The sequence below is a fragment of the Microtus pennsylvanicus genome, chromosome 4 (genome assembly GCF_037038515.1).
Source record: "Microtus pennsylvanicus isolate mMicPen1 chromosome 4, mMicPen1.hap1, whole genome shotgun sequence".
Classification (NCBI taxonomy): domain Eukaryota; kingdom Metazoa; phylum Chordata; class Mammalia; order Rodentia; family Cricetidae; genus Microtus; species Microtus pennsylvanicus.
This window is the reverse complement of record NC_134582.1, coordinates 91,040,898-91,148,615: the sequence shown is the minus strand read 5'-3', so window position 1 is coordinate 91,148,615 and position 107,718 is coordinate 91,040,898. Positions and strand designations below refer to the sequence as shown.

The 107,718-nt window shown below is 45.4% G+C and overlaps 1 protein-coding gene across 4 annotated transcripts; it reads left to right on the top strand.

Moving 5' to 3' along the window:
- The first annotated feature begins 1,467 nt into the window (after positions 1-1,467).
- On the top strand, positions 1,468-96,660 carry Gcnt2 (glucosaminyl (N-acetyl) transferase 2 (I blood group)). Of its 4 annotated transcripts, none has more exons than XM_075969843.1 (4): positions 1,468-1,601; positions 2,601-4,060; positions 90,089-90,181; positions 93,769-96,660. In XM_075969843.1, exons 2-4 carry the CDS (start codon positions 3,139-3,141, stop codon positions 93,957-93,959), a joined length of 1,206 nt encoding a protein of 401 aa, XP_075825958.1. In that variant the 5' UTR covers positions 1,468-1,601; positions 2,601-3,138; the 3' UTR covers positions 93,960-96,660. The 4 variants fall into 4 exon arrangements, with proteins under 4 accessions (XP_075825958.1, XP_075825960.1, XP_075825961.1 ...); XM_075969845.1 differs by having other exon boundaries at positions 1,547-1,651; XM_075969846.1 differs by lacking the exons at positions 1,468-1,601; positions 2,601-4,060 and adding an exon at positions 31,999-33,542.
- The last annotated feature ends 11,058 nt before the right edge of the window (positions 96,661-107,718 follow it).

Here is a 107,718-nt window from a genome sequence, read left to right as displayed (position 1 = left end):
TCCTTTCCATTCCCACAGAACTGGGAAGGATTCTAATCACATTGCTTCCAGCTGCTGTAGGAAATGAAGCCATCAGTGACCCTGGCCTCATCTTCTAAAATAGTGGATTCTGAAGTCAGTGACAAGAGCCACTTTGAAGGGTGATGGCCTGGCATCCCTGGCACATTCGCTTGGTTCGTCATTTCCTTATCTTTTAGTTGTTTCTTTACTACATTTATTTGTTAATTGTGCATGTGTGTAAACGCACACAAGTCTACCCAGATGAGAGAATAACTTTCGTTTTTTGTTTTTTGTTTGTTTGTTTTTGAGATAGGGTTTCTCTATAGCTTTGGAGCCTGTCCTGGAACTAGCTCTGTAGACCAGGCTGGCCTCGAACTCACAGAGATCTGCCTGCCTCTATGAGTGCTAGGATTAAAGGCATGCGCCATCACCACCCGGCCGAGAATAACTTTCAAGAGTCAATTCTCTCCTGCTGCCACGTAGGTCCCAGGCATTTGAACGCCAGTCATCAGATTTGGCAGCAAGCGCCTTCACCTGCTGAGTCACCTCACCAGCCCTTGGTATTTTTTTCTTAAGTTGGGAATGAACCAATGCTAAGTGGCCTACCAATGAGCTATCCTGGGTATCCTCTCTGTGTTTTTAATCAAAATGTGTATGTCTGTGAGTGTGGGGGGGGAGTTTCAGATGAAAGTACAAAGTATGAAAACTTAAATTATAAATATTATCATGTTGTCTCTATAATTAAGACACATTGGAAAAGCAGGGATGTTTAGTGCGACCCATTTACAGGGACAAAATCTATCTCTCACAAACCATCATTGCCTGGGATCCCTCACTAAAGTGAGCAGGGAAGCTGGGACATGAAAGTGTAAGCATTCAGTCTGTGTCTATCTGATTGCTGTGTGCGAAAGATGTGGAGAGTGATATAGACAGGTGGGGACACAAGTGTGCATGTCCTTAGAGACGCCCTTTCGCACACCTGCCGCCGGCTAACCTACGATATCACACCTATCAGTGGATTCTAGCGTGTAACACACTTGGCTGGAGCTCAAGGAGGAGGGGTACGGGAGGAGGGAGATTTCAAACGAAAGTTAGAAATGATGTCGTTTTCTGGAAGTATGGGTGTTAGGGGATCTCCCCTGACCTCTGCTGTGTGTGTGTGTGTGTGTGTGTGTGTGTGTTTCCTGTTCACTGTGGTACGCTGCTCTTTCCCCTGTCTCAACTTCATTTGGTAAAGAATTCTTTTATACATTATCTGAAGTTTATTCTTATGTTTGACCTATGGTGATAAAAAAAAAATCGTTCTTCCTCCCTATGCCCAAAGACACACCCTTTAAACTGTTTACAAATCTGAACTGGGAGTAGTGTCTCCGGCTTGGAGTCCCAGCTCTTGGTGACAGAGGAGGAACTAAACCAAACTCCACCGAGATTAACACGTGAAAGAAGTCGGTTTGTGGAGGAAGACTGAAGACCTTTCAGCGTGTGAATAGCGCATGCGTAGAAACAAAACTCAAACTACAACCCAGAGAAGGTGGGGACTGAAAATGACCATTCGCTGTCAGGATTCTTTCCTCAGCTCCCTAACCCACATCCATCCTTGGGTGAGCAATCCCTTTTTCTGTTTCTTCCCACCCTGCGCCTAATTTAAAAGGTAATATCCCCCCGCCCCCCCCACTCCGTGCGCCTCCGCTGTTCCCTCCTCCCCTACACTGCCCGCGTTTTCACTTGAGCTGTATCATAACCTGCACTGTCCTCTTATTTTAAACGCTAGTGAAGTAGTCCTGGTGTTTCTTTCCGAGTCTTTTTGTTTTGTTTTGTTTTTGGAGTCCGGGCGCGGGGGGGGGGGGGCGTCTTTTGCAGCCCTGTCTGTCCTGGAACTCACTCTGTAGACCAGGCTGGCTTCAAACTCGCAGAGATCCACCTCCCGAGTGCTGAATTAAAAGCGTGTGCCACCACCGTCCGGCTCTGAGTCCATTTCTAAATTCTTGTATGAGTGAGACTAAGAACCTCAAAAGGGAGCCTCAGTTTCCCTAGTAAAACTGAAGAGTCCCAGGAGGAAAAAAAATCGACTGAGGTCGGTCATTAGAAGTCAGCCTGGACAATAAGTAAAATAACTAAAGCTTCAGGACCTGAAAGTCTTTACGCCTATACTATTTAAAATTGACTTGGCTCCTCTCCCTTCTCTGGGCATCAGAACATTCCGCCCGTATCCTGTGCAGGGAAAACACAGACAAGCTTGACATTTAGTAACATTAACTTCCATGGAATTTGACAGTGATGGGAAGCTGTTGGTTCTAAACGTTTTCCTGTTTGTTTGTTTGTTTTGTTTTGTTTTTTAAACATTTAGCCTTTATTCCGAATGTCCAGGAGCTTTCTGGGAGTTATATGGTGAGGTCTGCATAGTAGTTAATATGCCTTTTTAAGGACCTTCTCTAGCAGCACAGAAAATTAAGCCCCGGAAAGAATTTGGCTCAACAGTCAGTCCTTGCTTTAAAGCACACCAGCCAGGGAGGAAAGGGGCGGGGAGTACGGGTGGGAAAAGGCAGGGTTAAGCAATTTATTGTCAAGCATGACTTTTTTTTTTTTTCTTTAATTGACAGAGTCTCTCTCCAGGCAGTGTTCACATGCTCAGAACTTTAGCTGGGCAGAGCTGGTTAAGCAAACAAACCCAGTCATTTGAATGCAATGATTAACAGGAAGCCGGGGAAGCAGGCACAGTTACCACCAGCCGTCCACTGGGAGAAGAGGCTTGGCTCAGAGCTCCAGAGAGATGTATCACTGGAAGGTCACCGATAGTGATTTCCCTGTGGGGACGCGTAGGGTCACTGACCCCAGGATTCTCCCTGGGATAGGGCATTTTTGTCTAGTAATTAATTGGATTTTTGTGTAGTAGTTGGTTGTAAGTTGGTTGGAGGCTGGGCAACGGAGCTGCTAAGGAAGTCTGTCAACGCAAAATGAAAATATAAGCAAGCTAGGAAAGGGGAAGAGAAGAGGAGAAAGGACCAAGACATTACACGCTGCTCATTAGAGCCACATCCAGGAGGGACGATGTCTGGACTTGGAGAAAATGTAAGTTGAAAGACACGCCTCTCCAATCCCGTCTGTAAAGACATTTTGCTCGTTTCCTGGCTTTAGACGATGGGCTCCTGGAACTACCGGCGTCTTTTTAGTCTGTCTGTTTTTGTTGCCTTGGTGTTTGTATTTATTTACAACAGCAAATTGTGGGAGAACAATCACTTCCCAAGGGTGATTCCCAATGCTTCCGTCTTAGCAGAAGTCTGTTTTCAGATAGTGAGTGAGGAGAATTTTTACCCAGCGTACAGCCCGAGGACAATGACCCTGGAAAACTTCACCTGTTCCCAGTACAGAGTTCAAAACCACTACATAACAGAAACTCTCTCCGAAGAAGAAGCTGGCTTCCCTTTGGCTTTCATCATGACTGTCCACAAAGATTTTGACACCTTTGAAAGGCTCTTCAGGGCGATTTACATGCCCCAGAATGTCTACTGTGTGCATGTGGATAAGAAGGCGTCAGAGACTTTTAAAGATGCCGTCCAGCAGTTACTAAGCTGCTTCCCCAATGCCTTCCTGGCCTCTAAGACAGAGGCTGTGGTCTATGCTGGCTTCTCCCGGCTCCAGGCAGACCTGAACTGCATGGAAGATCTGGTGGCCTCTGAGGTCCCCTGGAAGTTTGTCCTCAACACCTGCGGGCAGGACTTCCCCCTGAAAACCAACAGGGAAATAGTTCAGTACCTGAAAGGGTTTATTGGGAAGAATCTCACCCCAGGGGTGCTGCCTCCTGCTCACGCCATTGGTAGGACCAAGTACATCCACCAGGAACAATTAAACGCTAAAAATCCCTATGTGCGCTTTACGCCAAAATTAAAAACTCCTGCTCCTCACAATATGACCATTTATTTTGGCACTGCCTATGTGGCTCTCACCCGGGAGTTTGCTAACTTTGTCCTCAAAGATCAGCGTTCACTGAACTTACTCTCCTGGTCCAAGGACACCTACAGTCCCGACGAGCATTTCTGGGTGACACTCAATAGGATTCCCGGTATGTATATTCTGTTCCTCTCACCTTCCTCTCAATGGTATTATTTATTTGCAGCTCAGTTTGCTGTGTTTAGCCCAGGCTGGCCTGGGACTCATGAACTGTCATGACTTCCTGAGTATCTGGGTGATTTTGGTTATAAGTCACTGTATCTGTCTTCATGTTCAATCATTGCTGAATAAGCTTCTCAAAAGATGGTAGAAACAAACAACAAAGCAAAACAAAAAGCATGGAGGAGGTAGAATTTCGAGACTGGGTTTCTCTGTGCAGCTCTGGCTGTCCTCAGAACTCGGCAGGCAGAATTGGCTGGCTGACCTTGAGCTCAGAAATCCACCTGCTAGGATCAAAGGCAGGTGTGCCACTGCGGCCAGAAGTAAATAATTTAAAATAACAAACCTGACAGTTTCAAATGTTTTTGAGCATGGACGATTTATTTGTAATTTTTTTAATTCCTAATTTTATTTGCAAATCGTAATGTTACACATTGATACGAACAAACACTGTGAGATGAACCACAAGCTGCTTGGGATATCTTGCTTGCCTGTCGTTCCTGCGGAGAGGACAGGACTCTTGAAGGCTGCTGTCTTAGTTGATGTCCAGTCATCTGTAGTTACTCTGCTACGCTGCCTTCTCTAACCTATTCCTCTGTCTGCCGGGGATTCTGTACCCTTTGACCAGCAACTGTCTATTATTCCCTTCCTACAGCCATCATTCTGCTCTCCTGTCAATTTCTTTTTTTTTTCCTTTAGGATCCACATATCTGTAAAATCATATAGTATTTTGTCTTTCAGTTTCTTTTTTTTTTTTAAATCAGGACAACATTCAACAGCCATGGTATCTTTCTTTTTTTTTTTTAATATTTATTTATTTGTTATGTTTACAATTCTGTGTGTATGTCTGCAGGCCAGAAGAGGGCACCAGACCTCATTACAGATGGTTGTGAGCCACCATGTGGTTGTCGGGAATTGAACTCAAGACCTTTGGAAGAGCAGGCAATGCTCTTAACCACTGAGCCATCTCTCCAGCCCCTGTCTTTCAGTTTCTGACGTTGTTCAGTTTGCATAGTATTTTCCTAGCATAAAGGTTTTTTCCCATGTAGTTACAAATGACTGGATTCCCCATCGAAAAACCAAAAAAAAAAAAAAAAAGATTTTCTGTCCCGTTTCATTCACACACACACACACACACACACACACACACACACACACACACACACCATTGCTGTTAATGTAAATAAAAAATTCTTTACAGAGCCGGGCGGTGGTGGCGCACACCTTTAATCCCAGCACTTGGGAGGCAGAGGCAGGTGAATCTCTGGGAGTTCGAGGCCATCCTGGTCTACAAGAGCTAGTTCCAGGACAGGCTCCAAAGCTACAGAGAAACCCTGTCTCGAAAAACCAAAAAAAAAAAAAAAAATTCTTTACAGGCGTTCTGCTCACAGGCTGGGAGATACGACTCAAACCTGTTTTATAAGTGAACAAATGGACTAGCAGAGCCAAGGTGCAAACTTGATTGCATGGTTTGGTTTTGCCGACCTCCCCAGCCCTGGGCCCGTAGACCCATTCTAGATGTGTATTTTCTCATGACACAGGCAGGAGATTGAGCAAACACTTAACTACTCAAAAGGAAAAAATTAAAACTACTTCCTATTTTAGTAACACCACCCTGAGGCAGCCAGAGGGTACGCAAGTCATTAATCTCAGCATTTAGGAAACAAAGGCCATCTGAGGTCTGTAAATTCGAGGACAGCCTGGTTTACATAATGAGTACCTGGCCAACCAGGACTACATTGAGATGGGGGGGGGGGAGAAAGAGAAAGAAAGGCATTATAGTGTTGGAGAGATGTCTCAACAATTAAGAGCTTGTACTACTCTTTTTTAATTTAAATGTTTAAATAACATTTTTTCATTTATTTTACATACTGGCAGAAGTTTCCCCTCCTCCTCTCCTCCCAGTGCCCCCCACTCCCACCCCCACCCCTCTCCTCCACCCCTCCACTCCCAAACCCCTCCCCTTCAACTCCTCCATCTCCGTTCAGTAAAGGGCAGGTCTTCCATGGGTTCAAATTGAGGCAGGACTGAGTTCTTGCCCTTGCCTCAAGACTGGGAAAGGCAATCCAACACGGGGAACAGGTTCCCAAAAGCCAGCCAAGCATCAGGGACAGGTCCTTATCTCACTGCTAGGAGTCCCACAAAGAGACATGGACTCTGAGCTTGTATTACTCTTGCAGAGGACCCAAGTTGAGACCCCAGCACCCACATCAGGCAGCTCACATCTACCTGTAACTGAAGCTCCGGTTGATCTGATGCCCTCTTCCGGTACCCAAGAACACCTTACTCTCATGTAGGTACCCCACATAGATAACACACCCACAATACAATAGAGTAAAAACAAAATAGCTTGTTTGAAAAGGGAATAAATTAAGATTAAATAATATAAAAACAATTTGAACAGTGACTTGAATATTTTTACCCTCATTACCTCATGATTAAATTCCCATCCTTTTAAATGGGAAGTAGCTTGATCACCATGGTCTACGATCCCAGCATTTGGGAGATGGAAGGCTCGGGAATTCAAGGTCATTCTGAGTGATGCGGGGAGTTTAAGGCCAGGCTAGGCTACTTGAGTGCCAGCCTTCAAAAACTGAAACTTATAAGACAAAGTGGGGGAGGGGATCAGGGGGCTGGAGAGATGGCTCAGCAGTTAAGAGCACTGACTGCTTTTTCCAAAGTCCAGAGTTCAATTCCCAGCAACCACATGGTGGTTCACAACCATCTATAATGACATCTGGTGATCTGGTACCCACTTCTGGCCTGCAGGCAGAACCGCATAGAAAATAAATTAACCTTTAAAAAGTGGGAGAAAGAGATAACCTTTCTTTATTTCTCTTCTTTTCCATCCATTCTCTCTCTCTCTCTCTCTCTCTCTCTCTCTCTCTCTCTCTCTCTCTCTCTCTCTCTCTCGTTCCTTGTTGGAATTGAATTAGAAACATAAATGACCCCAAGGAGTTCTAGATCACTGCCTTAGTAGAAACAAAGACATTTCAAAACTGTTAGATCACACACTCATCTCTCAGTAGTGAAGACACAGTGATAAGCCACAGTCTCCTAAACTTCATCTTTTAAAGCTGATGTTTGTTTTTTTGATTGTTTTTGAAGACAAGGTTTCTCCTTATAGCCCTGGCTATTCTAAAACTCACCCTGTAGACCAGACTGGCCTTAAACTCAGAGATCTGGCAGCCTCTGCCTCCCGAGTGCTGGGGTTAAAGGCATGTGTCACCACCACCCAACTAAATCTTTTCTATTGTCTATCAGTTGCTTCTGAAATAACTCTACCTTCCTTGACACAAGTCCCAAATTATCTGAGTGATCTCAAGTTCCTTGTGGTGATTTCAGTCAGTGCTATTTGAACTCAACCCTAAATAACAGTTCATGAAGAGCAGCTAGAGGTGGGCTTGGTGGTACACATCTTTAATCCCAGTGCTCAGGAGGCAGAGGCAGTTGGATTACTGTGAGGCCAACCTGATCTACATGGTAAGTTACAGGCTAGCCAGGGCTACATAGTGAGAACTTGTCTCTGGGAGTAAATGTAGCTGCCATCAAGGTTCTGGTCAGATTAGAGGTTTTTTTTAGTTTGGAAATTTAACACATATTAAGAATGTTACCATCACCTGGCGCTTAAGAAGACTGCCAAAGACTGCCCCTCTGAGGTTGGAATGAGTGGGCAGAACTCCCCTGTTGGGTTATGAATCATTGAGAAGGCTTATATTAGATCTTTGCCCACAAAGCTTCCTAGATATAGAAAGTGTTCAAAGTCTGAATTTCTCAGAACAGGAAGCAGGCAATGTACTGGGTTAAAAGACTCAGGCTTCAAAGACAGGTTGGAACTCCTAAATATATTATATTTCTCCTCCTTTCTCTCTCTTTTCTCTTCTCTCCCTCCCTCCCTCTCTCTGGTTTGTCAGGATGAGGTTTTGCATGTAGTCCAGGCTAGCCTCAACCTCTAAGCAGTCTTCCTGCCTCAGTGTCCTCAGCACTGGAAGGATGGAGATGTACCTTTGGGCCCAGCCCTCCCTACTTTCAGTGACCAGAATAGAAAAGGTGAAATCCCCACTTCTTCCTCCCATGGTATTTAGACTGTGACATGGGTTCAGGCGCGCCACCAAATTCTAAAGCATTGTTCCTGGGAGAGCAGCCAAGCGTTAAAAAAACCAAACACCCCATTTCTAGTTTTCTCAGAAAGGACTAAGATAAACAAAAAAAAGTACTCAGTCTGGAAAAAAACTGAAGTTTCTTTTTTTTTTAAATTTATTTATTTATTAAAGATTTCTGTCTCTTCCCCGCCACCGCCTCCCATTTCCCTCCCCCTACCCCAATTAAGTCCCCCCACTCCTCAGCCCGAAAAGCAATCAGGGTTCCCTGTCCTGTGGGAAGTCCAAGGAACCCCCACCTCCATCCAGGTCTAGCAAGTTGAGCATCCAAACTGCCTAGGCTCCCACAAAGCCAGTGCGTGCAGTAGAATCAGAAACCCATTGCCATTGTTCTTGAGTTCTCAGTAGTCCTCATTGTCCGCTATATTCAGAGAGTCCGGTTTTATCCCAGGCTTTTTCAGCCCCAGGCCAGCTGGCCTTGGTGAGTTCCCAATAGAACATCCCCATTGTCTCAGTGTGTGGGTAAACCTGAAGTTTCTTAATTAAAAACCTTGTCACTAAAGGAAGAACAATCGCTGTGGTGTGGGAAAAAGAATCTGGGGTCAGGTAGACAGAAGATGGTAGAAGCAGAGATGCTGGGAACACAGTGGGCAGCTGTGTGACCCAAACCTAAGTCAGAGGGGTACAGGCTGAGGAATGTTGTGGGGGAACCTCCTATGTTGGACACATATATGGCCCAGAGACTCTTCCATCCCGACTTGAGAATCCATAGTTGTTACTGGTTGGTTGAACAGAAACTATTGGCAACACCCTGCTTCTCTGCATGATCCATGCTTTGGACCTGGACTTCTATTTGAACCGTGGTGGGCAGTGGTATCAGCAAAGAAAGGGAAACCAAAGACACCAATTCAACTCTGCACAGCCTCTGGGTTAAGTGGGTGGAGCTTCCCTCTTTGCGGCAGAACAGAGCCTGGTCTTGCCAACTCTTATCCTACTTAAGGGAGGCCTGTGGATAGGTCTGGATCATGAGGGTAGAAGTGAACCGAAGATCTAGGTGTCTTGTTCAACTGTTAGGCTGCCAATGTGGGAAACAGCAGCATTTTTGTGGCAAGGGCTCTTCCAGTGATGGGTGCAGCTTTGAGCAAGAGGATAAATTATTATTGTTAGGAATATTTCCTAATGCGAGCTCTCCGCCGACGCAAAAATCCCAATCAAGCCAAATCACAACAAGCCAAATTAGGAAATACCCAGGTTTAATGGAATTCCTGTGCTCTCGGGTGGTCCCGAGGGGGAACCAGGAGGTCACTAATGCGACCACCATGGAGAGGAAGGAAAAGAGACCCTGTGTTCTTCTTTTGGGCGTTCATTTAAATACTTTGTGGGAGTGGTCCTGGAATTTGGAATCCAGACTAATACAACTCTCAAGCCTGGGACAGATGCGAGGGGCTGGGATCTACACTCCCAACTTAAACATTTATGTTGGTCACAGTGATCAGAGATTTATAATGAAGATTCTCAGTGATGGCAAAGACAGAGGAAAAGATGTCACAACTGGAAAGAACCAAGGCAAGTGAGTCCAAAGGGCATGCATGTCACGATGTCAAAAGATTGAACACTCTTGAACTTGAGTAGACAAAAAGAATATTCAATTTGATTAGGACTTGAAGAATCTTAATTTAAAGATTTGTTGTTTGAGGAGTCAGAGGCTAGAAGGTCAGGAGTTCAAGGCCAGTCTTTGCTATACAGCAAGTTCAAGGCCTATACGAGACTCCAGTTCAAAAATAAAAGTCTGGAGTAGGAATATGGCTCAGTTTATAAAGTATTTACCATGCAAGCATGAGGACCCGAGCTTGGTCCCTTCCAGCTACATAAAAAAGCTAGGCATGGCTATGCACACGCAGAATTTCACTGCTTGGGGTTTTCTGGCTGGTTTAGCCAGCCTAGCCAAACCAGGAACTCAAGGTTCAGGCAGAGACCCTGTCTCAAAAAAATAAGGTTCAACTAGCAATTGAAGAAGACAGCATTGATTTTTGCCCTCTACACGCATGTGCTTACGAGTGCACACAAACATGTGAGCATAGAAACACACAGTTTGACCAGGCGGTGGTGGCTCACGCCTTTACTCCCAGTACTTGGGAGGCAGTGACAGGTGGATCTCTGAATGTGAGGCCAGACTGATCTACAGAGCGAGTTCTAGGACAGGTTCTAAAGCTAACAGAGAAACCCTGTCTCAAACAACAGAAAAAACAACAAAAAGAAATACACAATTTTTTAAAATTTAGATTAGAATAAATTAAGATTCTCTAATAAATGAAAAATGGAACCAGCCCCAGTTTTGGAAGAAGAATCTAGGATAACAGAGTCTTGAAGCTCGCTGTTATGAAGAACGAGAACACTGCCCAGGAAAAGTGAATGCTGACCTCGTGTCTACTTTAAAAGCTCATAGGAGCCACACTAACCCAAACAAAAGGAAACTGAGAAGTTGATATAAATAACATCATAAGTGTATTAGTAACATAAGTAAGTGTTTGAATCAGAAATATCACTTCTCCATGTGGCCAGTGGGTGGGGACTGTCACAGATGGATCACACTGTCTATATACCAGTTCTCTTTTTTTTGGGGGGGGGGGGGGTTTGAGACAGGGTTCCCTATACCAGTTCTTGATGCCATGAAGGAAAGGTCAGTTTGTCTATCTCTGCTTGCCTGGCTTTGCCGATTTTCCTCGAATTCCAGAGTCCGCACCTATTGGGGCAACGCACGAACCTGTGAATCAGAATCTCTTCCCTTCCCTCTAGTGTATGTTTGAGTCCATGCTCAGTCATCTCTGAATGCCACCTGCTTTAGACCCTGTAGCAGGAGTATAGCGAAATGGACATTAACTTCCTTGCATGCAGGTGCCTAAACCTATGTTCCAAGTGGGGCATCTGCTATAAGCCATGTGGTGGTGTCCTGTGCTTTACAAGGAGGAAGCAAAAACATGGCTGCCCGCACATACAACCTTTGAGAAGCGCTTTCCTTGTGTCTACTCAGATAGATCGGATACCTGATTAGCAGACAGGGAATTCACACCAGGTTTTAGGGCATTACCAAATAAGCTTTGGTCACCATTGGGAAATAGGAATCCCTGAAAACAAAACAGGAGCCACGTTGCTATACACTGTTATTAAAACTCCGTACAAGAATAAGTTTGTTTCCTAAGCCTAATGTATCCAGCAAACCGTGTTTTCCAACCTATACTAAACTTGTGACCCCGTGATGTATGTCCACCCCTTTGTCTTGCTGAACTCTTGAGCTCTGAGACATGACTGCCCTTTTGCCCTACTAAAGTATGTCTTCCCAGGCACCTTGATGACTCTGCTTTCGTGAGATGTATTCTTGCCCTTATCTACCGCACAGACAGTCTTGAGCCCTGAGTACCCGACTCTTCTGGCCAGTTATCTCGACAGCTGATTTCTATCAACCCTAACCCTTCCTCATAAAAGGGACCTAAAAAATAACAAAAACAAAACAAAAACCAGTAAGGGGCTCCTCTCTGACTCCCTGTTAGGAGAAGCAGCTGGCTGTGGAACTGTGTTTTTTCCCTCAGGTCTAATAGCCTCCCTCTCTTCTTCCTTGTCTTTCTCCCATCTATCCAGTCCTCTCTAATCCAGCCACAGGATGTTGTTTCACTTTGAGCCTACCACGCTATTGTATTGTGAGTGATTTCCACCTGCTGTTTCCCCCGTGACTGATCATCCACCTGCTGTTTTCCCCTTGGTTACTTATCATCTAAGCCGAATGACTTCACTCCTGATTAGGAAATCATGGTGGGTTAGTTTCATTGGTCATGTATCCCTTAGCATTAATGACTTCCAAACTGATCAATGGTTTCTACTTCCTTTGGTACAAATTAGTATTTTGAACCATAGCTTGTTTCAAATTTATGTTAAACTATGAATGAATGAATGAGAGACGAGCCTTTAGAAACAAATCTTTGTGAGAGGCAGGAAGGAAAGAAAAAGAACGCCAAGGTCTTAGTCAGCTTTCTGCTGCTATAACAAAAACAGATCTTTATTTTTATTGTTTTGTTGTTGTTTGCTTTGGGGACAGGGTCTCCCTATGCAACCCTGGCTGATCTAGAACTATGTAGACCAGGCTGGCCTGAACTCACAGCTATCTACCTGCCCCAGCCTCCGAGGTGCTGGGATCAAAAGCACGCATCACCACAGTCAAAACCGAATTTTTTTTAAAACAGTGATTGCACAGAATGATGTTTTTCTATGTACCCTTCACACATGGACTTCATGAGCTTTGCTCATTTACCCAGTTCCCCTTTCTTGTCCTCTCCTCCACCTCCCACTTGTCCTTGTTCGCCTTCTGTGGCTGTCAGACAAACACTGACCAAAATCAACTTGGGAAAGGGAATGGGCTTATTTGGCTTACAGACTGCAGTCCACCAGCAAGGGAACCAAGGCAGGAAACTGAAGGCAGGAACCAAAGCAGAGAGCAAAGAGGAACATGAAACATCAATCAAGAAGATGCCCCCAGAGTCTTGTCTTTGGGCCAATCTGATGGAGACATTTTCTTAATTGATGTTCCCTCTCTGGAGCTAGATGACTCAAGTTTGTGTCCAGTTGACAAGCAACTAACCCAGCACACCCTCCATCCCTCACTCCTTTTATACCTTCATGCCTTACATATTTGAAGTAAACATCCATGTGTGTATATGTATATATGTGCACACACATATATATATACACACCTATATATGTATATGTACATATATATATACACATTCCCCACATGAGAGAAAACACATAATATTTGTCTTCCAGAGTGTGACATCACTTGGCATAATGATCTCCAGTTCCGTCCATTTTTTTTACAAATGACACAATTTTATTCTTCTTTAAAGCTAAATAAAACTCCATTGTGTATAACTCCACATTATCATCCATTCATCTGTTGGTAGACACCTAGGCTGACTTTGTACGTCGGCCCTGGTGAACCACACAGTAATAAGCAAATGTGTGCACATCTCTGTTGTACGCTGACTTAGATTCCCTTCCTGTCTAGGCCAAAGGTCATATAGCTGGATCACATGATGATTTTAGTTTTTTGAGGAACTTCCATGCTCATTTGCATAGAGGCTGCACCTTCTCACACCCTCTCCAGTAGGGGCAAAGGCTCTTCTTCACCCACGTCTTTACCAGAATCTGCTTTCCCAATGAATGGCATTCTGACTGGGGGAGCTGAAATAGCCATGTAGACTTGATTTGCATTTCCCCAGGAGCATCTATGTAAAGTAGCCAAGATTTAATTTGGCTTGCAGTTTCGGAGGTTTTAGCCCACGGTTGCTTGGCTCTGTTGTTTTTAGGTCTAAGGTGAGGTAGAGAGAGTATGGCCAGAGGCACACAGTGGAGCAGAGCTGTTTGGCTCGAGGTTACTGGGAAGCAAAGTATAGGAGAGAATGGATCTGGGACAAATTATACCCTCCGGTGTGGGGTTCCACCTCCTGACATTTCTACAGTCTTCCAGACTCCCATTAAACTGTGAAACCATTGATGAGGTCAGAGCCCTCATGACCTGGATCTCTTCCCAAAGACCCGACCTATGATCACTACTGCAAAGATGTTTCACTTCCAAACTAGCACAGTGCCGAAAAGGGAAGGAATAGAGGAAAAAAGAAAGTGGCGATGGTGAGCCCGGGAAACAGACTCCTCTGTTTCTGCGTTCCGTTGCCCTTGGATCTGGGCTCTGAACCAGCACTGCTTCACCCCATAGCAAGTATCTTTCCTGGACTCTGGACATGGCAGACTTACTGCATTTCCCGGACCCTGGACATGGCAGACTTACTGCATTTCCCGGACCCTGGACATGGCAGACTTACTACATTTCCTGGACCCTGGACATGGCAGACTTACTGCATTTCCTGGACCCTGGACATGGCAGACTTACTGCATTTCCCGGACCCTGGACATAGCAGACTTACTGCATTTTCATTTTTAGTGCTGTCTGTCGTAACCGGTTGAGACTGGTGTGTTCCTTGAGCCCAGGTGCCAGGAGCTGAGATTTAAGTAGTGGAAATATCTAGCCTCCAGACAGCACCTGAGAAATGACAGTTAAGATTGTCGTCTTGCCTCCACAGGCATGCACATACACATACACACATATGTGCACACACGTACACACACGCATGCACACACACACACACACACCTGTGTACTCTCACCCACATGAACACACAAAGAAAAGAAAGAAAACATGTTGAATAATAAAGATTATGTTGCCCCAGGGCTGGAAAGATGGCTCAGTAATTAAGAACATATATTGTTCTTACAGGGTAGGGGTGGGTCCCAAGTTCAATTCCCAGCATCTACATCAGGCAGCTTACAACTGCTTGTGACTCCAACTCCAGGGGAAGACACTAACCTCAGGTGCATGCACATGTACAGACATATACAGACATACACACATGTGCATGCAAATAATAAAAATATTTTTAAAAAAGATTATGCTGCCCCTTTATTCTTATATCTTTTAGGATCTCAAAGGATCAAACAGAGACACAAGTCAGTTTTTATATTGTATTGTTCCTCTAGCAGCAGTTCCTTCCTCCCTTGCTTCTTCCCTCACTCTTTCCCTCCCCCCTCCCTCCCTCCTTCTTTTTTTTTTCTTTCTTCCTTTCGGCCAAGCATTTCTTCCTGTGGTGACCTATCTTAATTTTATCACGAGGAAGTTAAAAGTTGATTGGAAGACCCAACAATATGGCTCAGTGGATAAAGGCATTTGCCATCAAGTCTGATGATATGAGTTCAAGTCCCAGGACCCACACACATACGTATACCAAATGAATGAATTTAAAAGCTTTCTTTAAGTCAAAATTTGATTGAAGAAACTGAGAGTTGAGGACAACAGTGTTATGGTTTAGATAAAAGCTGCTCAGTTCCTCCAGGGCCAGTGGGCCAGGAGTGGCGGAGGGTCCCAGGCAGGAAGCTGCGGCAGCGTGTGAGATGGATAGGCACACCATGCAGAGAGAGGGTTTGGGTATAGTTTATTTAGTGGGCTATGGAAGGGGAGAAGGGGAAAGAAGAGAGAGAGAGGCACAAAGAGAGGGGGGAAGAGAAGAGAGAGGGAAAAAGAGAGGAGTGCATGCAGGCTGGAGGAGGCATGACATCTTGCTTCCCTCAGCAGAAGGGTAGAGGTTGGGAGAGGGCAGGGCTTGTCTCTTAAAGGGACAGGGTACCCAGGTGACAGACCAGGCCAGCAGATCATAACAAATGGAACCAGAGCCACTGATGTCAATTGAAATATGTGTTAGATTTGTGAAGACTATTGAGCGGGCTCCATAGACAACCTACACCACATCTACGTACTCTGCACAGTCAGATGGTACTCATTGATGGGATACCATCATCATCATCATCATCATCATCATCACTACTGTGGTGCTGAAGGTGGCATCTGATCCTTACAGGATAGGCATGGCCTGTGTCTGCCACTGGAACTACCCCATCAAGCTACAGCAATGGGAGTTAGCAGCCAAGAATCCTGGCTTAGAGCCTGGCTCTACCACCAACAGTCTTCACACAAGATACCTAATTTCTCAGAGCCTAAATCCTCTTTTAGATTCTGAGGATGAAATATCTCTTTGTACATCTGGAAAAGGATTAAAGAGTTCACAAACTGAACGTGACTCAAGAGACGCAAACATGGTTTCTTCTTTCTTTCTCTTTTTTTCCTTTTTGAGACAGGGCTTCTCTGTGTGGCTTTGCCTGTCCTGGAACCTGCTCCATAGACCAGGCTGGCTTTGAACTCAGATCCACCTTATAGGTCTGTGTCACCACTGCCTAGCAAACAAGGATTTCTTGCTGTTAACTCTTTTTTTTTTAATTTTTTTAAATTTATTTATTATGTATATAACATTCTGCCTCAATGTATGCCCACATGCCAGAGGAGGGCGCCAGATCTCAGTACAGACGGTTGTGAGCCACCATGTGGTTGCTGGGAATTGAACTCAAGACCCCTGGAAGAGCAGCCAGTGCTCTTAACCTCTGAGCCATCTCTCCAGCCCCTCTTGCTGTTAACTCTTGAGCAGTTCATATCACTCTTCTAAAACTCCTGTGTGAGGTTAAGAAAAAGAAAACAAAGCCCATTCATGTCTGGTTTGGAAGGCATCAGGTGAAGTTTGTGATTAGGAGGCAGAGGGATTGTGGCCACAGGAGGTCTCAGGAATTTGTTTTCTCCCTGTGTCACCTGTGTCTGCCTGGTCTTTACTTTCTCAAGGAAGTAACACTCTGGGACTGGTTAAAAGTCTCTCCTAAGAGCTTAGGTCACTTTAGGTTGTTGCTCCCAAGATAAATATTCTGCCCGCCCTCATACCTGCCCTCCCTTTGTTCTGGAATGTTCTTGACTTTATTCCTTCTTATCAGCTGCCCTTGGGAGCCAACCAGAGTGTCACCACTCCATTCCGTTCTCCTCCCCCAGAACCAGCCCCCACATACTTCCTTTTTGACACCTCCATGGCGTCCAGTGGATCTCAGGTCTGCCTATAACACATTCCTCTGTTCTCTGCCAATACCAGATGTGAGGAAGTGAAGGGAAAGACTGCAACCACATTCCATGTTCACCTAACCTCGTCATGCAGAAGGGCTGCCAGAAGCTTGTGGAATGAGGAACACAATTAGGGCAGAAAAGATCCATCAGTCCTCCAGACAGGCTCGCTTTCCATCCTAGGATTCAACTAATCTCGGGTGGAAAACAGGAAAGAAACAAAAACAGCATCCTGGTCTTTTTCTTCTCATTATTCCCTAGAGTCTAGGGCCTAGACAATATGGTCTAATCGTATAAGCACTCATAACACTGTTTTTACATTGTGTTGGGTATTTAAAGTTATCTGGAATCGGACAGTGGTGGCCCAAGCCTTTAATCCCAGCACTCAGGAGGCAGAGGCAGGTGGGTCTCTGAGTTCAAGGCCACTGTGGTCTACAAAGTGAGTTCTAGGACTGGCCAGAACTGTTACACAGAGAGACCCTGTTTTGGAAAACCCTAAATAAATAAATGTATGTCATTTAGAGCTGATTTAAAATCTACAAAGGATGTTAGGCTCTGTGCAGGCACTGTGCCATGGTATAGAAGGGACCAGAACCTCTTCAGACCCTGGTTCCATAGAGGGGCCAGACCTAAGCCTCACAGGTATCCAGAGACAGTTGTTCTATTGCATTCGTCTCAAAAAATATTGTCTACAAACACATTTTCCCTTCTCTTGCATAAAGTTTATCTAATGATTTTTCGGCCCCTGACTCAAGTTTTTAAGCAGTTCTTAGGGAAGAGTTCTATGCTACTGTGCCCACGCCCACGGGCTTCTTCAAAGGCCATACCCTTTCCCACCTCTGTGACACCATTCAGAAAACACTCTCAGTGGGCGTGTGGGTGATCTGCGGAGTGGGGGGTGAGGGGTTCTCAGTCGTTAGACTGCTCAGTATAAACAGCCCTCTTTATGAGTCTGAAGATTGAAGTTGTGTGGTTTTTGTTCCTGTCTAGAAAAATGAGGGAATAAAAAAAAAGCATGTATGGAATTTTGCTTGAGTGATTTGGGCCCTGCAAGGCTTTGGTTTAAAATATCCAGAAAATGTAGTCGAAGTGGGTTGTTTGGCTCTGACTTGGAATCTTGAGTAACTGCTGTTCCCAGATAGACCTTTATACCAGCTTTTCCCTGAGTCCTTTGCTTAGAAAAAAAAGCCAATTATTTTTGATGATTATTAAAATCATGAGTTATTTTGTGCTGGTGACTGAGGCCACATGAACTGCTCTGATGAGCCACCCTCTTTACCCTCTTTATCCCGCTGCCTCTGCTCTCTCCCCATTGAGGGGGCACCACCTTATTCCCTCTGTCCCTCCCCAAGTGCTTCTTATGGTCACAGATCCTCCCTGCAGGGCTGTGGTTTAGGACTCTGTTAGATACAGGGATTTTCTCTGTGTGAGTTTCCTTATGTTGCAAGAGAATGACCATGAATTCAAAGCTAGCCTGGTCTGCCTGGCAAGTTTCACGACAGTCAGGGTTACCAGTGTGACCCTGCCTGGAAGCAAATCAGTGCCGCCTCCAAGGGAAACCTAGTTCATGCCTGTAATCCCACTCACTGACAGCCACTTCCCACACTAATCCTAACTTAGGATCACGTTTTCTGGAAGTTGGGTATGAGTAGAAGCACGCAGTTGGGGCTCCTTTGTGTGGTAACCATTTTACTGAGGCATGGTTTTGAGTTCATTGTTGTTGGGGCTTAAATCTGTATCTGGCTTCTCATCTGCTTTGCAGCACTGTTTCATGCGGGAGTGCAGGGCTGCAAGGATGCATGGCTGCAGGGCTGCATGAGTGCAGAGGTGCAGTGCTACAGGGATACAGGGGTGCAGGGCTGCAAGGATGCAGGGCTACAGGGGTGTAAGGATGCAGGGTTGCAGGGCTGCACGAGTGCAGAGTTACAAGGGTGCAGGGATGCAGGGGTGCAGGGCTGCAAGGATGCAGGGCTGCATGAGCGCAGAGATCAAGGGTACAGGGATGCAGGGGTGCAGGAATGTAAGGGTGCAGGGGTGCAGGGCTTTGTGCATCCCTTAGGTTACTGACAGACACTTGTGCTGTTCCTGCTTTTATCTCTGAGGAATGCTGCTGTTATGGACATCGGTGAATGACCTTTGGGGACATATGCTGTCATGTCTCCTTAGCAAATGACAAGAGTGGAGATGCTGATCCATGTTGTACCATTATGCTCAGTGTTTTCAAAATTTTTGCAATGGAACCCAGGACCTCACACAAAGAAGATAGGGGATCTACTGCCAAGCTTGGGGTCCCCAGATCCTAAGTTAGTCATTCTTCTCTGTTGAATGGCTGCATTTCTGCTCAGTGAGATCCATGAAGAGATGGTCATGCTGGATGGTGGCACCATCTGCAATCCCAGCTATTTTACAGACAGTAGCAGAAAGACGGAACTCAATGCCAGCCTGGACGACTTGGAAAGGGAGGAGGGAGAAGGGGAAAAGGGATTAACTGTCCAACGTAATATAGTTAAGGGTGAATCCAAGTTTCTGCTTGACCAGGCAATTAAACAAAAATAAATTAAAGGAAAAAAAAAGCAAAGCAGGTCATTTGATGTGAACAGAGCATGTGGCTACAGTAATTAGAGCCCCTTTCTGTAGATCTATAGGAACCAGGTGGTCTGTTCCTTCTTTTAGGAGGGCCTGTCTCCAGTCCCTTCTCTCTGTCTGTCCCCTCTCCCAGCTCCCTAGCCTGGAGCTCTCAGGCATGTCCTAGTATTCTAGGGAGTATTTGCGACTTTTGCCATTTGGTTTCTTCCATCTCACAGTCTGTCCTCTGACTACATTCTGTTGTAGGGGGAAGGGCGCTGTCTGAATCTGTCTTTTTGTATCTGAAATCCTTTTCTGTCCCGGAGTACTTTTAAAAGTGCTAAGCTGCGGTCTGACTAGCACTAAGGCTGCTTTGCCTTTTGGCTCCGCCCAGTCCAATATGTTGGAGGTCTGTTCATTGCCTCTGAGAGCCAGTCTCTCGGCCCCAGATCCAGGGTGGGGTCACAGCAGGTCTGTGTTGCCATTAAGCAAGTTGTAGCACTCTGTTCACAAATCCCATTTAAATGCTCCGTAACCAGACTTCCCAAAAGAGTCAGAGTTTGTGCTAGCAGCACTGCCCCAGAAGCCGCTGTTCCAAAACTGTACTTTTGTTGTTGTTACTGCTGAATCAGGAGGACCTCTCTTAAAGGAGCTGTGGGGCTCCTGCTCACTGCCAGCAAACAGCAAGAAGCTGCAGTAAACTCTTGGTGTGTGTGTGTGTGTGTGTGTGTCTAGAATTTCCTTTCAGGCTTTTTTTTTTTTTTTTTTGGTTTCTCGAGACAGGGTTTCTCTGTGGCTTTGGAGCCTGTCCTGGAACCCCTTTCAGGCTTTTTAAAAGTGGATTTAGTCAACCCACATTGGTGCACCAATCTGTAGTACTTCCCATACCAACATTTTTCTTTTTTTCTGTGCATTTATAGTTGGTTTGATTTTTTTTTTTTTTTTTTGAGACAGGCTCCCAGGCTGGCCTCAAGCTCACTATGTGGTTAAGGTTGGCCTTAACCTTCTGATGTTCCTGGCACCTGTTATATGCGTGGATAACAGATGTGTGCCACAATACCCAGCTATGCTTTTTTACGGGTTCTTGCTGCTTTGCTGATTCTTCTGTTACTTAGCTCGTCAAATCTGGGAGAGTGTCTGACAGCATTCCACACACATTTGCATCACTTTGGATAGTCACCAATGTGTTTCTTCCCAGTTTCCTTATTAGGAATGAAACCAGCTTCCTACCATGGTTGCAATTCTAACCTCCTTCTAGGACCACTAGGGGTGGTGGTGGTATGTGCCTTTAATCCCAGTACTCAGGAGGTAGAGGAAAGTAGAGTCCGAGCCCAGCCTGGTTTACAGAGAAAATTCCAGAACAGTCAGGGCTACCTAGAGAGGAGAAAAAAATTCTAATCTCCTTTTGATGTAGGATGTCCTTTTATTGTGTTACTTTTATTGGTTAATGAATAAAGCTGCTTTGGCCAATGACTTAGCAGAGCAAAATCAAGAGGGAAATCTGAAAAGAGATAAAAAAAAAGAGTAGGTGGAGTCAAGAGACACCATGTAGCTGCCGAAAAAGAGAAACGCCAGAACCTTACCCAATAAGACACAGCCTCCTAGCGACGAACAGATTAATAGAAAGGGGTTAGTTTAAGATATTAGGGCTAGATAGGAATATGCGTAAGCCATTGACCAAACAGTCTTGTAATTAATGTGGTTTCTATGTGATTATTTGGGTCTGAATGTCCAGGAAATGAACGAGCAGTCTCCATTTACAAAATTATGCCCACCTTCTGGGGCATGGATCCACACAGGACCTTAAAAAAAATATTGAGAAGAAAAGTAGAGGGCTTCTAGACCCACAAAGAATGGAAGCCAAGCACAGTTTCTTGGTAGCCGCATGTTTTTCAGATAGGCTCTGTTTGCTGCCCGCTAGCAGAGGTGCTACTCCTTTAGGAGAAGGCTTCCTGACTCAGCATTAGCCCCCAAAACTGTGCAGCTTCTTTAATCCCAACATACAAGACCTAAGGTGAGTAGATCTCCTAGAGTTCCAGGCCAGCCTGGGCTACATAGTGACCAGCTGACTCAAATAGAAAAGAAATGTCTGAAAAAGAAAAAGAGGTGAGGAGAGGAGAGTAGGGATAGAGAGGGAGGGAGGAAAGAGAACGGAAGGAAGAGAGGGAGGGAGGGAGGAAGGAAGGAAGGGAGGAAGGGAGGAAGGGAGGGAGGGAGGGAGGAAGGAAGGAAGGAAGGAAGGAAGGAAGGAAGGAAGGAAGGAAGGAAGGAAGGAAGGAAGGAAGGAAGGAAAGGCAGTAAAGCTGGGCTTTACTGACAAGCAAATGGGTACGACAACAAGGGATCAAGTATTGGTGACCAAGTTGCTTTCCTGCACTAGGAACACTCAAGATTTCCTCCTTCTCTGATGAGCAATTCCTTTTGCCTCCTCCCTGGCACACCCTTCTAGAGCCAGAGCTCACTGGCATTGTTTATACAGATTGGCCCTCTGGTAGGGTGCCTAGAAGCAGGGTAGGGATTCAGAGGGCCCCGGGAAAGCTACTCTGTGAAATGATGTAACATTCTGGTGGGATTTTGTTACAGTATGTCAATATACCTTTTATAGGGGAGGGGGTCCCAGACATACTCTTCATAAGGTGAAAAACAAACACGTTTAGGGGAAGAGATCAGGGGAGCAGACGTGTGAGGATGATGTGTAACTGGAGACACGAGGGTCAGAGCTGAGCAGTCACTATGCCAAGCAGGACGACGTGGTCATAGTGAACGGCAATCTGCAGAAAGAGAAAAGAATGGCCGGTTAACTGCTTTTCTTGCTCTCCTGACAGACCGCCCAACAAAAGCGACTTGAGGGGGGCCGGGTTTATTGTGGCTCGCAGTTGGAGGAGGTGCGGTCAGTCCTTCAGTCAGGAAGGACTAGCGGCTGGAGTCTGAGAGGGCTGTCTATCCCGGCCAGCGGGACACGAACGGGGGTCCCTGATAAACCTAAAAGAGAGGAATGGAAGGGCAAGAGACACAAGAAATGACAGCAAGACAGGCTTTCTGATCAAGCTGCAAATTTTATTATTATTCCTCAGAAGCTGTTTATAGCAAATGGGCGGGGGGGGGGGGGGTGCCAGGAAAGTCTGTGTCTGCTGTGTCTGCTGGAATTCAAGTCTGGAAGGTCTCTGGCTGAGAGAAAGAGATATTAACTAACAAAGGAGGTGCTAATTGCTTCTAAAGCCTGGAGCCTGTAGTCTCATTAGGAGATAAGATACCAGATTAATTTCTTAGGCCCTGAATTTACCCCACAGAGGGGATAGAGATGAGTATTTTACCTAACTTGTGAGCTTTAGATGGCCGTAAACAAAATACCGATCTCAAAATACAGGTCTTTGCTTCCGGCAGCTGGCCATGTGTCCGATATCAAGACAAATGAATGTTGGCACTCAACCAACTTTCTCCTAATCCCTTCTTATTGGGCAACTCCAGGCCATGAGATTATGAAAATTGTCTTTTCATCTCCACACCCATGCCAGGGTGCATGCACCCACATAAAAATAAATTAATAAATGTTTTTAAAGCTAGTGTGGTTATAGGGTCACAGGGGGTAGAACATGAAGCTGATTTTTCAAGGGAGAGAGAGCAAGCTGGCACCCTGAGTTTGTTGGTCACAGAGGTCAGAGGACAAGTCTGTGGACAAGGAATTCTGTCAGGCATGGGAAACTTCCACCTATTGCCCTGTAAACCCTACCCCCCCACCCCTGGAGATTTTCACTTTTGAAAAGTAGGGCTGTGCTTTGGAGACTTAACTAAAAGTATCTCTTCCTTTGATTTCTGTTGCCTGGTTTTTGTGTATGTGTATTGTGGTGGATGTGTTTGTGTGTGTGTGTGGTATATGTGTTTGTGTGGTGGGTGTGTTTGTGTGTGTGTGCTGTGTGTGTGTACAGCAAAAATCAACCTCTGGTTTCATTCATCCAGTGGGCAGCGGCACTTACTGGTCAGAAGCTCACCGATTAGGTTAGGCTGGCTAGCCAGGGATCCCCAGCTCAGGGATCCACTCATCTCTGCCTCCCTAAGCTGGAATTACAACTATTTCCCATCATATTTGGCTTTCTTTTTTTTTTTCACATAGATTAGGGAGCTTAAACATAGGTCCTCTTGCTTGCATAACAAGCTCTTTACTGACTGAGCTATTTCCCCAACTGACTTGGTTTTGGAGGAGAGGGGTAGGTAACAAGTAATAGTGTTAAAGTTTCATTTATTGGTTCCTGTTGAGATGTAGGCATGCTATGCCAGAAATTAGGAAAGGAACCTATGCGTCTTTTCCCAATGTCAAAATTTATTATAACAAGCTACATCAGTTTCTTTGGCTATAATGTGCAAGGTAATTCAAATTTCAGTTGATGACTGGCCACTGGCAAACACAAGTTCTTAGTCTGTAATCTCAGCTATTGACTGATATTATCAGATCACAATTATATATCACTCAGTAGTCACATTTATATATGTGGATATACATGGATTACTCAATGAATAGGAGAAGGTTAAAGCGTCAAGTTTAAGGAGTTGTGAGAGCCTTTCTGAAAGCAGAGGCAGCTAATTCAGACTCAAAGGGAACTCAGTTCATATGGCGTAGATGGGATTTTCCTGTCCCAATTGCCTGCTCCCAAATAACTGGCAACTGCTTCCCAAATAATTGACACGGAGACTTAATATTAATTGTAAATACTCAGCCAATAGCTCAGGCTTGTTACTACCTAACTTTTACATTTAAATTAACCCATATTTCTTATCTATGCTTTGCCATGTGGCTCTTGGTTTGTTACCTCATTTTCTATACATCTTGCTTCCTCTGATTCTGCCCTTCTTCTTCCCATCATTCTCCTAGTTTGGTTGTTCTGCCTCTAATTCCTGCCTGGCTACTGGCCAAGCAGCTTTTTATTTTTATTTATTTTTTTTGGTTTTTCGAGACAGGGTTTCTCTGTTTCTTTGGAGCCTGTCCTGGAACTAGCTCTGTAGACCAGGCTGGTCTCGAACTCACAGAGATCCACCTGCCTCTGCCTCCCGAGTGCTGGGATTAAAGGCATGCGCCACCATCGCCCAGCATTCCAAGCAGCTTTTTATGAAAGCAATCTGAATGACAAAACTTCACAGTGTACAAAAGGATTATTCCATAGCAGTGAGAGCCTTCCTGGAAGCAGAGGCAGCTAATTCAGACTCAGAGGGAACTCAAGCACGTGGTTAGACGATATGTTGATGACCCCAGTGTGGAGAGCCGCTAGAGGTGAGCAGAGCTGAGCTGCTGACTCGCGAGCCCAGCCATGCCTCAAGGTTGAGTTGAGCTGCAGAGGTGAGGTTGAGGACCATGGAGGTCATATTAGCCAGCCCCAGGGACCAGGTCCAGGTAGACAGACAGATGGGTGAACAGATGATATCTCTAGGAGGCTGCACCAGTGCTGGGGACCAGACTGACCTGAAGGCACAAGGACAGTTGGGTGTTGTCTGGGGGCTCTTTAGCACATACCAGGTGGTCAGATTCCAAAGGACAGAAAGACAGGGACAACTGTGGGGACCTGAGAAGGAAAGCACGAGACAGAAGGTGTGCCTGACCTGCTCACGGAGTTGTGAATCTTCAGACCAAAATTGCCCACAAAGATGGCTGTGTCTTCCAAAAGACACCTTGTCAAGAGTAATAGCTAACCCAGACTTATGTAGTGCCAGGCTGGTACATCATCTCAATTTTCCAGTACTCCTGTCTCATTCTGCAACCTAAACCCTACCCTCATAAATCCACCTGACAGCTTTATTTGCACAAGAAAAATTCCTGAACTTTTACCATTGCTGTAAACTATATCTCTGAGCAATTTTAAAGTGTGTGTGTGTGTGTGTGTGTGTGTGTGTGTGTGTGTGTGTGAGTGTGTGTGTGTGTGGTGCTTTTTAGCAACTTTTAGCCAAGTAACTTGAGAACCACCCAAATCCTATCCTAAAGAAACCTAATTCAGACTCCCCGCTGTGAAGCCCACACCACAGGTAGAACTTTTATTCTCTCCTTGACCATCTCTCTCTTAACTTTTGTACTTAAGACATATCTTAAAATATCTTTTAATAAATAGAGGGCCCCAGGCATGCTAACTCTGCCCTCCTGGTCTGGGGGGTTTAGGCTGATAACGCTCCCTGCTCTGGTTCTGTAAGGTGGCCTGAAAAAGTCCTTATCACCATGGCTGTGGTCAGCTGAGGACATCATTCTGATTCTCAAGAGAAGGTTCTTTCCGCTCCAGGGTGCAGCCTTATCGTGGGGGACAGTTGCCCTCATCTTGCGTGGAGATGTCTGTTTCTGGTATTCCAGGAACCCGAGGTGACTCAGGAACAGTTCTGGACAATGATTTACATCTGTGCCTCAGCCGAAGGAAAAGGGACAGGCATGAAATGGAGGCAGAAGTGTCAGGCTGTCGTCCTGCTCTGAGCTACTTGTGGGCCTGTGAGGGGGGTCGACGCTCTTCAGTTCTGTCTGTTTCAGAATGGGGTCACTCACTCATTCATTCCTGTCTGATAAATGCACACGTGTTCAGTGTGATGCTCTCTCATAATACCGCACACACCTGTGAGCCGCACTCCAGTGGAAACATGTTTAATTGACATTCACCTATTTGTGTCTTTATAGAAATAGAAATATACAACATGGCAGACACTTTTGCCTCAACATTGTGTTCGGGAGATTTGATTTTTCTTATGGCAGGCAGTTGAATTTTATTCAAGATTTCTCATTAGCAAATACAGAGAAGGAACAGGGCCTGGAGACCTTTGTAGTGGTCACAGCTGGAGGCTGAGGCAGAGTATGCTACTGGAATCTAGAGGACGGAGGACAAGATTGCTCCTAGGCATCCTACGTTGCGCACAGAGGCCCTTAAGAGGCATTTCAGCCCAGGGTATCAACAGTGCTGGGGTTGGGCAATGCTCTGTGAAGTAGCTGTTAACAGACATTTGATTGTTTTATTTTAGGTCAAGTATGAGTCACAAGTTTGTATAAATGACTGAATTATAAGTCATTTGATAAATAAGTATCTTTCTCCTGAATGAGTTCCTGGCATGGGGGGGGTGGGCAAGATGACTGCAGGGTTACTGTCAGCTTTTCTAAAAGGTGCTAAGTACCCTTCCTTCCTCAGCAGGTTCTCAGTGTCTCAGATCTTTGTTAATGCTGACATTCCCGCCCCCAACTCTCTCTATGTGTATGTGGTGTTCAAGCTTGTGTATACGTGTTCACATGTGTGTGGGTACGTGGGTAGGCCAATGGCCAACACTAAAGGCTCTCCACTTTATTTGCTGAGCCAGGGTCTCTCTGAACGTGCAGCTCTAAGATGCCGCCAGCTTACCCTACTCTGGCATCAAAGACAGGCTGCCATGCCCACCAGGCTTTTGTATGCTGGTGCCAGGGAGCTGAACTCTTGTCCTCACACTTGTGTGGTAAGCACTGTCCACCGAGTCACAACCTTCGGCTCTCAGGCTAGCCTCCAGGACAGCTTTGAACTTCAGATCCTCCTGCCTCTATTGTCTGAGTGCTAGGATTAGAGGAATGGATTACCAGTACTTGGTTTATGTGGAGCTGGGGGTGGAACTCAGGACTTCCTGTGTACCTTCCAAGTGCGCTCTAAACTGAACTCTACACTAGCCGTTTTTGGGTTTCACCCTAATTCGCCTAGTCCTGCTCATTGAGTTCTCCTTCCCAGGGCTTGTGAAGGATGGATCACACACAAGGGTAGCCACTGTGCATCGTAATCGGAGACGCATCAGGGGGACAAGTGGCTGGTAACAAGGGTTGTCTCATTTCAGTGGCAGTGGCCACATGTCTACGTGCTCAGCTTCTCACATTCTTTGTGTAGTTTGGCCTGTCATTTCACGGCTCTGAATCCATGGATTCAACAAACCTCAGATAGGAAATATTCTCTCAAGAGAATGTTGCATCTGGTAGTTCGTGTGGTGGTGTGCACCTGTAATCCTAGTATTTGGGAGGTTGAGGCAGGAAGACTAGGGGTTCAAGGTCAACCTCAGCTACATAGTAAGTTCAAGGCCAGCCAGGAACTATAGGAGCTCTTGTATTAAAAACTATTGCACCTGTACTATGCACATACAGACTTTTTTCTTATCATTATTCCCTATATAATAAAGCATGACAACTTCTTATATGACAATTACATTGTGTTAGATATTTGAAGTCATCTAATGGTGGTCTTAAAATATACACAAAGATATACAAAGGGCATATGCAAACATTGTCTTTTTCCATAAGTGACTTGGGCATCCCAGATTTTGGTATTCTGGTAGGGAGCAAAGGGTGCCCTATAGAATATATAATCTTTTACATCACTGATGCTCTGGAACAACCACCCCGCCCATTCATTTTCCATGATAAATTGTGTTGCAAGGATGAGGCTATCTGTCATCTTAGTTCATAATGATTTTTTCTCACTAAAAATTTTTAATCACAAAAGATTTTTTTTCCTTAGAACACATTACTCCGTGAAGGAAGTCTGGTGGGACCATGGAGGAAGGGAGGGAATCAAGGAGTTTTGGACTGTGGTCCATGGGTTCTCAAACTTTGCTCCAGAGATCTGAACTACCATCGTTATCTAGGACTGAAATCCAGGTCATCTGACTCCCCTGGTACCAGAGAATCCTGATCCTTGCATTTTTGCACCCCCACCCCAATCCCAGGCAATGGAAACAAATTTTGGCAAGCCACTGATTTGTTCTATCCTTACCCCACAGCTACAGACAAACCCAGTTTGGCAGAACACTTGTTTTGGTAACATAGTTAAGAAGTCGCTACCTTCCCAGGGTTAAACAATTAATCTCTGCAAGCAAATGAAAGTGATGTCTTGAAATATGGTTCAGGAAATATTACCAAGCCTTGCACCGGGACTGAGTGAGCTCCAGGTCAGCCAGCCTGGACTACAGACCGAGACCCTGTCATTCTCTAAGGCCCCAAAGCCAAAATGGCATTATTTCTGATTGCTAACTACAACACTCACTGCATGCCTCTTAACATGAGTTTATCTAGACGAACTGTAAACTGTGTTTTGCAAGATGGTTTGCTTCAAATCATCTTGCAGTCAGAAAGTCTTTGCGGTTGACTTTTGCCTCAGCAACATTAGGTTCAGCTCTCTCTAGCTCATGCGTGATGCCATGGACTGGTGACCCTGGGGCCTTTGAAGTTCTGCATGTTAGCTCTGCCCCCACCCACACTTTGACAAGAATTTAAAATAAAATAATGCTTTGGGTTCCTCAGATGAGCGATAACAACTTGTTCTGTTGTTAATTAGATAAAAGGGATAGAAAGCAAAACTGATTGGCCCCAGGAGGATGGTTTTCCCTAGAGGACCTCGTTGGAAGATGTCTGAGTTGTGGGAGAATTGTTGTTTTGGTTAAAGATGGGCTTTGGAGAGGTCTTCTTCCTTCTCTTTAGAGTCATGATCATCACAATTGAAACATAAACCAAAAGCATCTTTTCTAAACCACCAGTCAGCCTGGAATGGAGTTACCTAATTGATTAGACAGAGCAATTGGGGATGTCAGAGTCCTCTACTTTCTCAGCTTCAAAGTGAAAACCCAATCCCTACATTTTAAGTTAAGAACGAATCCCTGAGTCATTGTTTTCCTTCCATAACAAAGTCAGCTGCAGAGCCAAGCGTGGTGGCACGTGCCTGTCATTCCAGCACTTGGGAGGCTAATGCAGGAACATCTAGGGTTCTAGGCTGGACTGGGCTCCTCCCTAATGGCCCTGCCACAAAATCAAACCTCAAAGCAAAGCACTGAAACACGTCCTTCCAAAGAGAAGCCCAGGACCTGATTCAAGTTCACCTCGTTTTGTGAGCCCTTTCTGCCTGGATAACTTGACCCCCTCAAAGCAAATGCATTCAATTTTCAGTCAGTTCTCCCCCAGCCACGCTTCCTGTGCCCCTTTTTGCTATTATTTAACTTTATAATCTGGTGTTTCTGTATGAACCTGCGCCTTCTCTAGCTCTTCCCTGAGTAAAGAATAATGATTAATTGGGGATGAAAAACAAGTCCCAGAACAATTATGAAAGCACAATGAAGCGTGCGTCAGAAGCAGCTCGGCAGAGGGAAGGTGCGGGAAAGCCTGAAATCTTCCACTGGTTGCCCCAGCTTGCCTGGAGGTGTTCCTGCACTTGATCCTTTGTGTATTTCTGGGCAACAGGATTAAGCCCAAACTGTTTGTTTTGCTTTTGCATAACACCCCGATCTTTCCTCCCTTACAGTTGATTGGGTGGGGCAAGCAGCAATTTTCTGAGCGGTAGGCCTTTATCTTGCTTTGCTCTGGGTTTTGCAGGGTCAGGTGAACTCAATCTTGACCCTCTTTAAGGGAAGGTCAGAGGTGCCGAGTGTCCGAAGGACAGGGATCCTCATTCCTTTCTGATTGCTTTTCATTTCTTTCCCATCTTTTTTGCAGTGCAGGGGTTTGAACCAAGGGCTTCGTGCAAACTAAACTGATCCCATTGAGCTGGGTCTCCAGCCCCAGTTTAAAATTTCAAAACTTCATTTCATTCTATGCTCATTTCTCTTTTTAAAACTTTCATTTCTATTTCGAGATAGGGTCTCATTAAATTGCCCAGCCTGGCCTTGAACTTGTTATCCTTCCTGCTTTAATCTTTAAAGTGCTGGGATAACAGGACTATAGTAGGTTCCAAGTCTTCTTTTGTTTCAGATAAACAATATTCTCTATATTTTGGAGACATGTTCTATATAGCTTAGTCTCTCTCTCTCTCTCTTGTGTTCTATATAGCTTAGTATCTCTCTCTCTCTCTCTCTCTCTCTCTCTCTCTCTCTCTCTCTCTGTGTGTGTGTGTGTGTGTGTGTGTGTGTGTGCGCGGGCGCGCACATGTGCACTCTCCTTGTTGTACTAGGAATTGAACCCAGGGCCTTATGAGTACCGATGCTGTACCACTGAGCTCCATAACCAGCCCTCAAAAAGACTTGTTGGATAGTGTTCCCCAAATAAAGGGTTCTGTTTGCCACAGAGAGAATGTCTTTAAGGTGGCCCCAGGGAAGGGCAGGCATGTCTAGCCTGATTAATTGACTAGTTCAGGAGTAATTGCTCTCAAAGAGAGGACCAAGGGCATGGTTGCTAAGCCTGCGGGTATCAACTTTGTTCTTGACTCTAGGAAAAGGTAGGTTGGAAGGCTGAGACTTCCCTGCTCAACAGCCAAAAGCTCACAGTGTCCATCTTGGATAAACATACTGACTGCAGCCTGTTCAGAAGGAAAAGAAACAGGCAACTAGCACCCTCTAATACAATAACCAGGTTTGTCAAACATTCTCCTACAAGGCCTTTTAGTTCAGGATCCAAGAATGGGGAATTGGTCCAAGAGAAGACAAAAGAGGAACAACAGCTGTATTTTTAAATATATGAACAGCCCCACTGGTGTGGTACTGGATTAGATTCAGAAGCATTATGAGACTTCTTATTTTGGTCAGTATCTGTACTTCTTAATATAGTAATGCCATTAATGTTTATCTCTTCAGTCTGTGTAAATCTGAACTTCCATGTTATTGGCCAGTTGGAGAGGGTAATGAGAACAGATTTACTTACCCTAGTTATGTATCTGTATACTTTGTCAGGCTGCAGGGGTTTCAGTATTCATTCTAAGCCACAAGCCTTCACCAAAACGAAATTACTGATGCCAAAATTATACTCTGCTGTTTAGACACAGCAGACGAAATAACCTAATATTTAACAGGGTTATTTTGGGAAAGGGGATGAAGCTGGAGATTGAACTGTCCTTTGCCACGGACCAGAGAAGACACTGGAAGAAATGGAGCTGCTTTCTGAAAAGGCTGCATTTTCTTTTGCTGCTGACCTAAAGACCCAGGGGAGGGCTCCTTAGAACATTTGTTTGAGGCAGGTGCAGAAAGAGGGTAGTAAGGGGGAAGAAAAATAATCTGCAAGCAGAAAAACAAAACATGTAAATAATAAAAGCTGGAAGAGTGAAACTCCATCTCAGGACAGGGCACGCCACTGGGCTGGAGTCTGGGTACTTTGAATCTCAAGTCCTTGTAGAAAGGGATCCGCTGGCTGGTCTGGTCTACCAGGAGCCTCTGCAGAGGGACACTGAGAACTGAAGGGCTCTCTTTCTTCACAGGCTGGCACAGAAGCTCTTTTTCCACTGGGAGTCAATGCACAGGGCAAAGACTCCGACTTGTGAAGTGCAGACACATAGAGAAGGAAAATGGAAAGGCAGTCGGCAGCCTAGAGGATGCTTAAAACTGCCTCTAAAGTGTGTCGTGCGAAGTCGGTATGGGTGAAAGCCAGCACTTGGGAGCTAGAGTCAGGAGGATCAGGAGTTCAAAGCTAGCCTCTGCTACCTAGTGAGTCCCAGGCCAGTCTGGCTTGCTTGAGACCTTGTTTTGTTTAATATAAAGTCTTGGAAAAGTCCAAGAATGGAGATCGTTAAGCCTTTAACGCTGTTTAGATGCAAATCCGTAACGTTGTTTTTAGCCAGGAGCTCCCGTTCTGCGAAGCCTTCAGGTTTCATCCAAATGAGAGGGTACAGCTTACCACCTGCTCACTAGACCCCAACATTCTGTAACAGAATGCCTGAGTAAAAGGAGAGGGGTTCATGTCAAAGTCCCCCCCCCCCCCACCTCTGCCGTGTCAAATCCCCTAGGACCGGAACTCCTCCCCCTGGGAGCTCTTGTTTTGGAAACTGGTGGGGTGGGGCTAGAAAACATTACAATGGAGCGGGGCTGGAGGAGGTGTGCTTTTATTTCAAGATTGTGTCATTTGAGCGGACTCTCCCGAAACTGCAGCTCGCGGAACGGTGGCTGTATTAGATCCCCTGGGTTGTTAAGCTGGCACACCCCGGAGAGTAGGCAACAGAGCAGGCGAGAGAGGCAGTAGAGGAGGGCAGGAAGCCGTACGCCTAGCCCGGCTCATCCTTTCAACTTTGGCTTTTGCTGTGATGATTGTAACAGGAGGAGGGAGGACTTGGAGAAACCCCCTGAGGAAATAGAATTGAAAAAGAGGTAGCGGTGCCAGTAAAATAGCCCGCAGAAGCAAACGGGGAGGCCCAAGGAAGAGGAGGAAAAGGCTGGGCTCTGGCAACCTGCTGCTGGATTCTTAGACAAAGGAGGTTTGAGAGAGGCGGGATCAGATTCTAATATCAGCTTGAGGCGAGAGCCAGCCGCTGAGCTCGGGAAGATGAAACGGCAGGAATTCACAGTGACTGGAGCATGTACCACAGCGAGAGCTCCCAGGAAAAAGTAAGTCTGGGAAGAAATTGGCGGAGCTTGATGGGAGCTCTGACATCTCGCCCCTCTCGAAGGCATGCCTCTGTCCCTGCGTTACCTCTTCGTAGTCTCTGTGACTACTGTCATCATTTTTATTGTGCTGTATGTGCTAAGTTTTGGGGGACATCAAAGCTACCAGAAGCTGAACGTCTCGGACTCTGTGATGCTGTCTCAGGTGTGCGCATCCTTCATCAACGGGAAAACCCCTTTCCCGTGGAGAAACAAACTAATGATCCATGAGAAGCCTTCTTGCACGGAGTATGTGACCCAAAGCCACTATATCACAGCCCCTTTATCTCAGGAAGAAGTCGAGTTTCCTTTGGCCTATGTCATGGTCATTCATCACAATTTTGACACCTTTGCAAGGCTCTTCAGGGCTATCTTCATGCCTCAAAATATCTACTGTATTCATGTGGACGAAAAGGCAACCCCTGAATTCAAAGGTGCGGTGGAACAGTTGGTGAGTTGTTTCCCCAACGCCTTTATGGCTTCTAAGATGGAGCCCGTGGTCTATGGTGGAATATCCCGGCTCCAGGCAGACCTGAACTGCATCAAAGATCTGTCCACCTCCGAAATCCCCTGGAAATATGCCATCAACACCTGTGGGCAGGACTTCCCCTTAAAAACCAACAAGGAAATAGTTCAGTACCTGAAAGGGCTTAAGGGGCAGAATCTCACCCCAGGGGTGCTGCCTCCAGCACACGCAATAGGAAGGACCAAGTATGTCCACCGGGAACACCTGAGCAAAGAGCTTTCCTATGTGATCAGAACCACTGCACTGAAGCCTCCACCTCCCCACAACCTCACCATTTACTTTGGCTCTGCCTACGTCGCTCTATCAAGAGAGTTTGCCAACTTTGTTCTCCATGACCCCCGGGCAGTTGATTTGCTCCATTGGTCCAAAGACACTTTCAGTCCCGATGAGCATTTCTGGGTGACGCTCAATAGGATTCCAGGTATGTGAGAGTCCGTGTTGCATGCATAGGAATGCCTGCAGGTCATCTTAGGCTGCATTTCAGGGGTCAAACTATTTTGGATGGAAAATCTTCATGGAAAAAAAAAGAATGTGTCTGTGTTGAGTTCATGTAAACTTCCTTCTTATGAGTCCTTAAACAATGCAATTTAACAATGATCATATGGCATTTCCACTGAGTTAGGGGTTACAAGTCATGCAGAGAGCATGCTAATCAATATACAGGAGGTTGTGTGTGCATAGGTCATATGAAAACGTGGCACCATTTGATGTAAAGGACTTATATCCACACCAATATTCATCACCCCAAGGAGCCCTGGAACCAATCCCCTAGGGACGCTGAGGGGTGACTGTGTTTAAAGGACTTTTGAAGTATCTGCCTCTTTAAAAAAAAAATGGGGGGGAGAAAGACAGAAAGACAAGAAAGAAAAAAAGAAAAAAGGAAAGAAGGAAGGAAGGGAGGAAGGAAGGAAGAAAGAGGAAGAAAGAGGAATTAGAGATGCAGACTGCAATGTAGAGCCCTCGCCCTAGTCCTTTAGGAGTGCCCGTAGTGCTCTCAGTGGGATCATTCCCAATCAACACCTTCCCATGTGACGCTGGCAGCTTACGTCTGCCAGTCATCTCTTAGTACTGTGTTTAGTTTGCACTAGAACTTCTTCTTCTCCACAGATTCATCAGACTTTCTCTTAGCCCAAGATCTATGCCTGAGCCGCCCTCCTGCCTCCCCCTGGAACCACACAGCTTCTTTCTCACCCACCAGACCACAACTCTCCGAGGAGGGCTTCTCTGGTCAACTATGTCCCCTTTCTCCACGCACAGCCATGTGCCAGCACACTGCCCGGTTTTCCCTTTAAGGGATCACTATGTATAATGATCATGGATAGTGATCTGCCTGAATTTGCTCCTGGTCTTTCCTATGGGAGCTCCATGAAGTTGAGGTCATTTTCTGTCTCTGTTTGATTGCTCTATCCCCAATGATTAGATCCCATAGTAAACGTTCAGTAAGTTTGTGTTAGATGAAACAGTGTAAGTTAGCAAGGGATGCGTAAACAAATGGGGAAACATGGGGCTTTACTATGTATGGGGCCCTAGCAGACTGGAAGATGCAGAAGGCTGCGAGATATTTGGATGTATACAAACAAGTACAGGGCTGGAGAGATGACTTAGCCCTTGAGAGCACATACTGCTTGTTTATCCAGAGAACCAGAGTTCAGTTCATTCCCAGCACCCACATAGGATGTCCCAACAACCATCTGTAACTCCGGCTCCAGAGATCTGACTCTGGCCTCCACAGCCACCTGCGCTCACATGCAGATCCTTGCACCACAGACACGCTTACATACAGGTAAATTAAGAAATAAATTTTATTTTAAAAAAGGAAAACCTTACATTTCACTTCATACAAATAATGAGATTCCTAAGACACAGTCCCTTCTTTCTCAGCAAAATGTTTTTGCCTTTGATAATGGACAAGATAAGTTATTTTGATTACAGTTTTATTTATTTTGTGTGTGTTGGTGGCAGAGAATGTCACGGCACAGATGCGGATGTCAGAGGGCCATATTCTATATCCCAAGAAACCAAGTTTAATGACTTGTCCTCAGCAAGCCAACTAGCACAGCCACATTAACAGGAAAAGGCAAAAAGAGATTTATCTACTGCGGCCACAGTGGGAAGAGGGGAATCAGGGCATCACTAGGTCTCTGACTTCTTAGGGTACGTACTGTGACCCCATAAGTTCAATAGTGAGGATGGCTTTGGGGAGTTGGCTTCCTCCTTCCTCCATGAGGGTTCTGGGGCTCAAACTTTAGTCAATCGTGGCAGCAGGTGCCTTAATCTGCTGAGCCATCTCACTAGCCCTGAATCATGATCCTGGAAACGTATATAAAACGTGGTAGCGTTTCTCTGGAAGACAGCAGCACGCCCTGGACTCAGTGGAAAAGGCAAACGGATTGCTAATGGACTAGACAGCACTAGCCGGGGAGAGAAAAGCGATCATTGTTCTGCCACTGGGGGAGTGCCAAGTTGGGAATGCTGGTAAGCTCTCTGGGCAGCAGGGCCGGGCTGGCTGGGTAATAAACATACCCGTGTTCTGGAAAATACCAGGGGGTGTGGTCTCTGAATCCCAGGGCGACTGCCAGAGCCACCTAGCTTGGGTTCAGCGCACCCTGTCATCTTTTCACCCTTGATCTGTCGTTTCCGTTATTGGCGTGTCATTTGGGGACATTAACCACTTAGAAGCTGATTTCCACATTTAAATATTTATCCCTTTTCTATTTCCAGTATTCTCCTAAAATTCATGAGAATTGGAGTCTGGCCATGTGCACTCTGGGTACGGTACTGAGTGAGATAAGGTCATTGTGTGACTCTGACAAAGTAGGGCTTGTCACTTTTTGTAAAATAGAAAGAGATGGCTAGGCATGACAGTACGTTCCTCTACTCTCAGCGCTCAGGAGAGGACCAGAAGGATGTGAGTTCAAAGACGGCCAGCTTTGACATCAGGGTCCTGCCTCAGAAACCAGGGATGGAGGGATGGAGAGACGAAGGGAGGGACAGAGGGAGGCAGCTATGAGACTGAGTTTTGATTCTTGTGAAATATCTCTATTTCAGCAAGGGGTGAACAGTTTGACCCATGCCAAATCAGTATCCTCCCCCCACCAAAAAAAAAATCGAGAACAGAAGAACTTGCTTTCTCCCTCAGCCTCCTTCCTCTTTCCTGCCAGTCAATAGACAAAAGGAGAGGTAAAGAATGACCAGTGTCCCCAGGAAGGTGACATCTACCTGCTATCCTAGTGTGTGGATGCCAGAGGAGGAAGAGACTCCCTTGAGCCTAGAAACTTGAGTCTAATCTGGGCATCGTAACAAGAGTCCATCTTAGTGGAGTGATCAAATATCAAATAGTGATATTTCATTTTTATTTTATTACATAAAGCTTGCCAGAAGATCAGAGAGTAAAACAGCCCCCCTGGTTAGCTTTATAGATCAGGCAATAGTGTCACACACCTTTAATCCCAGTAGCCATTCCAGTTTGCCATAGAAACTGGGCAGTAGTGGCGCACACCTTTAATCCCAGCACTAGAGAGGAATATAAGACGGGAGGAGACAGTTCTCACACACAGTCTCATTCTGAGATTCCTGGAGGCAGGATCGCCATTTCGGACTGAGGTAGAGATAAGAGCCAGTGACTGACTGTTTTGCTTTTCTCATCTTCAGGTTGAACCCCTATATCAGTCTCTGGGTTTTCATTAATCGTGCTACACCCATTTTCAAAATAGACTAATTTAGTCCAAGAGGGAAAACCTTTGTGGCTAGAAGTCTGTAGTGTGGCTTGCTAGCTTCTACCTTCTCACAGCAAAGTATAACCGTGAATAAAGTGTGCAAGTTCACCCATCTCCAGGTACCAAATAAGAGGTTCAGCCAGAAAGAGTCCACTCGTCCCTGCAGGAGACACAGTGCCCGGAATACAGCACCTGGAGTAATCTGGGTAGCAAAGCTTGGAGCCTAGGGGCTCACACTACCTGTTAGCTTCATGGACAGTGCTCCATTCTCTGCAGGAGCTGAGGGAGACAGCTCCTCAGCTGAGCAGCTCCCCATGGAGGAGGCCAGGGCAGCCCATGCCAGTGGCCTGTCCACCCCAATTTGCATGAGACATGCTTCAGGGTAATAGGTCACTTCCTAGGGTTCTGCCTTCTTTCTTTCTTGGACAGTTGGGAGCGGTGTGATTTACAGAGAAAGGGAATCCTGTTTGTTAGGTGTGGTATTCCCAAATTACTAGTGAATTTGATCACACACCGCTAATAGTATGCTCCAGTCTTCAAACCAATGTAAAAGTCGAATGGTGCTTGGCTAGCTCTGGCATTTGACTGTGGAGCCATCTTGGTGGTTTACAGTTTGGGGCGTGTGTGCGATTCTCTACTCCCAGGTAGCGTTTAATCACATTAACTCCGCGTTCAGCATTGTCACCTTCCGAAGAGAAAGGCTGTCCAGTGCCAGCCCTTGATGTGGATGTACAAACAGTGTTATTTCTTCCTTCAGAGCCATCACCGCTTCTCTCCTGAAGACTTCAGAGTGTAAGCAGTAGTGTTAGGAAGAGGCTGCCCAAATGGATTCACTTCCCCAAAACGTTCCCAAGAGAAATATGAGTGAGAGGCTGAGCTGTATCTGATATGGTGTCAGAAGACGAAGTATGAATTATTTAAAAGGCTGAGAGGAAAGGCTACTCTCAGAGGCAGCTCCATGTCACGTGACATCACACGGCTCTTCCTTTTTTCTTGAGTTGTCTTTCTATGGGGAGAATGGCTTGTTTCTCAGTTTTTGTTATGGCAGTAGAAGTGGTGTCTGGGTGGGGATGTGGCTTAGTGGTGTGGCACTTGTCTAGCCTAGCACAGAAAAACAAAAGAAAAAGTCAAAACAAAACCAAAAAAAAAAAAAGTGTGACTGGAAGTTTTCTATAGTCTGTGAAATCACCCTCTTAAAAATTTGAGGAACTTGGGGTTATATAAAAATGAAATATGTAGATTAATTCCTGTACAAAAGAAGTATGAGAAAAGGAAACCACAAGTACCAGAATAATCTCTCTGAAGACAATGAGAACATCCCAGGATGATGATGCGTTCTTTCCAACTCTCTAAAAGACGTGAAGAAAAATGGTTTAAGGCAGGGAAGAACAGCATGAGTCAGAATGAGAAAAGTGAAAGAACGGGGGATAAAATTGCAATGCTACTTTAAGGTAAGAGAGCTGGGACTGTAGCTTGGTGGTGGGATCCTTGCCTGGCAAGCAAGGCCTTGAGAAAAGAATGGGGGTGGGAGGAGGAAGAAGGAGGACAGGAGGGGAGGGATGGAGAGAGGGACAGAGAGGAGGAGGGGGAAAGGGAGAAGAAGGGAAGAGAAGAGGGAGGGTGATGGAAAGGAGGGGCAGAAGAGAATAGGGGGGTCTGAAAGGGGGAGGAGAAGAAAAAGCAAAGGAGAGGCTCCTGAGGCAGGTGGGGGCTGGGAAGAAGTGGGTGGAGGAGGAGGTGAAAGAGCTGAGGGAGGAGAAGATTATTGGGAGGAAGGGAGAGAAAGAGAGAAAAGGTCGGGTAACTGGGAAGATCACAAAAAGGTCCAAGGGAGTCCCAGTCTCAGGCCTCCAGAAAGCCAGGGAGCATGCCTGACCTTCTGAAGTGGCTCTCTGAGCAGCTTTCTCAGAGAAGGCCCAGTGGGACCCCAGGTTGCTCCGACACTAGCAGCCTCAGGTGCTGAGGCACCGACTGCCTTGACACCCAGCACTTGCCCCGTTCTCACTGCTGGAAGCCACCTTGAAAAAGGGCTCTTTTTTCCCTAGCTCTTCTTGTTCTGACATATTTTTGTTTGCCTGCCCAAGACAGAGCTCTAGAAGCCACGTAGCTCTGTGTGGTCATGTAGTGTTGTATGGCATTTTGTTGTATTTGGAGGGGGGGGGCCTGAAATGGATGGATCCCTATCTATGGAAGTGTTGGCTGGCCTAGCTTTTTCCACAGCCTGCTGGGATAGCTAAGTTATCTTTTCTCCCTTTAGGGCAGGCCAGATTCTAAAGAAAAGGTGAAGCTGCTTTGGCTTCTGCCCCCCTTCCCACCCCCCACAACAGCCTTGTTTGTTCTTGGGAGTCCTTGCTCATGAGCAAGCTGACCTTTCTCTGCCATGATTGTTTCCGTCCCTAACACTGTTTTCATTGGCTTCTTTTCCGTTTTCTGCCCGTTTGTATATGTATTTATTTTCAGTGCTTCTTTGTCAAACAAAATGGTCTCCACCTTAGAAGAGACCACATGATCCCATTTCCTCCTCGCATTTTAAATGCTAAAAATAACCTATTTCCTCCTTTGATTTACTTTGCCATTTTTAACTGTGACACATTCTTTGGGAAAGCACACTCACATTTGAGGTTGCCAGTGACAGGCACTCAGCTCGAAGTAGCTTAAACAAATCCCAGGGATCTGGCCTCCAAATTGAGGGTGAAACAAAGTGTTTGGTGTCTTCCTTCCAAAGCCCTCTATCCAGAGGAGACCAGCCATCCCTATTTGTCCAAATCCGAGTAGTGGGGGTGGGGTGGGGCAGGGCCTGTGACTTTAGTGCCTAGAACCAGACATGTCCTTGGGCAACATGGATGAGTTTGGTCTCCCTGTCTCTGTCTTGCTCTAACTTAGCTTCTCTTGGGCAGATTTTCTCCGTACAATGCCAAACAGGCCAGAAATAGCTCCAACTTTCCTTGGTTTGGGTGACTGGCTTTCCTGGGAGAAAGGGAAGAGGGTTTCCTGGCTGCTCTAGAACAGATCAAGGAGGGAGGCCCTCACATCGGTACTGCTTGGTCCACATTTCCATCAAAGCCAGGCCTGCAAAGTGCTGACGTATCTTTCCTGGGTTGCTCTCCTGCCCTGAAACTAAAGGCAAAGGACCAGCCCCTGTTCCAAGTGTCATTGTGGCAGGGTGAGGGCAGACAGAGGCACACACATGTCTTCCTGTCCTACACCCGAGAGCCTGTTCATCTTGTCCTCACTTGGTGTTAGAGGGGAACCCCCTCTGTGGCTTTAACCACCTGGGAAATTATAGCTTGGAAATTTATCTTCATGGGAAAGTAGTGAGTGACCTCTTCACCAGATCGTTTTCCTGCAGAAAATATTTATTTTTAATATATATGATTTAAATTATTTCTTTGAGAATTTCATACATGCATACAACAATGTATTTCGATCATAATTACCTCCACCCCTTCCCTGAAACTCCTCCCAGGACCACTCCTTACCTCCCTACCTGCTCCCAATTGCATGACTTTTTTTTTTTTTTTAAAATAACTTACAGTGTCCAATCTGTGCTTCCCAAATGCTTGCCATTGGGGTCAATCTACTAGAACATGGTCAACTTATCATGAGCCACATCTTTAAAGAAAATTGACTCTCTCGCTCCCAAAAAATCATCACGTATCAATAACTCCTCTGTGAAGGATGGGGTCAGATGAGCCCCTACCCTGATCCATGCTGGAAAGTGATGGGCTTGACCTTGTTCTGGTCTTGTTCAGTCAGGCATAGGTGCTATCAGTTCATGAGTGTAGCTGTCATGGCCCAGGGGCACTGTTCCTTTGAAGTCCATCTACCCCCACCCTCTGACTCTTATAATTTTTCCACTCTTCCTTCTACAATAGTTCCTGAGCTTAGGTAGGTGGGCGGATGATATAGATGTCTCATTGCGGCAGAGCACCCCACAGGCATTTATTCCCTTCGTCTACAACTTAACCAGCTGTAAGTTTTGTCATTAGCCGCAATCCACTGCACAAAGAAATGTCTCTCATGAGGCCTGAAAGCCATACTCATCTACAAGAGAGTGTATATTCAGAGACTGGTTTGATGCTATGTCAGTTTAGCAAAATAATAGCAGTAGGTTCACCCCTTGGGCCTGTGAGCTCCCCACGATGGGTTCTTAGCCAGATTTACAGTCCCAGGTGTGTTTCTTCCTGTGGAATGGCTCTTCAATCCAACCAGAAAATGGTTGGTTTCCTCCTTAACATTTCTGCCAATATTATATCCATGGGTGTATCTTACCATGCTAGTCATTATTGTAGCTCACAGGGATCACAGCTGGATGAGACTTGATGAATCCCTCCCACTTCCCAGCAGCCTCCACAGCAGCTTCTAATACTATGACAGAAGGAAGGAAGGAAGGAAGGAAGGAAGGAAGGAAGGAAGGAAGGAAGGAAGGAAGGAAGGTAGGTCCCATGGGCTCTCCACATCCTGTGACTAAAGTGTGCCTTTAGCAAGAGTCTTACCAATAAGCTCGGTAGGCAACTGAGAGCAAGGACAATTACCTGTGTTACTCTGAGGGTCTCCAGCATACCCCTGACAACAGCTGGAAGGATGTAGCCCATACACTGGGTTTCTTATTTGGCAACCTAAATGGGGAGGGAAGCTTAAGTAGAGAGAGGGGTGGGGAAGTTAGGGCAGAGATGGAGGAGGTAGGAGGAGGTGTAACTAACACTAAGAATGTTTGAAAAAGCCATATGGAAACCTACTTTATAAGCTTCCTAAATATAATATATTTATATATATATACATACATATACATGTTCTTAAATACAAAACATACATATCTGTACATTTTCACACACACACACACACACACAGTTTAACTGGAGTTAGCCTGCACAGGGGATAATGCTCCTCCCAGAAGCCATAGAAACCTTGGCATCACAGTGTGACTTCATTGTGTGTGGACACGCTTAGATTGCAGGAGGATTTCTTCTGCTTGATCTCCTTCAGTGCTGATGGTGATCCCATGGGAGGGGACCTGCTGTGCCCAGTGTACGGATGAGGAGCTTAACATGATGATGTATATCAGGGGGAGGAGTGAAAAGGCCCGACTCTATTGGCCTGGGGCAAGTGGTACAATGGTAGAGGTCTTGCTGACGATGCTCAAGGCCCTGGGTTTGACCCTGGAAATAGACACACACACACACACACACACACACACACAATGATACATATCTATGAAATATCACAGTGACACTCATTTCTTTCTATGCTGCCGGAAAAAAAAAATTTTAAAAAAAGAAGTAAATAACTTATCTGAATACAAATATTAAGTACTCCTGGTAAGAAGGAAGAACAAACAGAACCGTATAATAAACAGGGAAAAGCAAACTAACACATTATATACTCATTTTAAATTAATTCTAGTTTTATTAATCCTTCATTTAGTTATTATAGCAACTCCAAGAGTCCAGACAATAAAAGGGCAAATTCATATTTATTAAACTGTGGAGTGGTTATATAATTGGGCCTACAAGCATTTTCCCCTTTCCTCCTCTCCTAATAGTCCATTTTCTCGGATATCTTGGCTTTTTCACGTGAGAGAGCCCAGAAAGGGGAAGGAAATGCACACTGACTGAGCATCGTCTCTGTTGAATCTTCCCAGGAATCAGTGGGCACAATAGGAAGATGTCCTCTGGCCTATGAGTATCAGACATAGTGTGCTCCAAACACTGAACCCACAGGAGCGCACACACATCTGTAGTGTTGTCCACACTCATAGATAAACTGATGCCCCTCCCTCTGCAGGTGCCGGAATTCTACCCCTGTAGACTGGGATCTCTCCCACTGCCTCTCACCCTCACCTATGGAGATTTGGCTTTGTCTGGGACGCAAGCTTCCGAGACAGAGAGTACCAGGACAGAGTCCCGGCTCTTCCAGCTCCAGCCATGCCATCTGCCATCTGTAAAGTTCACTTAGCAGGTTTATTCCATGTGCTAAAAGCATACGCCCTGTAGCCTCAGGTTTGAATCTGGGCTCTTCTATGTACAAGATGTGTGACCTTGGATAGGCTGCCCAGCTTTTCTATCCTACTTTCTCTGCCTGTCAAACAAACACACGCTGAGGCTTTAATCATTTAGACCAGTGCTTTGAATAGGGCTCATGTGTCACAGTTTGTGGTAACTGTAGTTCACGATGTGTATCCCACACCTGAAATGTCTGGATGCATTTTCAGATTTTAGAAAATTTTAAATCCTTTAACAAACACAATGTAGAATCTTAAAGGTGGGACTCAAGTCCAAACATGAAATTCACCTACGGTTTATATACATAGCCGTAAGGTATGTATATAACATTTCACATGGTATTTTTAATAATCTGGCACACAAATTTCCACACTGAAATTCTCCACTTGTGCTGCCAATATTTAGAGTACTTCAGATTTTAAACTTTTGGACTAGCGGTGTGCAGTGGAGAACATGATTTCATCTGCAGAGTGGTGATTCTGTCAATAGATGTGTAGGGAACTGGGTGCCGACCTGGAGTTTAGTCATGCGTTTGACAAGTAAGGCCCCTACCTAATAAAATGAGTGTTTCAGAAGAGACAGGAAGAGGATAAAGTGTTTGAAGCTAAACAAGAGAATTAGAGAATGAGGTTAATGCTATGCTACATGAAAGGACCTTCTTCAGATCAGGTAGGTTACAAAATCCTCTTGGCAGAGATGACATACCGTCTGCATCTCCATGAGAGCCGGCCATGCACACTCTGGGAAGGAAGTCACAGGCGGAGAGAATAGGAGCCACAGAGATCCTGTCTGTGATAGGAGAGCAGGATGGGGCAGAGGGGTTAAGAGCAAGAGCTGCGGTGAAAGGCAAAGCGGGCACAGCATGAACGCTATTGGCTCTTGTGCAAATGCTGTAGGGTGATAAATACGAACAGGTCCCGCCCCAGGGAGTAGCGGCAAATGCATCCAGAGTTGAGGGAGATGCTAGGCTGAACACTAGGTACAGGTATCCAGTAACCTGCTTCTAGCCCCCAGCGCCCCAACCACCAGTACCCCAGGCACCAGCTGCCTCCCTGTTCCTGCTGTCAATCATCCTGTGAACCTCTCTTAAAATGATATGTCTTCTAAGGCTGACTTCATTCCAAACATGATTTGAATTTCACTTTTCTTTTGGGTGGGGTATGTATGCCACAAGTATGGAGGTCTGAGAACAACTTACGGTCAATTCTATCTTCCTCTTCCATTGTGGGTTCTGGACATCAAACTTACCTCATCCGTCTAGTGGGACAAGTGCCTTTATCTGCTAAGCCGTCTCACCTCTCCAAGTCACTTTGGCCTATCCTCCAGTGACAGATGACCTCGATAAAACTATTCCTGGTCACATGGTCACTTCTTTCCTTAGAAACATACGCATTCATCTGCTACAGCGTGACATCCCAGCCTCTTTGCTGGGCCCATGATGCTCACTGCCACCTGGATTGGGGAGTTTCTAGCGCTTCCTCGAACTGGGCTTCAATCTCTTGTACATGTCAGCTCTACCAGCTACCTTGTGGGCCCCAGCACTGCCTGGAAAGCCTCTTCTCATGCTTGCTCTGGGCTCCTACACTTCAGCTGTCAGTCTGCCACTACTGTCTCGGATGTTCCTAACTAGCAACTGTTCATGCCCTGCTTTCCCTTAGGTAGACCACAGCCACTGAGACACACACTAGCAATGTTTAGTACAGTGGCGGCTTACATTCATACCATTTACATACACTCGATTGGATGCTGTTTGCTTTTTGACTTTTCCTGACGATTGGCCCATTTGCTCCTGGGAGGAGAAAGGATTCCACTCTGTTGGGGACTGAGGACCACCAGACCCTGAATTTCTTGTAAACAACTTATTTTCCTCTGCAGCTGCTCTAAGCACGAGACCCTGATGGCAGGGACATGGGTTCTGATGAGTCTGCAGCTGAAAGGTCCCGAGAACTGGGACGTGGCCAGAGCCCTATATAAGCTGCCCCTGAGCACAATAAAGTGGGCATTCTTGGCATTCTTGTCTCAAGGATGTCCCGTGGCCCTGTCTGTCTATCCCTCTCTGTTTGTGTGTTTTTAAATTCTCAGCCTAGTTCCCATAGCGCGTAGCAAGTAGAGCACCGAATGTAACTGGTGTAGTTTCACACCAGTCAAGCAGAAGTGTGTATGGGTCAGGGGCTACATGCAGGAGATTGCTTATAGGAACATAGGAGCTGCGTCAATCAATCCTAAAAACATGTCCCTGGATGTCCTGTACAACTCCAGAGACCCCACGTCTGAAGACCCTCTCCTATATCAACCATTTACTGTTTCTGTAGCATCTTGGAGAGGCCTTTAGAGTTCTGTAAGTTTTACCCAGTGGTGGTGGCTCTTGTCTTTAATCTCAGCACTTGGAGGAGGCAGAGGCTGGTGTGTCTCTGAGTTCAAGGTGAGCCTGGTCTAAAAGATCAAATTCCAGGATAGCCAGGGATACAGAGAGGAAAACAACAAAGCTCCGTAAGTTTCTTATGGGTGTCATAAGACTCGAAATCTTCCTCCTCTCTCCTGAAGAGAAGTTTCAATCCTGAGGAAACCCTACAGCAGGTGTATACACTTACGTAGATTTATTTCCTTGTATTTGAGTCTTCACTTTGTAATAATCCAGGCCAGCCTCAAACTCAAGTTCTACTTTTCTCAGTCCTCCAAGTGCTAGCAATATAGGTGTGTGCCCACGCCCAGATTTTACATAAATTTAAGCGGTGGGAGTCATCCCAGCTTGGCCTCCATTGCCCCCCATGAGTCTGGGGGTCCAGAGAGAGGCAAGGACACTGCTTACCACTGCAGTGGCATGGTCCCGAGGCTGATTAATGTTAAAGCACAGTGTACATCTGTGGCATAAGAGCCCCAGCGCTAGCCAGCTTCCCCATCTGTTGCTCATTAGGAGAAACAAGATTAAAGGGGAAATTGTCTGTGTTGGAATGATGGAAGGCCTGCATGCCATCTTAGTATGACACATTCCCAAGGGATTTTCCCCAAAGGGATTGAGTGTTAACAATACCACTGTTTTCCAGTAAAACCGACTTTGCTCTTGACCCCTGTGAGGATATATAAACTGCCTCGATGATTCCACTCGCTGACTGTATAGAGTAGCTAGCAATTACCAAAGCCAGGGAAAATTCATTCTCTTTTTCCGTGCAATTCAGTGTTCTCTCCATTGTCCACAATGCAATATGCAGACTCGTTCTTCTAGAGTTGTGTGGTTGTTGCTGCTGTTTATCTTCTAGAAACTGTTTCTACTTGAGAAGATGGGATAAAAATGCTAGGGAGAGATGGATCAGCAGCTAAGAGCACTGGCTGCTCTCTGAGAACTGAGGTTCTGTTCCCAATACCTATACGGAGGCTTCTGTTTGTGACTCCAGGGGATCCCAGGTCCTCTTCTAGACTCCTTGGCACCAGGCAGGCAGATGATGCACAGACATACCTCAGGCAAAACACCCATATACATAAAATAAAATTTAAAAAGTTGAAATCAATCTACCAAAGAGAAAGACGGAAGCTAGCTGTCTTTGAATTAAAAATTTGTTGTAAATCTTCCAGCTCCAGCTTCAAGATCATGACAGGGCTGTCACGCTGCCAAATGGGTCAGAGTTCATGGCTTTGCTAATCCCTCCTTGGGAAACTTTTACTGAAATGGATAATTTTGTCCTTTGTGTATTCTTGGTCGCCAGTGTTTGAAATGACTCTGGGATACCAGCTGAGTTTAGCACAAGCGTTCTCAGGGAAACTGGAATGAAGGAAATTGAGGCTTTGGGTGAACACATTCCTTATTTCTGTTCTGGGTTCCCCCTTTTCACCTCACTGTTTCTTATTTCTATCTCGGTGATCTTGACATTGGCAGCACATCCCTAAAACCGTGCATAGTTCACCTGCCCCTCCCCTGTATTTCTCTTTGCATTTGGGATGCCTGTTTCCAATCTCCTACTCATTCTTACTTGGCAGATTCTCCCTTCCATCTGCCTCCCCCCCACACCACCACCATTATTCCCGGTAGCCAGCTTCCCTGGTCAGAACTCGCTGCCCCCTTCCTCCCATCTAATGGCACGTTCTGTGCAGCCCCATGAAGGATATCTAGTGAGTCCTGGGTTCTCATAATTACCACCCTTACCTCAGGCCCTTCAGTCCTCATAAGCTGACTGCCTTCTAACTTATCCAGATGATCTCTGGCCTGTGTGCCCCTTCAAAATCGTCTAACACTCTGGACACACATCCGTCAAGGCATAGCTCTGGCAAAGACGTTTGTCGCATCTAAGACTTTCTCTAAGTTGTCCCAGCTTATTGAGTCACGTGGGTAGTCTGTGACTCTGAGAGAGAAGCCCCAGCACCCCGGAAACTCGGTCTGTTTATTATATTCAGTTGAACAGGGATGTGGGGTTATTATATACAGCCAAACAAAAAGACAGGGTAATTAATCAAGCTAAACAAGGAGGTAGGGTTATTCCACACAGCTGGATTACAAGGCAGGTTTAGGTAATCTTGGCAGCAACAGTCTCTGTAAGGAAGCAGTCTTCAGGCCCATAAACATTCTGAAAAACTCTGTGCTACTACTGTGTACTACGGTACTGTGCCTGTAGCCTGCCCTGTGGGACCATTTGCGAGCTAGGCAAGGGACTGGAGATTGAAACACACAGAGACACGGGTCATCCTTGAATTCCCCAAGAATGCCCCCTTTATTGTGTTCCAGAGCAGTTTATATAGGGATCCTTAACTGATAGCCAAACCCACCAGAAACCACTCCCCTGCCATCAGGAACTCCTGAGGGTCTGGTGCTCAGAGCAGCTACAAACAGAGGAGAACAAGTTGTTTTGCTCAGAGCAGCTATAAGCATAGGAAGAACAAGTTGTTTGCTGGAAATTCAGGGTCTGGGGGTCCACAGTTCCCCCAACATATCCAAGGAGAGAAAGGTGAATATTTTCTGCACACACTATCAACATTTGCGATCCGACCTTTGGAAGTCTTTGGCATCTCTCTGAGCCTCATCCAGGGAAGGCTTTGACCCTCCTGTGGGGCCAAGGCATTAGTCCCTGACTTGGCTGTATCCGCGTCAAACGATAGGACTTACTTATTCCCTATACCAGTTGCGATGGAAAAGGATTCTTATCCCTCTGGAACTGTAAGCTCCAAATAAACCCTTCCTTCTACAAGTTGCCTTGATCATGGTGTTTTGTTCCAGCAACAGGAAAGTAGCAAACACAGCATGCTTACCTACTAAGCCACGTTGTGCATGGAAGAAGCAAAAATGAACAGTCAAGCTGGGTGTGGTGATGCACACCATTAGTCCTAGCACCACGGAGGCAGAGGGAGCTGGATCTCTGTGAGTTCAAGGCCAGCGTGGTCTACAGAGTGAATTCCAGGATAGCCAAGGACACACAGAGAAACCCTGTCTTGGAAAAAAAAAAAGCAGCCAATGGCAAATCAAATCAAAGAACACATTTGTGTGGCGGCGTTTCAATTGTATTTTAAATAAATAAATAAAGCTTGCCTGGGGATCAGGAAAGTAAAACAGCCACACTGGTCAGCCTTACAGCCAGACTGAAAAGATCAAAGTTTAACTGTGAAGATGGAGAGGAAACAACACAGTTCTTTTCTCAAGGAAGCCAGAGACTCAGGTTGGCTTAATAGATTTAGCTCCCTGCCAAGGTCAGCCTGCCCCCTCTCTGGATGCTTCCTGTTTGACCTCCTCAGTAACCATCTTTTTTTCTGCGCCCCAAACCTTGCATAGCTCCCCCTTCACTGAGCTGTACTGTAGTCAAGTCTGAGTTCTATCTCCATCATGGGGTTCTGTAGAAAGGAGACCCCCTGCCTCGAACTGCAGCTCTTCTTGGGGTTCCCACATAGAAACTGCCTTCCCCAGACCCTGCAGTGCCAGGAAAGGCTGACCGCTCCCTATTTTCCCTTTTTATTCTCCCACACAGTTGGTGCATGAGCTGGCGGCCCTCTCCCCCACTTCACAGCCTTTTTGGTTTATTTCTATTATCTTACAACTTTTGGACTTCGCCTGGCAACCCCTCAACCTAAACCAAGTCTCATTTGCAACTTCCCTACAAAAGCAGCCTCCTCTTTGTGACTAGTGATGGCATTTCAAGCCAAAGGGAGCCATAGAGTACATTTTATTCCAAACTTAATGCACAAATTTGGAAATTATGAGCCAGAGAGACGAAATGACTATTGATTGTCCTGCCCTTTGAAATGGTTTTTGAGCCTCTTATCACTTCCTGATCATCTTAGAATAAATATTCTCATTCATAAAATCATCCCCCCTTTCAATTCATGCCACACAGCATAGCAAAATCTCCAATTCACATGTAGTGGGGAAAAGGGGGGTAGATATGGTATCATTTATGGTAATTATCTTTTTAGGTTTCCCCATCATTTGTGACTAAAACCTCATGTCCGGCTGGGCGGTGGTGGCGCATGCCTTTAATCCCAGCACTCGGGAGGCAGAGGCAGGCGGATCTCTGTGAGTTCGAGGCCAGCCTGGTCTACAAGAGCTAGTTCCAGGACAGGCTCCAAAGCTACAGAGAAACCCTGTCTCAAAAAAACAAAGACAAAAAAAAAAAAAACAACAACAAAAAAAAAAACACCTCATGTCCGCGAGAGGACTGGGGAATTCATAGTAAGCTCGGTTTAGGTGCAGTCTTCTGGGTTTACTGAGAGCCCATCCTGGGAATGTTCTGCCCCCGTGCCTCTCTAGTTGGAAGAAATGCGAAGAAGGTCACATAGACTTTTGTGTGCTGTATACACAGCCTTGCCAAGTGGTTCTTCCCCCAGTCTTGCCAGTGGTTTGAGGTTCTCTTTCCCTTTCATTCTGATCAAGTAGTGACTGTTCTGCAATCAATTATACCTTTCCTGCAATGATTCTCAATCTAGGCATAGACAGAGACCGGACACAAGGGACGAGACAGGACGAGGACAGGACACCAGCTCTTTCTGGTTTGCCTAGGACTTACTAGGTTTTAGCACTGAGCACGGCATGTTCTGGGAACGCCCTCAGTTCTGGACAAACAGGGACACCTGGTCACCCTGAGACTCCTTGGCTCTACTCTCGCTCACTCTTCTTTCCCCAAGGCATGTCAGAATCAAGAATTAGAGACTGAGGGTGTAGCTCAGCTGCTAGAGTGCTTGTCTAACATTTGAGACACCCTGGGTTTGATCCCCGGTACTGTATAAACTGGTGTGGTGGCCGAGAGCTGCAATCCGAGGTCTCAGCAGGTCAAGACCGGAGGATCGGAAGTTCAAGGTCATCCTCAGTTATGTCGTTTCAGGCCAGACCAGAATCTGTACCTCTAATATCTCTGTTCTCTTCACGGATGGATGCCTCTTGCGATAACTGCTTAGCACCCGGATGGCTGTTGAGAACAACTCTCTCATGTAGCTCAGCAACTCCTGTCAGTATAGATAGGCAAGCTTCCAGACCCTTTAAGAACACATTCTGGCCGGGCGGTGGTGGCACACGCCTTTAATCCCAGCACTCGGGAGGCAGAGGCAGGCGGATCTCTGTGAGTTCGAGACCAGCCTGGTCTACAGAGCTAGTTCCAGGACAGGCTCCAAAGCCACAGAGAAACCCTGTCTCGAAAAACAAAAACAAAAACAAAAAAAAAAAAAAAAAGAACACATTCTGACAGAATAAGCAAATGGTGCTGGATACGCAGTTTCACTGTCTTAGGAAAAGCAAGATTATAGATTAGTTAAGTTCATTTCAAACAGTAGTGACTTCAAATATAGCAACGTTGAAGCTGGAGTAAGCGCTCATTTTTACGAGAGAGAGAGAGGAAAAAGAAAGAAAAAAAGAAAAGGAATTGTGACTAAAACAATTAAACGAATATGTCTCCTGGACCAGCACTTTGAAGCTAACGCCAGTTCATCCAGGGGGAGCAGCAGATGCAGAATTTAGTACTGGTGCAGGACATATCTTGCCGATGGGCTTGTGTCAGCTATAATTCCCAAGGGAGCAGAAGAAATACCTGAGTTTGGTGATTTGCCCAAGAACTCTGTCCTAATTAACAAAGTGTCCAAACTCAAGCAAATGTCGTCAGGCTCTATTGAAAGAGTGGATTGGGTAAGCTAGAAACGAATTAAAAATTTCATAGGGTTATTGAAATTAGCAGCTGGCGTAAATGGCTCCCTTGTTTTGTTTCCATTTATTTGAGAACGTCCAGACAATGGGATCATGATGACACAGACTCCTGGCTGCGGCTATGCTGTAAAATGTCTCGTCTCCCAGTCTGGTTGGAGCTTGGTGGAGACTTCATGCTTAGCTTGTGGGAGTTGGAGATTCTGTTCCCAGCACCAGTACTGTAAGACAAACAAACAACAAACCCAATTAACCAAACCCCCGTGTGTGCGTCTGGCAACCAGTTGGAAGTAGCTGGTGTGAGATGGGACCCCAAGAACATGAAAATTTGGACCCAGAGTGCCATGGCTTGTCTTGGGAATTTGCAACTCTCCCCTTCCCCACAAAGGAGACATCGGAAATCAGATAAAGGTTGTTTTAAGAGACAGATAGTTACTTAGGCTGTTCTTTGACTGGAACCAAATAGCCACTTATAAAACGTGGGGTTGAGGTTTCCTGTTCGCTGCTGGGTTTGGTTTTTGCTTAGGGAGCCTTACAGCTGGCAAAGGGAACAAACACTGCAACCCAGCAGGGTTTGCTAAGGAAGCAGAAAAGGGTGGCAGAGAGAATGAACGAGGTAGTTGGGAATGGCGGGGGAGGGGAGACACAGGTGGCTTGTTAGACAGATGCCATTGCTGTTCTCCTAGACTTTTTCTTTCTAATTGGAAGACAGCTGAGTATGAAGGCTCACACCACCTGTGATCCCAGCACGTGCTGGGGGGAGGGACCAGGCAAGAGGATCAGGAGTTCAAGAACAGCCTAGGCTACATAAGATCCTGTCTCAAAAAATATCACCGCCTCAATTATATTTAATAATAGAGAAACTCGGGCACATTGAGGGCAACAAATGCTCTCAGGGTGCACAATTGGGCCACCACACTGTGCTGTACTTGCCTAGTTCAATCTTGTAATAAGCCTGTAAGACACTGTGAGCTCTTATTTTTAATGTTCATATGTATGTGTGTTTGCTTGCATAGGTGCCTGGGTACCATATGCATGGCTGGTCCCTGCAGATGCCAGAAGAGGGTGCTAGATCCCTTGGGTCTGGAGTTACCAGTAGTTGTGGGTTGCCATGTGGGTGCTGGGAATAGAATCTGGGTTCTCTGGAAGAGCAGTTAGTGTTCTTAACTACAGAACCATCTCTCCATCTCCATCCAGCTGTGTTTTAATGTCTCCATTTTATAGAAGAAGAAAGAAAACTGAGGCATACAGGAACGTCCACCATAAATGACAGCATCAGTCTGCCTGGTCATGTCTAGAGCTAGCCAAGCCTACTTGCCCACTCTTGATTCTTCGGTCGCCCTCTTAGGAATGGGTGGCACCAGGATATGTGTGTGCCAGTGCTTTTGTGCACACTGGCCCATTTCATCTCCGCGACCTTGGAGCTTCTGCTATCTGCATCCTACAGATGAGGAAGTTGAGGTTAAGAGTGTCCGTTACTTGTCAAAACTCTTCCTAAGCCCAGCACTGCGCCCTGACAAACAGGGTAGGTAAAAGGGTGTCCCTGTTTGTTTGAGGATGATCAAGGTTCCCATACCCCTTCCTTCCTCCCGGGCAAAGATGCAGATGGCACAATGGATTTCAGCAACAGGTATGTGGCAATATTCAGTCTGAGGGGTAGAATAAAAAAAATTAGGGCAGAAATCAGCCTGAGAGCATCAATGGCCTTACCCTGGCCTGTTCTGGTATCGTCCACAATTTCCTCCTCCTCCTCCCTCACCCCCCCCTTTTTTTTTTTGGTTTGGTTTGCTTGTTTTCAGGACGAGGCTTCTCTGTGTACCCCTGTCCTAAGCTCACTATGTAGACCAGGCTGGCCTTATACTCATAGAGAACTGCCTGCCCCTGCTTTTGAGTGCTGGGCCTAAAGGCATGTGCCACCACGCCTAGCTTCAGTTTTTTTTTTCTCTTTAAGATTCTTTTTACATTTTTTATATTATGTGTATGAGTGTTTTGTTTACACGTATGCCTGTGCATCATGTGTGTTGTGTGTCTGATATTTGTGGGGACCAGACGAGGGTATTAGATTCTCTAGAACGGGGGTTATGGTTGTGAGCTGCCATGTGCGTGCTTGGGAATAGAGCCTGTAGTAATATGGGGCAGCGGCAGGGCTGCGTCCCCAAACACCCCAGCCGCCTGCCCTGCCCGGCTAGCTTATGCCCCAAATAATTACACGGACACTGTATTCTTTTAAACACTGCTCTGGCCCATTTCTAATAATCTATGTAGCGCCCCTAGGTGCGCTTACCGGGAAGATTCTAGCCTAAGTCCATCCTGGGTCGGAGCTGGGGCATGGTGTGCGTCTTCCCTGGAGCAGGTAGCATGGCGTCTCTCCTGCGTCTGCTCCGGAGAGCAGAGCTCTGGAGTCTGACCTCACTTCCTCTTCCTCCCAGCCTTCCCTTCTGTTTACTCCACCTACCTAAGGGTGGGCCTATCAAATGGGCCTAGCAGTTTCTTTATTGCTTAAACAATGAAATCAACAGATTGATATATGACACTCCCACATCACTTCCCCTTTTTCTGTTTAAACAAAAAAAGGAAGGCTTTAACCTTAACATAGCAAAATTACATATAACAAAACAGTTATCAAGTAAAAGTTACATCAGAAACATTTATACATATAACAAAATTGACAGTAAATCTCTATCAATAAAGCAAAATCTATACTAATGCAAATTATTCATACCTATATCATATCCCCCTTTAAATGTAAAAGAACATTTATAAACCATATTTGGGAATATGGGCGCAGTTATTTCTCTCCAAACTGCTTCCTGCTGAATGGGGGCGTCGTTAATGATTTTAGGGTGTAACCTGTGTGCCAGGTTTCATCTCAGTTGGCAGTTGAGCAAAGCAATTTTCTGAAGATGTTCACAGCAAACCTTCAGGAGGACGTGGTCCATCATACCAAATCGGAATAGAAGAAATCCATAGAGTCTCATCCTCTGTGAAAACAAAAGAAGACTCTCTCCAAAGCATCATATCCTTAGACCCAAATTCTGAAATCGTAATACCCTTATATCCATTCTGGTTTAGCTTGGCAGCCCATGTAATGAAATGTCTCTCTGTACTTAGCTCCTTCACAGTCAAAAATTTTAAAGAAAACACAATAATACAAAGAATCCAGACTCTCTGTGAATTTTTCATCTTTACGCGGCTTATTTTTATTTATATCTATAACTATCTGTACTCTGTCTCTTTAAAGACTTTACTTTTACTTTTTTCTTTTTAAACCATTAACTTTATTCTCTATATTCTTTTTCTTCTCTCTCCCAAGCCAACGTACATTCATCCAACAGTGTGACTCGTTTAGAGGTCTGAATCTGTCCTATTGTGAATCTGCAATTTTTTTACTATCCAGGAGCACTTTTGATTTGCGCCTTTAAATCACTAGGCACTTAAGAGTCTAAGCTGTGACATTCCTAAGTTAACTTTTTGCTTTTTGAGCTTACGTCTGTAGACCAGGCTGTCTTTGAACTCTCAGAGATCCGCCTGTCTCTGCCTCCCAGGCATTGGGATTAAAGGCGTGTGCTGCCACACCTTGAACTCACAGAGATCTGTTCGTCTCTGCCTTCTAGGCACTGGGATTAAAGGCGTGTGCTACCACACCTTGAAGTCAGAGAAGTTTACTTTAAGAATTTTAACTTTTAGTCTGTATATATTTTTAACACTGTAAATCATTTAAATTTTTTCTCTGTCTTTGAATCTCTTTACTGTATCTCTCTCTGTTTTTCTGACCACAAGAGCCTTTAAATTACTGAGCAATATCAGTAGGACTAAAGGCGTGGCTTTGCCGGCTGGATCCTTAGCTTTCCAGCCTCATGGCTGAGGTATTGGCTGTAGCCATGTTTATAGCATTTCAAGGTCCCTGCCAGCCAGCAAGCTACAACAGACAACACTCAAGTCCTCTCTCCGTAGCCGGCCCTCCTGCCTCAAACAGTCAGAGTTTGCCCTGGCAGGATGGCCCAGAAAGCCGGCATTTTTAAACAGCGCAGCTTTTTTCCTGCTACGGCTGAAAACCGAAAAGCATGCATTCAGCTTTTCGTCACCACCGTTTAAGTGTTTCGTGGCAGGACCTCTTAATGAGCTGTAGGGATTTGCAGCTGAAGCTGAGTCAGGAAAATTTCAAAATGGAGGACGTACCATTTTGTGCTAGCTCTGGGGCTACCAGGTAGGAGCGGCACTCAGCACTTTAATTCTGAGACTGAGCGTGCAGCACAGAAATTCTTTTCATCCAAGTAACATCCAAATCTGACACGCAGAGCACTACGCAGTCTGAAAACACATCTCTGTATGGCAGCAGGAATCCGCCATGCTCTTCTGCCTGCCTAAGCCTGATTTTGCCTTCTGCCCAGGAGCAGGCGGGGAGCTCTGAGTCATCATCACGGTCTCAGAGCACTCTCCTTCTGATCCCAAGCGGGAACACAAACATAAAGCCAGAGTTTGCACTGGCGGCACAGCCCCAGGAAGCCACGCTTTGAAATGACACAGCGTTTTTTCTGCTGCTGTTGCCGAATCAGGAAATCTCTCTACAGCACGCCACCAACAAACAGCAAAAATCTGTGTTAAACTCTCTCTCCCTTATTTTTAAGCCTTCTCAGGTTTTGTAAGTGGGTTTAGTTAGCCACACGTCTTGGCGCCATCTGTAGTAATATGGGGCAGCGGCAGGGCTGCGTCCCCAAACACCCCAGCCGCCTGCCCTGCCCGGCTAGCTTATGCCCCAAATAATTACACGGACACTGTATTCTTTTAAACACTGCTCTGGCCCATTTCTAATAATCTATGTAGCGCCCCTAGGTGCGCTTACCGGGAAGATTCTAGCCTAAGTCCATCCTGGGTCGGAGCTGGGGCATGGTGTGCGTCTTCCCTGGAGCAGGTAGCATGGCGTCTCTCCTGCGTCTGCTCCGGAGAGCAGAGCTCTGGAGTCTGACCTCACTTCCTCTTCCTCCCAGCCTTCCCTTCTGTTTACTCCACCTACCTAAGGGTGGGCCTATCAAATGGGCCTAGCAGTTTCTTTATTGCTTAAACAATGAAATCAACAGATTGATATATGACACTCCCACATCACTAGAGCCCAGATCTTCTTTCTGAGACAATACCCCTCAGCTGCTGAGCTATCTCTTTAGTCCAGCCTGGTTTGATTTTCAACCAGTTGAGAACGGCGTCAAAGAGCAGACTGCTTCCTGAAGAGTTATGCTGCTTTCCGATTCCAGTGATTGTGAAAACGTCACTGGATGATGTAGTACCACTTGTGCTACAGCAGCCGTGTGGAGCAACAGCAAGAGAATGAATGAATGAGCTAACCACAGGCTTAAAAGAGCCACTACCTGGCCCTTTCAGAGGAGGTATTATGATAAACATATTTGGCTGGAATTTTTGAAGAAAAAGTCGGATCACGATTGTGAGTTTTCTAGACAACACAAGCCTACTCTCTTAAGCACAAAATGATTAGATCCAACACATTGCTGCACTGATGAGCAGCTCAGCAGTAGAATGTTTCCCTAGTGTGCTGGAGTCAACCTCAGCACTACACACACAAAACACTCACACGAGTACATAGCTTTCAAAAGTGTGGGACTTTTGTTGTTTAAGAAACAGGCTTAACTCACTTGGTTTTTTTTCTTGTATAAAACACTATAGGGTCGCTGGGGATGTGGCTCAGGTGATAAGAGTGCTTGCCCAGGCATGTTGGCTCCTGCCTGGAATCCCAGCCTTTAGAAGATATAGGCAAAAGGGCCACATAGTGAGTTCAAGGCCAGCCTGGGATACAGGAGAACAAAAGCAACAGAAGCAACAAAATGTATGTGGGTCCTGTATCCTATGCAGGGAGACCCTGGCACAGGTTTTCATGAGTTCCTGATAGGGAGAGCTGATGAACATAGTGTGGAGTTTCCAGAGGTCAGAGGTCTAGGAGATAACATCAGAAGTGGCCTCAGTGAAGTCACCCAGGTGTCAGTGCAGCCACTGTTGAGGTGAAACAGTCATTATAACCAGCATCAGCTTCTTGGACACAGAAGGGGAGGAGGGGAAGCAGTGCAGAAGTCTGTCCCCTGTCACAGGATGGCGTGGACATGGCGATCTTGTCATCTTAGCCTTGTCTGCACAGGATCAGCGGAGATCTTAGTCAAAGTAGAGTAGTTAACACCAAGGCCATCGTGACCATTTTAGTTTCCAATGGTGACAAAATCTTTGGTTATTGTTGTTTCGAGACAAGTTCTGTCTGTGTAACAGTCCTAGCTGTCCAGGAACTAGCTCTTGTTGACCAGGCTGACCTCAAACTCACAGAGAACCACTTGCCTCTGCCTCCCTAGTCCTGGGATTAAAGGCGTGAGCCACCACCTCCCTGCAGGTGACAAAATCTCGAACCTAGTCTAATGGCTAGTATGAGTCTTCTTATACACCAGCCTGATCTTCAAAGCCTCACCCTTGAGGGTTGCCCGCAGGAAACAGCCATTATTTTTGGACTCTTTGACGGGCAGAGGGAAAAGACTGACCTTTCCCAGGGACTTGTTCTTTATACTCTTGACTCAGCATCCCAGCTTGGTGATGGAGGCCGTTGCCTGCCTTCACCCCTGCTTTCGTGACCCCTCTGGTCTGGCCCCAGGCTACCACACAGTCCTGGGAAGCCGTCATGGTCCCCTGGGGCCACCGCTGAAGCCTCTGTGATCTTTCAAGCCTGGGTCCCTGGAGCATCTGCCGTTTGCTGTTTTCCTAGCGAAGAGGAAAGCAGCTTTTTCAAACAAAATGAGCAGACTGTATGTCTGTTGGTTTGTATTTCTATTTAGCCTGTGTCCTGTGCTACTTTTCAGAGGAACAGCTGGCGTTGTTCTAGACTTGCTGACATCGAGCTTCTTGGTCTTTAAGTCCTTTCACAGCTAAGAATTTACCTCGCTTTGTAAAGACTTGAGATGTTAGTCTTACACAGTAACAAGGCAGTCATGGAAAGGAGGCATGGAGGTGGCAGACAATTGTAGTCTCGGGCCTCAGGAGGCTGAGACAGGAGGATTGCTGAGAGTCTGAGGACAGCCTGGGTTATCTAAGTGAATTCAAAGCCAGTGTTGGCTACAGAAACAGAGCTTAAATAAAAAGAAGGGTTCTGAGTTCTACCATGATGACTCTTTGGAATCTAAATGACCTCACGAGATTTTGAACTTGAACTTGGTTCCTTCTTGAACCATCACCTGTTGCTCACAATAGGGTGCCTCTGTTTGTTGTTCCCACATCCCTACTTGACTTTAAGAAAGTTTGTTACCATGGTATGCGAACAAAGAGTGAATAAGGCCAGCTTCCAAAGGGACCAATACTGCCCCTGAGTTTTGATGTTAAATGAGAAGTGGTAAAAGGGTCATTCTGAGTACCAAGTACAATTGTGTGTGTTTATGAGTGTGTGTTTATGAGTGTGTATGTACTTTGATTTTAAAATCTGTTAATTATTTGATAGCAATTTAAAAGCTGTGAACAGTTCTGATGGAAGTTAGCCTATTCTCATGTTTTGGAATATCAGAAGAGCTGGCAGCACCAGGTCCCTGATTCAGTATGGTGTTAGTTGCTAGCATGGCAAGGGACATGCTTGCTTTGGGAGGGAAGGGGTACAGGTTCTCATTCCCTCCCCACCACCCCTCCCTCTTCCTATGTCCACACACCTCGGCCAGGTGCTAACTGCATCTGTCAGCTCAGCCTTCCTGCTTCCCCCAGCCGCAGGCTCTCATTTCCCCCTGCACGGGGAAAGCACAAGGCCTACCCACAACTTCTGTTCATTGTGTTGATTGCTGGAGGATTTTCTGTTTGCTTTTTCACCTCTTTTTGGGCCGAAGAATTAGAAATTGCTGGATAGACACAACAGAAGCCTTCCATGCAGGACAGGATGGAGTGATCTTGCGGGAGTCCCGAAGACTCAATCAAACAGTTCCTTTTGGAGGGCCTACGAATGAGCGAGGGCATGCAGGATTCAACCTGTGCCTGGATACAGGCTGTGTGATGTGGCACAGGAGGGTAGCCACGATCAAAAATTAATTCTGCCTTTCAGAGTAACCAGCGCAGGAAGACAAAGGGCTCCTAACAGAGAAATAATAGTAATGGAGCAATGAAAGTGAAACTCTGATGTGACCCTCAGAATGATGGGAACTGCTGAATGATAATGCTGTGCCCTGCAGATGCAGATCTTATGTCAGTCAATAAATAAATCAGCATCACCTTGGTTCCACAGCCAACAATCACACCTAGAGTTCTAACCGTGTTCTGCTTCTGTTACCTGGAAGAAAAGCCTCTTCCAAGTTAATGAGAAGTCAGTCCTTGCAGGGCGGATGGTCCTATGTCAGTCTCCCTGATTGCTCAGTTCTTTACCGGTGTGTGGGTCTAACCCTGTGTGCTGTTAGTTGTCTTCTGTCTCTTTTGTGACCATAAATATTATCCCGAGTCACAGAGAGGCGGGATACAAAATGTTCACCGGAGGACAGTTTTTAGTAGTGATATCCAAGTGGCATGAACAGAGCAGAAATAAATGCTTGTGATGGAAGTTAATCGCTCAGCTCTCCATAGCCCAGCTCTTCATAGAAGAAAATGCCTGCTCAGTTACCACAGAGACCAGGCCAAACAAACCTACTGTTGAGGCTAGTCAAGAAAAAGGCATGGCAGTTTCCTCCCAGCCCATTCATCAGAGCCAGGCCCGATGTGCCAGCACAGACTACAGAAGTGCTTGGTGAGGTATGACTGGTAAAATACAGAAATGGTGAGGTATGGCTTTGGTGGTTGATGGAGGAAGGTCATTGGTTAAATAAAAAGAAACTGCTTGGCCCTCATTGATTAGAAGATAGGTGGGAGGAGTAAACAGAACAGAATGCTGGGAGGAAGAGGAAGTGAGCTCAAACTCCACAGCTCTCCTCTCGGGAGCAGACACCTCAGAGAGACGCCATGCTCCCAGCTCCCAGGCAGACGCACGTGATGAAGCTCCGACCCAGGATGGACATAGGCTAGCATCTTTCCGGTGCTACAGTTTATTAGAGATGGGTTGAGCGGGATATCAGAATTAGCCAGTAAGGGCTAAAGCTAATGGGCCAAGCAGTGTTTAAATGAATACAGTTTGTGTGTTGTTATTTCGGGGCATAAGCTAGCAGGCGGCTGGAGTGTTGGGGACGCAGCCCCTCCGCCGCTCCTATTACTAGAGGTGGTGGTGGTGATGGCCCTATACCATGCCTTTAAACCATAAATCGTGTGCCAACATCCTAGCCTCCTACTCTTCCTGCACCCCGCTCCCGTCTCCCAAGTACAATCTGCTTGATGATAAATTCTTGAATTCACTTTACTTTGGCATCCATCGGCACTACCTTTGTAAGATCTGTTTGGGACAAAGGGAAGGGACAAAATTAGAACCTCTAATTTTCCCTCTGCCGTGAGCCACTGACCAGCCAAGGTTATATTTTGTATAAATGAATGAAGCCATCAAAATGGTCTATTTGGGTGTTCCCTTTATATAGCATTCTCTCTCTCCCTGTCTCTGTCTTTCTCTGGTCTGTCCCCCCCCCCCGTGATTTTTTTTTCTTGAGCCAAATTGGGGGGGTGAATGATAAAGGAAGAAAAGGGGTTTTGTTTAGTTGTTTTTGTGTGTGTTTGCTTGAGACAGGCTTTCTCTATGTAACCCCAACTGTCCTGGAACTTTCTATATAAACCAGACTGGCCTCAAACTCCCAGAGATCCACCTCCTCTGTCTCCCAAGTGCTGGGATTAAAGGACTGCACCACCACACCCAGTCTGATTGCTTTGCCGAGACACGATCTCATTTGTAGCCCGAGCTAGCCTAGAGCTTGAAATTTGCAGTCTTCCTGTCTCAGCCTGCCAAATAGGTTACAGGGATTAAACTGCCACACCCTGTTCAAGGTGTGAGTTTGGGGGATTAATTAACCCATTTAAAAGCTTTAAGGTAAACCAGGTAGCAGTGGCACACGTCTTTAATCCCAGCACTCAGGAGGCAGAGACAGGCAGATTGCTGTGAGTTAGAGGCCAGTCTGATCTATAAAATGAGTTCCAGAACCGGCTCCAAAGCTATACAGAGAAACCCTGTCTTGAAATGCTCCACCCACCCCCCTGAAAAAGCTGTAAAGAAAAATTTTCTTTTATATTATTAGACACAGAAATCAAAATATCAGTTCATAAGTAGGATCAGAAGTATAGGCTACTTTTCAAAAGAGGAAAAAGTAACCAAAGGCAACACTCTCTGAATCCACATCCAGAAAGGAGTCTGCTTCCTCCTGGGGCATGAGCAGGAGTCTCACTTAATCAAAGTGATCTGCAGTGAAGCCCTTGTGCCATTACATAGAGGGAGGGCCTGGTGCTTGCAGAGGCAAGGAGCTTCTCCCTGGAGTAGCTGCCAATGTCTCCCAGTTTCATTTGCCTAGAAATCGCATAGGACCAGCCTGGGTCCCCCAAGCACTCCACATTCCCTGTGAGCTGGCAGGCTATACCAGGGTGCGCAGGTAAACTAAAGGAATTTGGAGCCCTGAAACCAGACCTGCTCTTCCTGGTTTCCCTGAGTCACAATGACTGATACTTCCAGGAATTTTACAACAGCCCAGAAGCATTTGTTCTTTCTTCAGAGTCCAGGAAGGGCGAGAGTAGGGTGGGCGGGACCAAGAATAGAGAATCCCGGGAGTTTTATGAAATGACCCCAAATGCGATGGCATCCTGCTGTTAAAGGAGACTTGGTGGCTAGGTGCTCGGACATTGTGAATAATACTGTGTTGACAGTTCAAGACATCTGAAGCTCATGGTGAAACAGAAACCAGTGGCTATCACATTTCGCCACAGCTCAGACCCTCTGATGTGAGAAGTCACCTTCAAATCGTGTCCCATCCCTTGGTTTGATTCTTAGTTCCCTCTTCTCGTCAGAGTAAACTTAACACAGGCGAGGATTTAGTCCAGCAGGGCTCACCACAAAGTTTTTCTTTCTTTCTTATTGCTGATTATCTATTTAGGCGTGTTGCAAAGCGTTTTTCCCTTATCTCTGCCTCTGCCTAGGGGCAGAGATAACCCTGAAATGAAAAAAAATAACCTAGAAAGAAGAGAAACAAACACCTAGGAGCCATCGCCCTAAGACTGGCCAGAAAACAGAGCCACCTCTTCTGGAAGGCCCGGGGTGTGCAAGAATAAAGAGCAGTTTAGAAGGTAGGAGGGGAGGTGGGTGGGGTTGATGCTTGAGAAAGTCGGTTCCTGGTCCCATCACTCGGTTCCAGAACGCGGCTTACTTGGAGGCGCCTCTTGCTTTTCCTTTGCAAACGAAAAGGCTTCTCGGAGGCTGGGCGGGGCTGGGCTCCTCCTGGCGTGGATTTGGCAGCTGGGGGCTTCAGGCTTTGGCTGCAAGCGCGCTGTGGGGAAAGCAGCACATCTCCAGCCCATCCGGGGGGATGGACCAGACTTAGCTCTAGAGACCTGCGCCTTGAGAACTAGGGAGCGCGAGCCACTCTGCGGGAGAAACCAACAAATCTGGGGGAACCTGGTCCTTCTCTGGCGCCTAGGCTTTCAGAACTGTGAGCGCTTCTCAGTCTCCGGAGATAATTCTTCCCGCCTGGAACTGAAAATAATGAACCTATGGATGAGTTGCGTTTTCGCTTTCACTGCGCTCAGCGTGGTGATTTTTGTGGTCTTTTATCACAGCCAGCTAAGCCCGTACAGCCTCTACCAGCCGCTCAACAGCTCCAGCGAAAAGACGTCTGTCATCGCCTGTGATTACGGTCTACGAAATCAGACGTTCTCCATGTGGGAGAATACATTGCCACATCCTTTGGGAAGAAGAATCTCTTGCCAACTGTACCAGACTCAGAGCCACTATATCACCAGACCCCTGTCGGAAGAAGAGGCTGCCTTCCCCCTGGCCTATGTCATGGTGATCCACAAAGACTTCAACACCTTTGAAAGGCTCTTCAGGGCCATTTACGCACCCCAGAATGTCTACTGCGTGCATGTGGATGAGAAAGCCCCAGGGAAGTTTAAAAAAGCGGTGTGGCAGTTACTCGAGTGCTTCCCGAACGCTTTTCTGGCTTCTAAGACTAAGAAGGTGGTCTATGGTGGCTTCTCCCGGCTCCAGGCAGACCTGAACTGCATGGAAGATCTGTTGGCCTCCAAGGTCCCCTGGAAATATGTCCTCAACACCTGCGGGCAGGACTTCCCCCTGAAAACCAACAAGGAAATAATTCACCATCTGAAAAGATTTAAGGGGAAAAACATCACCCCAGGGGTGCTGCCTCCAGAGCACGCAATTGTACGGACTAAGTATGTCTTCCAAGAACATACAGGCAAGGGCAGATTTTTTATGAGAAAAACAAACACTTTGAAAACTCCACCTCCTCACCAGCTGACCATATACTTTGGCACGGCCTACGTGGCTCTCACCAGAGACTTTGTCAGCTTTATCATGAATGACCAAAGGGCCCTTGATCTCTTAGAGTGGTCTAAAGATACCTATAGCCCTGATGAGCATTTCTGGGTGACACTCAATAGGATTCCAGGTCAGTGCCCAATTGTCATTGACAATGCTTCTTAAAATGTCATATTTATTCTTTATTTTCAGATTGCAAATGTGTGTGTGTGGGGGGTCAGGACAGTCAAGGGGGTCATTCTCTTCTTCCACCACACTGGTGCCAGGGATTGAACCCAGTCCTGAGGCTGGGTGGCAATTGCCTTTACCTGCCCATCCATCTCAATGGCCCCTTTACTACCTCTTACTTACTGAGTTATAAGAACTCATTCATTTAAGTTACTTGAAAGAAATTATTTTAAGTTCTTGAAAATGATGAGTTTGGTTGCGTTTACGGACAGTTTTGTGCTGGTTCTGTGGTCGTATAAATATCCAAGAAGCTGTGATCTAAGGGATAACTCTCAGCAACCGGCAACGCTGTGGTTCTGCCTTCTACTGTGTACGGGATGCGAGTTGGGGTTTCACCCCATCTTTAGAGTTTACACTGGTCATAGTCCCTCATAAGGACGGAAGTCTCAAGTGCTGGGAGATGGGTTTTTAAGTCAGCATTCTAGAACACGTGAGGTGGAACAGGCCGTGTTTCTATCTGAAGGAAGTCACTGAGCAAATTCCACGGAAGGTTGTGGGCGGGGCTGTTTCTACACAGGGGGGGGGCACCTGCTTGGATGTTCACAAAGCTTCGCTCTGATTCACTCTGGTGCCCAGGTCTCAATTAGTCTCGGCTGAACAAACCCAGCCTGACGTTTTGTTGCCTAGAGGAGTTGGGTAACGGATTGGAGGTGGACACGGACACACGGGGAGTGGGGCTGGAGTGGGTCCATGCAGAATTCTCAACTTCCAGTCCCCAGTGTTCTTTTTACTAGCCATTCCTGATTTGGAAATGGAGCCAAGGTATGCCAGGCAGCTGTCAGCCGATGACAGTAACAAAAACTCCTCCTTTGATTCAGACCCGGGCTGCTTTTCAAAACTGCTGCCCATAAGTCGTGTGAGCTGCCCGGGAGTGTCCCTGCATGCTGGTTTCCAGTATTGCAGCAGATGACTGGAGGGTGTCAGTTCTAGCTAAAGATGGCCATATTATACCTGCCATTTTCAAAATAGTTCCTGGCTTTCTGAGTTGCAGCCTTATCTTTGGCATATTTTTCGAGTGCTGTTGGAAGCTTCCATCATACTAGACTCAAGGCAGTTATACATATTTAGGTCTCCCATAATTCAACATTCCTAATGGCTGAGCTAGAAGGGTCGTCCCAGAATTTTCTGCGACTGTTCCTTAGAGGCAGAAAGTGAAGAAGAGAAGCCCAGTGGCCAGGGACAGACACATAAGCTGTCCTGTAAGAGTTTATTTCAGAGATGCCAGGTTTTCAGTTCGCAGAGATTCCCAGAAGGATGCACCATCCATTAGGGTGCATTAGTAACTCTATTCTATACCCATTTCTTTTTTTTTTAATGTTTTATTTTGACATTATTGTGTTCATGCTTACAATGAGTGTGGGCCCATGTGTGGCGGTCAAAAGGTTGTGGAGTTCTTTCCAGAGACTGTACTCAGATCGTGATGCCCCCTATACTTGCTGGGCTGTCTTGCTAGTTTGACTGATTTCTGTTTAAAACACATGTCAATATTCCACACGTGGCAACTGGTATTGTCTTTGTCGGTACAGTTTGTACCAGATGTTAGGTCCACTTTCGCTATCCCCGTGTGGGGATGAGTGGAGCCTTAGTTTGGAGGAGTGTGTGCTATGTGGGTCACACCGTTGGCCCCAGATCAAGCTGGGGTCTGGTAGCCCGAAGCTTTAGCTATTTCTGCTGCAGTGGGAAAAGAAGCAATAATCATTTCTTCTTCCCTGCATATCAGAAAGAAATGTCCTACCAGAAAGGACAAAGGATGAGGAAAAATGAGGAGATTCACAAGGGTGTGTGTGTGTGTTGGAAAGCAAACACATGAGACATTTTTGGTTCACTTTTTTACCCAGAGTCATAACGTATCCCTTTAGGAATGAAGTATCCTCTCTCTCTCTCTCTCTCTCTCTCTCTCTCTCTCTCTCTCTCTCTCTCTCACACACACACACACACACACACACACACACACACACACACACACGCTTCTGTGCCCGTTTCCTGGTGTCCCCTGAAGCACGCTTTGGTCTGACTCCTCTTCTCTAAGCCAGCCAATCAGTGGACATGGGGAGTAGCCATCAGCGAACGTTCTTAGTGGCTGGGAGTGGGAACAGCAGCTGGGCTAGGACACTGCCCGCAGTCACTGTGGCAATAAGAGAAACAGAGTTTACCCTCTCGCCACAGCCTCTCATGTTTTCCCCATCACTGCGGTGTGTGCACCTGACTGCGCGCTTCACCGTGGCCTCGTAAGAGACTTTCAGGATCAAGAAACAAGAGCAAGGTTGGCCAATTCCTCCTGCCTTCTCAGTGTGTGTGTGTGTGTGTGTGTGTGTGTGTCTCCCTGGTGATCCACCCCTTCTCTACCCAGCCCCCATAGTGACGTCAGGTGAAAATGTAATCAGACCAGTTATGTTTCCAAAAGGAGCTATTGGAAGCCAGGAAGTGGGTTTCTGAGGAATTTCACACGCGATAACTGACACGTGGGTTTAAGCTATTACAGGTCACTGTCATCTCACCACACCAAGCTGGCGGTGTCACTGCCCTTCAGACCACCAGCACTCCTTAGGGTGAAAGATTCTTTCCTTTGTCTCTATGCTCAGCATTTGTAGGTTGCTTTGGTAATAAGTCTGAGACATCTTTCTTTCTTTCTTTCTTTCTTTCTTTCTTTCTTTCTTTCTTTCTTTCTTTCTCTTTCTTTCCTTCTTTTCTTCCTTCCTTCCTTTCTTTCTATTTTTATTTATTTATTTTGAGACAGTTTTGTGCAGTACAGGCTGACTTTAAATTTGTGTGGTGGCCCGCTGTTGACCATGGACTTTTGATTCTCCTTCTTCCATCTCAGAGGCTGGGATTGCAGGCTTCTGATATTATGCCTACTTTCTGAGGTGCTGGGGATTGAACCCAGGACCTGGTGTTTGAGAGGCAAGCACTCTGATCAACTGGCCTGCATCCCTAGCCCCCGGGAGATCTTGGTAAAGAAGAAAGGAAATGAAGTGTCTTGAGGACTTCACACTCACACAGAGTGGAAAAGAAATTTTTGCCCTTTTCGCTTCATGGTAACGCATGCGCACACGCACGCCCACGCACACGCCGCCGGCATGTCAGATGACAGGAGTTAATGCTCTTCTTCTACCACGTGTGTCCTGGAGAGTGGAACACGAGCTGTCAGTCTTGGCAGCAAGCACCTTTCAGTGAACTAGACTGACTTGACATTTTCAGACATCAACAGCTTCCTTAGTTCTTCATTGTGACAAGCGCTGTTCTATGTGCCGAGGGAGCAGCCAGGAACAGACACAACTCCATACTATTCGTGTTTGTGGTTGTTTTGATTTGGAGCTAATTGTCCCCCGCTTTAATCCCTCAAATTTCTTTGTTTTTTGCTTTTTATTGGAGGAGAGGGAGCTGGGTTTTGTTGTTGGCTTGGGTTTTGTTTGTTGTTATTTTCTTTGAATATCTGTTTCTATTTTTAAAATATTGAGATGCAGCCAGGTGATGGTAGCACGTGCCTTTCATCCCAGCACTCGGGAGGCAGAGGCAGATGGATCTCTGTGAGTTCAAGACCAGCCTGGTCTACGAGAGCTAGTTCCAGGACAGGCTTGGACAGGCTCCAAAGCTACAGAGAAAAAACAAAATTTTTGAGCTACTGTCTCAAAAAACAAAAATATTGAGCTGCAGAGATGGTTCAGAGAGGTTAAGAGTACTGGCTTCTCTTTTAAGGGTTCAATTCCCAGCACCCAAATGGTGATTCACAACTATCTACAACTGTAGTCTCATGATCTGATGACCTCTTCTGGAAGGCAAATAGATGTACATGTAGGCAAAACATCCATGTACATAAAATAAATCACATATAATATGTGTGAGTGAGTGTGTGTGTGTGTGTGTGTGTGTATATATATATATATATATATATATATATATATATATATGGCTTTAAAATATAGGAAGGGTTAACGGTGTAGCTCATGGAACAGAGTACATGCTCAACATACACAAAGCCCTGGGTTCAATTCTCAATGCAAAAACAATTTTAAAAAAATATTCAGGATTGTGAAGGTCGTGTTCTCTCAGCCACTGAACTCACTGTTTCTTTGCTTTTCCTCCCAGAGGTATTTTATTATGTTTTGGAATAATAATACCACTAACAAAACACTGTAGGAAACTCTCCAAGTAAGTGTTTTATAAGCTCACTACAAATATATCCAGTTTAAAAAGACAAAAAAAGGTCTTTCTTTTAGGCCCCACGCTGTGTGCTAGGAACAAAATTCTGCATGGTGTATTTGTTATTTAAACAGGTGGTAGGCAGACATGTTGGGGGAGCTATTTCCAATTCAAAAGCCAATTCCTTATTTTAAAGCATTTTAAAATCCAGGTCTACAGAGTTCTGTGAGGTTTGGTGACTGGGGATCTTTCAGCCAGTGTGCAATGGTGGTAAGTGCCCAGTGTGGTCAGGCAGGCTTGTGAACACATCCATCCCTGCTTGAAGCTTTGCCATGGCTTCCCATTACCATCAGGGCCATGACCTTCATCCCCCGCATCTCACCCATCCCCCTACCCTCATCTCTTTTTATAAAATGACCCACACTTTATACACCAACGACTTTTGGACACTAGCATTTCTGCAGTCTATACCTTTCTATTTAGCATTGTTTGATGACACTCTATCATTAAGGATTCCCTTTCTACCAATCAGATCCAACTTCTCTTTGTGCTGTGTGACCGCAGCAGATGACATGTCTTCTTCGGCCTTTCTGATGCCCTCCTCCAGAACAGCTGGTGTCCCATATCTGGCTCTCCTATAGCCAAGATTGTTTCTTCCAGCACCAAGTCATGGTGACCCGGTAGTAAATGTCTCCTTACCCCACCTCCTTGGCATTTGAGCCTCTAAGAGCAAGCAATGTGACCTCTGCTGTCTTTGTGTTCCTTGTCTCTGCCACACACTGGACACTGTCACTTGTCATCCTGCTCACAGAAAAAAAACACAGAATGCTGGATGGTTGCAGAGCTTGGGGAAGGTCAGAGAGAAGCTGAACAGTCAAAGACGGGAATGGTGTAAGAACGTGCCCTGTGCCGTGCCCTCTGCGGTGCCCAAGTGGGGATGAATTTTGATAGTGAAGCGATAAAGAGAACAGTAGATCAAACTGTGTGATAATATGTTCCAGTTAGTCAGACAAATGGAATCTGTCAATGAGGGAAGGAAAAGAGAGAGAAAGAGGGCACACTTAGTAAGCTCCAAAGCTCCAGCTGGAATGCTAAAAGGACCAAATACTTTGTTAGACTATATGATTCTCAGGGGGCTGGAGAGATGGCTCAGTAGTTAAGAGCACTGGCTGTTCTCCCAGAGGACGTGGGTTCCATTCCTGGCACCCACATGACAGCCCCCAATTGCCTGTAATTCTACCTCCAGGGGATCTGACACCCTCACACAGACATACATGCAGGCAAAAGACTAATGTACATTAGGTAAAATAAAGTTAGAATAATTAAAGTCATTAGAAAAAAATGTGGTTCTAAGTAGCCACCCTAAGACAGTGATGCAGTCGGTAGGCATCCGATACCAAGACAGGGCACCAGCAGGCAGTGTGTGCAGACGCCTCCACCTTACACACACCTGAGCACACACCTGCTTTGAGAGTCTCCCACACCTGGCACTGTGTCTACCCCGCTGTTGGTACCATTCTGCGTTACTCCCTGGTTCCGGAACTGTCTGCTCTTGAGAATGCTGGCTTAGGAAATAAGCCAAGACTGTGAAAGGTTGAGAAAAGACCATGCCCAAGCATAAGTAAAACTTAACACAGACGTAGCTTTCACCAAGTTTAGACACTGACCATGTTCTCTCCAGGAAGGTTCCTGGGGCCTTAAACAAGATGGAGCTGGATCAGTACCAGACCTTTTCGGATCATGTATTGTGTTCTCTGTGCATCAGCCTGAATTTCAAATGCAGTTTCTGGAATAACACAGGCTGTGATCATTGGTGTCCACTGTCCTCATGACTGGGAATGATAACCCCCAAGGGTTAGTAGAGTCCAACTTTAATCAGCAGCTCCGAACACTCAAGTCTGTTTTTGTCTAGAAGACAGTTGTTTGGTCACTGTGGAAATAAAGTCAGTATAGTTAAAGGAAAAATTTCACAACGTGTGTCCATGTGTTTCTGTCTCCTGAATAGTTTCAAAATATCATTTTTTGCATAGCTAGATCATATCAAATTCATGTAATAAAATGAAAACATGGTTTCAAAATACTACATTGGTGATGGGTGACCTATTTGGCTTCTCCTTCTTCTTCTTTGGTAAGCGACTGGAGGTTCTTCTCTGGCCAGAAATCCAGATAGGTTCATGAGGCTCTTGGGGGAAGATTTATATCTGCACTGTTCCCAGATATTCTGTAATCTAGACTCATGGGTCAAACACCATTAAAACGTTGAGGGCTTGGTAGAGAAGCCGTGGATAGATCATAGCATCTTAGATAAGCAAACTGTGTTGACAATGTGGCTGTTTATGGAATCATTGTAATCTGTCCAGCCTTGCGCTCCAATGAAAGAATGTGCCACTCCTTTAGTGGGCAGTCTGTCCAAGCATCTTTGCTTTCTACCCACGCTGAAGGAAACTATTAGGAAGCACTTCTCTTAATTAGCATTAAATTCCGAATCGCTAGACTATTTTATAAGATAAGAAAATTCGGAAATTGAGCACAATCCTGTTCACCTGTAATCTCAGCACTGCAGAGGAGGAGGAGGAAGTGGCAGTGGGAAGGTCATGAGTTCAAGACCAGCCTGGGTCTCCTAGTGAGCTGTTGTCTACTAAGTGGATTAAAGCATATGCGAATATTCATTATGTACAAATGCAGCTATAATTGGCAAGTATCTGCCAAATTGAATTTAACATGAATTCAGTCCCAGTAGAAAAGTCTGCTACAGTTGCTGCTTTAGAACTGGCAACATTGTTTTCTTTCCAACTCCACCATCCATCCATCCATCCATCCATCCATCCATCCATCCATCCATCCATCATTCTCTAACAATTGTACAGCACAGACCTTTTCTGGAAGCTGAAGGCCTCTTTTTTTTTTCAACAACAATAAAAATGTAATTACATTTCAATGACTACTCAGAATAATTTGATTTTAATTGTATACGAAAGTCACAGAGAGTTGATATAGGTACATTTCAGTTTATACAGTGATCGATATATATTTGATATCTTAATTATCTCTGTAACAGAAATAGCTATACCTTATTCCTATGAACTGAACACTTCAGCATTTCTTTCCATTCCTTATGTTCACATGGTACCACAAAAAAGTTTGACCTGTTTTCTCTAATGCAGAGTCTATACTTAAATTTATATATGCACATGTATGTAGGACATGATAAGGGAAGAGGCCTAAGGGAGGGCAGAGGGCGTGGTTCAGCACATCTTTAATTTTAGTACTCAGGAGGATAGGGAAAGGGGCAAGAGGAACATGAGTTCAAAACCAGTATCAATATCTGTTCTCAAACATAAATTGGGGACAGTCCATTTTGGGGACCCCCTCCTTGCCATAGGGACAACTTCAGGGGTTAGTTTTCTTCATTGCTACTTCTTAATAAAACCTTGCTTCACCTTCAAATATTGTATTAAAACATACGTGACTTTGTTAAGTAGAAGCCCATTCTTATTGGACGGGAGATGGTAGTAGAGGGCTTGTGGCATGAAAATAGGAAGAGGAGCAATTGGGGGAAGGAAAGGGACCGGCAAGTGTGGAGTGAAGGGGTGGGGGGCAAAGTAAGAAAGCATAGAAAGACACGTACATATGAAAATATCACATTGTATATTTATTTACTTGGCATTCTATTATTTGTTTTTATTTTGTTATTTGGTATTTGGTATTCTAACTGAAACTAAATTGAAAAAGGATGTGCAAATTTGTAGAAAGAAGTTTAGAAAGCTGTATGGCAGATTTACATGAGATATATATGTTAATAGCTAAGGGTCCTGTGAGATGGCTTAATGGTCAGAGGTGCTTGCTGCCAAGACTGTTGGCCTGAGTTCGATTCCCAGAACCCCTATGATGGGAGCACCAACTCCTAGCGTTGGCCCATATGACCTCCATATGTGCACATGCTCACACACACAATAGATAAAGGTAATAAAAATAGTACATTGAATATTAGCATATGCTTCATACCTTAAGTATGGACTTCTTTGAATTGTGAGACTAAAAAATTTTTTCCAGCAAACAGGGGGGGAGGGGAGTGGAAACCAGAAAGACATTGTTTAAATCCTTCTTTCCAGTGTTTGCTAAATGGGTGATGCTAGCCTAAGATGCTGTTGAGCCTTAGGGTGGTGACTCTGTGGAGTTCCCAAGGCATGCACGTGGTCCTGGGATTGCCAGAGCTCTGCCCTCCTCAGAATCCCCCCTGAAGAGCCATTCCAGCGCAGGTTCCCGGGTCTCTGCTTCAGCAGCTTCAAGCATCTATATATCTCCAGCAGGTGCCGTGGAGTTCTTTTTCTGGGACACGTGAGAACTGATGGGCTACCCCAGCCTTCACAGACCCTGGCACATTAAAATTTGCTGCAGATTTTTGGGCTGGTATCTTAAAGGCTATTGGCTGAAGGAGTGGAAGGAGCTGCGCAGCACTGTCCAGCAGGGACGAGCTGCCTGAGGGAAAGGTAGCAGGCTTCCGTAAGAGAAAACTTGATAGTGTTGAGTGCCTGTGGCAGGCTTTCTGACAGCCATGGACAAGTGGCTAGTGTCTGGAAAATGCCCATATTAAGGAAATAACAGGGGCTTTGATTGTAGGTAAATATAGCGGTGAAGTTGGTTTTGTCTCTGTCAGCAGGGCAACCTTGCCTGACAATCTGAGTTCAACCCAGAACCCACACTGTGGAAGGAGAGAGCAAACCCCTGAAGGTTGTCGTCTGATGGCCTGTGCTCTCAGTAGCCATCCACACACAAAATAAATAAGTGAATGTCTAAAAAATATATATTTAAAGAACTAACAGTGAGCATAAAGTGTCTACTGACTAACATAAAGAAAGCCTGAAAATAGTCTATATTGCAGAGATGCTGAAGATATTTTTTTTAAAAGACATTAATTTTAGTCTTTGTTTTACACCAAAGGATGTGTGTGCCTTGGCTTACCCACCATGTAAAACTAGGTTTAAATATCCCCCCTCCCCCCAAAAAATAGCAGAGATTCAGGGAAACTTTTGTGATTGCTTTGACTTCCTTGAATGTTATTAGTGTTTTTGTTTTGTCTTGAGACAGGGTTTCTCTATGTAGCCTTGGCTGTCCTGGAACTCATTCTGTAGACCAGGCTGGCCTTGAACTCAGAGAGATCCACCTGCCTCTGCCTCCTAAGTGCTGGGATGAAGGCATGCACCACCACCACCTGGCTATTAGTGTGATTTTTTTTTAAGACTCCTAAAAGCCCAGCTGAGTCCGCACCACACAGCAGTGTTTTAGACACCAGAGCAGCCTGTCCACAGCCACATCTGCCTAAAAGCCCAGCTGAGTCCGCACCACACAGCAGTGTTTTAGACACCAGAGCAGCCTGTCCACAGCCACATCTGCCTAGAAGGAGCAGGAACTGGGGTTAACTGGCAGCTTTGTTTTCTTTCGTTTCAGAAAGGACTTGTTTGTGTAGAGTATAACAATTGCTTGGAAGAGGAAATTCACACAGCCAGGTCACAGGGGCTTCCCAGAGCCCTTGACACGGATCACATGGGCTCACAGTTGGGGTGTCGGGGGACAGTGGCTGAAAGCCACTGTAGTAGAAGGAGCCTACGGGGTCACACTGCACCCACAGTCAGAGAAGAGAACAAACGGGTGCTTCTATTCAACTCACTTTCTATTTATTTCTTTCAAGTTTTGAAATGATAGTATAATTACATTACTCCTTTCTTTTCACTAAACACTTCCACACTCTCCTTCAAATTCATGATCTCTTTTCGCTAGTTGTTATTGCGGGCACATTTGTGCATGCGTGTGTGTGTGTGTGTGTGTGTGTGCACATGCACATATATTCTTAAGTATAACCTGTTCAAAAAAAATATAACCTGTTCAGGGCTGTATAATGTTACTTGCATGTATGTTTTCAGGGCTGACCTTTGACACTGGGCAATCAATCGGTGTGTTCTTTCCTGAAAAGGACGGCATCTACTCCTAGCTTTAATCCAATTGCCTGTAATTCCTTGGTATAGTTAAGGCCTCATGGGCTTTTTCCTGTCCAGTTTGGTGTGTCCATTAATGTCGTCCTTGTTTGGGAAGTCATGCTGGTGCAACTTCGAGGGTAAAGTTACTAGGAGACACAATTTCACAGCAATCTCCCTGGTCCTCTGGCTCTTGCACTCTTTCTGGTCCCTCTTTCACAGTGTTCCCTGAGCCTTTGAAGTGTTTTGTAGATATGTAAGTTGGAACTGGGCTCCCAATTCTGCAGTTTGATTAGCTGCGGTTTTCTGTAGTGTTTTCCCCCCTGTAGTTGTTCTGTCTGTTGCAAAGAGAAGTTTCCTTGATGAGGCATGAAGACTACAATTCTCTGTGGGTATAAGGACAAACGTCGATGGATTGTTGATAGGGCTTATTCTGGTTCAATAGATAAGTAGTTATAGATTCTCCTCCAATAACTATGACTTCAGTAGCACTGAGGGCACATTTGTTTGTGTGTGTGTGTGTGTGTGTGTGTGTGTACGCACGCGCACACATATATATATTCTTCCGGTACTAAGTATGGTATCCTTCTTGTTGAATGGATCTTAAGTCCAATGAGAGAACTGTTGGCTCCCCCAAAGTTACATGCATCACTCTGCACTCTTGAGGTTATCATGCCATGCTGGTTATTGATATGGTTCATAGGCATCATAGAGGGAGGACTGTTGGTTGCCTCCCTCCTTTGAAAGTTTGCATGGTGCCTTCTGGTTTTCAGGGAGGAGGCATTCAGGTCAGTTCCAGCTCAGTCGCCTTTGGGTCCTGGGTTTGAAGTGCATGGTGTCTTCAGCAATAGGAACTTATCTTCCACCTCTGGGGGGGAACCAAGGCAAAGGCAATAGGTTGTATGTTTGGGGAGTCTCTTGGGCAGCCCTGACCAACAACTCAAAAGAGGCTTCTCATGTATGGTGTTGGAGGTTTTGTTAGGTGGCCTTGGGCTCTTGGAGGGAGCATTTTTGGTTTGTTTGTCTGTTGTAAATAGTTAGTAATATGATTCCTTGTGCCTTTTTTTCAGACATTCTTATTGTTATTCCCCCCCCCTCCTGTATTCATCTCCTTCTTGGTTCCCTAAAGAGCATCCCTTTTCCTATGTCCTATCAGCTCGCGTGTATTCTGTTATCGCTTTTTATTCTCCCATCTTCTGTATTTACATCCCTTCCCCTCCCTAAGGAGCCCCCTTTTCCTATTTCCTTGATCAGATTGCTAGTACCCTGCTTTCTCCCTGACTTTTTCTTTCCCAGCTCCCCTGTCCTGGCAATGGTCTTGGGTTTTGTTTTGTTTATTTTGTTTTTTCCTGGTTTCTGTAGTTACCATAGGTTATGTATTCACACCTGGAGATTTGAAGCTAAGAGCTTCCATTGAGGGGGAACATTCAGCATCATTTGTCTTTCTGGGTCTGGGTTACCTCATTCAATATGATCCTACTTTCTCTTTTTTGTATTTCAGGATCTCAGTCCAATGGGTCTGTCTCTTAGGTGATACTAAATCTGATTAAGTGGAAAACTGAGATGGGGTATGTGTGTGTAAAATGTATGTATATGTTTATATCTATATATGTATGCATAGGTATTATGTATGCGTGTGTTTATATGTGTATGTACAAATGCATATGCATATATCTGTATTAGGTATATGTTTATATGTATATATGATATGTATGCATATATATGTTTACATATATTGAAAAATAAAACCAAAGCCTTGACTCACTGTGTGACTCTTAGATTATCAGTTCTATTTTTATTAGAAGGAGAATATCCAATATAAAGAAAAAAGACACCCCTAAACAGCACACTGCCCTTAGTCCCCCCCTCTTCCCCAATATCACAATAAGAAGGCAGAGGCCAAGAAACTGGGCATCTCAAGCAGAATTCTGACTCTTCTAATTCATAAAGAGTTGTGCTGGCAGATTCAACTTTTAATAAAGAAGACAAAGAAATGCAGTCTGATGTATTCCCTAAATATTTAAGTTGGTAAAAGTATTTTCACTTTTCAACCAATTGTTGTGATTGGATTTACAAGAGGACCATGTAGAATACTCATCGGAAAAGAGAAAGCTGCTCATTTCTGACAACCATAGCAACTCACAGGTTTGTCATACCTGTTACGTTTTCTTTTAATTTGTAACATGTGGATAATTCCTGACCCTGGCAGATGAGCCTGGGTTTATCAGTATCCACTGTCGTGTGATATGCTTATATATTTACAGTAAGGTTTGACTATTGTCCCCGCAAGAAGCTACAGTTGACATTCATGTTAGTTTTGAGGAGTCTGAGTACCCACAATGGGCAGGATGTGGCTGGACCAGCAAAAACCTGTATAGAGTGCTTATAGGAAGGGCTCTGTCACGCTAACATTTGAGGCCCTGTATCAAGATTCAGTGCTTTCCCTGAGGTTCTCTGCCCTTGCGGAGGGGTATAGAGAAAAGAATATGGACTCTGGAGTAGGAAAGGCCTTTGGAGTCCTCTCCTCGTTGCTTCATGGCTTGTCTGACCCTGGACAAATCACACAACTGATGCAAAGACAGCATGAGAGGCTTGGAGCAAAGTATGGTGCTCTGTGTGCAGCCTCAGCCTTCTTCTTCCCAGCATCCTCTCTGCCTGGAAATCCTGCCCAGTCTTTGCCCAGTCAGCTTTTTATTAAACCAGAGTGACTCATCTTCACAGTGTACAAAAAGATTATTCCACAACGACACACCTCAGTTAAAAAGAACAGTTAGCCAGAAGCAGAACTGCAGAAGCCAGGAAGCCAGGCTAAACATTTAGAGACTCTCCCAGAGCTATGGATGGATGTTGATGGATCAGGTCTTTGTTTCATCTTGGCAGGTGATACTACCGTCTATATGCTGAGTTTTATGACCTGCATGGTACTTCCATCATGGAGTCAGTTGTGCTAAGGTCTGGGCTCTGGTACAGTATTATATATGCAAACTGTACACATCAGAATGGAGCAGAGCACTGAGTTTTCTGTTTCTGTTTGAGGCTGCTGAGATGCAGTTATCCCTGGACTAGGATTCTGTGTGTGTGCTGCCACACCCAGTTTAATGCACTGCTGGGGTTTGAACCCAGGGCCTTATGCATGCTAAGCACAGACTCTATCAACTGAGCTATATCCCCAGCCTCAGCTCACAGAGGTTTTGCTGCTTCTTACCTGTTTAGCCCACGTAAGAAAGCATAGTCTCAGTACTTCTGGCACCTTTGAGGGTTTCCTTCGAATCTCTTCTCACTGAAATGACTGTTCTGACCCCGTACATTAAATGTCTCATCTTGTGTTGCTATATAACTTTTTTAAAATTTTACTTATTTTTATTTTATGTGTGGTATGTCTGTACCCTTCTATCCCACATTTGTGTTGTGTCCTCAGAGGCTAGAAGGCATGGCATCCCCCAGAACTGGAGTTACAGGTGACTGTAAGCTTCCGTGTGGGTGCTAGGAACTGAACCCAGTGCTCTCAACTACGGAGCCATCTCTCCAGGCCCCCTGCTATATAACTTCCAATCGAAACGGTTGCTTTTCATCCAAATGTTCGGAGTAAATGGATGCTTGAGAAAAATGATAGAGGCCTAGGTTTCTTCATTGCTACATCTTCCTGAGGACTGGACATAAGCAAGGGCACCCATGTATCCCAGGCCCAGGTCAAGACCTTTCCCTCATGGTTCTTCTCTTCAGTTAGCTGACAGAACACTCCAAATAGACCCGGACTGCTGTTTTGCAGGAAAGGTGAGGCTCGTTATAGAGAGAGGCTTGGTTCCCAGAACTAACAACCTATATATACCCCAGTTTGTGCAACAACAAATGGAGCTCACCGCTGACCTTTGGCAACTTTCGACCAGGGCTGGCCTGTCAATCAGGGCTAAAATTAGACAACCACCCTGTGTGTGCGAGTTTTTATTGGATTGTTTGTGCATGGATAGGGAGGAGTGGTGGTTACAAGTTGTAGCTGAATTCTTGAGTTGCAGCCAACCCCGGGTAGCCCGTTGCCTTCTTTCGAAGGTGAAGAAGCCACTGTGTATAGAGTAAAAATGACAATCCGCTAACGAGTCAGGAAAGGCTTTACCCCGGGCAGTAAAACAAAGCGCACCAGCCAGACCAGGCCGTTCTGATGGCTTTAGGAAAGCAGGACTCAGCTGCGGGAGGTAAATCAACACTGCACTTGTAATTGAAAGTCACATAAAACCTAGTCAGTACCACATGAACTGAAAACACCCAACCCAAGCTGTATATAAACATTCGAGCTAAAGACAGAGGCTGCAGGAAAATCTTAGCTAGCAGAATCTCCCAGGTTTCCAGAACCCGGTCAAATTTATGTTCTTAGGAAAAAGGAATTTTTTTTTGTTATGGTTTGGTTTGGCTTTGATCACAAGCCCAGCAATCAGAGATGCCTGAACTCTGAGTTAAAGAAACCCAAGACAGCTGGGCAGTGGTGACGCACGCCTTTGAGGCCTTTAATGCCAGCACTTGGGAGGCAGAGGCAGTGGCAGAGGCAGGCCAACCTTGTCTACAGAGTGAGTTCTAGGACAGCCAGGCCTACACAGAGGAAAGCCTGTCTCTAAAAAATAGAAACAACCTCCTAAAAAACCCAACGTGCATTTCTAACCTTAAAGACAACTTGCCTGCTGGGTGTGGTGGCACAAGCAAGCCTTTAATCCCAGCACTTGGGAGGTGGAGGCCTCTCTGTGAGTTCAAGGTCATTTTGTCTCGCAGTAAGTTTCAGGCCAGACTTGGATTCAAAATAGACACCCTGCCTCAACCCTGTCCACTAAAGGTGGCTTTAGAAAGGTTATTTGCCACCTATGTTCAGTGTAGACTAGTTAGCTAGTTAATAGCCGTGTAGTTTGGGTTGGGAGTGTAGATCAGTAGTAAGCCATATGTTAAGCAAATATAAGGCCCTGGGTTCAATTATATATATATTTCTGATCTTAAAGTGACATAGGAGTATTTATTTGTGCAAAATACATACTTTATGAAATAGCATTCTCTCATGTGTATCTACTCTGTCATAGATGGATATATTTTAGGAAGTTTCTACTGTATTAGGTATCCATACTGCCTCTCAAATGCCCTTAAATTTAGGTCTCTCCCTAATATTCCCCCTTGTATCTCCCTCCCCTTTCCCTCTCCACATTTGATTTTCCTATTCCAGCCCCCCCATCCGTCCATATCTGTCTATTCTATCTCCCTTTCCTAACGAGACCTATATGGTCTTTTTAGTCCCTTACTCTATACCTACCCTCTATGGTTCTGCAGATTATAGTTATCATTGACTTAATACCTAATATCCGCAAATACATACCATATTTGTCTTTCTGGATCTGGGATACCTCACTCAGGATGATTTTATTTAGTTCATCATCCATTTGCCTGTACCTTTCATGATGCCATTTTTTAATGGCTGAGTAATACTCACTGTGTAAATGTACATTTTCTTTATCCATTTTTCTGTTGTGGGACATCTAAATTGTTTCCAATATCTGGCTATTATAAATAGAGATGCAATGAACAAATGTCTGAGCAAGTGTCTCTGTGGCAGGATGAAGCATCCTTTGGTTATACGCCCACGGGTGGTATAGCTGGATCTTGAAGTAGATCCGATTCCCAGCTTCCTGAGGAATCACCACTCTGATTTCCATATTGGCTATATGAATTTGCACTCCCACCAGCCATGTTTGAGAGTTCCTCTTATTCCACATGTCACTTGTTGATCTTACCTATTCTAGCAGGCATAAGGTAAAATCTCAAAGTAGTTTTGATTTGCACTTCACTGATGGTTAAAGATGTTGAACATTTCCTTAAGCGCCTCTCAGACATCTGAGTTTTCTCTTTTGAGAATTCTCTGTTTAGATCCGTAATTCATTTTAAAATTTAGAAGATTTGTTTTCTTGGTATTTAGTGTCTTGAGTTCTTTATATATTTTGGATGTTAGCCCTCTATCAGATGTGTAGTTAGTCAAAATCGTTTTCCATTCTGTAGGCTGATGGTTTGTCTGAATGATGGTGTCCTTTGCTGTGCAGAAGTTTCCAGAGTTTCACGAAAGTCCCATTTGTTAATTGTTGACCGTAGTGCCTGGGCTATCAGTGTTCTGTTCAGGAAATTGTGTCTTGTGCCAATGCACTCATGGCTATATTCCCCACTTTCTCTTGCACCAGGCTCAGTGGATCTGGTTTTATGTTGAGGTCTTTGGTCTACTTGGACCTGAGTTTTGTGCAGGGTGATAAGAATGGATCTATTTGGGTTCTTTTTCATGAAGTCATCCAGTTTGACCAGCACCATTCATTGAAGATGCTGACTTTTTTTCCTGTGTGTGTTTCTAGCCTCTTTACCAAAAATCAGGAGTCCATGAGTGTGAATTTATGTCTGGTTCTTCAATATGATTCCCCTGATGAATGCATATGTTTTTGTGCCAATACCATGCTGTTTTTATTACTATAGTTTCATATTACAACTTGAAATTGGCCCTGGAGTAGCAGTGACCAGAGGGTATTGGTCTCACAGGCCAGGCAGATTAGCATAACAAGGTGAACTCCAGGCCTATAGGAGACCCTATCTGAAAGGAAGTGCTGATGTTCCTGAGGGTGGCATGTAAGGATGTCCTCTAGCTGCCACAGGCACACATGCACACAAACAAATAATTAGAAATAGCAGTGGTTGGTCCTAGTTCAGATCCTCAAAAGGGAATTTAGGCTTTGTTTGTGACAGGGTCTCTGAGTGTGTTTAGTCCAGGCAGGCCTGGGAACTGACAATCCTCCTGCCTCACCCTCTCTGGTGCTGGGATCACATTCTTGCGCAACGCCAACACCCACCAGTGGGGAGGTGCTGGGGTTGTTCTGTTTTTCAGAGTTCCTCAGATGTTTCTAATGCTGCCAGGGGGATGAAACACCTGTGTGTAGAAGCTAGCTGCAGCTAAATAAAAGATTGCGGCCAGAGAGACAGCGTGGTGGCTAGGAGCACTTCAGATCCCTCTGGCCTCCCGCACCCACGCACACCCCACCCCGTGCACATAATTAAAAATAACAAAAATGTAGTAAAATTGTAAACACTGTAAAACGGGACCTCCCGGCCTCCCGGCACCTTCTTCGGTCTCATCACCTGCTGATGTGAAAGGTCAGGGAAGGCTTTGCTAGAAAACAAACAGAACCCTTCCCCTGGAAGAACGCTTTTGAGATTCTGTGCGCTGTTTTTCTGATCCGAGTACAGCCAGAGCTCTGGGTGGTCTTTCCCCAGCCTGAACTCATCCCTTCCCCACTTGGTTCTTTAGCGGACATCCTCCCCCAGCCTTACCCACCCCACTCTGATTCTTTTGGTAGGCTGAAGGGAAAGCCAAGATCAGCAACTTGTGGGATTTTGTTGTTGTTGTTGATGATGTATTTTTGACAAGGTTTCTCTGTGTAACAGCCCTCGCTGTCCTGTAACTAGCTCTTGTAGACCAGGCTAGCCTCTCTTTCGTCATTTTGTTTGTTTTTGAGACAGAGCCTTGAAACCCTGTCTCAAAAAACAAGGTGGATGATGCCTAAGGTTGTCTTCACACACACACCACATTTAGCACTAAGGCACTTGACTAGTTAAGCACTGAATTCACTTCCCACTGCTGGTAAAAGAGTGTGTGTGTGTGTGTGTGTGTGTGTGTGTGTGTGTGTCTGTCTGTCTGCCTGTCTTTCTGTCTGCGTCTGTGTACCATCAGCATCTACTCTAGGATATAGGTGTTTTGCTGGAAGCCCAGGCCCTGGCATCTGCACACCCAAAGGATCTGGAATGTTGTGGTGGAAGCTCCACCCCAAGCCCCCTCCCCCATCTCTCTCCAAACCCTGTTGCATCTCAGAAAGCCTGCCAAATGATGACCCCTCCAACCCCTCCACCTGAGATGCTCAAGGCCATTCCCAGGGGGTACTTAAACTGCCCCCCAGAAAACAGACACGTGGTTTTCCAGTCTTCCTTTCCTGTCTCCTCTCTGGTAGCTGGAAAATCATCCTGGGAGCATTTTATCCATTAAGCCTGGGCTTTTTTTAATTCAGTTTAGTTTGGTCTGATTTGGATTGTTGCATCGGCAGAGAGACTTATCGGGGTGCAGAAACTTTTCCATAGGAAGTATGTAAGAAAGAATTTAGATATGTTTTATTTTAAGATAAATTTTTAATCTTGAAGTAAAATCAACAAGTTGGGCTGAGCTGCAGTTCAGCGGTAGAACTGGCTGTTTAGCATGTATGGAAACACAGCAGACTCTCACCCCATCCCAAGCCATCCTCTCCACACTCCTCACTCACTTCCGTCTGTTTTCTGGGTTCCAGTTTATACAGATTGGCAACAAGATGGGATGTATCCATATGTTTATAAAGTCGCTTAGGTTCTGAAACTCTTGTGGAGGTTTTTCCTTTCTCTGTTTTGCCCTTCCCCGTTTACAGTCAGGGAAGAGTTCATTCCTTAGCAGTGATCAGATAAATGAAAAGCCGTTCCACTGTGGATGCTAGGTGACTGTTTAGGGACTGAACAGCTGTAGTAGAATACACACCCACAGTAAACAAAGTAGACCCTAATCAGATGCTAACTGATGGTGTTTATAATCAGGACAGGGTCTAGGTGCCTTGACACCACAGTCCCCTGCTCTTAGCATTCAACCTGTTTATCATTAAAGATAATCAGCAGTGATGTTTTTCTGTATTTTTCTTTTGTTGAATTATTAGCATAGTCACAGGCCCAATTACTAAATCAATGATTCAGATATATGTATATATATACACATATGTATATGTGTGTGTGTGTATATATATATATATCAATAAACTTTGTTATTAAGAAGTCTTAACATCACAAATATTTTTCAAAATAAACTATTTCCTTGACTCTTTTTTTTTTTGTTGTTGTTGTTTTGCTTTTGTTATTTGTTTTTAAGACAGGGTTTCTCTGTGTAGCCCTGGCTGTCCTGAAATCCACTCTGTAGACCAGGCTGGCCTACAGATCGGCTTGCCTCTGCCTCCTGAGTGCCGGGATTAAAGGCGTGGGCCGCCCCTGCCAACCTGACTCACATTCTTTTAAAGATTTGTTTATTTATTTTTATTTTATTTGTGTTTTGACTGCGTGTATGTCTGTGTGAGGGATGCCAGATCCCCTGGAACTGGAGTTAGAGACAATTGTGAATTGTGAGCTGTCTTGTGGGCACTGGGAATTGAACCAGAGTCCTCTGGAAGAGCAGCCAGGGTTCTTAACCGCTGAGCCATCTCTTTTATACAAGTTGCTAGTCTGGGTGTATGGGCTGTTTTCTTTGTTGTTTTTCCATCTTATATAATGAAGGGTGATCTTGAGCCTCAGGGGACATCTGGCAGTATGTGCAGAGATGTTTAATTGGCACACTGGGATTAGAGGATTGTTACTGGGTCGTGGCCAGGGCTGTTGCTAAATTTCCTGCAATATACCGGACATCCCACCATAGAGAATCATATGTAAGTTGTTGTGGTTTGAAAGTAAGATGTGATGAAACACTTGGTCCCAGCTGGTGTCACAGTTTGAAGACTGTGGAACCCTTAGGGGTTGGAGACTTGATAGAGGAAGTACATCTTTGGGGTGGGCTTGGAGGTTTTATTGCCTGTCCAACTTGCTGTTCCCTCTCTACTTCCTGAGTGTGATTGCAGCCAAAATGATCTTTTTCTCTGTGAAGTAGTTTTTGTCTTTGTATTTCATCACAGCAGTGGAAAAGAAACATGCGTGGCTCCCGAGATTCTAATGGAAGGATTATGTTTTCAAATTTCCATGAAGTATCAATTACTAAACACCATACATGCATTGTGTTTCTTATTGGTTGCCTCTCTACCCTCATTGCTTCCACATCTGCAGAGCCAACCAACTACAGACCAGAAGTACTAAGAACAAAACAATCAGATCTCTATGGAGCATGGACAGATAGATGCTCATTCCCTCGACAGCACAGGATGAGAACTGTGGACACAGCATTACATTCCACTAGTATTTTACATCTCCAAAGTTCCTGGAGTTCCCAGAGCCTGAGCTCTGATCCCTTAGGCCTGACTCAGCTGCCCACTCTCCATCAGCCAGTTAAATAGCTGTGAACAGCAGCGAAAGGAGATTTAGTCCATGTTGGCCACATTCCAAAGGACAAAGACTCACCCTAAGCCCATCTTCCCCTGTTGGTATGAGGGTTAGGTTGAAGTAGAGAGCCCGAGGCACACAAAGCTAGGCGGACCCTGGCTGGACAAGGTGTGGTTTGGTCCATCATTGTCTCTGCTCCAAGTCCTCCCACAAGGTGGTCTGCTGTTGCTGGAACCTGTTCCTGGGAGCCAGGTTCTCCCTCTGGCTGGCACCAGGTTCTGCCAGCAGTGTCTCTAGAATATCCTCCTTAGGCTAACCATGGTGGTACATGCCTCTAATCCCAGCATTTGGGAGGCAGAGGCAGGTGGATCCCTATGAGTTTCAGGACAGCCAGGACTACACAGAGAGATCCTGTCTGGAAAAATAAACAAAAATGAAACAATAACAACGACAAAAATAGACCATCCTCTTTCATGCCAGGCCGGTTATTATACGGCAGATCCTACACCATTTTCTATGAGGGACTTGAACATCTTCAGATTTTGGTATCCAAAGAAGCAGGGGGAGGGGATCCTTGATCCAGTGCCCCAAAGATAGCTAGAAATGGCTCTGCTGACCAAATTCGGCCAGGATTTGTTACACTTCGTCTTCAAGAGAATAATTGGTTGTTTAAAGTCAAACAACTAATTGTAGCAGACAGACTTAAGTCCTGACTTCAGAATTCCGTGTCAGTCAGTATGGGTAATAATGCCATAGTCAACAGCCTCAGATAGAGCTATATCTTACAAAAATTATTTTCTTATCTTATTTTGATATTTCGTTTGTACTGTAAACAAAGTTTGCCTGAAGATCACAGTGCAGAGCTAGCCACACTAGTTGGCCATAGAGGCCAGGTAGTGGTGGCACACACCTTTAATCTCAGCACCCAGGAGGCAGAGGCAGATGGATCTCTCTGAGTTCAAGGGCACCCTTGGCTACTCAAGATTGATCCGGTCTCAAAGAGAAATAGCCAGGCTGTGGTGGCTCAAGCTTTTAATACCAGTATTTGGGAGTCGCATGCCTTTAATGCCAACCTAGCGAGGTGGAGACAGGAAGGGACATGGCCAGGTAGAGAGAAGAATATAAAGCAAGACAGGAGCTCCAGGCATTCAGTCTGAGGACTTGTAGAGACAGGATACCCACTTCGGTCTGAGGATTTTTTTTAGAGGTAACAACTAGTGACTGGCTGCTCTGCTTCTCTGATCTTTCAGCTTTCATCCCCTAATATCTGCCTCTGGGTTTTTATTAGTAAGACCAATTCAAGTTCACGCTACAGAATTGGTTTGAATGGATAAAAGCAGGGTGCAGTTATGGTAGCTTGTCCACCTTGTTAGTCAAGCTCCTTCTACAGCTGTCTCATGTCTAGCACCATCTTTAAACTGTAAGACATCTCTTTCCATATTTGATATTTAAATTCCTTGTGTGTCTGACAGGTGTCAGGGGACATATCTGAGCTTGACTCGAGCAATTGCTGGAACTCGTTATCACGCACGTGTCTCCCCACATGAGGAAGCTCTGGGAAGATAATGAGGAGAGACGAGGTTCATATAAATCGAGCTCGTATTTCAAAGAATCTTATTCATTCATTTAACAAACACAGTTCTTTGACCGGTAAAGGCTGAGACTCAAGAAAAACATTCCAGGTCACTCTGCAAACCGTATCTCGAATGTTCTATTTGCAGACGCCTGTGAAGAGCAAATGAGAGAATTGGATTTTTTGGTGAAAATGTTTTCTCTGATAACATTGACAATCTTGTTTTTGCCTTACCCTGGAAATAATGAGAAAAATGAACCTTTGTTAGGTTTCATGTGAGTCAAAGATAAACTCTTACCTAGATACCCTGTGAGGATCCTCCCAGATCCCTGACCAATAAGCACGATAATGACAATTATAGGAGCAGCAACAATAGAATTGAAGCCTGTATATAGCATTTATTTCCCATCATAGTATTGAGAAGATACTTGTGTGTGTGTGTGTGTGTGTGTGTGTGTGTGTTTTACAGCATCTCATATATCCCAGGTCGGCCCCCAACTCACTATGTGATAGAGGATAATCTTGAACTTCTGATCCTCCTGCCACTGCCTCCTGAGAGGTGGGATTACCAGCATCCAGGCATTTGCCACCACACCCAGCTTATTCGGTGCTGAGGATCAAACCTGGGGCTGTGTGTGTGCTAGGTGAGCATTCTACCACCTGGACTAAGCCTCCAACCCCCACTTTTTGATGGGAATTTCCTAAAGGAAGCTAGATAGCAGTAACAGATGTCACGCGTGTAAGAGGCCCGAGTGCTGTTTTATGAAGCTTCTGTTTGTAGTATATGGCTGTGTGAGAGACAGGGGTAGATGATGTCATTTTCCTCCCTGGGGTTTGCATACAGTCTAAACTAAAAAGCCACTGGCTTCATTTACTCACTTCCCTGGCGCAGAAACTCTCAGACTTTAAAAAATGCCACATGATACTGAGCAGAGGACCTGGGTTTGGTTCCCAGGACCCACGTGGCAGCTCACAACTCCAGTAACTCCAGTCCCTGGGTCTCTTCTGGCTCCTAGGATACCAGACACATATATACATGGACATATACATGCAAGCAAAACACACATATGCATAAAATAAAAATAAATGAAAAACAAACACATATGTCCCAAAGACACAGTTAAGCTGAAGAAAGGATGTAAGAATTACAACTTTTGACTATTGGGGCAGATTTGAGTGGGATAGGATAGAAAAAACAGGATTGATCTTGAAACAAGATGAAGGATCTCAGAGAAGGAGGGGAAGGGAAGGTGCCATTGTGGCCTCTTCATGACGTCCCTGTCCCTCATCTTTTCTTACACTTAGCCTTGCAGAGGATTCTGCTATTCTAGGGAGGTGCTGGTCCTCTTCCAGGAAGTCTGGGTGGAGCCCAAGGTTTAGCATTTCTAGTGAGTTTCCAGGTAATGCCAATGTTTCAGTCCAAGAACCACATTGGAACAGCTCGCTTTATGCCAGGAACTACACCCATTTCTTCCAGACTCTCTATGCCCCAGGAGTGTATGGGAGATGGGGGGGGGTAGGAAGGGGGAACAAAGTGGAACTGCTCCCTCTTCTGTTAATAAATGTCATTTTATGCACAAATATGAACCACAGATAATATTTAAGCGGTCATGTTTGAGGCCTGTCATCAGACAGAAAGTATGGGAGTTTGCAATTTCATTTGCTAGAGATTAATGAGTGCATTAATGTATCTATTCAAAAGGTAGGGCGTTCTTGTAAATGTGCTGATCCTATCACAGGGATAATGGAATGCGCTTCTCAGTTTGTGCAATCAATATTGATGAGCGTGAAAGAGAAAAATGCCTTCTCAAAAGTGTACTTGTTTAAAGATTAAGGGCTGTATTGTCAGGAAGGTGTTTTATGTCGTTGTCTGGTGTGCTTATTTAATCTAAATAGGCTCATAAACATCACACACAGATTACCTTGACAGAGTAAAATACATTGAATTCCCTCCTGGCTTTCTACACTCCCCAGGCCAGTTTTAATATACATTCTTTTACTTTTAATCTAGGTTATTTAAGAGTATGTATCAAGAGCAAAATAAGGAAGCATCTTTTTGGATAAGCAGGTAGTATAAACCTTTAAGGTGTTTAAACACAAAGCAGAAGGAAGTGGTACCGCTGTGGTGTTTCTGTTGAATGCTTTCAAGCTTCAGAGACAAAACCAAAAAGAAAAAAGAAAACAGATTCTTACTGGCAGAGAACCCCAAGGATAAAAGATCCACACTATTTACAGGAAAGGTTGTGACAACATTTTATTTTAGTTGGGAGACTTGGTTCATAATAATCATGTGTCAACAGGTTGGCAGAACAGGGCTGTTTTCTTCTGAAATGTACATTTTTATTAATTTTTTAATAGATGGGTTAGTTTTAGATGCTTAATTCTATTCAATTTCTTTCAAAGTTTGGGTCTTAGACCTTCCTTCCATCCCCCCCCTATTGGAAAATGCATCTTCTTCGGTCAGTTTTCCTTTTGAGACTATAATAAGTCACATTCTAGCTGTCCTGGCAGGGAAAAGGTAATCTAGAGATACACAGGGCCCTCCTTTCAACCATCAGACTTCAAAGTAGCAGAATCCCAGAGCGATAAAATCTGCCCCCAGGAAATCCTCCACAGGAGACAGGAAAAGCTGAGGACCTGCTGCCACCGAGGGGGACCTCACCTCCCAGGAAGGGATTTCCCACAATTCTGACCACCTTATAGATCAGAGAGAAAGGCAGTGATAGGTGAAACCACACCATACCTAAGGCTGCTGAATTATACACAATCCTTGTGCTCAACGTCAGGGCACTAAAGACTGGCTTTGGGGTAAAGACTGGCTTCGGGGTTGGGTCGGGACCCCATGATCTGCTTTTCCCAGTGTGGCCACATTGAATAAACCTTTCTCTGCTTTTCACTATCGCTTTTGTGCAATCATGTTGAGGACAGGTAGACAGTCCTAGCTTGCGGGAGCACCAGAACCCAAGCCTTTCCCCTAAAAAGCCCAGGAAGATTACCACAAAATCGAGAGTTTAAACAACACAGAGATTGTCTCACTGTTCTGAGCTTGGAAGTAACATTAAAGTCAGAGCACTGACTGGACCGTGGCCCTATCTGCTTCTGAGCACCCTCCATTTCCTTGCCTTTGCACCTTAAGTCCTCACTGGGTGGGTGGGTGGGGACGGAGTCCTTCCCCTACCTTCAAACCACCATGGCTGACCACATCTTCAGCCTTCCCCGTCCACTGTTACTAGAAACCGGATCCCAAGAAGCCCTGAATTCTCATCCTGGAGTAACTAAGAGTGGGTGAAAGGGTGTTTTCTGTTTGTTTGTTTTTGGTCGGCATTGCTTTTACTTCTGCCTCATGAGTTTTGCTTACTTCTGCACCTAAGGAGTGTCTGTCTAAAATCTGAGGCTACTGAAACTATATCCCTGAGGGTCGAAAGGCATAAAGATGAGAGGAGTGGGCACCTCCCTGTCAGCTTTTTCAGCACCCTGCTTTGGGCCCCACCCCAACGCTCCACCCAAAGTGGCTGGGAGTCTCTAGTGATTGTCCTGAACCTGCACTTGTGCTGAGTTCTAGGAACAGCAGAGCCTCAGAGATCTGCTTATCCCGCGGTGAGGTCACACCTAAGCAGGGGCAATCATCTGGGAGCTGCCTTGGCCAGCCAAGCGCCAAGCACTCAGGATTTCTTCCAGCTACCTTGCATAACCGAAAGGGAGATTAGGATCAGCCAGATCAGGCCTTGTGAAGACTAGCTTAATCTGCCTGCCTCTTGCCTCCTTCCCGCCCTCTAAATAGTTGTTCTATTTAAACTTAAAGCTCTCATGTCTGTACCCCAAAGATGAAGATGGACACAGGGTTATTTTGTACTTCCCAATATGCATGAAATCTTTATTCCCTGCCTTTGACCACTGATCTTATCTTTGATTGGTGCGCTGGAGTGAAAGGCTGAGTCTAGTGTAACCACGCCTCCCAGGGCTAGGGCCTTTGCCCTAAAGCTGGTAGCGTTTACCGCCTACCTGTGATGAAATTGCACCCATCCAAATAATTCAGGATAACCTATTGAAGCCCAGCTGAAGAGCAGTCCCATTCCTCTTTGCCATGTAATATAACATATCCACAGATTCCAGTGTTTATAATGTGGAAGTGTGGGGGGGGGGGCATTATCCTTCCTACCAAAGTATGCTTTATCATCTTAAAATTTCCTACGAGAGGACTGTTGCATTTGGGGCACAGATATTTGCACAGCATCTTTACCTCTAAATGACATTCTGTATACATTAAATTGTAAATTGTACTTATCGTGGTGAAAATGCCACAGCTCTCGCAAAGCATGTCTTTCATGCTTGTGTTGATTCCATACACTCTCAAATGCTTTGGAGGTCTGGATTCTAAAACCCTCCACCATTTCCAGTCACAAGTTCTGTATTATTTGAGGGTATAACTGCCCTGTATGGCTAAGGGGGCCCTTTCATGACTTATCCAGAGTGTATTGAGATGAATGGAATCTGTTGAGATAGCTTGCCACTGTGTTGCTCGAATGGCACAATGTTGTTTCCCCATAGGACATGGGGCAGTGCTTGCAGACATTTTTGGGTGTCACATTTGGGAAGAGGGTGCTGTTGTTGTCTGGTGTGTAGAACCCCAGGGGAACGACTGTCGTGCAGTACACAACAGCCTGAAGGACAAAGAGGAGCTGTGAGGACTGAATTGAGATTGAGCTCCTGGTTCTTATTGCTCTTTTATCACCATTGCAGGAGTTCCTGGTGCCATGCCAAATGCCTCCTGGACGGGCAACCTCAGAGCTATCAAGTGGAATGATATGGAAGCTATGCACGGAGGCTGCCATGGTAAGGTCTCCTGTTATGAGCTCTGTTGCCTGTTGCTGTAGGCATGAGGATGACTGTAAACGTAATAGAGGGGGTTCTTGCACAGAGAAGGCTGGAGTATACAGACTGATGGGGGGGGAGGGTTGTTAGAGACGCCTGACGCCGCGTCACGTTGTCTCCTGACGATAAGTTTCCATTTCTCAGACATCCTCCATCTCAGAGCTGCCAAGAAGAGACAGTACTTTCAAGTTAAAGTGAACTTTGTCCTTGCTATTTTCTGCCTTCTCATTGCCCCATTTCCTTTTGGGAGTACAGGGGCTGGGACAGGTGATGTCACATCCTTGTGACGGAGCATGCTCACACTTTGCCCCACATCACAGGTCAGGGGTGACTTGATGTGTGTGACCCCTCTGGCACAGGGCAGGTGATGCCAAGGAGCAAGGACTCTTCCCGAAATAGACAAGAACTAGAGACCCTAAGTCATTGCCTTCTGCAGCAGGGTGGGGGGTGGGATGAGACAGGGTCTTAGGTAGCCTAGAGTAACCCAGAACTTGCTACGTAGCCAAGGAAGACCTTGAAATCTGGATTCTCCGCTTCTGTCTCTGGGTTGCAGAAATGTGCCCCGCGCTCCGCTCGTCATGGTCATTTCTGTAGACCCGTATGAAGAAGGAATCCACCAGGCGTCATGCACTCCCGACACCACCTAGCACATAGGGAGCCGGTGCATCTACCTCCCTGTGCTGCTGCATCAAAGCAGCACAGGATGGACAACTAATACAGCAGAAACGTCCTCATTTTTCTCAATATTGGATCACGGGCTACAGAATTGGCTTTTTTCTTGGCCTTTCTCCTATGGCTTTTAAATGACCTCGTCTACCTGTGTCTGCGTGTGTCTTTTTATTGTATCCTGTTTTCCTCTCTCAAGAGCCCAGTCAAAGCTGGACGTAGTGGCACACGCCTTTAATCCCAGAATTTGGGAAGCAGAGACAAATAGATCTCTGTGAGTTCAAAGACAGCCAAGTCTACATAGTGAGTTTCAGGACAGTCAGAGATACATAGTGAGACCCTGCCTCAAAAAAAACCCCCAAAACCCAGTCAGTTCCCATTGTCTATATGCATCACCCTCACCATTTCATCAAGCCAGCCACACTCTGCCTCCCCCTAGTTTATATACAGTCTCCTCTGCTCTGCCTCAGCCACAACAGCCACCCAGGTGGCATCATTACCTTGAACTATAGCCTTCCCCTGTCAGAGAAGCTACTGCCCCACAGCACAGGCCTGCCTGCAGCCTCTCCTCTCTGCTTTCTCCAATGCCCTGTCCCTCCTTAGTGGAGAAGGTGGACTGGTCAGCCTTGTATTTTTGTAGGTACCCTTCTTGCTCACCAGCTAGGAACCAAGCTAACTGTACAGAACCTGAGCAGCCCAAGCCCACCACAGACTCATATTTCATCTTTCAACATTAAATACCTGCTATGCCGATGAACACTGGAAAGCTTCTTGCCGTGAAGGGCGTAAATACTGCCCTCCAAACCAGAATGTAGGGAGAAGAGAGAGGCAGAATCCAGAGGGACTGGGACATTGCATGCCATCACTGCAGTGACTCAGTAACACAACAAAGAGGTTCTGGAAGGACACTCAAGTGTCCATCCTTTCTTTAGACTCTTGAAACAAAGCACCCCAAGGCATTGGGGGGTCCCCAGGAATCCCCTGCTGGAGAAGGAAAAGGCTGAAGCCTGGTGCCAGTCAGTGGGAGAACTGTCGCCCTGGTAGATGGTTCACATAGGCCTGACAGCTTGCCTGACTGTCGTGCTGGCTGGAACCACACCGTGACCGGGACTGTTTCACACCTCTGGTCCTTTAAACCTCAAAGATGGGTGTGAAGCGAGTCACTGGGTCTCCTGGCTCCTCTCCTCAATGTGACCACATTTAATACATTTCCTTTGTCTGCTTCTTATCATTTTTTGTTTGGCTTACTAAAGACAGGTGGTTGAACCTGGCTTACTGCAGCAGGGACCCTGGCTCTGACCCTTAATGACTCTCATAACACTGTCACGGAGCTCTGGGGACCAATCCAACTTTCCGCCCTTCCTGTTTCCCACTCATCTCCAGCAGAATCCCGACTCAAACAGAAATGTCCCCTCTCTACAGTGTTTTCAGAGGCATTGCCTTCAGTTTTTCCACAGCCACTACCAGTCACCCTGTGCTTCCCAGGTGAACCCATCCACGCCCCTCCCTCCCCGCTGCCTGCATTCCTACACTCAGCAGTTACGACTGTAATGCAGAAATATTTACCAGCCACTGTTTAGAGGCAGAGGACGCAGAAGGGGGCAACACGGTCTAAAATCCCTGCTTTTCTGGAGCATGTAGTCCAGCCCAAGAGTGTCAAGGCCTTGCCTAGAAAGAAGGACCAGAAATAGTATCTCCCTTCCTTTCAAAAATGTGTAAAACACTACAAATAGATAAATGTCACATATATCATAAAATATTCATGTGTGTCATTTATAGTCTTAACACATTTTAAGATACTTATGACTCATAAAAATGAATGTATATGTGAAATAATAAATGTGTAAGGTTTGGGTATAATTTATGATACTTATATGTATATCACCTATACGATACACACGTCTATGCATGTGTTCCTTTTTGCACACACACCAATTGATAGTAAATAACAATACACGAGGGAAATGTGGTAGGGAGGGTCTTACTGAGAAAGTGACCTTGAGGTGGTGACCAGCGCTGGGTTGTGAGTTATCTGGGAGAGAACAGGTTATAGAGGTATAGAGGAGCCCCTGGGAGAGTTAGGGGGACTGAGCCTGCTGTGCTTGGGGCTGGCAGGGAGGACGATGTGCCTGAAGTAGTTGGAGAAGAGCAAAGAGTGACCAGAGTCAAGAGTCTCAAATGCCAGACTCTGAGCAGAGAAGATCTATTCCACCTGTGTGGTAACACAACCTCTCTGGCTGCTGCGCTGTGTGTGTGTGTGTGTGTGTATGTGTGTGTGTGTGTGTGTGTGTGTGTGTGTGTGTGTGTGTGTGTGTGTGTGTATGTAGGTGGTGGCTGCAGAGTATGGTGGGGACAGTTTGGGGAGGGGCAGTTGTGAAAGGAGGCCATTAAGAACTTCGGTGCTAGCCTGGCACATGGAATTGCAACACCCAGGAAACAAGGCAATTGGGTTGCTAATTGAAGACCAGCCTGTGCTACATAGAGAAACTGTCTCAGAGTTCACTGCTGACAGACATGCTACATTGGTGAGGCTACTGTAGCACTCAGAGGTGGAAGCTAGATTCCACCAGAGCTCAGAGAAGAGACAACACAAGCCGAAAGGGCCTCTTTGATCCCTGCGCTTCTAGAACTTACCTGTAACTCTCATGTGCGCACACAGGAACTGCTTTAGGACCCTGTTTTCGTAGTCTTCAATGCTCATCTTATTCAAGTGCGTATTTGTGCCGTTTGTCCTAAGCGCTTTAAACTCCTCGCGGGCTAGGGCAGCCCAGTCTTGTTTCGTTGGCATCTCACCATACTTGATCAGGTTTCTGCTACCTCGAGCTCACCCCTCTAAAGACAGGTATGTCTAACTGTTTTTCTACCCCCGTCTCCCCCAATAGGTCACTATGTGCATGGCATCTGCATCTATGGAAACGGAGACTTAAAATGGCTAATAAATTCACAGAGCCTATTTGCTAACAAATTTGAGGTCAACACGTACCCTTTCACTGTGGAATGCCTGGAGCTGTGGCTTCGAGAGAGAACCCTCAATCAGAGTGAGACCGCCATACAACCCAGCTGGTATTTTTGATCCACAGCAGCTCTGGCTGGAAGGGAAACAGAAGGCGTAGTAAAGTGGATCCTTCCTCTCCAAGAGACCCTTGCCTTGGCTATGCAGGAGGCTTCAAGAACTGCTTTCAGGAAAATATCAGGACCTGGCTTCACAACTATGCTTAAATTATCCACTGGACACTGTGATACACCGACAGGGTGGCAGGGTGTAGCTGTTCTGCCATTTTTAGCTAGTCTGGTCATTTCTTTTGAACGTCTCTTCTGTGTCTTCTTTTTTAAAGACAGACTCTTGCTGTATATCTCTGGCTACCTTGCTTCCTTCCAGGTAGCCCAGGATGGCCTTGAACTCTCATCAGTTCTCCCACCTCGCACCCACCAAGTGCTGCTATCACACGTGTGTACAAACACACCTGGCTCTGCTGTCTGGCAGTCACTGATGCTACTGTTGTGGTCGATGATAAATTTAAATGCATCAGCTCTTTGTGCCAGATACTATTATTAGTATATCCTGCTGGAAAGGAGAATGATGGGTGGTACTATCTAAGGAAATCAAAACTTGGTTTATTGGAGGAGGAAGCGTTCATAACCATCTTCGCAGCAACTATGTGCCCAGCCATACATAGGCGTAGAGATGGCTTTCTAGTAACTCACTGATTTCATTTAATCAGGAATGGATTGACTGCGGTGGTGCACACCTTTAATTTCAACACTCCGGAGGCAGAGGCAGGCAGATCTCTGAGTTTGAATCCGGCTTGGTCTATGGAGAAAGTTCCAGGACAGCAAGGGCTACACAGAGAATCCCTGTCTTGAAAAACAAAAACAAAAGGAACTGATCTTGAGGAGCTGAGGAACTATGTAGTTCAGTGACTGAGCATTTAACGGATACATGTGTGGACTTGAACTCCGTCTCTAGCATCACAAACAGACCTGTGAACACGGACATTCTCAGTTTACTTGTGTCTGAAGTTGTGTGTATAGTACAAAAGCCATTAACATGCGACAGAACATGTCCTGAAGACAGGAGACACTCTGTGGCTGCAGGAAGAGGACCTCAGGGATGCCGGGCGTTTCCATGTTTTATTCCAGAATGTTCTCTTTCCCACCGAGAACCCTGAAACAGCCTCAGAGGAATGAAGGGATTCTTTCTTCCCCATGGGAAAGGTGCTAGTCTGTGAATCTGGAGACCGTGAATAGCTCACTTCTGGGGTTCCATTGCTATATGAGAGATAGGGACCCAGTTCTCTTGTACACAGCTTTAACTACACCAGGACAGCCTACAGATAGCTTGCAATGATTGGTGCTGACAGGAGTTCCTGAACACTTAAGAGCTTGATTGTAGGTGGGCATCTGTGTCATTTTTCACTCCTTCATTCATTCATCCATTAGTCTAGTCTGCCTTCACTAAACGCCTCTCAGACGTCTGTAATCCTCTGGACACATATTGACCCAAGAGGGAAACCAGACAGATATTTTCTCCGCTGTAAAACTGGGGAGTATATCAGCCTCTGAAACCCTGCTCTAGAGTCTTACAAAATGATTGCACTGCGCTTGTGCCCTGGCCTGGCTATATATAACATCAGACCATAGGGATCAGTAATTACAGTCAGGTTAGTCCAGAGACGTGGGGGAAGGAGAAACAAAAGCTGAAGCCTGTTGGCTTCCACCAGCTCCTTCTTGTCTCATATTATTCAAAAGTCACAGCCCTCTCTCTCAAGGATGACGTGAGCATCCGCATCTCTCAAATGATGTAACAAGCCTTAGGGCGACTTGTTATAAATTCTTATATTTGCTCCTTCACAATCATAAGTGTCCTTCTGATCCTCTCAGCTCATTTCCATAGGGCTGTTGAAAGAAGGTAAAATAAAAGCCATATGTAGTATCTCCAGAGAAGACAGAGCTTAAGAATGGACTCTTAATTTGGAGAAAAAGTTACATCATTCAGAAAAATGTGAGGTTAGGACTCAGCATGTGGGGGTGCTTGCCACCAACCCTAACAACCTGAGTTTAATTCCTGGGACCCACAGGATGGAGAAAAAAGAGTTCATGCCCACAGGCTGGAGGGAGAGGGTTCATGCCCACAGGATGGAGGGAGAGAGTTCACGCCCATAAGTTACTCTATGACCCCAACACACATGTTGTTGCACATAGTCACTCCCCAACACACAAACGAATAAGTATGATTTTTAAAATGTGACCATATTTGCTAGCTCTCTTGTATTCATAAATATTTATTTGTTCTAATGAAGAAAGCCCTTGCTGTAAATGGCATCACTTAGCACGATTTCATTCTTGCACTGTAATTGTACCTGCTGAGAGTTGATCATCTTTAAAGGAATTCATGTTCATGTAAACCTTTCTTTTTCCTTCTACTGAAAAATGAAACGGCACTGTATTGAGGACTCAGGGGTTGAAAGCAGGGATACATGTGGTCAAGGTCAAGTCTCAGACTGGTCTCTTTTTTGTTACTTGGATGATAGCACCTGAAAAGAAATGTTTTACACTGGATCTCTCCTGGGAAATGAGAAATGTTTTCTGGAATAGAAGTTTACATGCCCGTTGCTGGTAACCTCTTTCTGGTAAATACTTTAATATTGAAAGAGAGTAACATCTGAGCTAGTGCGCTAGCTGGGAAGGTACCCTCATCTACGATATCCATTTTGGTTTTGATGTTTTGTTTTTATTTTCTTAGAAATAAATTAATATATTGTTTTCCACCTTCAGGGATAGTGTGTGTATTTATTTGATAACTGGTTAATATGTATTAAAGAACATGCATTAAAAAAACTTCAATGGCTCAGTCTCCCCAGCTTTTAGAAGGACGAAAGAAACATATTTTATATGTGTAGCTGCATAAAATCATCTGCCCACTAAAACAAAAAAAAATAGCTGACCTTTTCCTTTGTGGGGTGAGGGGAGAGTGAGTGAGAATAAAGATAAAATAGGAAATTGGTTTTATATGTGCAATTGTGTGGGTTGTATGTATGGACATTGTCTTTCCTAGAATTTTGAGCATGCCCTTTGGGCTGGATTGGCTGGCTGATGAGCCCCAAGGATCCACCTACCTTCACTCCTCCCTTGCATTGGAGTTACGGACATGACTTCTTCCCTTCTCTGGCTTATACCGTGGATGCTGGGAATCCTAACTCAGGTATTCAAGTTTACCGAGCAAGCATTTTACCAGGCATAAGTCATCTCAAAATTGTCTGTTGTGTTAGTCAGGCTTTCAGTCAATAATCACTATGACCAAAGGCTCCAGGGAAGCAGTTTCACTGCAGGAGCATTTGTTTAGGGTCACAGTATTTGGAAGTGTCAGTCTGGCATGGAAGAAAAGGCATGGCAGAGCATCTGGGAAAATGGAAAGTTTTGTTTTGTTTTGATTTGATTTAGGAGGGAGCCAGAGCAAGAGAGAGATCCCAAAGATCCAGTCCCAGCAATCTACTTCCCTGGAGCACAATAAAGTTGGCATTCTTGTTTCAAGGATGGCCCCTGTCTCCTGTCTCTGTCTGTCTGTGTGCACATGTTTTTAAATCTCCAGCCTAGTTCCCGGCTCAAGTACTGTCCCATAGTGTAGGTGCTATACTGTTCCAGGTGGAGAAAGCAAACTTCTGAAATAAACCAATGAAGTTTCAACAGAGCTACCGGAGCAGTGTGGTGGCACAGGGGCACAGATTGGGGGTGGGGGTGAGGGCTTCATTAGATGAGGTTGTCAGGAAGTTCTTCCTAGTGGGATACTTTACACCGCAATTTTGCCATCTGCAGGTGAACACAAAGACTGTAGCTGGACATTAGGGGTTGCTTTCATCACTTTTCTCTCCAGTCTTGGGGAAATTCCAGCCAGTTACAGACTCCTTGGAACATAGCTGGTTCCAGAGCTTAGGCAGGGTAGACCAGACATGAGCCTGGAACACGCTGTTGCAACCCCTAAAAGGCCGGCATTGTGTGTTGCAAGTTCAGAGGCTGACTTGCAGTCTCCTACTCCATCACAATCATGACAGTAATATATTGTGACCCAATAACTAAAATAAGGAACCGTGCATGAATAATACGTGCATATGCCCACACACGCATATATGTCAATGCATGTATAAAATATACATATTATGAAAATGTGTTAAGAAGCTCTTGACTTGAAGTGAGTTCTTGCTCTTGATTCCGACAATCAGCCAACAAGTCAGGCATGGTTCTTTCCCTTACCCAGGCTGAACAAACTGATTAAGAGGGTATAGCCCAGGCTCGCTAGATGGTTAAGAAGTGAGTTAAGGTGCCACATGATGAGGCTGCAATTGTAACCCCAGCCACTGGAGTGCCGGCAAGATTCAGTAGCCAACTGAGGCACTGCAAAGTTTGCTGGGCAGGCTCCCCCGATAAAACAATGGGAAGCCCTTCTGCAGGATGACGTGAACCCTTCTGAAAAGATAAGAGCTAGGACGCTGCCAGCATCGTCTCAGAAACTGTTTTCTGGTTCTGCCACAGAGTTCGCCAGAGGCGAACAGCACTGGGCGTCTTTAAACCTCATTAGAGTGCCCAAGTGACACTTAGCCAGAAGCCACCTGCGGCAGGGCATTACTGAAACTCACTGGGAATCCGCCCTCCCACCTGCTAAGTTTAGCTGAGAAGAAGGTCAGCTCTGAGCTACCAAACTCAAGGCAAAGGCCTACAATGACCGGAAAGGAAACTACTTCCTCTTACGGAAGTCCTCGTTCTGCCTTTGCTGCTGAAATGCCCTGCGTGCTGGCAAAGGAGAAGTGTTCCAATGGCCCAGCTCTGTATTAAAACGAAACACACATCGGAGCTGAAAGGGAAGAAACTGCCCAGCACTGTCCGCCTCCATTATGTTTCCATTGCTTGTCAGCTCCCCGCGGAGCATCACAGGATCTCAGGAAGATGGCGCGGTGTGTGTGTGTGTGTGTGTGTGCAGTTAGCAGTGCCCCCTAAGTGAAGATATGTAGTAAGTTTTTGTTGTTGTTGTTGTTGGACTATCTTTCGACTGTCTTATTATTAATTATGAAAGCCTAACCTTAGTGTAGGCTTTTTCCTAACTCATACTTTAATTAACCCATATTTTTTAATTTGCATTTTGCCGTGTGGCTTAGTTACCTCTTCTTAGTACAGCACATCCGACTTGCTCCCAGTCCGCTGCTGAAATTCTGTCTAGACTCCCCGGGAGTCCTGCCTATACCTCCTGCTTAGCTAGCCATTGGCCATTCAGCCTTTTACTACACCAATCACAGCCATACATCTTCCCACAGAGTACAAATATCCCACAACAGAGCCGCTCCCCCCCCCCCCCAAAAAAATGGAAGATGGGTTGCTCACTAGTCTGGTCTGGTCCCTTGTTGTACAGCAATTTCCTCCACGCTGAAACATCCTTGTGGGGAGGAGAGATGCTCAGAGGACTCAGGCGGTTATAGAAAACCAGCATGCTCGGGTGTGGAAAGTTATAAGACTTGGGTCTCTCCCCGCATTCACATGGACAGTAAGCAGTGGCGGTGGGAAAGGACCCTCTTCTGTGGGGTTGCCTGCAGCTTGAACAGGCAGCTCCAGGGACGCAGCCTTTTGTAGTCTTCACGGTTCTTCAATGTTGCAACTGCCTTTAGGTGCGCGCCCACCCCCACCATGCTCCTGGAAATAACCAGAACACACTAATTGGTTCACAGAGCTATTAAGTGTGGAATGGCTTCTTTGGTGCGTCATCAATGCTGTGTCTGGGGCGAATACATGGTAGTTCCTTTCTCCCCGGGAACTCATGCAGTAGTCAGACTACACAATGACAACCCAATGGGATGCTGTTACCATACAGCACAAATCTAAAGTGGATCTCCCATAACTGACATGGAACGTAGCAGCGAGAAGGAGAGAGATTAGAAATGGTTACCACGCGCACAGAAATGAAGCACACAAAATTACGAAGTCCTTACTTTTATAACCCACCAGAAGGCTGTAGAATATATCCGTGAAGTTCCGCTTCAGCCTGGCCTCAGCCGGCTGAGTTTATTTCCCTTATGGGGTGACTGAAATCATCTTTTCTGAATTGTATGACCCTCAATAGTTTTGTTTCCTTTGGACCGCCGTAGTCTTCAATTAACCTTTGTGATTGGGCTTGGATATACCGAGAGATACTGAGTTCCAGTGTTTGATTTGCACCTACTTTCCATTGGGTGTGTAATCTCCTTCTTGAAGAATTTGATCAAGTATTTTCACCAGTAGTTTTGGTTAAGTGGGATTATCAACTTGGAATAGCCTAGCAAACCTCATCTTTTGGAAGCTAGGGGTCTACTGTGTGTCTGATGACCACACTGAAAAACCATCCTGCCTCCATCTTAGACTTAAAAGACATCTTATAGTAAACACAAGCTAGTTTCATTCCTGTTTGTGATTAAACTTGTGTTTCTCAAGGATTGGGCTATGCCCCACCTGTTCCCTTAACTACAAATAGTTCCACACTGCCTATTCCAGGAATGACAATCATGTTTTTGTTTCAAAATGTTATTTATAACCATCTTACAACCCTACCTTTGTTTCAAAAGATTTTATGACCACCTATGACTACATCATTATGACTACCTATTGTTACGCCCACCTTGCAATTCATGTCTTTGTTTCAAGAGGTTGTGAGGACAAACTTGTTTGTCCTGCTCCTACAGCCCCACCTATTTTGTCTGCCACCCCCTGACACACATTTGGAAACTCCCTGCCCTGTGCTATGCAAGTGAGTCTTCCTCACATCCAGTGCTGACCTCTCAACCCATGCCTTAGGGGGAGGCAGCCTGTGTACACAAATAAAAAAGCCTGCTTTAATTAATTGCTTGCTTTAATTAATTTGGTCATGATGATTGACATTGGCGGTCTTTCTCCTCCCATCTTTGAAGTTAACACACACCTCCCCTGCTGAATTCCAAGGTCTACTGATCAGCTAAGTTCCAGCAAGAAAACAGTGAAAGTGAATTAATAAACACAACTATGGAGCCATTCCCATTAAAGTTTCTGATTCCCTGATCTATGTGTAGTCCACATTCCAGGTAACAGTAAAGAGACATTCTCCTACAGTCAATATTTTGGGCAGTATATGGGGTAGTCAAGACGATTAATCTCAAACGTCAACTTAATGAGATCCACAGTTACCTGGGAGATGGGCCTCTGGGCATAGCCTGGGGGATTATCTTGATTAGACTGAGTTAGGAAGACCCCACTACCCCCTCTATGTACAGTATCCCAAACTACATAGAAAAGAGAAGTGAGCTGGGCATAAGCATTCATTGGTCTCTACTTTCCGAATGCAGCTGCAGTGTGACCAGCTGCCTCGGGCTCCCGTTGCCATGACTTTCCTGTCATGGTTGACTATGCCCTTGTTGTGTGACACTATTCCTGAGGAGACGTGAACAAACGTCTTCTCAGACAGGAAGTGACCCCAGATAGGAAGCTGACCACAGGCCAAAATGATTACACAGCTGAAGTCCAGTTTGGTGGACCACTGAGTTCCTCCAGGAGTATGTGCGACAGCTTACTCAGAGGAGCCGGGATGACTCAAAGGCAGCTGCATCACTGAAAGTCTACCCGATGGTGGCTGGTGATTCACAAAAGCGGGATTTCTCAAGAGCCCCTTGCATCTTGTAGGCATCTTGACAAAAGGGAAAGTCTCTCCTTAGTTGTCCTTACCATGAGGAGAGTACGGTTGTGCTAACTTGCATGCAGGGACTTCCTGAGACTTGTGAACTTTTTACTTCCTGAGTCTTAATGAGCTTTCCTCAGGGAAGAGATATTTCAATTCGGAGGAAACTGCTATACAGGGACCCCTGACCTGTGAGCCCAATCAAACCCTTTCTTAAGTTGCTGTCAGCAGAGGATTTTATCAGAACAACAGGAAAAGGGCAGGACTCTGCTTTGGGAAATGCATAGGAGCACCTAAATCAGCTCATTATGTAGGCACACTAGAAAATTGATAGCAACAACATCTTGTTACCAGGTGGGCATTAGACAGCTTCAGTTGATCACTCTAACAACACCAGCGGTGCACACACACCAAGGAACTCTCCCTTGGAGCAGCTTCTCAAGCCTGCAATTCCATCATTAGCCATGCCTTCTCTCCTCCTGTCAATGATACATCTTTGTTCAGATGTCCCCTACATTTAATGTTGTAATGTGAAGCTTCCCAGCATCCTTTCAAATAGAATTCAGTGAACTCTCACAACCCTATCAACCAACTTCACAGCTGTCTGTATGATACTATACTTATCCCCTTCCACTTAGAAACAAAACTGGAATACTTCAAAGCATATCTAGGGCTTTATGTAATTTTACCTCAAAGTACTTCATTGCGCATCTTACAGGCAGAAAAGACTAGGACATGTCTCACCAAACATAATGCCATCATCACTTGGATAAGATCAAGCCCTTTAATTAATTGAATTCCCACCTCAACATTCTCTAAATGTTAAAAAAAAAAAATTAAAGAGTTTGGGCTGGAGAGATGGCTCAGCAATTAAGAGCACTGGCTGCTCTTACAGAGGACTCAGGTTCAATTCCCAGCAGTCACACAGCAGCTCACGGCTGTCTGTAACTCCAGTTCCAGGGGATCTTGCACTTCACACAGCCGTTCATGCAGGCAAAACACCAATCAATGCACATAAAAATAAAAATAAATGTCATTGAAAAATGTATAGTGTTAACTCAAGGAAATTGTAATGGTCTGTCCTGTCCTTTTAAGAGACAAGCCCTGACCACTCACTCCTTCCACAGAGGCAAGCTCATCTTCCTTCCTCTTCCACCCTGTAATCTCTCTCTCTCTCTCTCTCTCTCTCTCTCTCTCTCTCTCTCTCTCTCCCTCCCTCCCTCCCTCCCTCCCTCCCTCCCTCCCTCCCTCCCTCCCTCTCTCTCTCTCTCTCTCTCTCTCTCTCTCTCTCTCTCTCTCTCTCTCTGCCATCTCTCTTCAGAAGGGGTAGCTGTGGCCTCTCTTCCTCTCCCCACCTTCTTCTCTCTCTCTTTTTCTGTCTCTGTCTCTCTCTGTCTGTCTCCCCTCCCCCTTCCCTTTTACTGAATAAGCTATACCCACTTTCTCTGCATGGCGTCTACCCATCTCTCACCCATCATGGCTCCTCAAGGCTCACTGCTGCCCCTTGGGGAACTGTGCTGGTTTGCCTAAACCATTATAGAAATGAGAACCTGAACTAGATTCCTCGTTGAATTTGTTCATAATCTCTTTGAAATTCATTTTCTTTAGCTCTTTCATTGCAGACTATCCCACTCAAAAATTGACTGATTGCGTACTTATTTTATTTTTTTGTCTTGTTACTGTGTCACTTCCTGCAGACCAAGAATCAGCAAGTCACGTTTGTATTAAGATTTGATTGGCAGGGAGGGCAGAGGACTCTCTGGGTCGAGCTGAGTGTTTTACCTGTGTCCTGATCCCGGGTATGTAGTTACTAGCTGTCCCATTTTAGTATGCTATAGTCACTGAGTGATTTCCAGCACGCGCTTCTTTCAGACACCCACGAGTGTACCCTGGGAGAAGCTCCCCACTCCTACACTGCTCCTTCCAGGCAGGACCTTCTCAGACAATACAGCCTACATATTTCTTTTGGGTTGGCTCCCACATTCTAGAATTCTCGTTTGTCCTTAATTCTTCTTCTCCTTTCTTTAAGCAGAGAGACATTTGAATAGTCTTAAAATAAACAGAACTACTGAAGGACAGGTTCATTTCTTTGATTTTTCCCAGGCAGACTAGCCAACCCTTCTTCACCCTTTCTGTTCACTTTTGTTATTCCTCTAAGATCGGGTTTCTCATGTTACAGTTAATGCGTGGTTCTCTTCATATCCAGGTTGACTACCTTCTGGAAGACAAGAAGTTCTTAATTTCCTAATGCAAGCCAGGCAGTGGTGGTCCACACCTTAAATCCCAGCACTCGGGAGTCAGAGGCAGACAGACTTCTGTGAGTTTAAGGTCAGCATTGTCTACAAATAGAGGCCAACCAGGGCTGGCACACAGAGAAATCCTGTCTCAAAAAATAAGAAAGAAAGAAAAAAAGAAATGAAGTTTATTGTTGAATAACAATACCTCCTTACAGGTAACAATAAATATTTGAATAAAGTTAATAAAAGGTATTTTCCCATTATAACTTTAGTGTGCTTATGTTATACTTAAATGTTTAAGACAGTAGTTTTATGTTAGTAATTTTATGTAGCTATAAGATATATTTAGAGGGGCTAGAGAGACGATGGTTCATCAGTTAGATCACTTGCTGCTCTCACAAAGGACCTAGGCTCAATTTCCATCATCCTTCTACAACTTGAGTTTCAGGATACAGGATGGGCTCTTTTGGCCTTTTTGGACACCAGGCATGACAATGGTACAGATACATACATACATAGAAAGTAAAAAAAAAAACCCTCATACCCATAAACAAAAATAAATAATCTTGTTTAAAAAGAAAGAAAGAAAAATTGTAATCCACTATTTAAGACTAGAGTGATGATGCTTATGGGAATTTGGGGGTGAGGGGCATGTTTATAGTAGCCATTAACAACAAGACCCATGTGACTGTCATAAAATTTGTGTTGATGTCCAAAGATAAATTAGGGATACTGGGAAATCAGTTGTATATGTACAAAAGAGTTACCTGTGGTGCTCCAAATATCACTGTATATTAGGGTTCTCTAGAGGAACAGAAATGATAGAATAAATATATATTCTAGAATACACACACACAGGATTTATTGGAGTGACTTACAGGCTGTGGTCTTGCTAGTCCAACAATGGCTTTCTCCTGACAAAAGGCCAAGAACCCGGCAGTTGTTCAGTCTAAGAGGCTGGTGTCTCAGCTTGTCTTCCGTGTGTTTTGGCATTGTGAAGGAGGTTCTAAAGCCAGTGAATGGATGTCTCAGCAGCAGGATAGATGAAACTGCCAGCAACAGCAAGGGCAAGCAGGCAAAAAGCAAAACTTCCATGTTTCCAAGTCTTTTATGTGGACTATCACCAAAACATGTTACCAGATTCAATGTGGGTTTCTCACGTCAAATGATCCAATCAAGTAAATTCTCTCTCTCTCTCTCTCTCTCTCTCTCTCTCTCTCTCTCTCTCTCTCTCTCTCTCTCTCTCTCTGTCTGTCTTTTGAGAAAGAGTTTCTCTGTAGCTTTGAAGCCCGTCCTGGAACTAGCTCTTGTAGACCAGGCTGGCCTCGAACTCACAGAGATCTACCTGCCTTTACCTTCCAAGTGCTGGGATTAAAGGCATGTGCCACCACTGCCTGACCCGACATTACGATTCTTAACAGTAATAAAATTACAGTGATGAAGTAGCCACGGAATAATTTTACAGCTAGGGATCATGGCAACATGAGAAGCTGGGAATTAAAGGGCCACATTAGGAAGGTTGAGAAACAAGCACTAAGAACTATCGGTAGACGGTCTCGGTTTATCACAAGAGAGCCACGATCCAAGCCCTATTATGATTTTGTCTTTGTATTTTAACACAGATCTTAGTACATCTTAGCACAGTGATAAGACAAAGGAGCAAGCAACTCCAGATATCCACACAGAAGAACTCTGGAAAAGCAGGTGTTTCCAGAGATTCCTGTTGGCACCATCTCCAAGCTGCTAACAGCCCAGCCCAGCAGCCAGTAAACACAGAACCTACATCTAATCTCAGGCAGGCACTGAAGAGGGGAGAGGAAAGACACTTTGCTTTTCTGTTTGGTCATCATGAAAACGAGCAAGGCAGGCACTCCTCCTCCTCCTTCTCCTTCTTTTCTTTTCTACTCCTCCTCCTATTTCCCTTTCTTTCTTTCTTTTCTTTTTTTTTCAAGACAGGGTTTCTCTTTGTAACAGCCCTGGCTATCGTGAAACTCGTTCTATAGACCAGGCTGCCTTGAAACTCAGAGATCCACCTGCCCTGTCTCTGCCCCTCCACTCTCACCGAAGTACTGGGATTAAAAATGTGCACCACCTCCCAGCTGAGACATGCATGGTTTTGTTTGTTTGTTTTTTTTTTTTTTTGCTTTGTTTTGTTTTTTGAGACAGGGTTTCTCTGTAACTTTGAAGCCTGTCCTGGAACTCACTCTGTAGATCAAGCTGACCTGAAACTCACAGAGATCTACCTGTTTCTGCCTCCCAAGTGCTGGGATTAAAGGTGAGTGCCACCAGGCGACACCCACTTCTTTAAATAGCCTCCCACTCCATTTTTAGGGAAAATGAATGGTTCAGTTTCCTTCTGATAATCTGTCACACAAACCTCTCTTGGAGCAACCTTTCCAAGGTTTCTCCCCTTTACCTCCTGGTTATATCAATCTGGACATTCTCAGAATGGAGTCAGGCATCCAGCATCTCCATTCCTGCCCTAAATACTGCTGTATCAGGCTGGGCACCATCACTGCCTGCTGCCTCACTTGGCCTCACTACCATCCAAACTCTAACAAGGATACTTTGTTGCCTGAACATTTCTACCGCCTACGGTGACTACTTCAGATTTTTTTTCCACTCCCAAACTGCCAGCCTCCTTCATCAATCTCACTATGAAAATGATCTTTCTTCCAAAGTCAGAGTAGCAAAAAACAAGCAGATGGGAATATCTTTAGTTTCTTGCCTGCAGTTATCCATAGATTTTTGTCCCATAAACTTCCCAGTTAAAGACTTGTACCTTATGACATAGCTGGGCTGTCCCTGCTCTATTACTTCACAAAGGACTTGCTTTACTGTCACAGAGGCAACTCCTCATGTCGAAATGCTGGCACATCTGGAGTCATGATGTTATGATTGACGAGGGACCGCACAGAGTTGCACATGCTAACTCTCGCCACAATGCCAGCACTCAGGAGGCTGAGGTAAGAGGATTGATTGCTGAAGGTTCAAGACCAGCCTGCGCTACCGAGTGGGACTTGATCTCAATACAACAGTAGGCTGAACACAGAGACTCTAGAAGGTTGTGATGAAGTTGGAAAGTTCTTACTGCTTAGTGACTTTAACAGTCATCCTAGCATCTCAGATTTGGGGGCTCAGAGCCTGTGCCCCAACCCAGGTTCAGTCACCCATCCTTGATGAGCCTATTAAAAGAGTTTAATAAGTGTGAAAATTGGAAAAGGAAATTCATTCACTGAGACCACACTGGATGGACGAGTGAGCTGGTGAACCCTCCCAAGTACTTCTTTGGGGTCCTGACTAAGAGTAAAGCTCAAATAGAGGGCCTAGGATATGCAGTTCCCAACAAGGTATGGCCCATGGCTGTCTGGGCTTCAGGCTCACCTTGTAAGGTGGTTTGTCAAGTTGTTAGAACCCTGTGAAATCTCTTTCTGGGAGACAAGTTCCCCTCTGACTGGGGCCCTCTCCCCCTCCAGGTGAGATTTGGAGCTGGGAAATTCTCATTTCTTTAGAGGCGAATGTTTCAATAGTTTGATAGACTTGGAGACACAGTTTCTCTTTAGAGTACCTTCCTTTTTTCCAGGTCTGTTACATCAGTCCAAAGCATTCCTTTTGTGTGTCAATGAGGCACAAGCACCCCTTACCTTGTAGAGAACTACAGCAATACAAAGATGGACATATACAATAATCTGCTATTCGTTTGTGCATTTACTATGCCATCTTTAACTTTTATGTTGTTACTTTAAAGTGCAGATCTTCTAACTTAAAAAAAAAAGGAAAAGGCCACATTATGTGGGCAGCAGCCTTGAACACCTCATGTTTACCATATCTTATTGGCATCAAGAACAGGGGTGGTGATTGACCTAGGCCATCCAGGTTACATAAATCACTCTGTGGTGTTTGCACAAAGATGAACCTGCTTAGGGACACAT

Bases quoted from the DNA above. Each gene is read 5' to 3' on its own strand.
- Gcnt2 (XM_075969842.1), top strand. From the start codon at position 62,552: ATGAACCTATGGATGAGTTGCGTTTTCGCTTTCACTGCGCTCAGCGTG. The intron at 63,477-90,088 runs GTCAGTGCCCAA...TCACCATTGCAG, and splicing joins GACACTCAATAGGATTCCAG to GAGTTCCTGGTGCCATGCCA. The intron at 90,182-93,768 runs GTAAGGTCTCCT...CTCCCCCAATAG, and splicing joins TATGCACGGAGGCTGCCATG to GTCACTATGTGCATGGCATC.